We start from the raw sequence: 144,179 nt of genomic DNA on the forward strand, positions 1-144,179 counted from the left end.
AACAGACTAGCAAGTGTTGGGAATGCATTTTTTCAAAAAATATTCACACATTCCTGAAATTGCGATCATGTTGGGAAAATCCCTTTTTTCCCTTCAAAAAATGTGCAAAGTGAAATGTGGATTACTCAGAAACTAAGCATTTTCACACCTCATTCAATGGAAAGAAAGTGCACACATTTGAAAAGTGCCTGCAGAAATGTGCACTTTTCCTATACAAAATACACATTTTTTCCCATTTGCACAAACTGAAAAACAGGTCGCAAATTAAAATGGGAACAAGGCAAGTGTAGTATGGAGAATTTTGTTGAACATCCCTGGTTCTCTTTGTGGGTCTAAAATAATTTCCCTTGCCAATTTTAAATACCTAGATTGCTTTAATACTTATATTTCAATGGGGAAACTGTTTTGCAAATGACTGGATGTCAATGCAATAAATTAATCTCTCTCTCTCTCTCTCTCTCTCTCTCTCTCTCTCTCTCTCTCTCTCTCTCTCCTTCATAAATAAATAAGAAAAGTATGAATGCCACAGACACAGATGTCATACTAACTTTGAGTTTCCTCACAGGATTTTTAATAAGTGTCCCTTATGTGACCCTTTTCTATATTATTTCTGTTATACCTTCATAGATAAAGGGCAAGATTTTCATAAGAACAGAAGAAATTGCACAAGTAACTTCTACTTACCATTCCAAAGAAATTCTGTCTCCAACGCTTTCCTTTCTTTGATGGTTTCACCTCTTAAAAGAAACTGAGCAGTTGGCTGCAAAAGAAGATTAGAATAAAAATGAAAAAGACACAAATGTATTGACAGTGGAGTTAAGCAATGCTAATAATATATTCACGCTGATGTGCTAAATCATGTGAGAATTGTGATGGGATGCAGGAGAAAATGTCCACGGCCACTGGATGACTCTTATATTCATGCCTTAGCCTAGATTAGGTAATAATGAAAATATAAAATGAAAATAAGGGCATAAGGGAGAGGCAATATGTGTGACAATGTACTCTTGTGCAATCTTATATAATAGGGCTGTTCATGGAGCAAATGTTTCAGTACAGATTCAAAGGCTGCCCGATTAGACTTGGGGCTGGATTCAAATCTCAAGATGGAAAGCCAAAGCTACTATTGGAAAACAACAAATGACTATGTTTTTGCTGTTTGATATGGATAATATATATATTGAGCATAGGTAGGAATAAAAAGGGGAAATATACAGAGTGTAGCGTTTCACTGGCCAGCTCTGTAGTTCCTAAGATGCACAGATAATGTCCAGAACCATGTGAGGGCATCTCATATGATGTATGAAGGACAGCCGCCACATTAGTAAGCTGACTTAGTTTGTTTGTAGCGTTTTCATTTATAAGTCGCTTCTGACACAGGAGCGTTTGTTCTCTGATATGCATTGGGCTTAAATAAACCAGTTTCCCTTCATTACCTTTGAGAACAAGAAAAAGTGAGGCTGTCGAGTCCGATGTTTCCTAGACCCTAAAAAAAATGAAGAAGCAATATGTCAGATTCAAAATGTTCAAGCCCAAAGAAAAGTTTCTTAGCATTTTGGCATTAGTCCAGTCTGTCATCATTTGTTAAAGGAATCTTTGCAATGAAAAGGTTTCTCCTAAAACTGAAGGTTATAGTTTTGCTCTAAATACTGCTCTAAATACGGAAGGGTGTTGGTAGTTTTGTTCAATAGTGTCGGAAATCAGAAATGGAGGAAGATCTTTCTGGAGGGAAGGAAAGGTGTGTCATCTCTAAAAGAGGTAATTAAGAGAAATACAGTGTAATATATTTTCTCAAAGGTTGTGTAAAAAAATGCTGTAATCCCACACCCTTTCATCATGCTGCAAGCAAAGGACTATCATCATATTTGGATCTCACGGTTTCACACTTTACAACCAGATAGTTTGCTTAAGGCTCATTCTTGACATCCAGAAGAATGTGTGAAAATATGATCTTTTGACACATATGTGTGCCTCTGATTAGGAACACTGAGGGAAGAAAATAGGAAGGACAATGGTCCGATACTGTCCACACCCCCATGTAAACTCAGGAAATTGGCTGTGTGGGATTTGCTGACCCAGGCTTTGCTCTTAAGGAACATTAAGCCAAATATGTGGAAAACCCCTTTTCCAGCCCCATATTTGACATCTAGTTTAAATCTGTGCATGTCGGGGAAAAAGAACTTAAATTCAAAAGCATCTCATCATCTTGAAATATCATTTCATGTCAAAGTAAGTCTAATGGGAGTAGGAAAATTATACGCTTAGGAGAGAATAAAAACCCCAAGGTTTCACTTTCTGAATGACTGTTCCTATATGCGTTTTTATTTAACACAGTTTGACCTACTTGGAAACTTCTTTTTAAAAAAAATAGAAAAAAGGAAAAGGGAAAAAATGATATTCCCAGTTAAAGCTTTGTCACCTAGGAAAATATATTATAGTTAACTACTGTTCCATCAAACAAAGCAGATGTTTTTCGCATCAACTTGAAAAAGGTATTTCACTGGAAATACACAGGTTCAGTACTTAGATACAGGACATGCATATTTTTTATTTTATTTTTTATTATATAATAAATTTATATCCCACCTTTTTTCCTTCTTAAGGAACCCAAGGTGGCATACATAATCATCACCCTCTCCATTTTATTCTCACAACAACAACACAGTGAATTAGGTTGGGCTGAGAGTCTGGTACTGGCCCAAAGTCACCCAGGTGTTTCCATGGCTGAGTGGGGACTAGAACCCAGATCTCCTGACTCCCAGTCTAACACCTTAGCCACTACACCACACTGGCTCTCAATATGACAGCTTAAGGGCCAAACTAGATGAGATTAATATGCACATTTTAAATGCAGGATTGGTATCAAAGCAAGAATTATGGTGTAATGTTCTTTTTGTTGTCTTTTAGCATTCGTGTCCAAAGCATGTTCATAAGTTCTGAAAACTGTTCATACTTAAAGGTTTCCTTGGCAATCTCTCCCATGAGTTACCCTGAAGGTCCCCATAGATCATCATTGGTTGCTTCTCCAATCTTAGACTTGATTTCTGAATAATTCATAACCGCATTGGTGGCCTTGTCTACCCTAGTTCCTGGACTTTCCACATACTGAGCATCGTTGATGTTGTGGCACTTCTGCTGCTAAGGGATCCCCTCTCAGTCTCGGCCCCTATTAGTTCTCCAATAGCAGCCCATGATATCCACAGACTAATGAGATGGTTGAAAGAGCAATCCAGTCTATAAAACAACTTATAAAGAGGTCAGGAGAGGTATGTGTGGATCTGTATCTGGCACTTCTGGAATATCAGAATACACCTGTTACAATGTCATATTTGCCTGCACAAATGTTAATGGGTAGAATGTTGAACAGCAAACTTCCAGTAGCAAATAATTTATTGTGCCCCAAGATTCTTATTGATGTGCATAAGAACCTTCAGAGAGCCCAGGATAGACAAAACATTTTTATGATCACACAGCAAAGCCTCTTATGCCCCTACAAGAAGGAAATTCAGTATGGATGGAGTCAAATGAAAGATGGCTCCCGGCTGTTGTTACAACAAAATGTGAACAGCCTCATTCATATCAAGTGATGACACTAGAAAGGTGTCTGTATCACCGTAATAGGTGTCACTTAAGGTTTTGAAGTCGTGCATCTGAAAGCTGTGATCATACAGATTTAGGGCAGAGTGAATCTGTTTCCACAGAACAGGGTGCTCAACTTGTTGAGTCTTCTAATATAGAAGATGTCAATGACGGCAAGAACACATCTTGTGAGCCATGTGTACTGCCAACTGAAGAAAGGTGTCCTGTGAGTGTAACAACCCATGGCAGACATATCTTTTTACCTGAAAGATATGTTCCCTGAGAAAGGATAGTGGTAAAGACCATTCTCAATGGCCCCACTATAGTATTTGTTTAAAACCTCTTGTTAATAACTTGTTAATAATTTGGGTGTGTGGGTGTGGGTATGTTTATTATGAAAGAGAGATGTGGTGTAATGATCTTTTAAGATTAAGCATGTCCCAGCACAGCTTAATAGTATTTAAGTAATCAAAGTTTGGTGGTTAGCTATTCCTTGTACGGAGAGCGTGCTGCTGCTTTGCTTTCGATGCCATCCTATGATGGAGGAATAAAGCTGATTTGTTTGCCGTATTGGAGGCTTCATTCTTTTGGATTCTTCTCCACAAATTCCTTCTAAGAGCCTGACATTACAAGAATGGGGTGTAATTGTGTTTTATTCATCACACCCCACTTTGGGATTATTTTATAATGAAAAGCAGGTAATACATTTTATAAATAAATAATACCTTTCCCCCCTCTGCCAGAATCCCAATAAAAATTCTCCACCACCCACAACCAACACCACTATTTGTATTGGGGAAAAGCCCAGTTTCATTGGGTTTGTGTCCGAGGGAAAAGGGGTTAAATTTTCCCCATCTGCCATGGTCCCAGTTCTGCTCAGGGTTTCCTGCAGCTGCTATTTGTCCTAACATAAATGGTTCTCTCTCACTGTGAGCTCTTCTGAGACTCCCTTTCCAGAAGCAGCCTCCCCACAGTTGATTCTGCATCACTGAGAAATCCACCCATGGTATGTAAGAGAACTTCAGATGTTCTGCAGTGCATTGTGAGGAAGGGTTTCCAAAGACAATGGGGATAACCAAGGTGTGTGCAAGCTCCTGTACACATCTAACTGTTTTGGTTATGTCCATTGCATCTTTGTGGACCTTCACAATTAGTGCATTTTAAAAGATATTGGGCACAAGAGAAGAGGCAAATAGTATACAGTATATTGAATAACCATAAAGCCAGGTCCCATGAGCTGCTAAAACAACTAGAGGTTAAGTAAATATGTACCAGCAGCACAATGCTATAACCTGTGGCATTCCATGAGTTCCACAAGAGAGCCCAGAACATTTCTGCTCCATAGCATATTAGGTCTGCACTGCTTTACAAGTAGCATAGAGCCGGTTCTCACATCAGTGGCTCCCACAGTGGTCCCATCAAGAGTGTGGAGGGCCACTTGGGGTCTCAATGCCAGACAGTGTCCAGAAGTAAGTATCTTGTAGTTTAGGGACACTCCCTGGTCCAGATATGAAAAGTCCAGATATACCTTGAGTGAATTGCCCTGGCATGACAACGTCTGTTAGAAACTCTAAGAAAAAAAATTGTCTATCAGTATAAAGAAGACAGTTTTCAGACAACTCTTTCCAGTTGCCAGTGTTTACAGTACATGACATTATTACAAGTGAGTATGGAATATTTCAACTGCTTTCCGTCCTATTGTCTATTATACAAGGCTGTATGTAGAGTAAAGAAACTCACACAAATGTCACCACTGAGTAACTGCTGCTTGGACACAGCCATGTGCATTCCCTAGGATAGTCATGTCAGGTCTACTTGCTAGTTTGAACTCGCCCAATAGCTGAGTAGCATCACAAAAGCTGGTGTGATTTACCATTCACAATGCATTTTTATGAAAGTCAATAATAGAAAGAAGAGGTATATGTATTAGTAGTATATAAATAATCATTATACAGAACTGAATGAAAGTATGATTGGGGTAGACTGAATAGCACACCTATATGGACTGCTGAAGGCATTTCAGCATCTTCAAGCGAGCTACATTGGTGCCATCCTAAGTACCCACTATTTGGTGACTACTGATGGGCAGCATCTCCAGCAAAGGAGATCGTTACCTTGTCATGGTGCTGGAGCTTGAGCACCTCAAGGATGCCATGAGCTAAACTGTGAAGGGACACCCAAGACGGGAAGGTCATGGTAGAGAGGTCAGACTAAATACAATCCCTGGGGAAGGTAATGGAACCCACCCCAGTATTCTTGCCGTGAAAACTAAATGGATCAGTACAACCAGAGATATGTCGGTATACCATCGGAAGATGGGACTCCCAGGTCAGAAGATGGTCAAAATGCTACTGGGGAGGAACAGAGGATAAGTTCAACTAGCCCCAGATGTGATGAGGCAGCTAGCTCAAAGCCAAAAGGATGGCTAGCGGCCAACGGTGCTGGTGGTGAACGACGAATTCGATGTTCTAAAGATCAACACACCATAGGAGCCTGGAATGTAAGATCTATGAGCCAGGGCAAATTGGATGTGGTTATTGGTGAGATGTCAAGATTAAATATAGATATATTGGGTGTCAGTGAACTGAAATGGACTGGAATGGGCCACTTCACATCAGATCACCACCAGATCTACTACTGTGGACAAGAGGATCACAGAAGAAATGGAGTAGCCTTCATAATTAATAATAAAGTGGCTAAAGCAGTGCTTGGATACAATCCAAAAATTGATAGAATGATCTCAATTCAAATTCAGGGTAAGCCATTTAACATCACAGTGATCCAAATATATGCCCCAACCACAGATGCTGAAGAAACAGAAATAGATCAGTTCTATGAGGATCTGCAGCACCTACTGGATAATACACCAAAGAGAGATGTTATTTTGGTTACAGGAGACTGGAACGCTAAGGTGGGTAGTCAAATGACATCTGGAATTACAGGTAAGCATGGTCTAGGAGAACAAAATGAAGCGGGACATAGGCTGATAGAATTTTGCCAGGACAGCTCACTGTGCATAACAAATACTCTCTTCCAACAACCTAAAAGACGGCTTTATACATGGACTTCACTAGATGGCCGACACCGAAATCAGATTGACTACATCCTTTGCAGCCAAAGGTGGCGGACATCTATACAGAAGGTAAAAACAAGACCTGGAGCTGACTGTAGTTCAGATCATGAACTTCTTATTGCACAATTTAGAATCAAACTAAAGAGAATAGGGAAGACCCACAGATCAGTTAGATATGAGCTCACTAATATTCCTAATGAATATGCAGTGGAAGTGAAGAATCGATTTAAGGGACTAGATTTAGTAGATAGGGTCCCGGAAGAACTATGGACAGAAGTTTGCAACATTGTCCAAGAGGTGGCAACAAAAAACGTCCCAAAGAAAAAGAAAACCAAGAAGGCAAGATGGCTGTCTGCTGAGACACTGGAAGTAGCCCAAGAAAGAAGGAAAGCAAAAGGCAACAGTGATAGGGGGAGATATGCCCAATTAAATGCAAAATTCCAGAGGTTAGCCAGAAGAGATAAGGAATTATTTTTAAACAAGCAATGCATGGAAGTGGAAGAAGACAATAGAATAGGAAGGACAAGAGGCCTCTTCCAGAAAATTTGAAACATCAGAGGTAAATTCCAAGCAAAAATGGGTATGATCAAAAACAAAGATGGCAAGGACCTAACAGAAACAGAAGAGATCAAGAAAAGGTGGCAAGAATATACGGAAGATCTGTATAGGAAGGATAATAATATCGGGGATAGGTCAGACGGGGTGGTCAGTGAGTTAGAACCAGACATCCTGAAGAGTGAGGTTGAATGGGCCTTAAGAAGCATTGCTAATAACAAGGCGGCAGGAGACGACGGTATCCCAGCTGAACTGTTTAAAATATTGCAAGATGATGCTGTCAAGGTGATGCATGCCATATGCCAGCAAATTTGGAAAACACAAGAATGCCCATCAGACTGGAAAAAATCAACTTATATCCCCATACCAAAAAAGGGAAACACTAAAGAATGTTCAAACTATCGGACAGTGGCACTTATTTCACATGCCGGTAAGGTAATGCTCAAGATCCTGCAAGGTAGACTCCAGCAATTCATGGAGTGAGAATTGCCAGATGTACAAGCTGGGTTTAGAAAAGGCAGAGGAACTAGAGACCAAATTGCCAATATCCGCTGGATAATGGAGAAAGCCAGGGAGTTCCAGAAAAACATCTATTTCTGTTTTATTGACTATTCTAAAGCCTTTGACTGTGTGGATCATAACAAACTGTGGCAAGTTCTTGGTGGTATGGGGATACCAAGTCATCTTGTCTGCCTCCTGAGGAATCTGTATAGCGACCAAGTAGCAACGGTAAGAACAGACCACGGAACAACGGACTGGTTTAAGATTGGGAAAGGAGTACGGCAGGGTTGTATACTCTCACCTTAGTTATTCAACTTGTATGCAGAACACATCATGCGACGTGCTGGGCTTGACGAATCCAAGGCTGGAGTTAAAATCGCAGGAAGAAACATTAACAATCTCAGATATGCAGATGACACCACTTTGATGACTGAAAGCGAGGAGGAGCTGAGGAGCCTTATGACAAAGGTGAAAGAAGAAAGTGCCAAAGCTGGGTTGCAGTTAAACCTCCAAAAAACCAAGATTATGGCAACCAGCTTGATTGATAACTGGCAAATAGAGGGAGAAAACGTGCAGGCAGTGACAGACTTTGTATTTCTGGGCGCAAAGATTACTGCAGACGCTGACTGCAGCCAGGAAATCAGAAGACGTTTACTTCTTGGGAGGAGAGCAATGACAAATCTTGATAAAATAGTTAAGAGCAGAGACACCACACTGACAACAAAGGTCCGCATAGTTAAAGCAATGGTATTTCCCGTAGTAACCTATGGCTGCGAGAGCTGGATCATAACGAAAGCTGAGCGAAGGAAGATAGATGCTTTTGAACTGTGGTGTTGGAGGAAAATTCTGAGAGTGCCTTGGACTGCAAGAAGATCAAACCAGTCCATACTCCAGGAAATAAAGCCAGACTGCTCACTTGAGGGAATGGTATTAAAGGCAAAACTGAAGTACTTTGGCCACATAATGAGAAGACAGGATACCCTGGAGAAGAGGCTGATGCTAGGGAAAGTGGAAGGCAAAAGGAAGAGGGGCCAACCAAGGGCAAGATGGATGGATGATATTCTGGAGGTGACAGACTTGACCTTGGGGGAGCTAGGGGTGGCGACGGCCGACAGAAAGCTCTGGCGTGGGCTGGTCCATGAAGTCACGAAGAGTCGGAAGCGACTGAACGAATAAACAACAACGATGGGCAGTATAGTAGGATAAACCTACCATTCTAGCCAAGCTGCTGTGGATATGCATATTCAAGCCAGTTATGCTGATACAATACTGATAATACTGCAATGCTGATGATGAGTAGTCAAGCTGAGATACATGGGTATGTCATAGTGGGATAGATGTAGATGTCCAGCCTGTTTTAGATGGGATTGCCCTTCTCCTGACAGAGCAAGTTTGTATTTTAGGGTGATCCTCATTCTCTTCTTGAAGGTCATGTCTATATGGAAGCTCACTGTGTTACCAAAGTGATAGTTCAGTGCTAGACCAGAAATGCAGGAAGTCATATTCATCAAAAGGAAGGCCCCTGCTGGATTTTGTATATTTTTCTTCCTCATAGACTATACTACCTGTGACAGCTCCACAATCCTCATAGTCTGCTATGTAGAATCATTATGAGGACCCTGTCCAGATGGTAGTGGTCACAAGCTGAACACTTTTTTCCCCAACAGAAACTCCAGGTGGATGTGCAATGTACGTCAATGTTGCAATGAGTTCACACTGACAAGATGCAAAAACTTTGGACAGAAAGGGATGGTTTTCTTTGTGAAAATACTAGGAACTGAAAATGTTTGAGGATGTTCTCCTGACTGAACAAATATAAAAAATTTAAAAGCACCAATGAGTTTTGGAATGAAAAATAATGGGGCCTATTGCCCTTGATTCTGAATCTGTCCAAATAAGTTCAAGCATGAGAATCATCTGGAAACATAAAAAAATAATAATGACAAAACTTAGATTATTCTTGTAGAACAGCAGATTTACTCTTGGAGTTTAGAAGGAAAATACTCTTCATTCGCATTCATTTCTCAAATGTAATGTGATTTTGGTCCAAGCTTCAATGTGTAGAGAGCTTCGGCTATTGGGCATATTAGAAGATAATAAATAAATAAATATAAATATATATAAATATATAAACAAATATAAATATATATTTGTACAGAAGAATAGGAAGATAAAGCTACACTTACAGTGATAGTCCTCAGATGGCCTGGTTGTATTAGCCTCACTTAAATTAACATAGATGGAACAGCTCAAAAGACCAATTGACATTTTGTTAATATAGAAAATGATGGGTGGAAATGTGAAGTGTTCACCTTTATAAACATTTGAGCAAAGTCATCTGTCAAAGAGGAGCTCGCGATACAGTTGGCTCACCATCTGAAGGCAATGAGTTTATTCCAGCATCATTGATTGAATTGGTAGTTTGGGACTGATTAGCCTGGGCAATACATTTGCAGATAGAAATGAAATAAGTGATTTGTGACTTCGGCAGAAGGAGAGACATCAATAATGTAATTCCCTGCAGCTAAAGAAAATTAAAGTATAGAGAACTTATTCCAGACATAAACTACAGGCTCATCCAATGACTTAAAACCGCTGCTAATCTTGACTCCCCTTGTATTTCAAGACAGCACACAGCACTACACGCAGAAATGCAGAAAAGGGAGCCAGCAGAAAATTTTAAACACACAATAGTGGCATGAAATAAACATGCCATGGTGGTGACAGGAAATGCAAATGGAGGCCCTCGCTAAAGCTGTGATAATATATATCATGCCATTTTTGCATGTGTGCAAATTTGGTTTGATAGTTTGCCATTTTGGAATGCCAGAAAAGCACACTTAATAGATTATTAATGAATTAAGTACATTCTTCACAATGGGATAAAAGGTGAAAAAGGCAATGATAAGCAAGGAGACATGTTAATTAATGGTATGTCGTCTTTGGGATATATTGCTTTTCTACATCGGCGTCATAAATAATTGAGTAGCCTCTTGAGGCAATCATCCAGAGACTGTTTTAAACAACAGCAATTTTAAAAGGAGAGAGAGGAAAAGACCAAACATAAAGCCTATGGGATAAGCGAAATAGGGCAGATATGAAATGAAGAGTCAGAGAGCCCCTTTTTTTGGTCCTAAAAGAGACAGTATAGTTATTCTGTAACCAGAACAGGTTGCATCTAGTTCTCTCCCAATTCCTGTCATTTATTTTAACCTTAAATGGCAAATCATAGTTTGTCCGTTTATTAATTACTGTCTTCCTTCAATACATTATTGTCATGTGGTTTTACTGTCATTATTGTATTGGTATGATCATTTTTATAATACTCTCTTGCTTGCATACCACCTTGACATCCACAATTGATGAAGGGCAATTCAGGAACACTTAAATAAATAAATAAATATTATTGCGGGAAGAAAGGGCCTCAGTTATAAGAATGTCAGCTGAGTCAAGCAACAGTCCATTTCTGCGGGCAAGGCACTACTCATTTCTTTGCATTTGCATGCCGCATAGAATATTTTGTAAACCAGAGACCGTGAGATAAATTGTCTCTAAACAGAGGAATATAAGATCAGACCAAGGGACTATCTAGTTCAACATTCTGTTCACAGAGAGGCCAACCAGATGCTAATAGAAAGCCCATGTCGATGATCAGGACGTGTGGCAATACTACCCTCCCGCTTGTGCTCCCCAGCAACTAGCATCGAGAGGCATACTGCCCTGAACTAGAGGTAAGATGTAGCCATCATGACTAGTAACCAGTGATAGCCTTCTCATCCAAGAATTTAAACCTTGAAATGCTGAAATTCAGCTCATATTCTCTCATCCTCTCCTTTCCTAAAAGGAAGGCAGAGCAGGAACATAAGAAACTAAGAAGAGCCATGCTGGATCAGACCAAGGGTTGATCTAGTCCAGAACTCTGTTCACACAGTGGCCAACCAGCTGTAGACCACAAGCAGGACATGGTGCAACAACACCTTCCCACCCATGTTCCCCAACAACTAGTGTATATAGACTTACTGTCACTTATACTGGAGGTAGCACATAGCCATCAGAACTAGAAGTCATTGATAGCCTTCTCCAGGAATTTATCCAACCCAGTTTTAAATCCATTCAAATTGGTGGCCATCACTACATCTAGCAAATTCCATAGTTTAACTATGCACTGTGTGATGCAGACCAATATCTTTGTCACAAATATGATATGAAAGGTACTAAAATGGTGAAAGCAAATTATAAGCCATTCTGATGGAAGAAATTGGAGAAGAGAAAGGAACATGTTTTCTATTTCTGCCAAGCACACTTGGGCCATAAAATTATTCATTTTCATTTTTATACTACCCAATAGCTGAAGTTCTCTGGGCAGTTTACAAAGTTTAAAAAACTTTACAACACATTATACAAACATATAAACAAACAGTGCACAGAGATGCACATATATCCAAAATGATCTTAAGAAAAATCTAAGACCTATTTAAAAACCTCATCATTTGCCACCAAATGGCTGAGAAATTATTGATTGCAAGGCATCATGATGAGGTCCAAGAACTTGGAAGATCTTGGAATCTCATTGCTTCCATGGGATTAGACATCATACAGGGATATATAAATGTGTAATAAAGCAAAACAAAGTTGCTGGGCTTTTCAAACATTGAAAAGCAATCATTGATGAGCAACCAATCACATCATATTGTTTCATGTACCGGTAAAGTGGAGTGTAAGGCATATTAAGACTTTTCTTTTTGTTGTTTAGCATCTGAGCCAAGATTAGCAAATAGCTTGCTTAGCCCTAAAGAACGATAATAACAGTTGCAAGCTACACAGGCAAAAAAGGAAAGGGCTGCAGAAGCACAAAGACCAAGAGCGATCTGCTGAATAACATTCAGGAAATCAGCAATTGTTATCCTGCTAGTGGTGTCGGCTCCCCCACCCCCACCCCCGGTGCTTGTAGTGGCTATATTTTGTATAATAATGCAAACATCCTTGACTGAGCAGTTCATTGTATGCTATAATCACTTCACAGAATTTACTTCGACTTGCATTTTGCAAACATGAAAGTAAATGTTCATGGACAGGATGGGTGGAAGCTGTCTGTCTGAGTCCACCTGGAGAGCATAGAGTAGAAGAAATAACTGGACTCATCACAGCAATTCTGTACATGGAAAGTGGAATAAACTCAGTTGGTATAATGATCTAGACTAACAAACCATGTGTCTGTCAAGATCAGAATAAAGACAGTCAGGTATTGCAACAACAAAAATGCTTTTTTGGGAGAAAGCATGGCAAAGCAATTTGTGTCATGCAGACAGAGAGAGAGGAGACATTGATGGGAGAAGCTGAGACAGAAGCCATCCTCTCCTGGGCAGGGCATCTCTTTCTTCCAGTAGAACACCATAGTATGAACAGCCTCCAAGAACTATCAAAGAAAATCTGCTAATCCTATTGCAGGCAAAACCGCTCTTGCTGCTACTGTGATTTTCACTCTCTCTATTGGGCAGTGCCCAGGCAGAAGAAAGCGCAGCAGCAGCATTGGTTACAATCTGAAAAACCACAGGGAGTGTTGAACAACAGAATGATAATACAATACATGAAGCCTGCTCTTCTCGCTCACTTTCTGTGTTTTACATACATATATACATGCATACACACATGTACCTTTCCCTGAACTAAACAAAACATTGTGGCTTGGCTTATCCTTGTGTTGATCCTCTTATTTAAAACATTTAAGGGCTAGATGCATGCAGATGAATAGGGATGAAAATTACAGAGGTAAAGAGTAGTAGGAAAGGGATGGATGGCAGACAGAAAAAAAAATGAAAAAGGTTCAAAATATCTCCCTTTTCTCTTTCCAGAATCAAGGGGCCCACTGTTAGTGCATGCAGGCTTCTCTTTGAGATGGGCATTATCATCAGCATCTGCTGACCAGCTGCTCCCTCCTTCACAGGTAATTAAGGGCCAGGCTGCCAGGGGCAGCGCCTCTGCATCACACAAAGTGCGCACTTTGAGTCTCAATGAGGAGCAGAGAAGAGACCGGTCCTGTTGCCTATGATCGACAACGATATTAATAGAGGAACCAGCAGCAAGTTGCAGCATTTTATACTATTTCATTTCATTTTATAAACTGCATTTTTAAAATATGTGCCTGGGGAGCTCAGGGGGGCAAGGGGGTGCCCACATAGCTGTGATCATGGGTAAGGGGAGGTATGGCAACAGGCCAGAGGAGGAGGAGAGAGGCTAGATTTCTTACAGCTATCCCCTCTTCTGGTTCTTCCTCCAACCAGATGGTTCCTGGCGGCTTTAGCAGCTTGCTCACGGGTTTGGTGGTGCTTCTGCTGAACACCAGGTCAATCCAAAATAAAATCTCCCTCATCCATGATTTGATTGTGGATGAGGGGGCTGACCTGATCACTGAGACCTGGGTGGGTGAACTCACCAAGCTTTGTCCTCCCAGGTACTCGGTGCAGCATCAGCACCGACTTAAGGGGCAGGGAGGGAGGTTTATAGCAATACGATCACCCTCTCTAGGCTTCCTGTTCATTTGAGTGCTGGTCTTGAGTGTCTCTATTTTGTGTTGGATACTCAAGACAAATTAGGGATGCTGCTTGTGTACCGCCCACCCCGCTGCTCAACAGTCTCTCTGCCTGAGCTGATGGAGGTTGTCTCAGATCTAGTGTTGAGGACCCCTAGGATGATGGTTCTGGGGGATCTCAATTTCTCTGCATTGCGTTGCATTCCTAATGTATCTTTCTTCTTCTTTTTCTTCAAGATCAGGACTGTGGTTAACTAGGCAGGGCATTAACTCTTTCTTCTCTACTGTGGTCCAGTTAAAAACTGGGTGCCCAAAACTACTAGAAGAAGTTCATTTTTGAGGAGGAATTTTGCCTGGAAAGGCAGGGTATGCTTTGAGTACAAATGAATACATATTTAAATACACTGACAAAAGTTAATCAGAAAAAAATATGGGTAAGTGAGATGAAACAGAACAATATTTCTCTTACAGTTCCTAAAACATAAAACAAAATGTTGTTTTTAATGTAGATAGCCACTATCCAGATATTCAGCTATTACATTAAACAATGCCCACTGCGACACATTTGTGTGAAAAATTAGTCGGTTGGAAATAAGGAACTCTAAGCTGAAGTTCCTCAAAGAGTTAATTGATATATTTTCCTCTTTCCATATCACTTTTTTTCTTGTGTTTTTGTGGAGAGTTTTATTTTGCAGAACACTAGAGCAATTCTTCTAGGCACTGAATGTTTTAAGATGTTTGGTTTAATTCCAGGAAATCATGCTGAATGTACCAGCATGCAATGTAAAATTGGTGGAACAAGTATATATTTGCATTCCCCATCATTCATGCTGGTATGTAGAAGTTTTATTTTTTTTACTAATGTGGCTCAAGGCAGTTAGTACAAAACATATATCTATCATTACTTAAGCTGAATGCACAGAGTGCATTCAAAACGAATCCCCCCTGCAAACAAAAATTAGCACGGCAGGGTTGCCACCCCTTTTTCTTATAGGATTCTTATTTTTCGAAGCTACTTGTCTGGCAGGTACAACAAGGTCCTCTCCATGCTGAAAATAGCTGTATCTCTTGAATCTAGTCAGTGCAGATGGCTGAAAAAATCATTTTGGTTTGTTTTAGATAACTGCCAATAGTGGTAAGTTAAAATAAATAAATAATCAAATATAGCAGAATAGGAAACTGACAGAAATATTCAGACCTGCTAAAAAGTTATAATCAAACTGTTAACACTCTGACCAACCCAACACCACAAATGCCTATGGAGAGGTGAGGGAGCTACAGCTGGATTCCCATATTCATTTTGATACTGTAACATCAGAACCAGATCACAATAATCACAGCATGGTTTTAACCCTTGACAATTTTACATGATGAACTTCAGCCAGGATCAAGGCTGACATGTTTTCTGAGCACAATGGAGCCTACAGGGGAGACAGCGCAGATGAGGATAGGTGGGGGTGGGGAAATGTTCTGCTTTGAGTTTTGAAACTGAAAACAAATTGCAGTCGAAAATCCATACATTTCCAGGGTTTCTGTGAAACAAAAAAAAAATGTGTTCAGTAAGTTGCACACATTTGAAAAAATTGCAAAACACACACACACTGTTTTCATTTCTTAAAGGTTCATAAACATTCTATAGCCAGGGAGGCACGTATAGAAAAATATGTATATTTGAAAAATGTGCACAAAAGTCCCTACGTTTGAAAAATTCACTCAAAAATACAGATGGATTTCCATGCCTAAAAGAAGGGGGGCTCATACAGAACTGCAATAGAACAAGATCAAAATCTACAGATGCGCCCATCACTAGCACAATCTATCCTGGGCCCTTGCCTCTGCTGTCTTTGGGTCAGTACTGCTTTTCAGATGGCTTGCTGGCTCACAATCTAGCTTTTTTTTCTTGTTTTGCTCTCAAACATCTCTCTTAGTGATCAAAGCAGTTACTCTGGGAATGAAACTAGGGCCAGATTTACACCAAGCAGGATATAGCACTATGAAAGCAGTATGAAAGTGATATATGCGTCGCTTAAAACTAAACATGGCGAAAACAGTTTTGCTTGTCTTCCCTCCCAATCCGTCCCCTCGCTCTTCATTCTTTGTTACTGTTAATAATGTCACACTTTATCCAGTGGAAGAACCTCGTAGTCTTGGCTTCATTTTTGATTCTTCACTTTTTTTCTCCTCACATATCGAGGCTGTAGCCAAGTCCTGCTGTTTTTTCCTATATAACATTGCTAGGAGCCGTCCGTTCTTATCTGAATCTTCTGCTAAGACCCTTGTCCATGCTTTGGTTGTCTCCCGTTTGGACTTTTGTAAACTTCTTTTGACTGGTCTTCTTTATGCTCATCTCTCCTCTTTTGTCTCTCTTCACCATTCTGCAGCCAAGATTATTTTCTTGGCTCATCGTTTTGACCATGTTTCTCCTTTGTTGAAATCTCTTCATTGGCTTCTGATCCCATATAGAATTCAGTATAAGCTTCTTCTGCTGACATTCAAAGTGTGTCATGGTCTTGCACCTTCTTATCTTTCTTCTCCCATCTCACTTTACCATCCCCCTTGTATTTGTTCTTCAAATGTTATGTTGCTCTCCGGCCCAAGAGTCTCTCTCTCTCTTGCCCGGCTTCGCCCATTCTCTCTGGCTGCCCCATTTGCTTGGAATGCTCTTCCAGAGCAACTACGTACCACGAGTTCCACTGTAGATTTTAAAACGCATTTTAAAACTCATTTGTTTTCAATAGCTTTTGGTATTTTAGCTTGATTTACTGTTCTTATTACTATGATTATTCTCTTATTTCTGCTTTGTGAACCCCTTCCTCCCCTTCATATGTTTTAATGTGATTTTAGATTGTAAGCCTCTAGGCAGGGTATCGCTGTTTTATTTGTATGTTTTGTACAGCACCAAGTACATTGTTGGTGCTAAATAAATAATAATATGGTATGTGTCAATGGGCCCCAATAGTTGTCAGTGCACTTCAATAGCACTATAAAGCAGTAGTGTGCCTCCTGCCTCTTATATACTGCTTCCATACCACTTTCATAGTGCCATATCCTGCTTGGTTTAGATCTGGCCCAGGTTTAGAGGGAATTTGCCTCTGTTGCTGGAGTGCAACCCCAGGAGAATACTAATGTCTTTCTTGTGACTTTATGTCCTGTTCATGGGCTTCCCAGAAATGAAGCATCCATTTGGCAACTGTGGAAAACACAATTCTGGACTAGATAGATATTTGATCTGTCCCAGCAGAGCTCATCTTCTGATCTTCTGTTCTCTTGTTCCACAGAGATGTTTATACAGAGCATAGACTCTCTAAATCAGCAAGTCAACCTGGATATAAGTTGGAGCTATGTAACTGAAGAAGTGGCAGCTTCAATCCATAAAACCTGGGGTCTTGGTGGATGGGAAATCCTTGTGGACTGTTCCCTGTCCCACCCAGACTTCCTTCTGCTTCTTGTGGAACACTTCTTCCTGTCTCCATATCACAATAGCAACTAAGAACACACTACCTCAGGGGAAATGAGCCAAACCCTTAAGAACATAAGAAGAGCCATGCTGGATCAGACCAAGATGCATCTATCTAGCATTCTGTTCACACAGTGGCCAACCAGCTGCCCATGTGAAATCCACAAGCAGGACAAAAGCACCCTCCTGCCCATGTTCCCCAGCTTATTGGTGCATACTGCCCCTGATACTGGAAGTAGCATATAGCCATCCAGATTAGTGACCATTGATAGCGTTCTGCTCAGAAATTTGCCCAATCCCTTTTAAAGCCGTCCAAAGTGGTGGTGATCTATCTACACTACTGCTTTAAAGCGCTTTAAAGTGCTTTATAACAGTTTTGACAACTGTTGAGGGTCTAGGACACACTCCATATACTGTTTTCAAAACTGTTATAAAGTGCTTTAAAGCAGTAGCGTAGATCCGGCCGGTCTTGTAGAATATGTTCAATCTGAAGCTGTGAGCAGAATAGGAAGTGATGTAAGTATATATGGCAAATTACAATCTCTCTGATTCATGGGCAGTTTGAACTCCATTCTGCCCTTGTCCTAAAGCCCAGGAGTAGAAAATTAGTTGGTATTCAATTTGGTATCATTTCCATTCCATTCCACACCAAAACCAAAAATATACAAGAACAACCCGGCGACAGAAAGGGAAGAAGGGTCAGAGAGCAGTCATGGGAAATTGTGACAAATATATTTGGGCAACTTATGGGCAGTATCCTATACTGCTGCTGGGACTACACTAGTTCTGTTGGGCTAGACTGCTAACAGAACAACAGGAAAAAGTAACATTTAAAATAAGCACGGAAATGGGTAGCAATACTCATTTCCAGAATGGGAAGGTCAATGGAGCTCTCTTCTCTGAGCTCCATTCACCTGTCCTGTTGCTACTCATTTCCATTTTTTTTTCCAGGAACCAATAGTTCCTGTTGAAGTGCCAGTCTGTTCCAGGGGCACAGGGGCAGTATCCTACCCTATACTGTCCTAAGTTTGCACTATATGAGTAGCACATAATTTAAGCATGAACACCATTGCAAACCATCAGAAGGAATGGGTTCTACTGACATGGGCTTTGGAGTCGCTCCTCGCCCTTGCACACATCAGCTGTGTGCGCCCCTCATTGGCTTGTGGGGGGGAGGTCTTTCTCTTTTCCAGCGTCTATTGAACGGCTTTCTCTCCCTCCTCTCCTCCCTTGCCTGCTTCCTTTGAGAGAAGGGGAGTCGTTGACAATGAATGGAGCTGGCTCCCTCTCCCCTCCCTGTTTCCAGGCTGTTTTGGAGATGGGCTCTTTGCTCAGCCCGAGGTTCATCAGGAGAAGCTTTTTGTGTCTTCTGAAAGGATGGGGAGCTCTTGTTTCCCCATTGTTGTTTTTAAAAATAAAATCACGTACAAGGAAAATTATTAATTCAGGAAATAAATCACTGTTGCTGCTGCAGTGTGGCGCTCTATACCTACATTCAAATCAACAAAAATCCAGGTTTATATTTAATGAGGAGCCATCCCATTGTCATATAGATGGGGGCATGGAGAAAATTACTCCCCCAGTCTGCATGGTGAGCCACTATATGTATAGAATAGCTCACTGTGTCATAAAACAGCCATATGATGTCATACAATCGCCACATGACTATCGTGTCAGTAACCTACAGTGGGGGAGGAGTCAATCTCGTAGTAGCAGCTTCTCATATGGTGCTTCGAGATGAAGCTTTTATTGTGCAATTGCCCTGCCTCAGTCATGGATTTTTATGGGGGGGAGGGGCGGGATCCAGATGATGATGACTTCCATTTGTAATTCTCCCATATTTTCCAAGCACATCTTCCAGTCTTTTCTTTTCTTTTTCTTACCACAGAAATTTCATTAAGGAGGAAAGACAGAAAGTTGAACAATGTTTTCCCCCCCAAATAGTACTCCTAAGAGCCGTCCATCTGGGAGCATCCATAATAGGTACATATAGAACAAGTGGAGTACACTTCATTTGCACCTACTTGTGATTAAGTGGTAATAGCATTTTCTTGTTGAAGAGAGCACAGTGAAAGAATTGCTCCGGACTACAGTATCCCATAGACAGGTCCCTGTTGCTGCAGTGCAAATCAAAGTGGCTCATTAAAAAGGTTTAGGAAATTTGGCTTTCTAGAAAGCCAATAATGTGCTCTACTGCAACCCTTAATCAGCAACTTGTAAATTTTACTCCTCTTTTCTAAAGAGCACTAAAAGCTGCTGTCTCAACAACTTGTACATTTTATTCTCCAATGCAGCACAACGAGCAAAGGGGGACGGGACCAGCAATAAAAAGAATGCAGCCACCTGTAAATTTACCTTTGTATTGCAAGAAAATCCACTGCATGGTTCTTACACCGCAATGCACCTTCTATTTAAAATGTCATGTTTGAAGCCTCAGAACTAACTGTTGTCTCGGTTGTCAGAAATGCTAGGAGTGTTGACTGAAGGCCTTTTGGCAAAGCAGATTGGGGTAAAGTATTATACTTTAACTTGCCTTGGGCCTGAGGGACAAAGGTTTTCTTGTTCCATTCAATGTACAACATTCAAGTTCATATTGTTCCAAGGAGCTCAGCATACACAAGGAAGACAAACAGTTAATGGTGAAAGCCCAATAAGTCAACTCCTTGCAGGAATATATATATATATATATATATATATATATATATATATATATATAGTCTCTCTGTGTGTGTAATTATAGCTGAGAAATAAAATACTCTTGTGTTTCTCTAAACCCATTTCTATATAATTGTCATCATCAGTGCTTTGCTTTAAAAGGCAGGATTTTTACCACTTCTGGGTAAAGCTTTTGACAAAGATAAGGTTTTGTGAAAAGAAAAGCATCTAAAAGAAAGCCTTAGTTGTAGGCAGGACGTGACCCACTTGCATATTTCCTTTTTTGCAAGGAATAAAAGGCTCAAACCTAATCAAAATCTTCCACTGGAAAGTGGAAGCTGTCTCATATTGTTAATTCACAACTCTTTCTGCGGTAATTAAGCAACTAATGCTCCAGATGGCTAAGTGTTCAAATTTAGTAAATTTCGGCTCTGCTGAACAGTTTATTTCAAAATGTGCACAATACTAACAACCAGCAGCTTTTAGCAACTTTTGGAGTGAATTCTTTTTTAACACTGGGAGGTTTCATATTGTTTGTCAAATGGGACAAGGTTGCTACAATCTGCTTGCTTCAGATTCCCAGAGTCAACATCGGAAGTATGATGGGGGAAAGCCAAAGAGGCAGCACAACAAATGTTTAAGGGAGGAGAAGGTATACAGCAAGGAAATGGAAAGAGGGCTTTGCCACTAAGAAACCTTCAAAAAAGGAGAACCAGCATGGTGTAATGGTTAGAGTTTTGGACTGGGAGTCTGGAGATTCAGGTTCTAGTCCCCACTCTGTGACTTTGGGCAGACTCTCAGCCCAACCTACTTCACAGGGTTGTTGTTATGAGAATAAAATGGAGAGGAGAAGGGAAATTATGTATACCGCCTTGGGTTCCTTGAAGAGGGAAAAGGGCAGGATATAAATGTAATAAATAAATGGATGGGCACTTCAAATGCATTGTTTATAAGGAAATATCTCAATAGACCAACACAACATCCACTTGTTAAGAAGACATACCAGTGAGAGCCAGTGTGGTGTAGTGGCTAAAATGTTGGACTGGGAGTCGGGAGATCCAGGTTCAAATCCCTACTCGGCCATGGAAACCCACTTGGTGACTTTGGGGCAGTCACAGACTCTCAGCACAGCCAACCTCACAGGGTTGTTGTTCTGAGGATAAAATAGAGAGAAGGAGGATTATGTACGCCACCTTGGGTTCCTTGGAGAAAAAAGGGCATGATATAAATGCAATAAGAAATTAAAAAATTAAAAATACCAGAAGGTTAGAGCACCTTCCCTAAAAGGAGATGCTAAGGATTGTATCCAATTCACGTCTGCTAGATCATATTAGCCAAGATGGGCAAGGGTCAAGCTTACAAGAGATTCAAGCCATTGACAGCCTTCTCCTTCAGGAATATATGTATTTCAATGACATATATGTATTTTTTTTCAAATACTTGCTAGGGAAAATCACCTGGGAAACATTAAATATAACTTTGAAACTGCCAAGCTTGTCTAATATTGTATTTGCAATTGGCATACATTAATTTTTACTAATGAATTTATGAAATGGTTTTTTTTCCACAGAAAAAATAAGCACTGCAAAATTTTCTGTCCCACATCACTGAGTGGAGCTCCACTAATACAAGTTTCCTGTACCTAATTCTGGGAAATCCTTTCCTCCCGCTATGATTCCATGTGACACAGCCCATGCTGGGCACATGACCCTCTGGAATGAGTTTTGGGAGGGAGGAGGGGAAGAGAAAATTTTGTTGTGTGAACTGACTTCCAATTGTGCAGCCATAAAACCCTAAGGGTTTAAGGGTTTATATCTAAGAACCCTGGAAGATCCAGAATTTTAAACTTCATATGGGACCTACATAGAGTAGAGCAAGATTCTCAAATGGCATAAGAGTTGTACTCTAAGAGTAAGTCTTAATAGTGCAAACTGGAAGGAGAACAAATGGTATTGAAATAAATGGTACTGAAAGAACTGGGCATGTTTAGCTTGGAGAAGAGAAGATTGAGGGGAGACATGATAGCACTCTTCAAATACTTAAAAGGTTGTCACACAGAGGAGGGCCAGGATTTCTTCTTGATCCTCCCAGAGTGCAGGACACGGAATAACGGGCTCAAGTTAAAGGAAGCCAGATTCCAGCTGGACATCAGGAAAAACTTCCTGACTGTTAGAACAGTACGACAATGGAATCAGTTACCTAGGGAGGTTGTGGGCTCTCCCACACTAGAGGCCTTCAAGAGGCAGCTGGACAGCCATCTGTCAGGTATGCTTTAGGGTGGATTCCTGCATTGAGCAGGGGGTTGGACTCGATGGCCTTGTAGGCCCCTTCCAACTCTGCTATTCTATGATTCTAAGGGAGCATCATCTCACCTCTAAAGGCTGAAATGGCACCCAGCCAGTGAAATGCTAAATCACTAAACACTAGACAACAAAACCAGAAGGGGTTTTGAAATTAACAAAAGCCAGCCATCTTGCCGGCCAGTAGCAAACCCTGTTAACAACAACAGCAGCTTGCAATGAGTGAAGATAGAGTCAGAAAAGATATTTGAGGGAAGGGGAGAATGTAACACACAGAGTATAGCAAAAGCTTCAAAGTACAGCAAAACCTACAAAAGTAGGAGTGAGTGAAGTTAATTTCAGATACACTGAATCTCTCACTTGTTCTTTATTTCAGTGATTTTAACATTAAGATGTTATGTAGAACAGATTTGTCTTAAATGTGCGCTGTAAAATCAGACATGTGACCAAGGCTGAGCATGCCCCCTTGGTGCTGGACACGCCCTTGGGGGCAACCTGAAATTAACTTCACTCACTCCTACTTTTGCAGGTTTTGCTGTACTTTGAAGCTTTTGCTATACTCTGTGTGTTACATTCTCCCCTTCCCTCAAATATCTTTTCTGACTATATTGCAAGCAGCTGTTGTTGTTAACAGCTACTGGCCCCAGAATCATTTCCAATTTGGTATGGCTAAAGCTCTACCTAAAAGCTATCATGGTGCCAACTTTCAGCTCTTTATCTTTAAAAATGACAGTTTAAAAAATAATAATTTTAAAACCTTTTTTTTAAAAAAATCCTAAAAAATCAATGGATGAACGGATCTGTTTCAAATTTGATGTGGCTAAAGCTCTACCTAAATCCTTTCATGGTGCAAAGTTTCATCTCTTTATCTTTAAAAATGACGATTTTAAAAATAATAATTTTAAAACCTCAATTTTTAAAAAAATCCTAAAAAATCAATGGATGAACAGATCTGTTTCAAATTTGGTATGACTAAATCGTTTCCTAAGAGCTACCATTGTGCCAAGTTTCATGTCTTTATCTTAAAAAATGACGGAGTTATAAGCATTTTTGTTAATTCCCATTAGAGCTGCTCTTTGGGGGGAAATCCGGATTTCCCCTCCCCGTCCCGGATTTGCCATCAAAACCCTGGACAAATCCAGGCAAATCCGGTCATATGGTCACCCTATCGGATAGAGTCAGTCCATGGCCTGGGAGTACTGCACTGAGAATACTAGCATGCCACCTGTAATTCAGAGTTGCACCACATGGGTACTGCACACAGATCCCTGCAGCTCCTGACAGCAGGTTACTATTTTCTCCCCCTCAGCCTGCCATATGCAATATGGAGATGGTAACAGCCTATTTTGCAGATCTGTTGTGAGGATTACTGTGATAATAGATGCAAAACACATTGAACACTTAGAACGTGTTACTTAGATGTTCTATTACAATGTTTAAAGGACTCCTATATGGTTAGATATATTTTTGAATTCTATGTATTCTATATATTTCTTTATCTGTTGTAAATTATCATTATAATTAGGATTACCACTTTCTCTGAATTTAGGGGCTTGTGGAAAGCATGGCATTTAAGAAAGGGCTCCATTTCATTGATCAAATTACTCTAGAATGGAAATTTTTCATTAACCCCCCCCCCACACACACAATATTGTTTACATGCATGAGATATTTTCAAACTGCTTTTGTTGGAAAGTGCAGATCTACACTAAGCAGGATATTACATTTTGAAAATGTTTTGAAGACTGTATAGGGAGTGTGGCCTGGGCCTCAACAGTTGTCCCTACCGTTATAAACCGTTTTAAAGCAGTAGTGTAGATCCTGCCGTGGTAACTGTGAAAGTGTTCCTGAGGGAAAACCTGTTTTCATGGAAAGGTATATATATTCCACCAGAAAATTTTCTCATTGGGGGAAAAAAAAGTTCCAGCTGGCTCTTTAGTAGCTAGAGGCAGCATCGGACCATCTCCTGATTGCCTGGTTTGATTTAGAAAACATCCATGCTCCTTCTCTGCACCTGTGTCTGAGCATCTCTCAAGGGCCACTGATAAGGCTGCGCAGCTCTCTACCAGATCTGTGCCCCAGGTGTGTGTTTTGCATTTTAAAAAGGATTTTGAATTCTTTTGAGACTTCAGACCTAAAAACCCTTATTATGTAACACTTACAATAACAGTGATTATCACCCTGCGCTAACATGCTAACAGAACTGCTGAAAAAGAAATCAATGACCTCAGCAGAAATCAAAATAAAGACTTTGGGAATATTTAAAACGCTTGAGCATTGAAAATTTAGGCTAATTTTATTTTCCATAGATGTATTTTATGCCTTTGTAAAGCGCGCGATGTCTAGTCGTGCTGAGTGGAAAGACCTGGGTTTATATAGCATATAGATCTAAATCAGAGGACTACAGAACTGGCAGAAACCTAAGGGATCAATTAGTCCTCTCTGCATTACAGAGAGATATCCTTTATTCCTGAAGCATCTATGGCCATGGCTAGACCAGGCCTATATCCTGGGATTGTCCCAGGATCATCCCTGTGCATCCAAATGACACACAGGGGATCCTGGGAACAGGCAGGGACGACCTCTCCATTTCCCTAGTATAATCCTTAGGTCTAGCTAAGGCCTATGTCTGATGCTAGCCCATCCTTTTCTTGAAAGCCTCGGTGGAAAGAGATTGCTTAGTCTTTCTATGCATTTGGGCTTAGTCCATTGTTGGAATGTTCTACTTAATATCTTTTACTGTATATCTCAGTCAGAAAGACTGAGAGAGACTTAAAACTACCTTCATCTAGTTGATATTCGTTGGTTTCATCAATAGTGATGAAGAAACTGAACAATTGTTCCTTCTCTTTTTTATGGTTTATACAGATTTAGAGAAAATTAAGTGCCCTTAGGACTCCTGGAATGAAACTAACAAACAATGGCCCTGTTCAGAAGACACCTTAAACTACAGCTTTAACCGTAGTGAATAAGGTTTTTTGCTTTATTCACTGTGATTAAAGCCATGGTTTAAGGTGTCTTCTGAACAGGACCAATGGTTTGTTAGTTTCCCTCCAGCACTTCTACAGCTAATCACAGGAACAAACTGGTCATCACAGCATATCTAACAGCATAATTTAAACATCTGCAGCTTCCTCCAGATTTTCATCTGAAGACTCTGACCATGCAGACCTCAAGATCTCAACATCAAGACACTGGGTGGGGAATCTCCTCTATCTCCTTGCTAACCTTCTTTTTGTAACATCTTGGCTGATGAAGAGATCTGGAGATGTCAGAAGCTTGCATATTTTTATAACCTTTGACTTGGCCTAAAATGGATTTTGGACTTTTACTTTGTTCTGGTATGTTTTAATTTTTTTGTTAATGTTGGAGAAGGACAAACGTGTGTGCCCTAGTTTAATAATATGGGGATATTACGAGTTTGTAAAACTCATTTTACAAACAAAAAGCACATCTCAAAAGCTACCAGTTTTTAATTGCATTTCAGGTTACAGATAATACTCAATTACGACTTCACATTTTCATTTCTCCTTTTCATGTCACAAAATAAATATTGAACTGAGTCTTAGTGGTCTCCTGTGTAATGTTTTTGCAAAGGCAATGTGGTAAGAAATGATCAGCACCTTACAAGAAAATCATCAACAAAAGAAGCCTCTTTTCTACCTATTGAGCTCATATTTATATAAGAGTGTGCTTATTACCTTTTCTTAGAGCTAGTTACCTTGATCAAAAGAGGGAAACCAAGGTTGAATGTTAAGGGTCACCCCAAGCTACAAGCAATACCCTATTGATATTGTTTTGTTATTTGATGAGTTCAAATTTCTAAAAGAATACTAATAATAAATTAATTAATCATTAGCATGTTTGTTTGTTTGTTTTAGCATGACCCAGAGTACCAGCAGTGACTTTGATACTGACTTGAAGGGAAAGTAACCGGTGGAATGAGAAGAGCCAATAGCACAATCCACAGAGGCACTAATTCTGGACTGAGACTGAGTCCTTTGGAACCTGAGATATGCAACCAGGACCCCCAGTGACTGCAACCACTGAAAACCAAAGGAGATGTTACTTTAAACATACATTCTTTTTTCTCTAGAATAGGTGCAGGGGAGGTCTATCTGGATCAGGACCATTGCATAGCAGTAGGGGGCTTGGACACACACACTCATGACTCTGAGCAGATGGGGTGGGGTAGCATGCCTGCAATTTCTGTTGTAAAATATTTATCTGTGAAGTAAAATGATTACTAGTTTGCAGTAGAAATTACAAGTGCACCCGCCCCCATCCACATTAGGCGGGTGAGGGTTAAAGCCCCATACCGTTCACATAATGGCCCCAATCTGGATCAGATCTCCAGCACCTGCTCTAGATTAAAAATGAAAGAAAGTAATGTGTGTTCGGGTCCTCAGCTGGTCTCTGCATCTTCACTGCCAATGGCTTCACAATTGCTATGTGTGTGCACTGCAACACACAGAGTGTCTCAAAAGAATCAATAGATAGACAAGAGCACATAGACTTTTGGTCAGAGTGCTACCCCTTTAAGGATCTCCTTTCTCCAGCAAGGGGGTGGAGTCCAGGAAGGGCTGTCAGCCGCCAGCCCTTATCAAAATAAGTCATCTCATCCCTGGGACCTGTCCAGGAATCTGAAGGCCCCATTTCTGACCACTCTCGCTCCCTGATTGATTGATTGGCTGCATAGGCTCTGTCTACTGGTCCCTTGCTCTTGTTTCAATCCAATACTTATTCCAGACTCCTCCATGGGGTCATCCTCACCAAGCCAGGCATTTTTAATTTCTGCACACAAACTGTAGTAAGGGTGAGAAAAGCTAGAGCTAGTTTGTTTAAACATTGACACTTACTGCCAGGGAACATAAAATACTTCTAGCCACGAGCTTTCACAAGTATAAACTGTTATACTTGTGGGGAAAAGGAGCTTTAATCAGCTGGTATACCTAACCTTAACTTAATAGCAATTTTTAAGGTCTTTTCCCAAGATTTTCTTCTACCACTAACTCATTCTATTTACTGTACATTCTACTTGCTTAACTTTGAATTCAGGATCCCTTTGTTTCTGCCAAAATGATTATTGACCTGCAAGTAAATCTTACCTGTAACATCTTGCCTTTGCATCATTCTTACTGTAAAAAAAACCATTTCAAACACAATAAAGAAACCATTATAAGGTACCAAAGCTTTTCACCTTAGCGACAATTTCAGTGCAGCTAAGTCTGAGATAATAGATTTATTTTAGATATGTGACTTCTTACCAGGCGTTTCCTTGGTATAAAAGTTTCCTATTTTGGTACAAAGACCATTGTTGAAAACTGAAAGTGTCATTCTTCAAAGTGTCCTTTCAACATACAATGATACAGAAAACAGTTGATACTTGCCCTTGATCCTGTTGGCAACCTGAATATCTGATAGCAGTGAAGGTTTCTGAGGTTAGTGCTTTTATCTCTGAGGATCCGTTGTTTATGAAATATCAAAACAAAAAAATGTATAAGTCCACAGATGTTCAACTACTGAATTTTAATAATACCTAAATTAAGATTTCAAAAATTATTATTAAATGTCATTGACCATATCCATAATAGTTTACCAAGGGTCTAATATATCATATACTAATTATAGTAATACATGAAAGCCAGTGTTGCATAGTGGTTAGAGAGTTAGACTGGGACACAGGTTCAAATCTCCACTCAGCCCTGAAGCTCACTAGGTGACTTTGGGCCAGACAATTGACTCTCAATCAAGCCTATCTCGCAGGGTTGTTATGAGGATAAAAATGGTGACGATAGGGATTATATAAAAGGAGCTTGGATTCCTTGTAGGAAAAAAGGCATGATATAAATATAACAAATAAATAAATATTGAAGAAGGTGGCTGAGTTTAAAGTAGGTATGAGACAGTGGATTGGAGACAGCTAATGAAAGATCAGAAAACCACATCAAAATAGAGTTCACTCTCAAAGCTGATGGGGATCATTAGACAAGCGTTTTATAGCACGCTCATTACTGGGCACTCACGGATTTTTGTGGATCCTCTTCATGACGCCATCTGCCTCCCGTGTGTCTCCTGCTCTTTGTGGCCTTGTTCCCATGACAAAAAAGACCCCATTAAGTCTGATTTATTTTTTAAATAGAACCTGCTGCAATCTCCTGCTGGGTGCAAGAGAAGTGGCACTGAATGGGCCACATGGTCATTGTTTACTTCCTCTTTCTTCTCTGTTGAGAAAGAGGAAGTATTGTGCAACAGAACCAGGGGCAGAGAAGTGATGGTAGGGAACCGTGATTTTCCCCTATCTGATGAAGCTTGACATGGCAAAAGACTTGGCCTCCATCTTGACGGCGGTGCTTTGGCACGGCGGACTCCTGCACTTGCGTTTCTTCCCATCATTTGCATGAGAAGGAATGCAAGTGTGGACTCTCCACCACAGCTGCCACTGTGCTGAGCACCAGGAGGCATGGGGGAGGAACAAGGCAGCCAGAAAAGGATGAGGAGAGATGCAGGGTGCCAGAACCACCTCTCCTCCCTCTCACCTCCCTCTGGATGCCCGTTCCTCCCCCCCTTTTATTATTATCTGTATCTGCGCAGCTTCGCAGATACAGATAAAAAATGGGGGGAAGAATGAGCTCTGTTCCTCTCCTCCCTCCCCCTGTTTTTATATTATTATTATTATTATTATTATTATTATTATTATTATTATTATTATTATTATTATTATTATTATTATCCATGGGGCTCTCTTGAGCTCCTGGAGGTCTGCCTCTTTCCCTGTCCAGCCAATGGCAACCAATCAGGGGGTGCCATCAGCTGTGACATCCCTATGCAGACAAAAAAGTCGGGTTAAATCCCCAAGTTTTTTTCAGCAGAGTTTCTGTGGTTTGCCCCGGATGGCTTCACAATGGTGGCTGCGTCAAGTAGATGACCTGCCACTACTGCGAATCTACCCCGGGGCAAACCCATCATTTAGACAAGCCCCCAGAAGAAAAGAGCAAGTAAGTGGGGATACTGGTCACTGGCAGACATTAAGTGCTCCAGACTCTATAGAGGGGATACCACTACTGTGTGTGTAGTTATACATGATAGTTCACTGTTATTTGCACCCTATAAACAGTAGTTTCAGTAAACAGTAGTTCTGGAGGCAAATACAAGCACAGGGAGATATTTTCATAAGAATCTAGTGATCCAGAAATGGGAGCATGGTCCCAGATTGGAAGCCCACATGGATGTATTTTCTTCAAAGGAAAAGTGGCAGCATTAAACAACACTCCCTTTTCTTTTCTTTTTTTAAGTGTTCAACCATGTAGTGTGAAGTTTGGCCCTCTGCTTCCAAGTTTGAACTGCTAAACTGCTGATTCTTCTACACATATACATACATACATGCTGCTGATTCTTCGACACATGCACACCCGCAGAGCCCTAGTCCTGAAAGGGAATGGCCTATTCAGGAAACATCTCTTAAACAAAGGCTTCTTAATCTTAACTCCCATCAGGTGGGGATTGAAGCAAACGATAGGGATGAGCCCATTCACAATCATCAATAGTGGTTGACCTCAGCTAGCTCAAACCTGGTGCCCTCCAGATACGTTGGTCCTGCTAATTGGTGATGCTGGAGGGCAACAACTCAAACACCTTGTCTAACAACTCAACTTTCTGGCTCACTTTTCCTACTTTAGCTCAACATACTGTTGTGTCTACTCTTGCCATTATGCCTGCAATTTGGTCTCTTCACTTACTTTCTCAATTTTGGAGGGTGACCAAAAAAGGGAGCTACCTTCATAGCCATAGCGTTTTACTGGAACATATCTAAAATCTTTCAATCCAATTGCTTTTTATCAGAATATTCTTTATCACAGTATTTATATTTATATTTAGAGAAGCTCTGGAAGTATTTCTGATAAGCACTACCATAGGATTATTTCCCCTGTGAATTTAGCTCTTCCAAGAGTTTTAGAAAAACAGCTTTAACAGGATGAAAATATTCTTTTGTAAAATATGCTGATTCTATATAGAGCAACAGAGGGTCTTTATCATATCTGACAGCCTCTGCTTTCCACTGAGAGCATGTTCCAGACCCCTTGGAAAACATCTGTCTATTGGAAAATATGCTGTAATGAAGTATATGTGTACCCTATAATTTCTAACATTACTTGATACAGTGTGTTCTACTTTGCAAAAGGCGTTACAAAAAGTACAGAGTATATTCTCCAGATATACAGAGAATGGAGTTTCTGCATTGTGATACAGAAGTGGAGTTCAGTTTTCCTCCACCTTAAAAAGAAAAGTGTAAAAAAAATGCTTTTAAAATACCAAAGCCTCTGTTCATTCAGTCATTCTTCCACTATCAATATTCAGCAAACACAGAGAACAACAGAATGAGCAGAACTTGAAGAGTTCCAATTTCAAATAGAAATCTCACCCACTAGCTTATACAAAAGTTGATGGGTCAAATCCAACATGATGCAAATTGAATGAGGCTTGGACCATGAAACTCCCCTTATCCAGCTGCTTCTCATCTCCCTGAAAATATGCTCCAGAGTGTCCCCCAGCCCCATCAACATGTTTTTTGGGGGATGCAGGGGGAGGGGGAATTTGTTCTGTTGATGGATGTTTTTGGATAGATGCCATTGGATATAACCCTAAGTGTGTGTGAACTCTTTGTAAACTTACTGATGCAGTACTAAAGTATATTATTTTTGTTTGCCCCCAAAATAAGAATATTTTTTACCATAAGCCAAATCCTAGTTCACTTTCAATAACTCTGAGGAGCAAACCTACCATTCAAAAAGCTGAGAGATGGAAGCTTCCATGATCAGAGGCTTCCAAGTATCCTGTACTCTGCCACGGCTCTGCCAACCGAGAAAGAGGAGAGATGGAGGAGATTTTCCATCTCTGTCCTCCTTTCAGGTGATTTCCCACTAGAAAGCCCTTTGCATACATCTAGTGGAGCTGTGATGCTGGGAGTGGGGATGACAGCTGGGAGGATCCTGTGGAGCCATAATTCCTTCCATCTTTTCCCATTGGCTCACCCAATTCCTTCTCATTTACATCATTACCAAAACTCAGAGGTCCAACCTCAAGTGAGAAAGCCACCATGGAGCTTTCTATACTAACTGGAATTGGGTAGGAACTGTAGGAGGAAAGCTCTCTGTGTCTATGGCCTGGAAAGGGAAATCTGCTATGGTCCCTGGGATAGTGTTCCATGGACCATAGGATTGCTCCATAGGATCTTATTAGAGATTATTAAAGACTGAAGGCTGTGGCTGCTGGTGTCTCGTGTCCTCCTCACTCCATTCCTGGGTACATGTCTCCCTGGTAACATGTGGCTGAACAAAATGTGATTTGCCACCATTGTCTTTGGAGTTTCCCAGCTCTGTAAGCCCCAGTTAGTGGCATGGTATTCACTTGGTGGTTTGTTGAATGCAAGGATTTCATGTTGTTGTTGTTGTTATTATTATTATCCTTTTAAATGATAGTGCTTTAGCTTTGGTTTAAGTGTTTTAAGCATTAACTGGGTTTTGTGTTTTTTGTATTTGCAATTATGTATTTAAATCTGTTTTGAAAAATGCTTAGAGATACATTTTAATATGGTAAGTGGTGTATGAATTGGTTAAATAAATAAATATGTGTTTGTGTGAACAAATATTACTGGGAAGATGTCTGTGTGCAGAGGTAAGTCAACAGTAGCTATGAATCCTCTGTAATATGCATGGTAGGTCTTCCAACAACTATTGGGATTTTGTGTCCCCCAGAGAATCTACATAAAGGGCATTTCTCATAAAATGGATATATATGTTTGCCACTGGATTACACTGATTTATGCATTTGTACAAGAGAAGAAATAATAACAGAAGTCCATTTCTTTCAAAGCACATTTCCTATTTCTTGATTACACATGAAAACTCACTATAAATCAGAGTTAATAGACTGAATATTGTACTTGATTAGAAAAATGTGAAGAGGAAATATATGACAAGAATTTTTCCCATGTTCAGCAAATTGGATGACCAGAATCGGAAACTTGGTTCTGTGCAAACTCAGATGGAGTCTGTGTTTTATATGATTATTGACCTGTTTTGAGGATGCTTCATTCTCATTTTTTCACAGATCACACAATTATCTCAGGAAGCCTCCTCTGCTAATAGACTTTGGGGTTTCAAATGAGAGACCGCAACCCACTCACTTCAGAGTAGTTGCATTGATTTCAGTAAGACTGGATGACTGTATTGTGGCTTGCAACCAGAATGAGTAACTGTGCTGGTCATACTGATCTAACCTCTATGGGACTCAATTGACAACTTCAAGTTTCTCCACTTAACCGATTTATGGATCGAATTGCCTGAGTCATGATGCTTGCTTTTCATGTGGTCACTCCAACTTTAAATTAAATAGAAATACAGAGCTTGAGTTCTATAAAGGAAAGAATAAAAAAATTTACAAACTGTGATAGGTTGCTGACAGCCAGAGTTAATTACCTATGTTCATCAGGGAGGCCTATCACTTCATCGCTGTAGCTTCGTTTCAGAGCAGGCAAATTGCATCTAGGTAATTTAGCTATGGATGGAATAGTCTTTCATCAAACTTGATTTAAAGGCCAATCCTAAGCATGTTTACTAAGAAGTAAGTCCCACTGAGTTCAATAGGACTTACTCTCTCTAACAAGTGTGCTCAAGACTTCAGCCATAGTCTAAAGTTCTAGCCCAGCGTTCCGCAACATAGGAACCTATAAACATCTCACTTCTTTTCAGAAGAATGTCATTGAGTCTGGCTTGAACATCCCACTTCCTTTGTTTCTCCCACTTCATGCACTGGTTTCCATTTATTCTCTAATTCAGCTATCTTTCTCCATTTTTCAGAGTAATCATGACACCACCCAATCTCTTCCTTTTTAAAAAATATCAAAGCTACAAGCATTTATTTATTTATTTATTTATTACATTTTTATACCGCCCAATAGCCGAAGCTCTCTGGGCGGTTCACAAAAATTAAAACCATAATAAAACAACCAACAGGTTAAAAGCACAAATACATGCTAGCTCCCATGGGCTCATAAATGAAGGGTAGAACTGGCAAGAGACCCTGTTATTGATGATATGGAATGGTTCTTTATTTTAAAAATACTATGTCATTCTTTCCCCACATACTTTCCCCACATACAGCTCAAAGCAGATTTTTGCACAGGCTCAGAATTGTCACAGTCAGTGAGTTTGCAATGGTTACAAATTGCCTCAATCATAGTGCTGACCCACAAAATCCACGGTGTCTTGGGTGTCTCATACCTGAGCAAACTTTGATAGTTATCACAGTTTCCATAACTCACCTGACAGATTTCAAGGACGAGACTTGGATTTTTGACCAGTCCTTCACTAGTGTGAAGCAGAAACAATTTAGGAGAAGAGAGGAGAAAGTTTGACTCCCCAACTTCCATTCTAGCTTTTCAATTAGATTTTTAAAGAATATGCAACATTGGCAGGTCAAATATTGATTTCCCTCCCCAAATTAAATCCACCCTATAATGCTGTGATTATTCATAATCACAGGTAAACTGGTAGCCATGAGACTAGGGGCCTTGCTAGACGAGGCCTTAGCGCGCCTTCTGACCCGGTTTCCCTGCTGTGCGTCCAGATGACGCACAGGGGAATCCAGCGGCAGGCCGCGCTGAGGCCTCCTCCAACACGCCATAAGCGAATTCGCTTATGGCGCGCCTTTTCCCCAGCTCCGGCCGGAGCTGGGGAACGTCTAGCGACTTCCGAGGCTTTTCGCGGCTATTCGCTTACTCACGAGTAGCCGCGAAAAGCCGCAGACCTGCCTGGCACAGCGCTCATATGAGCGCTGTGCCCATCTGCCCGGGGGGGGAGAAGAGAGGGGAGGGCGAAGGATGGCAGGGTGGGTGGCACGGGGGAGGGCGGGTGATATCGCGCCGCCCGGGCAAGCGCCACTCGGCTGCTTGCTTGGGCGGCGCGTGGCGCAATCTCACCCACCCTCCCCCCGTGCCACCCACCCTGCCATCCTTCCCCCCCGTACAACCCCCCCCCCCAAAAAAAACACTCACCTTGTCCGCCGTTTTCGGGCCGCACCCAGCCCCTTTAAAATAATTTTTAAAATGGCGGACGCCGCAGGGACCCGACGTCCCTACACGTCCGACGTGTGGAAGCCTGGGCGAGGCACGATAACGGTAGCGCACCTTGGCCCCACCTCCCTGCCGGCATAAGCCGGCAGGTCTAGCAAAGGCCTAGGTACCTGAAAAGACAGGTGCCTGAAGAAATATCTCCTCCCATATATTCCTATACATTGTCATTGGGAGATGTTCTGCTCTGAGTTCTGCTTATCCAAATTTCCCTGACCCCTGGTCAGGCTACTTCATTTGTATTTTTGTAGACTACTATGAATTCTTTATTCAGAAAAAGATTACACTGGAATGTAAAATAGCCGAAAAGGAAATCACTGTAAAGGGTAGATATTCTCTTCTGTGTGGTATGGCTGAATGGTTTTTTATTGGTTTCATTGTATTTTAATATTTCTAAGCTGTCTTGAGAATCTATTCATACATTCGTCAAATAAATAAATAATAAACTGGGTGCCCTCTAGTCTCACAACTCTATGGTTATGTATGAATGACACATGACTATTAGATACGTAAGGTTGTGCTTCCTAAAGTGCTTTTAATCATATAACTTTCCTCTAAGATTCCATCAGGCTGCAGAAAAAGAAGAAATAGGAAGCAAGGCCTCTGTATCAACTCTGCTGATGGACCACCAATCAGCTTCATGAAATACAATCTACAAAATGACAGAGATGTAAGGACTTTTGTTATTGCCATAGACTACAGTGAAGCAGATACCTTCGGAGCTCCCAAACAATCTGCTTCAGACTTGGCATGTCTATATCCCTCCTTAAGAGCTATCATGATGCCAAGTTTCATTTCTTTATCTTTAAAAACAATGGAGATATAAGCATTTTTGTTAATTGCCATAGACTGCAATGAAGCAGTTATCTGAAAATGGAATGGAGCTCCATTAGATATTCTGACGAAGCAGGGCACGGGGAGCCACTCCGAAATTGGAGCGGAGAACATGGTCAGTGGAGTTCTGTACATCCCTACTATTTAACTTTTAACAGTTTGCTTGTTTTCCTCTTCCCTCCTCATCTTTTTTATGTCTTGTGTCATCTCTTTTAGACTGTCACCTATGGGTAGGAACTGTCCTGTTTTTATTGATCATAAGCTACTCTTAGAGCCTTTAGGGCTGACAAGTGGGGACAAAGTGTTATAAATAAAGTAAGATGATAGGCTCTAAAACTTTGCTGAAACAATTTCTACAGGAAGCTTATGACTCTTCTATTCCTTTGGCATGTCTAGTGGCTGATTTTTATTTTATCTTGTTTGATTATTTTTATCTGCATCCTTTATTTATCGTACTTTTAAACCACCTAATAACCAAAGTGCTCTGGGTGGTTTTCTGTTCTGCCTATATTGTTTATTGTTCTTTGTTTGCTTTTTTGTAGATTGTATTACATATTCTTTTGATGTTAGTTCCTTTGAGTATTTCTAGCCAATGCATAGGTTGTAAGGTTACAGTTTTCCCCCATGGATGGTCTACAAAACAGCCTATCCTTGCTCAGATGAAAGAGCCTATATAGGACATGAATCTTCTAAGCTCATCCCTTATCTTTTTTTAATCTCCTCTCTTTTACTTCCAGCTGTTTATCATCAAAGAAATTGCACTAGTTCTTCAGACAACACCTTTTCCTTTAGCTGCCCTGACATCCTTAAGGCTCCTGTTAGATAGCAGTCTTAATTTCTTCACAGCAGTGGCAGACTGCAAAGGCTAAGGTGTGTAATAAACTTTACATTGTGTCAACCCCAAGCTGGTACCTCTGATTCTTCATGATGGGGTTTCACTAAGCCATTTCCATGAGTTACAGAGCAATCCTCCTTATGTCTACTCAGAAATATATTCTATTGATTTCAGTCGGGCTTACTCTCAGGTAAGGATTGCAGCCTTAATCTCCATTACTTCTGGCCCCCTCTTTTTATGGGTTACTACCAGGACTTACATTTTTATCGGCAATAGAAACTGCATATATACAGATCTCACACTTCTATTGGTTTAGAACAAGCCTGGCAGTTTTCATGTATGATGGTGATGATGATGATGATGATGATGATGATGATGATGATGATGATAATAATAATAATTCTTACCCGCCTCTCCATTTGGATCGAGGCTGGGAACAATAATAATTATAAAATACATAAAACTGAATTTAAAACATAGTATACGTTATTAAAACATCCTAGGCAGGATCTATACTACTGCTTATAATGGTTTATAAGGGTTATGACAACTGTTCAGGCCAAGGACACATTACATATACCATTTTTATACATTTTTAAAAGTGTTATATCCTGCTTGGTGTAGATCGGGCCCTAAAAACATCCTAAAATTCCATTGGATAGGCCTGCTGGAATAGATCAGTCTTTACAGCTTTCTTAAATGCTGATGAGTCTCCTCTGGCAAGCCATTCCACAGTCTGGGAGCAGCATAGGGAAATATATTTGGGTGTCATAATCTTAAAGCTGATAGACTGCTTTTCCAGTAGAAATGCTGAAAAGGAGTTTTATTGATGATAATGGACAGCATTGATCAAATTTGTTGCTTCAGCAAATTTATATGATTTCAACATGCATCTGCGAGAACACCTTCTCAGGTTGCTGGGATTTATTTATTTATTTTTAATTCTTTGATCATAAATTAATTTCCAGTTCTTGTACATTAACTGGGTTTCCATTCCTTCTGGCTTAGTTTCTAGAAAAATGCTATTCATGTATATCTTGCATATCTGAACTCAATTAATTTAATTCCTCCAGGAAATGTTACCATTTGTCTTATTCTTTTTTATTCTCACAACAACACTGTGAGATGACGAGTTAAGCAGAAAGGTGTTGGCTTTCCCCAGGCCACACCTCAAACTTCATGACTGAGCAAGGATTTGAATGCACATCTCCCTTCCATTGTAACACACTGGCTGAATATTTAATTACAACCAGTGGTGGGGCAGAATCTTACCCCAATGCACTTTTCCTTGCAGATTTTGCACAGGAGTAGACCTTCAGTGTAATCCTTCTAAAACACAGGTGAACAATCTGTTGCCAACCAGATGTTTTGGCCTACAATTCCTATTAGTACTAGCCAGCATAGCCAATGGTGAAGGGTCATGGGAATTGTAGGTCAAAAGAACTGGAAGGCCACAAGTTGCCCACCCCATTCTAAGACAGCCTTCCCCAACTTGGTACCCTCCAGATGTCTTGGACTGCAACCACCATCAGCCACAGCTAGCATGGACAATGACTGTGCTGGCTGGGGCAGATGGGAATTGTGCCCTCAACAGTAGTATTAGATCACCAGGCCAGGGAAGGTTGTTCTAAGGGGTCCATCACACCCACTTTTCCCCCGAGGTATGATCCATGGTTTCCACCTCTGTTTCATTAGTACATCAAGCATTGGTCCCTTTCATGTGCCTTCCTGGTATTGCCATTGCATCAGCAAAATCTCTTTTCACTTGTTTGCTCTTCCACTATTGCGCCTGACCCACCTCGTGCCCTTCTCATTCCCCATCCAGTTCATTGTTTCTTGTGGTCGATGGACATTGTGATGGACATGAGCACCTCTCCCCCCTTCTGGTTTTGTTGTCTAGTGTTTAGCGATTTAGCATTTCAGCCTTTAGAGGTGAGATGATGCTCCCTTAGAATCATAGAATAGCAGAGTTGGAAGGGGCCTACAAGGCCATCGAGTCCAACCCCCTGCTCAATGCAGGAATCCACCCTAAAGCATACCTGACAGATGGCTGTCCAGCTGCCTCTTGAAGGCCTCTAGTGTGAGAGAGCCCACAACCTCCCTAGGTAACTGATTCCATTGTCATACTGTTCTAACAGTCAGGAAGTTTTTCCTGATGTCCAGCTGGAATCTGGCTTCCTTTAACTTGAGCCCATTATTCTGTGTCCTGCACTCTGGGAGGATCAAGAAGAAATCCTGGCCCTCCTCTGTGTGACAACCTTTTAAGTATTTGAAGAGTGCTATCATATCTCCCCTCAATCTTCTCTTCTCCAGGTTAAACATGCCCAGTTCTTTCAGTCTCTCTTCATAGGGCTTTGTTTCCAGACCCCTGATCATCCTGGTTCCCCTCCTCTGAACACGCTCCAGCTTGTCTGCGTCCTCCTTGAATTGTGGAGCCCAGAACTGGACGCAATACTTTAGATGAGGCCTAACCAGGGCCGAATAGAGAGGAACCAGTACCTCACGTGATTTGGAAGCTATACTTCTATTAAGGCAGCCCCAAATAGTATTTGCTTTTCTTGCAGCCATATCGCACTGTTGGCTCATATTCAACTTGTGATCTACAACAATTCCAAGATCCTTCTCGCTTGTAGTATTGCTGAGCCAAGTATCCCCCATCTTGTAACTGTGCATTTGGTTTCTATTTACTAGATGTAGAACTTGGCATATATCCCTATTAAATTTCATTCTGTTGTTTTCAGCCCAGCACTCCAGCCTATCAAGATCACTTTGAAGTTTGTTTCTGTCTTCCAGGGTATTAGCTATCCCACCCAATTTTGTGTCATCTGCAAATTTGATAAGTGTTCCCTGCACCTCCTTGTCCAAATCATTAATAAAAATGCTGAAGAGCACTGGGCCCAGGACTGAGCCCTGTGGTACCCCACTCGTTGCTTCTCCCCAGGTTGAGAAGGTTCCATTGATAAGTACTCTTTGAGTCCGATTCAGTAGCCAACTGTGAATCCACCTTATAGTTGTTCCATCTAGACCACTTTTAGCTAGTTTGTTAATCAGAATGTTACGTGGTACTTTGTCAAAAGCTTTGCTGAAGTCAAGATATATAACGTCCACAGCATTCCCATAGTCCACAAGGGAGTTTACCCTATCAAAAAATGAGATCAAATTAGTCTAATAGGATTTGTTCCTGACAAATCCATGTTGGCTTCTAGTAATCACTGCGTTGATTTCAAGGTGTTTACAGATTGACTTCTTTATAATCTGCTCCAGAATTTTCCCAGGGATGGATGTCAGACTGACTGGTCTGTAGTTCCTCCTTTTTGCCCTTTTTGAAGATAGGGACAATGTTAGCCCTCCTCCAGTCGTCCGGCAACTCACCAGTCTTCCATGATTTTGCAAAGATAATAGACAAAGGTTCTGAGAGTTCTTCCGCTAGCTTCTTCATTACTGTAGGATGCAGTTCATTGGGCCCTGGAGATTTGAACTCATTCAAGGAAATTAGGTGTTCTTTGACCATTTGTTTATCAATCTCAAACTGCAATCCTGCCCCCACAACTTCTGCTTCACTTTTTCCAGGGGGGTCATAGACCCGCTTTTGGGAGAAGACTGAGGCAAAGTAGGAATTGAGCACTTCAGCCTTTTCTTTGTCATCTGTTATCAATTTGCCATCCTCATTAAGCAGTTAACCATTTCTTTCCTCTGTCTTTTACTACTCACGTATCTGAAGAAAGCCTTTTTACTGCTTTTAGCATCCCTCTCTAATCTCAGCTCATTCTCAGCTTTAGCCTTCCTGATGCCATTTCAGCACTTCTGTGCCACCTGTCTGTACTCTTCTTTTGTAGCCTGGCCTTCCTTTCACTTCCTATATGTATCCCTTTTTGTTTTCAGGTCATCTCTAAGCTTTTTGTGGAGTCACATTGGTTTCCTCTGTTGTCTTCTATCTTTTCTCCTTGTTGGAATTATTTGTAACTGTGCACTTAAAGTTTCCTTTTTTAAAATACTCCCACCCATCCTGCACTCCTTTTCTCATTAGTCTCACTTGCCATGGGACCTTACTTATCACAATTCTGAGTTTATTAAAATCAGCTTTCCTAAAATCCAGAGTACGTGTATGGCTACACTCAGCTTTTGTCTCCTTTATAATCAAGAATTCAGGTATGACGTGGTCACTTTCCCCCAGAGTTCCCGTAACTGCCACTTTATCCACTAGTTCATCCCTATTGGTCAATATCAAGTCAAGGATTGCCGATTCTCTAGTTCCTTTCTCCATTTTCTGTAGGAGAAAGTTATCACCCACACATGTCAGGAATTTCTTGGAAGGGACGCTTTTGGCAGTATTTGTCTCCCAACAGATATGAGGGTAATTGAAGTCCCGCATCACTACTACACCACACTTCCTTGAAACACTGGCAATTTGTTTCTCAAAAGTTTTGTCCTCGTCGTCTCCTTGATTGGATGGTCAGTAGTAGACTCCGATTATCATGTTCTTTTTATTCCGTGCCTCATTTATTTTAATCCAGATGCTCTCGATGGGACTCCCAGTCTGATCCGCCTGTATTTCTGTGCAGGGATAGGTATTTTTAACATATAGTGCAACTCCACCTCCCTTTCTATTTCTTCTGTTCTTTTTGAACAAGTTATATCCTTCAATTGCTATATTCCAGTCATGGGAGTCATCCCACCAAGTTTCAGTTATACCTATCAGGTCGTATTTGCCTTCATGTAATAAAAGTTCAAGTTCGTTCTGTTTGTTTCCCATACTCTGGGCATTAGTATATAGACATCAAAGACCATGTGTTTTATAGTCTGGCTTTGTTCCTACATTGTTGCGGACACTATTTTGGGGCCATATTGAAGCTCTTCTCTGTACTGTGGCGCATGGGCCTTCATCCATTGTTGCCTTGAAGTTTACATCTCCTGCCCCCGTAAGATTCAGTTTAAAGCCCTCCTGATCAAGTTCTTCATGCTATGGCCGAACACATTCTTTCCAGCCCTTGTGAGGTGCAACCCATCCCTTGCCAGCAGTCCATTTTCCAAGTAGCGTAGCCCGTGGTCCCAGAATCCAAAACTCTCACGTCGGCATCACCTTCTGCACAGGGTCTTCGCATGCCCTCCCTCCCTCCTTCCCTTCCCAGTTGAGTGGTTCTACAGACTGGAGGAGAACCACACCCACCCTCCTCTTTCGTCAGCAAGACAGTCCTTCAATCCCCAAGAAGGCATGTTCTGTGACATAGCACAAGAATGGCAATATACAGGGATGGAAGGGCGGCTTTATCTCGCATGGAGAAAATTTACCACACTTTCCCTGCCCCAGAAAAATGTGGAAAATGGAGGGGAAGAGGCAAGATGATTGCATAAAAGGGACAATGTCATGTGAGGGTCACGGGGCAAAATGGTAAGCAAGGTAGGACAAAAGTGTGATAAAATGCTGGAGTGATGGAGCTCTAAGATATTTAGGCCCTTTCTACACCTAAGAGTTAGAGGGAGGGAGGGGGCAATCCCAGACTCACCTGCTTCCGGGATAGTCCCTGGGTGTCTAAATGTAAGCATGACATCCCATATAGGAGGAGGGATGTTGTGCCCGTCACACCTGCCATTTTTAAGAAAGAAAGAAAAGGAGCTGGAGCGCACTTGCACTCCAGTGCAACTGTAAGTCCAAAAAAGAAGAAGCTCTGATCTCACTCCCCAGCCCAGCCCCAATGGCCCTGGACTTCCCCCGTCCCGGCTCCTTCCCTCTGCTGACATTTACAGTTATCTTTCTATTCTCAAAAAGCACATGGGACAAAAAAAAAATCTAAGAAGTATATTGATTGTTGCCATTGGGATACATTTTGTTCCAGTCAATGCTAATATATAGGAAGGGGGGGGGGATGTCCCATGCAGTTTTTCGGGGGGACGGGACGTTGATCTAGGGAAGCAGACTTAAGTGCCTTTCTTCTGCCACAACACACATGGCTTTGTTTTCATATATTTTACTACCCAAAGATTCATTGGAGTTCGGTTTAGGGTAGAAAAATATGCCCCAAAATATGTGTATACTATCTTTAGTTTTGATAAATGAAGGTTAATAAGGGTAGAACCAACTGTGCATTTAGTACACTGTAACAGAAAGCTTAGGAGAGCTAGACACAAACTTTATAGTCTCTGTTAAACAAGCAACAGGAAGTTCCTGATTCCATCCTGCTCCAATTAATTTGAAGGCCACCTACAGATTAAACTATAGCCCTATTCAGTTGACAATTTCTCTCCTGTGATTAGACTCACATGAGGGAGAATGGGGGCAAGCTTGCAAGCTCCACCCTTGTCCATCACCATCCTCCCCACAAGTGGGAGGGTGGGTTGTCTGCAACAGGTAATCTGCTCTACTTCTATATTCCCTGCCCCCATGTAATTTAGAACCCAGGAAAATCAGGCTTCTAAGAGCACAATCCTATGCATGTTCAGACAGAAAAGAAGACCTACAACTCCCATCATGCTCCACATAGGAGGATTTTTTTTCTATCTAAACTGCACAGGATTGCACCCTAAATGACATCGGCAAACTATGCAAATAGAGCACACACACGCACACACACACACTGCAGAGAGTCACCCTCCAACTCATGGAGGGAGAAGGCAATGAGGGGAGCAGAGCTATCTGACTTCTTCTCATTCTCCCTCATTGTGTGGGGGAGTTTAAGAGCTTCCCTACATGAGCAATTTATTGCAAACTCATGATTGGTCACTCATGGAAGTTTGCAGGTCATTTACATGACACCATCAACTTCCAGGACGTCTCCTGCCTTTCCCCTCTAATCTCTCTAAAAATACAAAAACAAAATGGGGATAATGGAGTATTTAAAATAATCTCGGGATTAATTCTACCACTAGATGGTGGTCTTTAATTTAACTTTACGAAACATTTGCCAAAAGGAGTTTTCAATTACAAATCACGTGGTCACTGTTATTTGCAATCTAAAGGAACCCATAGTGAATGTGAAAAGACCCAAGGGGGAAAAAACTTTATAAGGGTTTTTCTTTAATGTAGAGATGTTCAGAATGCCTGAATAGCCCCATCAGCCTTCCCCGACCTGGTGCCCTCCAGATGTTTTGACTTCAACTCCCATCAGCCCCAGGAAGCATGAGCAATGTTGAGGGATCTTGGGAGATATTGTCCAAAACGTCTAGAAGGCACCAAGTTGGGGAAGGCTCAGCCAGATGATATGTGACATTAAAATGAACAGAGCATGCACTAGAACAGAGGTAACAAGGTGCTTATTTCAGTGGAAGTTGCGCAGGAGAGGTTCAAAATGGAACTTGAACCCCTTATTTGTCTGAACTGTTGCAGAAATGCAGATTCCTTTGAATGTCAGTGAATGATGACTTATGCTGCATAGTTGTGTGATCATTTTTCCATATGAGAGTTTTTGCGGAAAAGCATGTATGGCCAAGAAAAGCTGGAATCTTGAGAGGAAGAAATGTTCCCATTTGTCCATTCAGGATCTGCTTCTCACATTCTTTTCCATTGTTAAGGGGAAATAATATGTGGGTCTCTGTATCTTTTCCCCCTGGGGGACAAAAAGCAGCTGCAGGAAAATTGCTAAGTAGGCAAATACTTTGCATAGAAAGTATTTTCTCCAACCACCGCCCCATTGCTCCTTCCCATCCTCCTATAGGTACTGAGAAAAGTAATCACATAAATACATGTAAACATATTGTTCGGCCCTCAGTAATAGCAGACGCCACTAAAATTAAGACAGCTCGGCTTCTTTTCATCATAAGCATGACAATATTCTCAATTCACGTCAATATTCCATGTCCCTAAACTGTCAAGTTAATTGTACCGTCAAAAGGTTTATAATGTGCCTGCCACACTGCAACGGCTTATACCTAATCAATCAACTTCACTGAATACCTTTCACACTAATATGCTTATACTTTTAATTTGCTCTACTGTGCTACATGTCGGAGACAGAAGTAATAAGATTAAAAAGCAGCATGTCTTGTGTGACCTTTACCGTACATAATGACAGCAGTAAACACATATTTACAGTGTTGGGGCCAAGAAGCAGTAAAGCATAAATATGTTTATTGCAAATATAAGCAGTTTCAAAGCAGTCATCTTCTAAACTGCTTTATGAAATGCTGTTTCAGCAATATTTATGGCCCTGCCTATCAAACACTTATTTATGGGCTTTAGCTTCATTTTCACCTCAGTCTGGACAAAAGGAGTTTTTTCAGATTCACTAGTAACCCACGTTGCAAAGTATTGGATCATAACAGCATCTTATATTCGTTTCCTCCCAGCCCTACATTTAGAATGTCTCTACATAAAAGGAAATCATGTTGATTACCTGGGACTGTGGTGCTCCTGGTTCTTTGGCGTGATTGATATGGGCTGCATTACATGGGAGGAGAAGGGCAACAAGGCAGAGCATCCTGCTGTTTCCCACACACATTTGAATCTAAGCAGTAAACCGCCCAGAGAGCTTTGGCTATGGGGCAGTATATAATGCAATAAATAAATAAATAAATAAATAAGCAGTGCCTCCCTCCCTGGCGTGTGTGTGTGTGTGGTATGTATGTCATGTTTTTTGTCTGCTGTAAGTCTGCAACCCTCGGCATACTAACTTGGGAGCAAGCCCCACTGAACACAATGGGACTTACTTCTGAGGAGACACATGGGGAACTACTAGCACAAACCAACAGAAAGAAGAAAAATGAAAAAGAATCACATTGGATTTAAACCTAGCACAACTATAATCTTGTATAATGAGGGACCTTGTTCTTGTGGTATTATAGAACCCTCTATGTCCCCATGGTGCACTTACTTGAGAGTAAGCCCCACTGAACTTAAAGGGGTGCTCTTGGTGGGCTGGGGGGTCAGATCTGCCTTCCTTTGTTGCAGGGAGCCATTTTACCCTCTTATCCCTCTGATTGCAGATAGAAAATCTTTCTGTGGCAATTTCATAGTGCAACGACAGCTTTTCACACTGCCAATTTCACATCATTAAGGTTTATTTCAGCTTATCTCTGATTTTTTAAAAACAGAATAAAGGGGGGAAACTATACATTAAAAGCACAATTAAAAATGCAGCAATGACAGAATGAAAACAGGACACAACACAACCGACCTGCTAATACACTAAAGGCCTGCTCGAATAAAAATTGTTTTGCCTACTAGCATAGTGACAACGAAGAGGGAGTCAATGTAGCCTCCCTCCACAGGGAGTTCCACAGCCTGGAAGGATCCACCAAGTAGGCCTTGTCTCATGTAACCACCAAATGTGCCTCTGAAGCAGCAGCACCATCTCCTGAAGATCTGAAAACCCAAGCAGACTCCTATGGAAGAAGTCTCTAACAGTTTTTAAAAGGCAGCCCAGGTAAAGTGCCGTGCAGTAGTTCAAATTGGCATCTGTTACTGTGGCCAGATCAGACATCTCTAGGCACACTAGCCTTGGTGTGCAAACGCACTCCTGGCCATCCCCAAAACATGGGCCGATACCTAGAGTACAACCAAACTGTGATCCTTATGCCTTCTTCACACGAGATTTTTGTTGTGTGAAAAAAACCTGAGGACAGAATTATCTCACATCTCCCCTGGGCTTTAACTGAACTGCAGGAAGCTGAAGAGGCTGGTGATTGTACAATGAAATAAGAGGACACTCGTGTATTGAACTCCGCAATCTCTTAAGTAAGGTAAGCATAAGAACCCTGAACTTCTCCGAAATTCCTTATCTTTTGAATTTCTCTTTGAAAGCAATTTCTTTTCTGTCAAATTGAACGAGAATGGTTGAAAAGAGAAATTTGGTGCCTAGCATTAGGTTTCTTTTTTAAAACACTGATGCGAATTCAGAAGGCTGACATTTTAGAGAAAGGTTGCTGAATCTAAGGTCACATCACTCCCCTGAAGATGGTCTACCCACACCCACACCCATTCCGGCTGCAAGAGGTTTCAGAAGAAGGCTTGTGAGGAGGGAAGCCACTAGGGGAATATTTGAAGCGGAGAAACTGCATCTTCTCTGCTAAACTATAGCCTCCCTAAGCTGCTTTTCCTTATTAAGTGCATGTAACGTCTAGTTAAACCTCAATCCAATGTCATTTCCGCATAAACAGAAACTTTCCATTAGCTTTAATGAATAAGAATGATAATGCACCATTACTATCTGAATGTCTTTAAAGGGTTTCGCAAATTATGGCAATGATGAAGCTGTTTAACTTTATAAGTGCAAGGAAGGGACACAAGTAACTGATCACTTTATTGGATACGGGACATTATTTATGCAATACCGGAATGATAAGTATAATAATTATGTCTAACATTGTGCTCTATTTTTTCTGCTACAACATGTAGGAAATGGTGGCATTCCAATCATGACATTGTTTATGATTTATTTGTCATTTTACACATGAAAACTCAGCACATTTGTAAAATGTTATTTAGGGAACTGGAAAGAATTGGAACTTCTGCAGAGAACTGGACTTTTAAAAGTTGTTTTTAGCGTTTGTATCCAAACATGCTCATTATTTTACCTTACACCCCCTACTTTTCCTTTCAATTTGCTTTCTCCAAATGTTTTCCTCTTTTGTATGTGGGGGTAATGTTATATTACTTCTCTTAAGGCCAACTTAGAAAAAAATGGAGGCCTATGGAGTGGAAAGTGTGCTAATGCAGAGCAGGAGCTTAGCACATGGGACAGGCATTTAACCCTTTCTCCCGTGTCATTTTCTGTGCCACACACACACATGTTTAGTTATGTGTTACACTTATATCCTGCGTTTCCTCCAAGGAACCCAAGGTGGCATAAATGATCATACTCCTCTCCAGTTTATTGTCACAAAAATCCTGTGAAGTAGGTAAGAGTCAGTGACTGGCCCAAAGTCACCCAGTGAGTTTCATGGTCGAATCACACAGATGTTATTTGCTTCATTAGCAAAAATGTATATATACAGGCTGTTCACATATATTTTTCCTAACAAGAAAAACAGCAACTTTAGGGAGAGGGCATTTTCATCAGGAAAATAGCACAATAAGCAATAGTTAAACCATTCCCCTCTCCAGGTCCAAATTGGACCTGACCCACCCACCCCACACATACACACACACATCAGCAGCTATTTGCCAACTTTTACAAGATGGGAGATCCAAGCACAGGTCTTTGTCATCTAATTTGGCCTTTAGCTACATTGTTGAGTTTACTCTCCAACCCACTTGAGAGATCAGCTACCCTGACTTTCCCTGATTATACTATGCCCGAGTGAACAACAGAATAATGTCATTGGGGTTCTATGCTCACCTGCACAATATAGTGGGTGAGCATGCTAAGCGTGGGTGAGCAATATAGTGGGTGAGCATGCACACTTAGCGTGTTCAGACAACACGCTAAGCCATGGTTATGCCACTAACCCTTTTGCAGCAAATGGTTAGTGACTCTGTTTAAACCATGGTTATGCAGCCAGCATAGTTAGGAATAGTTTGCATGGCATATTAAGTCATGGTTCACACAACATGCTAAGCCGAAATGTTTAGCTCAAAATGCTTAACTACCGTGGCTTACTGTGTCAGGGGCCAGTTCTACTCTTTGTGCTAAATCATTACAAATATGGAATAAAAAACAGGAAATAACTCTATGAAAGTGGTATATGGAATGTGTAATGTGCCCCAATAGTTATCAGTGCACCTCAATACCACCATAAAACAGTAGAGTAGATCTAGCCACAGTCAATTTTTGAAATGAGCAGAATACTGATGATGCTCCCAGATTGTTCATGAATGTGAAATAATAATCAATGCACAACGATCCTTAATGACCCAGTGATGTCACCTAACCAATGCACAGAAAGAAAACCCATCACACCTAGCCCAGTACAAACTATCATGGCAACACAAGGACTTTGGTGTGAAATTATTTGCCCAGCAGACATAATTTGAAAATAGGATTGTTAGGAGAATATGGAACTAGGGATGGAGAAGAACTCAATGTTAATTTTATAGTTTGTGTTTGCTATGTGTGTTTTTTTCTTTCTAGAAAATGGGTTCCTTAAAGTTTATGAAAATGAATGTGTTTATTTTAAGACAACACTGAAGAAAAGAATATTCAAAGCCTATGTTAGAATAAGAGAACAGTACTCATTTATATTGGCACAGAAATCTGGGAAGGAAGATACATGATATATTCAAAACTGATTATTTTATGCAAATATTTTCCCCAATCTCCATTCTAGCTTAAAACTCAAGCATCTTTCATGTTAAATAATTAAAGAGAAACAAATTAAATCAATAGTGCCAGTATTTAGAAGATATTAAAAAAAAAACTGTGCCAGAGCAAAGCCATAGAAAATGTTACAATTGCTCTGACTTAGTGCAAAGTGGGCAAACATACCAAATGTAGGCTATATTTTAAGTCATGCAATATCCTTAGGCTGAATTCCCACTTACTCAGCTACAGTATGGGAAACACGTCCCTAGCTTTCCTCCCAAATATTACTCTGCAGTCTGAATGATAATTAGGAATGAAAGCACCATACAATTTGCCCACTCATGAGATTCCTGTTTCCAGACAGTCCTAGACAATAAAAATAGAAGCAGCCATGGAGAAGCAGCTCTCATATTGTCAGAGTTGCCTTATCCCAGTTCCCTAAATGTGGACATCCTAATTAGCATATTATGCAAATTCTTTACAAATTGCTTTACACTGATTGTCCCCCCCCAAAAAAAAATCCCTTTTTTAGGGCTGTGCACCACTTCAGTTCCGGATCTGGATCCTAAACTGAAGTGGGGTGAGTTGGACAGAATTGATCTGAATGCACACCAAGTCCAGATTGGTCCAAAGCAGTCCGGAGTAGGTCAGCTCAACGTGAAGTGCTTCAATCGCTTTGGACTGATCTGGACAATGGCGAGCCACTGCCCCCACCCGCCAAGCCACCCAAGTGGCCAGGAATTACTGGACCCGCCTGCTCGCACCCAGCAGCCACCCAGCCTCAATGTGAGCTGCCATTTTTACAGAAGATGGGGGGCTCTTTATTTTTGTAGATCCTTAAAGTTTATGCTTCACTCAACAGTGGCTGTAAAGGACCATTCTTTATTTTGTCCTCAGGATGTTGGTTAACAAATAAATGAACAGTCTGTGTTGTGAAGGGGAGTTGCTGCAGGGAAAGATGAAACATCTGGAGTAGATTTCTTTGGGATTAAGGAAAAGCCTGTGTCTCCTAGCCTTTTTAACCATGGTTTTGAAAACAGATCCTCATTGTGCTGTGCTGGGGCTTGCCAGGGAAGAGATCTGCAGAAGTCTCAGAGTTAAAGAGAACAATGTCAGCAGTGCTAAAAGTACTTCTTAAATCTGCCACTTTCAGGGTGGGGAGGTAAAGGCCCTCTGCACTTTTACTATATTTTGCTGACAAGTAGAAATATTTTTGGCTACTAAACCTGGACATAATTTATTTTTTAAAAACCACCCTACACCACTCTCTCTCTCTCTCTCTCTCTCTCTCTCTCTCTCTCTCTCTCTCTCTCACACACACACACACACACACACACACACACACACACACACTTTCCATATAGGAAATAGATGGAAAACATGGATGGTACCATAATCTCTTTCTTAAAAATAGCATTCCTTGCTTGCTTTACTTGCTGAAGAAGACATTTGAGACCATAATAATGGCCTCCCAAACATTATCAATTCACTGCTGTTTAGATGGCTGCTTTGGAGACTTTTAAACACAACTTTGTTGCTCTATATAATATTTTCACTGCCTGCAGAGAAAAAGCATGGCTACCTGCTAATGTATGCTCATCAAACAGCTGTTAAAGGTATATGTAGGAAAGAAGCTGATCAAAAAATGTAGTGCAAGGTGCTGATCTAAGGGAACCTGGGCTGGGGGTATATCCTACACCATCAAAATTATTAGGTAGGGAGTCTGGTGATCTCTTAAGTATCCTAGTCCTGAATTGTTTAGAGGGTCTGTAAACTAGTACCAAAACTGTTAATGTAGCCCAGCAATATATCTGACTCAGGCTGCTTTGTCTTGCTTTTTAATCAGAAGAAGAAAAACTATTCAGGGCCACAGCCTTCCAGTACAACTTACACAGCGCCAGAGACATAAAACCATTAAAAATGGGCATAGTCATACTGTATGCATCCTCCCTTCTCACAACCAAAGCTATATAGAGAACATGTAGTGTAAATGAAATTTCAGACATGCTTGGCTTAGTTATAGTAATTCATTTTACATTGGGATCTAGGAGGAAGTCTAGCAAAGTTGGAAAGGTCTAAGTTGAGCTCTTTTCACATTTAAAAGTTTCTGCTTCAGATAGCTCAATAGCTGTCTGACAGAGAAAAAGGGAAATGTCTTCAAGTTTGACATTTGCAGTCATAAATGCTTCTTAGTCTCTATATTCCTTATATAAAATTGAGTTTACATCTATTCTAATAAAACAAAGCCCCGTGCTGCAAATACTTATGTAGAAGATGCTGTTATTTAAACCCTAGTGACAATCCCCAGTTTACAGTCAGGTTTTTTAATTCATTTTTTTCACTCAGGCCTGTTGCATTAGTTATATGTGGCACATCACCAATTAAAGCTTGAATGTATGTAGAATAATCACAATGACCATTCACACCAGCAGTAATTGGTAACAACAAAATCATCTTCACATTCCTGAGCAAATTAACACCTGTCATAGGACAGGAAACCATTGTCTCTATTCAATTGTCTTGGATTTCTTAGCCTTTGTTGTGCTACAACACTTGACTGTTTTTGCTGCCACAGGCTAACAGGGCATGCTGATCAATGATAATCCCTGATTAGGGCAAGAATCACTGATGAAGGGGAGTCTGTTTTTAGAAGCATTCTCCTGATGCTTCTGATTGTGAACTGGCATTCACTCAAGTGCAAGGGTGGGCAACTTCGCCTTTCCCACATCACCACCCTAAGAATGCCCTTGGACTGCCAGCAAATTGCTACTGAAGTCCCCCCCCCCAATGCAAATGCCACAATAGTCAACGGTAGGTTAATAGCCAATTCACAGTTGGTTATTTTGCAGGTACTCCTCACATGATCAGAGAAATAACCAACCGTGAGTTGGTTATAAGCAACCGTGAGTGGATTATTAATCCATGGTACATGGACTAACTCATTCCTCCTCCTCTCAGTCCTCATACTTGTATCCCATCATCTCTTATTGCCGAAAACAGAGTTCTGCTGGTTTGAGTAAAGCAGTAGCTGCCTTGACCACTCTGTAGTCAATAATAACCAACCGTGCCCTCCACACAATATGATAATCGTGATTTGTGTGGGTTATTTCAGCAAAATAACCCACCATGGGTTAAAAAAATTTTTTAGGAGACACAAGGTATTGCAAGGGAGGATTATGAAAAAATTCCTTCTTCCTTCCTCTTGTACCAGGGGGAGCATCATGTGACTGGAGTTCCACTCACAGGCACTTACAATCCAAAATAATGTTTAACTATTTTTCTGATAGTTTGCATAGAAATCAATAGGTCAAACTCTTGTTTACATTTAACATACTTTACTCTAGTGGTGCATGGGGGCATTGAAGTGGAATAAATTGCTCATTTCAAGCCCTCTTTTCAGTGTACATATGTGTCTGTTAGTCAATGCAAAGTGATACTAAAAATTCATCAGTGTTTGAAGAGCCTACATAACCACCCGTGGATATCCAAACATCTGTTTAGCTTTCTCACTAGCTAGGAAAGCTTCCTCCAGATTTTTCTTTCTGCGCTATTTAATTATTGCAAAGAAGCAAGTGAGCAACATAATTTGATAAATTTTCTCATGCACTTGAAAATATTAGTTTCATAAATTTTGTTTTGACTAATCGAAAGAAAATCAGTCTATGTTTCCTTCCCTCAAATTCTTTGAATATCATGTTAGAGTTTGCTGTAACAACACTAAGGTAAGCATCTGTGTAATTAAAGGTTTTAGCTAATTTCTCACATAATGAAAGAGCCCTCAGTCAGTCTTTAACTCATACATCAAATAAAGCATCAGTTCTTAAAAGTTTAATTCATTTTTGAGGCCTCTTGTTGATGACGCCATGAATAAGATTCACCACATTCCATGTGGAGAACCTGGAAAAAGCTCTTAAGCTGAAAAATCGATCGTAATCAAAAGGAGTTCACTCGCTACATTATTTATCTGAAAGTTGCATACAATACTGGATAGCCTCATTGCGTGGGATTGCGCACTTCAGTTATCATATGATCAGTGATCATGGATCATTGGGTCTGATCAGGCAATTACAAAACAATGAGAGACTAGCACAAAGTAGCTACAACTGGTTTAATGTAAATTTACAATGAACCAATTGTTTAAAATGCTGGCTGAACAGTGGAGGTGTTTGGAGTCTGGCAAGGAAGGCAATGTATTCATGTGTGCCTAGCTGATCTAAAGTCTTAGTAGGGAAATAACATTGGCACAACTGGAAGAAAAGAACAGGTGTCTGGCTATCAAAGCTGCTAGAAATTTGATGGTGGCACCTTGGGATACTTAGCTCTCAGTAGGCTGGCACATAAATATTGGATGTTGTCTCTTAAAAACTTGTTGTCATTGTCTCAAAATATGAAGCATTTTTTCTCCCCTGGGCATTGGCATCCCTCTTTCCCTGAAATAACCCTCACAGGGGAGTGCTGAAGGGCAGCCTTAAACAAACAGATGTGAGGTTGTTGAAAATGGCAAAACACTAAATTAAAGCTCTGCACAAATTCCAGACTGATCAATTGTACATCCTATAGAAAAGTGCACTGCTATGTTGGACATGAGGACCTCAACTCCTAAATATAGTTGAACATATTTCTTAATTAGTGGGGCTTAGAAAATTAAATTGGAAGAACCTTGCTAATTTGTTATGTGTAGGAAAGGAAAGGAATTCCCATCTAGAAACTCCTATGTTTTATTATGAGTGACTATCACATAATTCTTGGTATTAAATGTAACAATCTCTAGTTCCGTATATGTGCTTTCATGGGAAGTGCTAGAAATTGAACATAGGAGTTTATGCTAATCTTGGGGAACCTGTGGCCAACATGGCTAATTACCCAGGCTGATTGCACATCTAGTCCATCAATATCTGGAGGGGCATGAGTTCCCCACTTCTGGTGTATGCATTTGATACCTCTGCCGTAAGCTATGGATCTTCCTGAAGAAAACTAGAATACAAGGAAATGTCATATACTAGGATCCTATAATTGGAGATATCCATGAATTCCATTAATGCATTCCCAGCCATTTTGGTCCTGCCAAGAAGCTGCTTTAAATTGAATCAGTCTATTGAAAGGCCTGCCCCCAGTATCACCCACTCTGATTGGTGGGCAGTACTGGGAGTCCAAGGAGACGAACTATGATTTCTCTTAGCCCTACTTCCTGATAACTTAGCTGGAAATCAGGGATTAAGTGAAGACTTTGTCATCCAAAGCACAACAACAACTTCTACTATACTTCCATCTCAGTTTCAGGTTCGCATCTCTATACGCTCAGCCTATATAGTGAAATTTCTCTGTATTTGTTTTTATTTGTGTTTCTCATGTATTATTAATGTAACATATTGTATATCGCCATTTTCTATTAGTAATATTACCCACTTTACATTGTTCATGGGTTCCAATGAACTTTGTCTGTGTTTTTTGTGTTTCTTTTGGACCTGATTGTACATTTTCAAACTATTACCAAACCAAAACTCAATTATCCTTTAAAACTTGCATTTATCCAAATTTTGCAATTGAGTTCTCCAGTCACAAAATGCATACAAAAATCTGTGCATTGGGGAAAGGTGCACTCAAAAATGTGTACGTTAGTAAAAAAATAACGTTCAAAAATGCTTTAAGAAAATTGCTTGAAAATGTGGATATTAGGCAAAATTGTGTGCAAATATGGATATGTTAGGAGGGCCATGCACAAAAATGTGAACAAACTTCCACACAAACTTTAAAAAACAAAACCTTAAAGTTTAGGATAAACCAAACTTAAGATTGGAGAAATGAAAAACTAAGAGCATCCGAAATTGACAGATTTGACCATCACTAACTGGAATTCCATCTCAGGAATCTGTGTGAGATTTCCAAGAAGGCAAAATTGTGTAAATAGTCCGTGTTTGTCTTAGTATTATTCAGCAAAAAACTATGTATACTTAAGCAGAGGTTTACCACTCCACCCCCACCACTACCACCCTTCTAAAAAACTGATTTCACTCAATCTCTTCTTTACAGACTCAGACTAGTTGCAAATAGAAAAGCACTAGAAGGTCAGGCTTCCAAAGATCAAACTTCTAATTGTCCTTTGAATAAGAGACTGTATTTGAGAGCTTTGCATACGAATGAGTCCTTTTCCATGTAGCAAGTCAGCTATTTTCAGCTCAATGCCACAGTCTTCGATTTCTTAGTTGTAGCTATGGCAATAGGATTAGATGGCATTTCTTGAAGAAGAAGAAGAAAATACGTTTTAACAAATTAGCAGAGGGTACACAAGACTGTGCTAGTGGGACAATGCATGGGATAAGAATTCCACCAGAACATTTCTCAGAATAATGATGTACAAACTATCCAGTGCCATCTGTTTGTTTGCAAGTGATTTACTATTAACCACAACGAACAGGTTGGGGCAATGTGCCTGAGAGAACATCCTCTTTACCCATATGGTTCTATTTAACACCACACCTTCCTGCTTACAATAATCATAACAATAAACTTAACTCCTTTATGTATACTTATACTGCATTCTTTGATAGAGACGTCTTATAAAACTTGCAGTTAAATCCATTTTAATAACATTCATTATGGTACAACTTCAAAGTTCATTATTCAGTTTGGGAGGGAAAACCTGGTTTAACCCCAGGCCTGAGGCCATGTTATAATGAAGTTAAAGAGTCAGTTCAGTGGTGCTATGGAGTTATGAGCTTTTAGTTTCTCCTTTGTGTAATTTGGCATTTTCTTTCTCCCCACCACACACCCCTCAATAAATGGCAAGCCTCAATAAGCACATCAAACAGGCCCTCTTGAAGCTTAGCATTTTGTTTTTCAAAACATTTCCTTACTAATGAGCCCCTGGTCTATCTCCACACACACAGCCCAGCCAGCCTTTCACTTGATTATATCTGCAAAACTGAAAGAAGAGGAAACGTGTATTCCCTGGTCTATCAAGTGTAATCAGTGTTCAGAAATAGGGCTCTCTACACTGCATGTCCTCCTGTATCCAGCCATGTGCATTTATGGGGGATTTGTGGGAACCTCCACATCCAGCACTGCTGCTAAATTGGGAGTAAAGGTGTGGTGCTTCAATAGCACCAATCTCTGCCTGGTAGAGTGGCCATTTATGCATCATAAAAATAAAAACAGGAAAATAATATGTGGCATTGAATTTGCATAAAAATTTGGCTGTGTTAATTTCTAATTATTTAGAGATTCAAATGCCGAAATAATTGCTATAACTTAAATAGAAAAACAATGCATCACAATTTTTGAGAAGACTGTGATCAGGTGACCTGTGCCAGTATTGCCCACTCTGATTGGCAGCAGCTCTCCATTCTGTTATTTTGGTGCCAACTGCTGATAGTACAGCGGTTTAACGACAATCTCCGACCAAATCGTGCACATTGTGATACAAGTGTGAAATCTGGTATGGTGGCATTTATGACCATGTAGATTAAAATGAGTTATAGGGGCATCTTGGGAAATCATCATAGCGGCCGCCATCTTGGAAAATGGCAGCCAAAATCCAGTTTTTGCACAATAACTCTATTATTTGTAATCTCACAGAAAAGATGTCTCAATACAAATTAAAGAGCATAAAATTTGCTACAAAAAGTCATTAACAATCCTTTCATAGGAGCAGCCCTCATCGAGATATAAAGGTTTTATCCCTACCCATTTGCCTGAGAAGTCAACAACATGCACTGTCTCACCATCATTCCAATCTTGCACGTTGTGTTGCAAGCCTGAAACTTTCAGAGGTTACACTTTACACATTTTTCAACAAGAATACATACTGAGGCATCAATTTGGGGCGGATGGGAAGAGAGTTAATAGAAATAATGCGAAATTTCCATAAGATGCTCATTTATTCTTTCTGGAATAATTCAGATTATTCTGAATTCAGATTATTCTGGAATTCAGATAATTATGGAAATCTGTTTATTGAATAGCAAATGTATTAAATTAACTCGTAACACACATAAAAAATTACATTTAACCATTTTTTGTTTTTTAAAATAACAGAGCTTAAAACTTTTGTTTTTAGTGTTTCTTTTTAAGTCTCGACTACATTCTCCATCACACTGACACATCACAGTACAAGGTAGTCCAGCAGTACTGCATTTGCATCTGTTATTAGTGTCACATTTTGTTTTACAGCCACAAGAAACCAACTCAAGGCTCCTAACAGAATCCAACAAACCAGCCCATCACTTTCCTCAGTTTTAGCCAAGTAGTAGCTAAGGGCGCTGTCACCAAAGGCAAGGGGCAGCAGGGTCCCCCTGTCGTGTGAGATGTAAAAGCATGCACAAAATTATTGCGAGTCAGGTCAGATTGTAAGCCAATTTGCTCATTATAAGCAAGAGGAAAACAGTAGGGTTGTCAACTAATACAAGACCATTTAGTTAGGTAATTATCTGGCTTTCAAAAAGTAATGAATAAATCACACTTTGGTAGAAGGGAATGCCATCTTTAATGTATTCTCCTTCATTCCCTATTCCTTCTGGTGTTTCTTAACTGTTAACAGCTTTAGGGATCAATCCTGTCATTGACCCAAGTGAACTGTCTCACGAGAGGACCTGGCCTCAAACTGGGCAAACCTCTCCTATTCTGCTTCACAGATAATTTAGAAGAATCAGATTATTTAACAGAACATGCCCCAAAAGAGCCAAATAGGCATTTTGAATGTTTGAAAACATTTTTGCCTGAAATGCTGCCCAACACCAGGCCATGCTTAAACGGCCCTGAATTCTTGATGATTACATCCAAATCTACACCTTGAGTGTCATCAGATGGGGGAATCATGTTTCCTTATCATCGCTTTCCTCACACTTCTGTCCTACGATACTTCCTCTTTCTTCACACAGGGGAAGAAAGAGGAAGTAAACAATGAGCACATGGACCGTTCAGTGGCCATTTTTATTGCAAGGCTTTTCCAGCACACAGCAGGAAATTGCACAAAATTAAGTTTAAAAAAAATCGGATTTGCCAGGGTCTATTTTGTGACAAAATGAAGGCCAGAAGGAGCAGGAGACATGCAGGAAGTGGACGACGTCAGCTAAAAGATGTGCGACAAACCATGAATGGGCAGTAACAAGTGTGTGATAAAACACTCATCTGATGATGCTCCTCATGTCAAATCATTATGAATGTGGAATAAAAAGCAGGAAATAACACTACAAAAGTGGTATATGGAATGTGGATTGAGCCCCAACCATTATCAATGCATTTCAATACCGCTATTAAGCAATAGTGTAGATCTAGCCTACATCATTGCTAAATGACAGGATATGGAAACCTCAGACCCTACTGTGGCCTCCATGCTTTAAAGCAGGACTGTCTCAGTGCCTTCCCCCAGTACCAGATGTGGAGCTTACAGCTAGGAGGACTTTATAGCCATAGGCTTCACTGAGGTCTTTAATGCAGTGCACATGCGTGGTGCTTAAGAGGGAATCATAGAAGCCACACTTCCCATGATCCCCAGTTCTCCTTGACTGTTCCTCTTGAATTAGTTATCCCAGAATTCCCCTGTCAGGTTCCTAGGGGAAATTGTGCATTATTTGTTCCAGTGTAGACAAAAACACATTCAAAGAGCTTACTCCCTGTCTTCCCAGAGTGATTTTCAGCTCTGCCTTTTATTGCCAAAGGAGACATGCAGAGTGGCATTCATACTGGTCCTATACAAATGTGCTTCTCTTTTCTCCACCCTAATACTTTCCTTCAAAGTGATTTAATTCCAAATCCTCAGTGAAAGCCAGGAACAGGGAGATTACTTTGGTGGGCACATAATGCATTATCCCAATTGCTTGTGTTTTCTGCTCAGGTAGAAGCACAAACTGTTGGGGTGGAAATTTACTTGCTTTCACCACCATTCACCTAAATAATTGTTGCAGGTCAAAATGAAAATAAATGATTGTTTGCATATAAATAATAATAATCTGGTTTCTTGCCAGAAAAGCATATTTCATTTGGTGGCGAAGAGAATACTAGAGTAAAAGAGCTCAGAAATTGTTATGCACTTTCTTTTTAATGGCTTATTTTGCAAAATATAATACACGATGCACAGCACAAAGGAGATAGCAATAGCCATATTAAACTTGCAACTTTATTTTCTTTACTTTTATTTTTTATTTTATTTTTGCTTTAAAAAAGTCAGCAGGAAGGGCATTTTGCTGTAAATCTTTTAAAATGAGCACAGTAAGGAAGAAGTTTATCTTTAGCAGTTTATCTAACCTGGGGTAAGATTCAGTATGTCAGCAAATTAATGTTGATACCTTCCAGATTTCTAAAAACTGTCTGGTATTTGCTTCCTCAGTTATCCAAGCACACAGAGATGAAGTGAATAGAGCAGTGGTCTAAATTGGCATGTAATCCTTTAATGCAGTAGGTAAAGTTATAGCAATTTCAGTTTCAGATATTGAAGAAGAAACCAAAAGAGAAAGAAAAATGAAGAAAAAAATCCTTTCATTAGTAATAACACCAAGTTTACTCTTAGGGGGAGTCTATGCCAGCGATTTATTGCAGGATTGTATCACAGTCATCACCAATGGGGCACATATCTCTGCACAGGAGCGCATATTCACCGCAGTTTCTATCCCCCAATGTGTTGCTGCATGTCTGCGCATCCCTCACAAGTAATTTTAAAAAAAAATCCTGTGCCCCGCCCCCATCTCCCTAGCCCTGCCCACTTCTTCCGATACACATGCAGAACCACCATAATGGGGCACACATGCTCCCGCAACAGCACGACAGATCAGTCGTGTCTGCCCCGTGAGGAAGCAGAGGAACCTTCGGGAACATGCCTCTTCTGTTGCAAAAGGACTGCAGGTGTAGATTAGCCCTAAGAGAACTGGTGTCACCAGAAAATGGAACCTTGAGTTAAGGTGGCAGCGAGCTCCTTAGGCCTATAAATATAAGCATTCAGAAACACTAGAGTAGAGGTGAGATTTCCCAGTGAAGGAGCAGTTCCTTCACAGGTGGTGTTAGCACTGGGGAGAGAAAAGCCCCCCAAGAGCCACTGGATTAGCATATGTACATTTTATGCAAATCTACATCAGTTGGGGATGAACTTCTTTTGGGGTGGTTCTTTTTGGTCTCTGCCACGGCTGTTGCAGAATCCTTGTCACTAGAGGTTTTTAAAACAGCTTGGATAAATCTTTGGTTAGTTTAGGTGGAACAGAAGGAGAACCCGTTTATCCTCTTAAGATCATTTCCAGCTCCATATCCAAGTATGTCAGCACTGCAATAAGAGTGCTTAGTTTGTTGGGGCTTTAGAAAGATGTTTAAACGCTGGCAAGAGATTCGAATGGATGAGCCAGGCAATCCCTTCCAGCTCTATGATTCTGCGGCTTGGTAACCCAAGGGCTAATTCCAAAGAATGTTTAGCGTGGCTAGGGATTTCGGCAAAAATACAAGCCAGTCATGTGAAGCCAATGAATGAGCTAGCTTTTTACACCATATACTATTTAGACATAATGTTAAGCAGACCTGTTGCAAGGTTTACTTCTTTTACCAAGCCCAACCTGGAAGCTTTACAGGCATCAATTCTTACCATATGAAAATCACTGGCCTATTATTGCCTGCAAAAGGGACCATTCATGATCTGGCTAGTTAGAATTTCCTTCTTTGGCCAGAGCTTCATCATAACTCACAGGCTATTTGTCCCTGATATCCTTCAAGCTCCAAGTCTGCTGTAGTCTTAAAACTTCATACATGCCCACCTTCTGAAAGGGAGTTATTCCTAAAATGTATGATAAGATGTCCAGCTTCACGTACACTTGCTTTCCCCCACCCCTTTACTAATTATTGCTGTTTCGTCCTTCAGCATGTCAGTAACTACAAAACTGTGAGCAGCAGGCCCAATGTTCAAACAATTTTTAAAATTCTGCAGAGCATGAAATAGTTCTGTGATTTATAATCTGCACAAATGTGAACTTTCCCCTCTTAATTTGTGAATGCACTAACTATTATACAATGGCTCTCTTAGATTGAGGTGAATGTCTCAATGTAACAGGATCCGGTGGATAAGTTTACCCTCCCTTGTCTTCCGCAAGTAGAGAACAATGCACAAAAGAAGTCATTCCTTAGCAGACAATATAGCAGATCAGTAGTAACTGATGCTTATCTAAGATTAGGAAGGCATCACTGATAGTTCTTTTTACCGTAGCAACTTAAAACCTTTCCTTTAATCAGAGAGAGAAAGGAAACTGCCTTTTTCATTGAGCAGGAGGTATTCTTAGAGTTACAAAATGCTACAGATCAGAATTTCCACTAGCCTTTGAAACAGAACTTGGCACGCTATATTTTCTTTCGTACTGCAAGTCACTCTTTCCCAACATAGCCAACACTTTGCATCATCGAAGGGGTGTAAAATAGGTAAGGTACTGTCAGTACTGGAGGATTTGATAAATTTCGGTGGGCATGAGAATTAGGATCAAGATGCATATCACACTAAGTGCATTGTTGATCATTGCATGTATCTGCCCCTGCCCCCAGCACAGGGTACCAGTCAGAAGAAGATGCATGGTCAGTTCTAAGAGCTTAAAGATATTGTTTGAGCAAGCAGTAGCTTTCAACAGAGAGCTTATATAACCTGGCCTCCCAGCCTACACCCAGGTCCAGCTGCAAACAATTAATCCTATCTTCAGGGCTTCTCAACTCCTGAGGAGTACCTTAATCTTTAGGAATCCGGTTGCTTTGGGCTTTGAGGCATGCACTTCACCTCTGAATGGCAGCAGCATTTTAGATCAGGGTGGTGTCTTCACGGTGCTGCTCTGACCCCATGTTCAAAACCCCATGGCATCACAGCTGCAGCCCTCTGCCCAGACTTCATGGACTTCCGGCAACCTATCAGAGGTCACAATCTTCCCCCAAAATGCCCCAGCCTGAAACCGAAGCACTGACAGACAAGGAAATACAAAGCAAGAAATCAGGGTAAGTCCCCAACTTTTTAAATGTGCAGCTTTGGGGAATAGCCCCATGGTGGCTGCAAATTGGTGGCTGCATTGTATAATCAATGCAGCACCACTGCACAGCCACCACGGGCTAAATAAAGGGCATGTAGACAGCCCTCTTCTTAGCCGTGTCATTATTAAACTAGTGACCATTCAACTGCAATCAACTCAGGGCCAGCCTACATGTTATGTTACACTTTCTTGTCCTATCCCTCCCACTTCATTAAAAATATTAACATATTTTCCTACTGGCAGTGCAAAGTGGGCTTCTAGCCACTGCCATCTTCATTTCCCATGACTGCTTCAGAGCCCCACACGGAGGCTCCAAGCCTATGGGCTCCATCACATCTACTTTTCCCCCCTGGTTTGTCTCCACGATTTCTAGCTCCATTTCATTAGTGCTGTTGTGTTTCCCAAAACATCCCGCCTTATTGGAAGATAATAAAAAGGTCTGCACATAATCCACAAAGCTTTATTCAGGCAATAAACATCTCTTCCCACCTGAAGAGAGTCCAACCTCTAGGAACTTTCCTCTAAGCAAAACTATGCAAACTAAGCGAGACAATTGTCCTTTCAAGAAGAAAGGAAAGCCTTTCCCCAAAATACTTTAAATTCAAGGAGACTGGTTCTGAAGAAGCCTTTGGCGAGAAGCTAGCTGGGCCAACCTTCTCTCACCTTCCTTTAGCTCTGCCTGTTTTAGTCTGTGGCATAGTCTAGCCTTGAAGTGCCCTCCCCCTCGGAAGAATGCTGATTTCCCACAGACTGTGTGTTGTCAACGTTTTCAGAGATAAGGTCTGGCAAAGGTTCATTCCCAGCTGGTGAGGAGCCCATGAGAGTCACCTCCCATACTCCCCATATAGGCTGGGATGTTTCTAGCACCGTCTCTTCTGCTTCAGAATCTGATTCTGATTGATCACCTGAAACTCCTTTCCCCAGCCTAAGGGAAACAAGCCTAGTTGTGACAAGCGTGTCAAGCTAATGGCCCCTTTCACGTGGGTTTGTGGTATCATGCTATACCAATGAAACCTCCCTTTCTCTTATTCACTCTTCCACTCCACCCTGCCCTGTCCCACCCCTTCTCCTTCTGCCTCCAGTTCATTGGTTATAACATTGTGATGGGTGTGGGCTCCTTCCACCCCCACTCTGGCTTTGTTGTCTAGCGATTTAACTTTTAATTGGCTGGGCTCTGTTTCTGTGTCAATGACTATGGAGTTGGAGCAGTAAAAGTCCATTCAACCTACTCAGCACAAGTCTGTTGGTTCAACACGGTGCTAGAGGAGGAGAACCACTCCACCCACTCCTTTCATCAGCAAGCTATCCCTTCAAAGCACATGCCCTCAACAAAGGAAATAGTGAGAGGACAGCCCTACACAAGGCCAGAGAGGCACTTTAATTCCATTTGGGGAAAATAATTCAGACTTTCCCTGCTCTGGAAAAACACGAAAAAGGGAGGGGAAGAGGCAGGGGGTCTGCAGGATAGGCACAACATCATCTGAGTGCTGCTCAAAACCGCAAACTAGGCATGACAGAAGTGCAATAAAATGCTGGTGTGATGGAGCCCTGAGTAGGGCTTGGAGACATTATCAGGAAATGAAGATGCCAGGCAGTTGCCTGCAGTTCTCCCAGCAACCAAGGAAAAGATGAAAAAGCTAAAAAGGGCTCCTGTCGCTTCTGTCTGGTAAATTGGGGAGGGCACTAATGAGAGAAGGGGGGTTCAGAAGAGGCAGTAACTCAGCTGAGGGTGTTCTGTGAAATAGGTTTCTATTGGCACTGGGTTCAAATTTGTTGTTTAGTGTGTCCACCTCTGCCTTGCACTCAAATCTTTGTGATTAGCCATGCTTCCCATGGCAGCCATTTTGTGGTGGTGTCCAAGACAGTTTCTCAAATTGCCAAATGCACCCATGGGCCCTCAAATGTTGCTGACCCCTGTGTTACACTCACATTTTGGTGATGCATACTTTGTGGAAGGTACCAAACGAGAAGACAATGGCAGCTTTCCTGCCTGTGCAGCTTCAGGGAGCTTCAGGGAGGGGTGATTTTCATCAAACCTCAGCATGGGGCTGGGGAGTTTAAAACTATTCTCCCTTTACACCTTGATCCTAATCTGGATTGCTCCCCTACACACAACTTCTAAAGTTTTTTAAAAAAATGCATCACTAAACCACATGTTCAACACAACATATAGTTTGAATATTCAGTTTTCCAGCTGGTTCACATTGGCTACTACTACATGTTGGCCACACGCACAAAGTCAATATATTTCATTACTGGGAATATTCTGTGCCGTGGCTCATTTCTGATACCTTTGAGGCACCATCTAAAATGAATGCATTTTAGCTTTAAGAGCTTAGTGAATAAAAGGTAACATTAGCCAAATGAAAGGCAATATAATTGTAAACTCAGTAAATTTCATCAAAAGCAATAACATTTTTTAGCCAAACTGTTCTTGTTCGAATTGTTTTGCTCTTCTAATTTATGGAATGTCTCCCCTCATTTGAAGCCTCTAATGGCATTAAAAGTTCACTGAGGCATACACAAATCTGCTAAATTTGGAGCCAAATACATTAAATTAATGTGATGAGGGCCTATGGTGGTTATAGGTCTAAAGACAAGAAAATTGCAATTCTGAACATAGACAGGAGCTTGAAATATCAGCCATGAGCTGTTATCACTCCCTTAACTGGCCAGTTTCACAAACACATCCTTGCATCAGATCTGTTTTTATTTTCCGGGAATTATTTAACTCAGGGGCCAGCAATTTATAGTCCCTGGGCTCAGGCTAACTCCAAAGCTGGTGTACTATGCCCTCTCCCTCAGGCAAAAGAGGAGTCTGAACCTATGAACTTGAGACTTGACAGCAGACTGTTAAAGTCAGGATACCCTCTACTCCCCTTCCCATATCAAGATAGATCTGTATCTCCAGCAAAGCTATTTAATGCCTTGGAGTTGGATGCAGATTGAAGCTGGATCTACTGCACTGGCAGATGTGGACCTCCCCACCCACCCCTCCTTCCCATGGAAGCCTTGCCAGCTTTCTGAAAATGATACACAGAGTCAGAAGAACCTGCAAAATTAGGTAAGCTGCAGTGCAGGGGAGTGGGGGGATCCCCAAAAATTGAGCAGAAAGACCTTCTCCACGTGGAGCTCTTCATCTCATGGAAAGGACATTCTGGACCCAACCCATTATTCATGGCACTGAGTATCTCTCTTAACTAAGTGGTGTGTGTAAAACACAAGAGGTTTATTGAGTACTTGGTGGGCTACAATACAGGGCTAGTGTACCCTGAATAACTGGAAAGGATGGGGGTGAAGATAGGCCAAATACATAATATATAGGAGATTTAAGGTTGAAAATCATCAGAGTTACATTACGTGAACATCGACCTACTTCAGAGTGTCTTGGAATATTCATGCATCTCTAATCACCTGAGTGGAGAGAAGAATGCATGGTGGTAGGCTGTACCGGTGGTGGGTCCAGTAGTGAAGTCTGACTGGCTTTCTCTCATTTGGCAGTAAGAAGGGGTACAACAAAATCACACTTTTCCCCAAGTAAATGACTCAGGACAGCAGAAACAAGCTCCATTTTATTCCTGCAATCGTGATGGTGTGATGATTTAAGCACAATTAATTTGTGAAACTGCGCATGCTCTGGGTTTGTTTCTTTTTTAAAAAAAATGGGGTTGTCAAACCATTATTATTGTTGTTGTGTTTTGCTCTAACATCTCAGGAGTGCAGAAGCCATTGCATGCATGGAACGGCCGGGGATATGGGGGAGAAAAAAGAGGTTTGTTATGTTTGTTCTTCACAACTGAAGTTATGCAAATGGCCATCTAAAGGTGGAGGCATAATACCATTAAGTCCAGGGTCTAAAATTGCCTGTACCAGTGGTCCTTTATATTAAGGATATGCTTCCTTAATCATTTGTTGACAGTCATGCTTCTATGACAACAAATCAGACGAGACTAAGGAAGCAGAGGGGCTATTTACCCAACAGAACTAGCTATTATTTATTTATTTATTATTTATTTTTGGCCAGATTTCAGATACATAAACTTTGAACATGTTCAGACATACTATTCCATGTGGCTCTTGGATTTCTAGGGAGTGCTTTTGTGGAAACCCCAATATAAGGCATACATGAGGTCCATTCAGACCTCCTTTTCCATCATGTGTACAGCAAAAGTAAGACGGAAGGGATGGGATCATGCTGCTAGCCCTGTCCCCAGTGCCTAGATCAGCCACAATTCCAGCTTTCATGGAGGAACTCTACATGCATACATGTATATGTGGGTAGGCCTCCTTTGCGCATAGACAAAAACCACTGGAGGAGGTGGCCAATGGGTGCAGTCTTGAGGGGCAGGACTAGCAGTGACACTCCTGCTTTCCCATCACTAACTGCATGGGTGGTGGAGTCAGAAAACTGGTGCATTTGGACAACTAGGAATTCCTGGTGATGGAGGTTATATGGTACAATCCTGCTACCAGTTATGCATGTAGGATTGCAGCCTATCTATCTATCTATCTATCTATCTATCTATCTATACATATACATAATACACACACTCCCAAAGGGCAATTGGTGGTAAAAGCAGGCTTCTCTATTTATGTAGAGCTGTTTATGAGCAAGAATATATGCTTCATATACAGAAATCCTTTTTTGTATGAATTTTGCTTGAGAAAGTGTTTTCATGCATGAAATTGTGTTGAGAAATATTTTCCCTGCTAAGCTTTCTGCACCCGTCCTCATCCATCTTGCTAAAGCATTTCTGATCCAGTCTGACTTCGATTTAGATTTCTCTCCTTATATTTGAGGTGATTATTTTTCCACATCTGGTAACAGGCAGTATAATTGCTCACTAGTGCGTGGGGGTGGGGGTTTGTGGTGGAGTATTTCAGGAAGACCTATTTCTTCCATTTGGAGGTCTCAGGTATCTTAAAGTCAGTAGCTGATTTTCTGTAATTTGAATAGTAAAATAAGGAAATTGATATTTTAATGGCTTCCAAAAATATCAGTGCAGTTTGTGGCTATTGAGCTCAATCTTTTTTTAATTGTTGATTCCATATATTACAGGTAGCGTATGTATTACTTCCTCTTACTGCTGTATATTATTTGCACATCCCTAATCTGCACATTTTACTGATTAGAGCCAGCCAATCCAACTTATTGGATGCAGATGAAAACAGGTAATTGGCTTCCTGTGCAATCCAGTTATAAATAGCAACCTACAGTGATAGTTAATGTCCAGTCTCAAATGCGGAAAGCCATGTTTCCTCTCTCATGACATGAACGATTTCATTGAAACTGTTTTGCCTTATCTCAGCTGCTGAGCCATTTATCACTGTGGCTTCTTTAATCAGCCACAGTTAATAGTCATTGTCTTTTGTTACCCAGCAGTAGGTAAATGCCTTCCCCCTCACCCACCCTACCCCACCAAAAAAATACTTAATTTAACTTTTTCTAATTAGGCAAAAGGGAAATCTTTACAAAGACTTTGGAAACACTGAACAGAGAAGAAGGCTGTTATTGTTCTTTTACTAACTCATTCATTAACAAACCTACAGACATTTCCAATATGATTGCATCTGCATCTAGACAGTAGCAATGGAGCCTATCCAAGGCAGGATCTACACTACTGCTTTAAAGCACTTTATAATAATTTTGACAACTGTTGGGGCCCAGGACACACTCCATATACCGTTTTCAAAACTGTTATAAAGCGCTTTAAAGTGCTTTAAAGCAGTAGTGTAGATCCAGCCCAAGCAAAAGGAATCCTAGTGCAAGACTGGTAATAGATAACATTCATTTAAAGCAGGGAGTCTGTGGGCCAAAACAGACATTACTCTAAACCGATAGCTAGCACTTACAGCACTTTAATTTTTGCTCTAGAGTAGGCACAGGGAGACACATCTGGATTAGGACCCTTGCATGGGGGATGGTGGGCTTTTAACATCTAGATTGAGGGACCTGCTCCTACTCTAGAATAAGAATGAAACAAAGATATGATGGCTAAAGACGGATTTAAAGTAATGTTTGTTTTGGCAGAGAAAGATAGACCGACGATATAACCTGAAAAAAATGTGCTCTATCCTTAAAAACACAGTGCTACAATGCAGACCTGTACATGTCTATTCAGAAGTAAGCCTCATTTAATCCAATTGGATTTTCTCCCAGATAAGTGTGTATGGGACTGCAGCTTTGCTCTTCTTTTCCAGGCACAAGCTTTCCAGCGCAGAAACTAAGCTCTCTTGCCCACAATGGATTCTTTATTGATTTCACCAGAAAGAACCAATGCACATGTGTTTACTGCATGCATGAAGGTCTACTCTAAACAGAATAGGATGGGGACACTGGTCTGCAGATAGGGATTTTGTGTGAGGATCAGAGTGCACAGGGCATCTTGGGTTAGAAAGCATGTTATTGTTGTTTAATAGCTAGGCAGGGGGTTGGAGAGAGCAGTAATGAGACAACAATGGCAGAGTTTTCAGCTTTATATTTTTAAATGGCCTCTGACTTTAACAACCACTTCGTCTGGAGCTAATGGCAAGTGATGATAGCCCTATTCAGACATCATTAATACTTTTACACATTATAAATATGCTAACACATGAAGAGCGGGAGCACGCCAGCCCTGCCTCCTTCCTAGGCCGGATCTACACTATTGCTTTAATGCCCTTTATAACAGTTTTATAGCGCTTTAAAGCAGTTAAAGCGCTTTATAACTGTTATCAAGCGCTTTAAAGCAGTAGTGTAGATCCGGCCTAGCTAGCCCATTTCCGTTGCCTTGTACTTTGGAGGGTGATGTTCTGAAGTGGAAAACCTCCTGTATCTTTGGGGTTTTTCCACATGATTGAGAACCCTGAGTTTCCAGCATTCAAAATTACATGGGCTGAGGAGGCTGTCCTCTTCACAAAGTAGAGGGCAATGGAAATGTATGAGGAGGAGGACAGGGCTAGTGCACTCTCCTTCCTCACACAATTACCCTACTCAGATTTATAACCCCTGAATAGGGCTAAGGTTTATCTTCTTTCTGTCACACCACGCCTATCAGCCTAAGCCTACATTTCCATTTGTACACAAACCCAGTTTTTGGACTGAGCCCCACTGCATCTTTCATGTGTCAATAGATTATACTACAAGTAGTGGTGGGTGAGCTCAGGGAGCACTCACCCCATGAATCTTCACACCCACACCCACACGAACCAGGCCCTTGTGAGCACTTGGCAGCTGTCCGCCCTCACTTCAGCCCTTTCCCCTGTTCTGTTGATGGTGGAAGGGGAAATGTGCATTTTCCAGAAAGTGCACTTTCCCCTTGCATTAGAAGGGCCTTTAAGGCCCCATCGGTGCAGTGGGAGGAGGCATACTTTCCGGAGTGTCCAGAAAGTGTGCATTTCCCCCTCCATGCTAATTGCAACTGCCTTGGGAAAATCACACATTTCTCCCATTGGCAATTTCCCCTCTCTGCACTAATGGCGTCTGCACATTCTCCCTCCCACACCTTAAAGGCCCTATTAACACTTGCGTTCACCCCCATTGGTGCAGGGGTGAACATGTGATTTCCCCAAGGCTGGGGAAATTGCATATTTCCCCCCACTCCATTAATCACGACATCCCTAACTACAAGCCCTTTCCTTCCAAGTATTTGCCATTTCCTCTGGCTTCTGTTCAGAAGCATGTACAAGATATCAAAATAACTCTTGCCCTTGCTTGCTTTCAGTACCTGTTTGTTCAATCATCTAATCAGAGGTCCACATTTTATGGACTTGTTCAGTTCTCTCTCTGTCTCTATCTCTCTCTCTGTCTCGCTCTGTCTCTCTCTCTCTCTCTGAGATATCTTGCCTTCTGACTCCTGGGAGCAAAATATATAAGTATGTGATTGTTTTAGAGCCCTCTTATTATGCCTGTTTACTCAGAGGTAGCTAATAGCAGGGTTTGCCATCTGCCCAGCCAGGCCCCCTCCATAACTCCATGCGAGGATAGGTGGCAGATACACCATACTCACCTCGCTCCAGAGAAAAAAAGTCATGGTAAGTCCCTGACTTTTTTTTCTTCGCAGCTTCACAGAAAAGCCCTGCGATGGCTGCTGCGTTGTATAATCAACACAGCAGCATCATGCACCCACCCTGGGGCTTTCCATTCCTATAGAGAGCCCCCAAGTCAGGCTTAAAGATAAAGAATCATAACAAGAGAAAGGAGGGCAGGCCCTTGAAGTTGCCCATCCACAGTTAGCACCTGTATAGCAGGTGCAGAGATTACCGGTTTGCCCCATAATGTCTTCATTGTTATAGTGAATTGTATGATATTTCCTCTTAAGGGTGCAATCCTATGCATGTTTAGAAAGAAAGAAGTCTTACAACTCCCAGCATTCCCCAGCCAGCACTGCTACATTACGACATTATAGTAATTACTTCAAAATGTTTGTCTACACATATAAATTAGCATGTGCCATTTTTGTGCACCCAGTTTCCTCTTTTGTCCTTTTCTTAGGCAATGCATTTCTTTGGGGGGGGGGGGTGATAGGTAACTGGCCATCCTACCCATACATTTGGAATTAGGTCCTGTGGCTTCTATGTCACAGTTCATGCTTCCTGATACACTAGAGGCTCCCACTTCTGTGGTTCAAAATGATAAACAAATGGATGCATTCTGGGGAAAGTACAGGAAGCCCGTTGACCTGATGCTCCTGTTAGTATTTAAACAAATGCCTTTTTCTCTGTTCTCCACACTTCCAAAATAAAATTAGAATCTGCCCATCGTACAGCCATAGAGTTGCACAAATTATACCCAATAGTTGTGCTTTACTGTTCATTGTTAGAGAACAGTGGTGATGGTGGCACAGGAAATGGAGAGAAAGAATATGGACTATAAATATATTAAACCACATTTGCCAGTTCTCTTGCTCCTTCAGTATAGGACAATCTTACAGTTAATTACACATTGTCACTGCGGTATATCTAAAAGAGCTTAAGCAGGTATGACCTTTACTATTCAGATTATCTCCATTACATTTGTGCATGGCTGTGTTTGATGTAAAATAGCTGATGCTAATATTAGACGTATTTAACAATAATGAATGTGAGCCTTATTAAGCCTAACTGCCTTATCCTGAGAGGGTACTAAATTTGGAGCTTTTCATGCATTGTACTTTGGGAAGTTATTCCTGTCCATTTGAACACAGATTGAACCTAATCTTTCTTCCTCAGGAAGGGAGATTCCTTCCTGCTACTGAACTCAGGACCCAGCTTCCTTCTCCAGGATGCTGATTTTGACTGATAGCCCCTCGCTTACTACTTAAAACGTGTAATATGCGGAGTTCAGCCAGGACCTTGCTGGTGCGTCCTGCCCTCTTGCTGCAAAGCTTCCTGTACGCAAAACTATTGTGTTGAAAACTGCATATGTGTATAGAAAGCTGGGCTGGGCATGTCCTCTTGTGGATATGAAAATAAAGTGCCTCTTACGTCAAGGTAGGCACAGGCTACCAGCTGGAGGCCTGAGCAGCAGACAAAAATCAAAAGCAGGGAACAGTTTGGCCACAAATGAGGCATAAAAAAACATTATTTAGCTGATACTTTAAAAAATGCAACTGACTAGGATAACATATTTCTCACAAAGTCCTTTTTTATGGCCTTATTTCCTCTTTCTAGCATATTATCCATACTAAGTCACAGTGTGTGTGTGTGTGTGTGTGTTTTAAAAAAAAATGGGTTCAAAGTGGTGAGCTTGTGCTAGCATTAACTATTGTTCAACAAAGACATTATTATGGATGAGTGTTATACCAACGGCTGCCTTTGTTCTGTTTTAGAATCAAGACCATCCAAACAGTTTTCTTTTTCTTTTTCTTTCTTTCTGGTGCCTGGTATAATTCAAAACTGATTGAATTTCAGCATTGGAAGCTAGTGTGGAAGAATAATGTCATGTGAAGGCTCCAAATCAAGTGAATTCTTCTGAGTGAAAGAAAAGTGGGGAAAGGAGTGTAGTGCAGATTGTGTGATCTCATACGAACAAGAAATTAGTTCCTGCTTTCATAAAGACTAAACGATATCTACATAAGATATAAGGTGGAGATAAATTTTACATATGAGATGGATTCAAGCCCCAGACATAGAAAAGGGGAGAATTTAGATATTTCACAGTTCCTACATATAAATGGGGAATTTTATAAATGTAGGAGAATTTATAAAATGTATTTTATAAATGTAGGAACTGCTTCCCCATTCCTTTCACTTATGTTGACCTACCTACAATACATCCCCCCTCTCTCTTACACACACACACAGAGAGAGAGAGAGAGAGAGAGAGAGAGAGAGAGAGAGAGAGGAAGTTGTGATGTCTGGGTCCTGGAGAAAACAGAGATTTTAATTCCAGCCCTTTAGACCTTATATTTTAACATCATGATCATTATCTTCATAATTAGCAACTTCAGAAAAAAGGTTCTCAGCTTTACATCATTGTATGTGAGAATACGGTCGGGCCCAGTACATTATTAAAATATAAGAACAACTGTTCCCAATGGGATGTCTTAATAAGAAGCTAAAACTGTTTGCATAAAGATTATAGCAAAGCAAATAACTTAAAAAATAGTATTCCTATTCATCCTTATTTTGAGACAGATTTGCTTTGAAAATGTACACATCCCTTTCATGTTCGCTTTCTGAAAATATTCTACTAAATAATTTATCGGAAGGAATGTTCTTGGGATTGGTATACTGTGAGCAGTAATTGCGAGGAAGTCTCACACAAGGCAAATTTTCATTTCAAACGAGGTCGATGCCATGTGACATGGGAGGCCAACCATGGAATTCTAATTCTGAATTTTAACTGTGTAGGATATAGTGAGGTGATGAAATTGATTTCCCGGTATTAATCAGGTGAATGATTTTTTAAAAATTAATACTTGCATTTGGGAAAACTGTAAGCTTCTTTCTAACTTTGTGCAAATCCAAAAGGGGGATATGGAATTTATACATGAATCACTGCAAATTGTTTTCTCAAGTCTCTCAGGCCTAGGGACCTCAAGACTCATGACATCTTTCCAGAATCCTGCAGATAATCAGTGATTGGAAAATGACCTGAAAATGGTGCTCAGGCTGATCTAACTTTGGATTTTCCTATTTGGCCTTTGTATAATGACGACAGGTCCCCTAATGACTGGGAAAGCTCCTTAATTATCAGTGTTATTTAATTGAATCCTTCACATCTGCAACAGAGGGTTATCTCAAGTGTCTTTTGATCTGCCTGAACTATTGTAATATTTATGGATGGATAGCTACCTTTAAGGAACCATGCTTATGCAGAGAAGACTTGTAATGAATGGCTAATTGGGTAATGCCCTATTTATTAAAACACTCCCCTTAAATTTCTTCAACAAACAAACCCTGTGGGAGATGACTGAATTTCCTCTGAGCACAGCATTGAAAGCAGCAGGATGTGAAGTTCAGAGAGGAGGAGGAGGGCTACAAGATTGTCACATTTTAGCTCCTTCAAAGCAGCACCACAGAGTGCAGCCCATGGAATTATGGGAGGAAGGAGACATGGGGTGGGAAATGTCTGCTGTCTTCTTGACAAACAAACACAACATTGTATGGTCTATGGGAAAGAGGGAAAGTAGGACTCATAGGCTTACAGTCCCAAGAGAACCCATTCCTCCTTTGATATTAGAGCTTAAATATACATACCCAAAGGCTGCTTTTACTATATCTGTGAGGAACATAAGCTGGAATTCAGCAACAGATTGCACACTTTCCTACATCAAGGGAAGCTCCAGTTAAACAAGTAGGAGAAATCTTGCATTTTCAGTTATCCTGCAGAATGTGTTATGGAACAATGGCATTATATGATAAAATAATTTAGAAATATTTGTTTCAAGACACCTCACCAGCCAGCTGCCTCCTTGCAAGAGGAACTGGTCACTCTCTGACTTTCAATGCAATTGTCTATGGCATCTTTCTGGGGCAACTGTCCAAACTGAAAGTTGCGGGGGGGAGTACTGCGTTGCAATGATTCTGCTCCTACTTGGACGGCCTGCTACTTGGACGGCCTGCTCCAGAATATTGCTTGGCCCCATGAATTCTCCAGCATAGGGTTCCTCAGTGGTTGGTTTTGTCCCCCATGCTATTTAACATCTATATGAAAAGGCTTAGTAGGGTCATCCAGAGTTTTGGAATGCATTGCCATCAGTGATTACACACAGCTCTATTTCTGTTTTTCATCTTCAGATGAGGTTGTGGATGTGCTGAATCAGTGCCTGGCTGCGACAATGAACTGGATGAGGGCTAGTAAACTGAAGTTCAATCTGTAAAGGTTGAGCAAGTCTTTCCGTGACCTGTACCACCAGATTTAGCAAAGACCCAGACCAAGACAAATTGTGAAGTAGAAGACTTTATTAAGACTAAAGGTAGGGTAGATACATGGGAAGAACAACTAAAAGTAACTTGAAACATGCATAGCATAAAAACCCAGTAATGGATAAAACAATAACTTCTTAACTGTGACTACTCACTACTAAGCAGGGCCTTGCCCCCCCCCCCACCACCACCATGGTTCTCTCCACTTCCTTTGGCAAAGACTAGACAAGGAGTTTGGGGCAGGTCCCCAACTATATACTTTTCTCCTGTTTTGTCTCCCCCTCCCCCCTCCTTCCTCAGCCTTGGCCTATTACCTTTGTCTCACACCTCCCTTGGCCTCTGAGATGACTCAGGGCATTGAACTAGATAAGAATCATCTTCCTAGCACTTCTTTGTCATTTAGAATTCTTTGTCATTTGTGTATAATAATACCAAACTTATCTGACCTTCCTCCCCCTTCCAAGCGGCCCGTCAAGGCTCTTTGTCATTTAGAATTTGTGCATAATAATACCAAACTAAAACTACCCTTTCCCAACTACATCACCCATTTGTCCTCTGACCAGCGCAGTCTATCTGCTCTCCTTCGCACAATCCAGGCAAGACTGAGATGCTATTAGTGAGTGATTCATCTGACCTGATGGAGAATGCTCAACCTGTTTTGGATGGGGTTGCACTCCCCTTGAATGAGCAGGTTTATAGCTTAGAGGTTCTCCTGGATCCGTCTCTATCATTTGAGGCTGAGGTTGCCTTGGTGGCTCAGACTATCTTCTACCTGCTTCAACTGGTGGCCCAACAATGCCCCTATTTGGACAGGGATAACGTGGTTTCAGTAATCTATGCTCCGGTAATCTCCAAATTAGATTACTGCAATTCACTCTATATGGGGCTGCCCTTGAAATCTGTTTAGTACACCTAAGACCAATTATGGCCTGCTTGCATTGGCTGTCTGTATGTTTCCAAACCTGATTTAAGATGCTGGTTTTAACTTATAAAGCCTTACATGGCTCATGATTGCAATACCTGATGGAATGCCTCTCCAGACCTGAAACTGCCCGTCACTGCAATCAACATCTGATGCCTTTCTCTGAGCGCTTCTTCCAAGGGACGATCACAAGGTGGCAACAAGAGAGAGGGCCTTCTCCCTGACTATGGAATGAGCTCCCCGCTGAGGCCTGCCTGGTCCCAACCCTGTCATCTTTTCTTGTCAGATCAAGACTGCTCTCTATTCCCAGGTATTTAATGGCATATGATGGGGCATTTATGCCAGTCATCTAAACAGGTCTAGTATTTTATTGAAACTGTTTTTAGCTGTCTAAATTGTTTTAAATTTTGTATGTTTGAATTCTATGCTGCATTTTTATGCTGTATTTTATCATCTTCTGAATTGTTGTAAACTGCCTAGAGAGCTTTGGCTATTGGGCAGTATCAAAATGAAAATAATAATTATAATAATTCATTAAACTAAAGGCTCTACAGTTTTCAACCAAGCGCCAACCAAGTCAGTATGTCCCATGGTCAGAGCAGGCTAGTGGTTAGCCGGGCTGAAAGAATGATCTAATCGATGTAAGACTAGCATTGTATACAACCAATTGTTCTCTTTCTCATGGGATTTTTCATACACCATCGTCTTCATCTTCTTGCTGTTGGTTATACAAATGTGTACGGCAGCTGCAGATTAAATGCAGCTAGTATGCTGACATGAATGCTACTAAAACCAGACATTTCCAATATATTATACTGTTTATAAGCCTACCATCAGGGATTTAACTGAGGCAACCACCCCATCATTCCAGATGCTTTAAAAAGAACTAACGCCTAAACTTTCAGATATTCCTATTCAGTTACAATGAAATACAATGGAAAACTTTACTGAGGTATCATTTTATGGCAATTCCAAACCCAACCGCCCCAAGACAATTTAAAACAAACTTCCACACACACACTCATGAAAGGCAAAATAATAATAATCCACAGCCACCCACATAAGAAAAAATAACATTCATAAACATAATAAGTCCACACAGACATGCACACACCCAAGGCAAAACAACAACAACACACCATTAAAAATACAACACACACTCATATACTCTCCCAAAGGATCATCATCATCATCATCCCACATATGCACCAAGGCAAAAATCAAACACACACACACAAACACACACCCAAGGCTAAAAATAAAATACAAATCCACACATACCAACATACTTACCTACTAATAATTATTTTAAAACACACCCAAGGCAATCCTACTCCCTCTATGCACTCACCCAAATAATTCATCAAAATCAGTACCCAAAGAATATATAGAAAATCAGTGACAACTTATTTCATCAATGCAGCCAGAGATGAAATCCAATCTGCCCCCCTCCACTAGACTTAGATTGCAACTAGAAACATTTCATTTGGCCTTCAATTTCTTTAATAACTCCACATACATACACACATATGCAAGAGCAGCAATTCCCAGTTGGGCATAAAGCAGAAGTGCAGAGAAATAGGCCAGTCCAAAATACATACACACACAAAACTTATATAGTTGAGCATCTTTTAAAGCCACTACTTGAAGAGGTGCCCTCTTTTTGGAGACCTGGTGTGGATCTACACTTCTGCTTAGATCAATTTTTTGAGCCTTTGTAACTTGTATCGCTACCTACCTTGTATACCGTTGCTCAGTAGCGTTACTTACCTTTTCTGTAACGTTGTTGCGGAGCACACTGTTCGTTGCCCCGTTGTCTGTGTTGTTTCTTCTTCTTGTTTCTTTTTTTTTTTTAAATAATTTTTATTTATTTTCTACCTATATAAACATACATAAAACATTACCATAATAATAATGATAACAGAAAAAAAAACAGAAAAACATCAAACAACTGCTACATACATATTGAATAAATGTTGAGTACATATGTTAAATAACTATTACATATACCTTACTACATACTACAACATCATCATTCTTAACATAAAAGTGCACCCCCCACCTCGGGATCATTCCTGAGTCCAAAATCTAATCGTTTCTTCTGCTGGCGGTTTCCCACTTCCCTTAATAAACACAAATATTAGGAACTGTTTCCAGATTCCTTCAAACTCGTTTATTTTAGTTACGCCTTTTCTCCATTTAATATTACATGTCAATTTATCATTCATGGCTATATCCCATACTTCTTTATACCATTCTTCTATAGAATATTCCCCTTGAACCTTCCAGTTCCTAGCTACCATCAATCGTGCTGCAACCAGCAAACTCGATATCAGCTCTATAGTTCCTTTTCCACACTTTATATCTTCAAATAGTGACAGCAATGCAATCTTTGGTGTTTGTTCTATTTTCATTCCCACTGTTTCTTCGATTTCTGAAAACACCATCATCCATAATCTTTGTACATATTTGCATTGCCACCACATATGTAAATACGTTCCTTTTTCCCCACAACCTCTCCAACAATTTGCTGAATGCTGATCGTTTATCTTATTCAATCTAACCGGGGTTAGGTACCACCTCCATAAAATTTTAAAATAATTCTCCTTTATTCTCACTGATAAACTTCTCAACACTCTTTGTTTCCATAGTCCCTCCCAGCTCTGTCGCCCTATTTGTATCTTCAAATCTGATTCCCAAACCATTTTCTCTGTATTTTCTCTAAACTTCTTCTCTAACAATAATTTATATATTTCACTCATTAATCCTTTTAAGACTATACTACCTCCTTTCCCTTTCTCCTTATTTACTACTAATTCTTCAAACTTCGTCATCTTTCTACACATTCTATTATCTTTAATCCACTTTTTATTCCATTGTTCTAATTGACCATATTCTAACCAAGATAATTTTTTCTCCTTTAGCAAATTTTCCATATCCTCTCTTGTTTTTATATCTCTTAACCAATCCTTTAATTTTATTTTATTTTTCTCTTTTAATATTTTATATAATCTACCCTTTAGATCCTCTGGGAAATTCTTTAACATTATTATCGGTGCTAAGGGAGAGTTGCTCAGAAGCAACTTCCCTTTAAATTTACTCCAAATTTCCCATTGAGTCCTCAAGAGTGGATTATCTATACTTCCAACCCACTTTCTCCCTCCATCTTTAAAGAAAACATTATCCAAATTCATCTCTACATTACTTATAGTTTTTTCTTCCATCCAATATAAATCTCCTGCTCCTATAATTGCTTCTACAATGTGTCTTAATCTATTTGCTACATAGTATAATTTTATATTTGGGAGACCCAATCCACCCTTTTTTTGGCTTAGATACCAATTATTTTTATTCACCCTTGCCCTCTTTTCTCCATTACAATATTTATTAATAATATTTTGCCAACTTTTTATCTCGGTTTCTGATATTTTTATTGGTAACATCCTAAACACAAAATTAATTTTAGCTAATATCTTCATTTTTATTAAAGCTATTCTCCCAAACCAAGATAAATTTAATCTTTTATATTTCTCCAATTTCTCTAATACCTCCTTCTTTAACCTCGTTAAATTCTCCCTTTCAAGATTCTCTAAATTTTTTGTAATTTTAATTCCCAAATATTTAATCTCCTCCTTAACTTTCAATTCTATTCCCTTATGTTCCCAATCCTTTTCTTCCTTCTTAGTATAGTTAAACAACATCATCTCTGATTTAGACCAATTTATTTTTAACCCTGTAATTTTCTCAAATTCCCTCAACTGATATTTAATTCTTTCTAATTTTCTTAAAGGGTTCTTAATGGTCAATAAAGTATCATCTGCGAACATGTTTAACTTTATTTCCCTTATCTCTCCAATTCCTTCTAACTCTTCATCCTCCCTTAGTGCCTTCGCCAAAACTTCCATAACCATTACAAACAGGACCGGCGAGAACGGACATCCTTGTCTTGTTCCTCTGGCTAGTCGTATCTTTTCAGTGAGTCCGTCATTTACCACCACTATCGCTGTATTTTGGGAATATAACTGTTCTATTACACTTTTAAATTTATTTCCAAATCCCAGTTTATCTATAATAATCTTTAATGCCTGCCAGCTCACACAATCAAAAGCTTTAAAAATGTCCAATGCCATAATACCTGCCTTAATATTTGCTTTTTTTATTACATTTATTACATTTAAGACTCTTCCCACTAAATTATGCATCTGCCTTCCTGCTACAAACCCACATTGATCTGCTCCTATATATTCTGATATAAATTTATTTAGCCGTTTAGCCATAATAGATGTGAAAATTTTAGCATCCTAATTTATTAACGAAATAGGTCTATAGGAATCGGGATTAGTCAAATCTTTATCTGGTTTTGGGATCAGAATTATCAATGAATGTTCCCATGATTCAGGTATCTTCTCTCCTATTAGTATCCTATTATAAAGTTCCATTAATTTTGGAACTAAATAATCTTTGAAGACCTTATAATATTCTGATCCCAAACCATCTGCTCCCGGTGATTTACCAACTTTTAACTTATCAATGACCTCTTCGACTTCTCTTTGAGTTATTGCTTTCTCCATTAACTCCTTATATTCTAATTTTATTCCCTTCTTTATAAACCTTCCAATGTACTCCTCCACCTTTTCTTGTTGAATTTCTTTACCCTTATACAATTCCTGATAAAATTCCTGAAAATTTTTTATTTTAGCTTTCATTGCATGACAATAATTCCCCCGGCTATCTTTCAACGTTTCTATCCCATTCCTCCCTTTTTCTTTTTGTGTGAGCTTGGCAAGCAACCTCGAATTCTTATTACTGTTTTCAAAATATTCCCTTTTCATATACATTAGATTCTTTTGAACCTCCTCTATATTTAAATTTTCTAATTGTTTCTTCTTAGCTTGTATTTCCACTAGTTTATATTTATCTTTAACTCGCCAATATTTTTCCTCCAAATTTTTAATTTCTATCTCTAACTTTTCCTGCTCTACACGTTGCTGTCTTTTTAAGCTACACGTTTCTCTAATACAGATTCCTCTTACTACAGCCTTCATGGTGTCCCAAACGACTGACCCAGCTGTTCCTCCCTTTTCATTAATTTCGCATGACTCCGACAGTTCCTTCTGAATTTTCTCTACCACTTTATTATATTTCAGTATTTTTGTATTCAACTTCCATCTATATGCCTCTTTATAATTCTTCTTAACTGTAAATTCTAAACTTAACAAGGCATGATCAGTTACTTTTATTACCCCCATTTCCATTTTGCAGATCTTCGTTGCAAAATCTTTTGAGACAAATATATAATCTATCCTGGAGTATGTATGATGAACTGGGGAAAAGTATGAGAATCCAGGCTTGGTCCCATTGAGTAAATGCCACGAATCTAAGTAATCATTTTCTTTTACTAATTTATTCAATATAGTTATATTATTCCTCTTTTCAACATTAGTGGGATTAGACCTGTCCCCTCTATTATCCATAACCATATTAAAGTCCCCAGCTAATATAACATACCCCTCCTTGAATTCTTCTATTTCTTTAAACAACTTTATAAAAAACTCTCTATGTCTCTCATTTGGGGCATACACATTAATTAAAGTATAAACCTTTCCCTCAATTTTACCTTTTAACATAAGATATCTGCCATTGTCATCCTTTTTTATTTCTTCTAATATAAACCCACTTTTTTTTTGAAATCAAAGTGGCCACTCCATTTTTTTTTGATGTCCCTAATGACTTTTCATAATAAGCTAACCACTTTAATTTTATCATATTCGAATTCTCGGAGCCTTGGTGTGTCTCTTAGACCATTATAATATCTGATCCCTCTTTATTAAACATTTGTTCTATTCTCTTCCTTTTCACGACTGCCCCCAGACCTTTAACATTGAGTGTTGATACTTTTATCTTTTTATCCATAATCACCCTTTTGAAATCTCTTCCGATCCCTTGTGCTCAGCAACTCAAATTTACTTACATAAAAACACATACTCAATACAAAAAAACCCCGTCCTCCTACCCCAACCCCTCCCCTCCTACCTTCCCCCCCTCCCCACCCCCCCACTCTAATCCCCCCCATATCCCCATGAGTCTAATACTCCAGCCATCTACTTTAAAGGGGGGGGGGAGGCAGTGCTGCGCCTGGCCGGCAAGTCTCTATATTGGCATTTCTATTTGCAATTATCTCAAAACATAATTAACAATTCTTTTACTCCCCAGATGTCCCAGCCTCGTTCTCTCTCCCACCCACTCAAGCCCCATTTGCTTCCCCATCCAGACCCAGCCTCTTCAGCAACTCTTTACCTTGATCCAATGAGGTTACTCTGTGTTCCCTCCTCCCATATGTAAATCTTAAGAAAACCGGGTAACCCCATGCATAAGGAATTTTGTTCTGCATTAACATTCCAGTTATTGGTTTAATACTCCGTCTCCAATTTAATGTATGTTGAGAAAGATCATTATAAATTTGCACTGCTTTGCCTTTATATTGTAACTGGGCCATAGATCTCAATTCTTTCATAATTTGCTCTTTTTTATAATAGTTACCAAATTTCACCAAAATGTCTCTAGTCCCTTTGTAGTTTTGCCCCCACACACGGTGGACTCGGTCCAGATCCAATCTGTCTATTGGTATGTCAGGCATCAGCTCTTTGAACCAATTCAGAATGATTTCTCTAAGATCTTCTCCTCGTATCTGCTTCAGCTGCTTTATTCGAATCGAAGATCTACGAGATTGATCCTCCAAGGCAATCAGTCTTAATTCCCACTCCTTAAATTGAATATTAGTTGATTTTTCAAAAGCCTCTTGCTTCTTCTGGTCCAGTTCCGCTTTTGCCTCTATCTCTTTGATCTTATCCGAATTTTCTTCCGTCTTATCCGCCAGAACACGCATTTGTTGTCTAAATTCATTCATTTGCTGATCCATTTTTTAAAAAATGATGATATTATTCTCTATAATAACTCCGCCAAAGAGGGAGGGTTACTGTCAATTGCTTTTCCCCCTTCAGCCATGTTTTTTTCTTTATTTGGTACTGTATCCAAAGAAACTGGGTCTATAACTTCGTCTTCCTGCTCTGTTCCAGGGGCTGTATCTTCCAGGTGGGAGAGGTGGGTTAAATTATGGTTTGAAGGTTTCTTTTTTTGTATATTAAGCTTTTCCCACTTCTTGATCTTTCTTTTAATGTTGGACATAGGACCCTTCTGAGTAGGGCATAAATCTTAGAGTCCAGCTCACTTCCTTAGCAACTTTTACTGGCTTCTCTTCTATGTGCCAAACACACTACCTTCTTCACGAGGCGGGGAAAATATATTCAGTTCACAACAGCATTCACTAGAGGGGATCAGATCCAATCATTCACAGTCTCTCAGTATCCCACATCTCCCTCACAGAATGCTGTTTCTTCCACCCCTTCACCCCCCCTTCTCGCCACACAGCAAACAGCTTCCACTTTACAAAGATTACAGCAAACAGCTTCCACTTTACAAAGCCAGTATTTCAGTCTTTCCCACTTAAGATAAAGGATGAAAGGTGAGGATCGCTATAAATCAAATCAGCGTCTAACAAGCATAAATTCTTTCTTTTCAAACTGCGACACCAATGGTAAATTACTTTCGCTTTCGCCTCTGCAGCTTATAAAAACATTCCGTCAAGCTCACCTCATCTCATCGGGTCTTCTCAACACTTTCCAGCTCCGATAGCTTTTATAATCATTTTTCTGTCGTTTGCTCAAAGATTTATGCCCATTAAAAGAGAGATAATTGCTTTTTCCGGCAAAAGCCGCTCAGAGCCTCAGAAGAAACCTGCCATCACCATGGCTGCCAAGCTCCGCCCCCTCTTCTTCTTGTTTCTGTGATCTTTGCAATTCCCAGACTGTCCTTTCTCTGCGCCTCCCACTTCCTTGTTTTTGTATTTTCCGCGCCTCTCTAGCTAACATTCCTTTATGCTCATGCTCTTAATTTCAAATCTTTGTGGCAGGAGTTCTTCAGAGAGAGTGGTTTGTGGATTGGCAGAGTTGTCTGTCTCTTGAGGAAAGTGTAGGGATGCCTGGTGAATGGAATGTGTTAAATTTTTCTCATTTTTTAAACGTTATTTCCATGGCATTACATGCAACCTACCTCGGGTAAAAACTTTTTTAAAAAAAAAATATTAAAGGATGCGCATATGCACATAATTTAATTTATTTTTAAAAAAATACATTAAAGATGCGCATCCTTTAATTAAAAAAAAATGAAATTTGTTTTTACCCGAGGTAGGTTGCATGTAATGCCAGGGAAATAATGTTTAAAAAATGAGAAAGATTTAACGCATTCCATTCACCAGCTCTAACAACGGTTACTGAAGGTGCGTAGAGGAAGTTACATCAGACAGGAAGTCCGGTGAGGGTTCGTTGCAGTTTTGCAATGAGACACAGAAGACATCATAACAACGGAGCACATTGAAAGAAGTCTAACGACGCAGAAGTGTTACAACAAACGGTAAAACGGTACAAAACCTTTCTGTATAACGTTATAAGGAACACATCGCGTGATCACTGACATCATCCAGAGCTATCTATAATGTTACAGCTACAGTAATGTAGATTCGGCCCTGGGCACGGTGTGGCTGGGAGGGAGTTGCTGGACAACAACAAAGTGAGTTGTGCTGGCTGTAGCAAGCAAGCAAGCCCAGGTATGGCCCCACAAAATTCAAGACTTGTGAGTGCCTATGGCGGCTAAAGAAATGCCGCTGGAGCAGAGAGCAAGTCTGGGCATGCCCCCCAAATTAACCAATTTTCTCTCTTCCTTCTTTTTTAAATTTACCCATTTATTTATTTATTTATTACATTTTTATACCGCCCAATAGCCAAAGCTCTCTGAGCGGTTCACAAAAATTAAAACCATGAAAAGCATAAGAAAACAACCTACAGTCTAAAAACACAAATACAAAATACAATATAAAAAGCACAACCAGGATAAAACCACACAGCAGAAATTAATATAGATTAAAATACAGAATTAAAACAGCAAAGTTTAAATTGTTAAATTAGGTTAACAACCTAATTTTTGCTCTCTTAGTCTCAGTTATAAGAACTTTTTAAAATAGTTATAAGAACTTTTTTTAAAATAAATTAAACGTATCCTACCTATGCAGACAAGAAAATTCCACACCCTCTAATGAATCAGGCGCAGGCGCGAGAGAGGAGGACAGGGGCAGCCAAGCACCTTGTACACCAAGCCTACAGGCCGGCAGTCCCCAGCAGCAGGCAGCCAAGCTAAATAATATCCTTGGTAGCTAGACCTCAGCCAGGAGGGAGGAGGCCCAGGGCAGCCAAGCAGCATGTGCCAGCAGGACTCCCCAGGCATCCGACCGCTAGAGCCTAAGTGGGGTAGCCAAGCCACATGCATGTGAGGGCAGCAGCTGGAGACCCAGGTAGGGGCACAGGCTGGGGAAGCCACATGTGCTCCGTGGGCAGCTGGAAGGGGCTGTTCAGGCAGGCACAAGCTAACCAGCACCTCCTCCTCCTCCATGTACCTTCAGTTTAGCCGCCATTCACCCTGCCGCTGCCGCCATCACCATTGTTGTTGCCATTGTTGTTGCTGCTGCTGCTGGCTGCATCCTTCTCTGCTGGCTGCTGTCCTCCTTTGCTTTGGGCTAGGATATTTGGTACGCAAACAGCAAGTCTCAAATCTTGTGAGACTCTTGCCGGAAGGCTTGCGAGATTTCAGTTTCCCTTAAGAACAAGCCAGCAAGGCTTGAGCATGACTGCCGGGGCGCCCATTTCCCTGGTAAATTGGACCCCGGCCCCAGTTTTGCAGGACCAGCCTCATTTTAGAGGAGTGGTCTGGGGTTGTCCGGATCATCTAGTTAGCCTAGGTTTAACATAAGCAGAAAAACAGTAAATACACCTTTTAACTTGTTAAACCAATGAAAACATGCCACAGAAGAAGTCTTAAGGTATGAATGGTTTATAAATTAAAGTAAGTGCAAAAGAACATCGAATTCAGAAGTGAAATGTGAAACATTACTGTATTATTATTATTATTATTATTATTATTATTATTATTATTATTATTATTATTATATTTATTTGTATCCTGCCTTCTGCCCAATGCTGGGCCTGAAGGCGGCCTTACAAAATGAAAACATATACAGCTAAAGCCTATAAATAGAAATATTCCTAGACCCCCAATGACTCAGGAATCCTTTTGGTCAGTGGTTCTAACTTAACCTGCATCTTTTTCTGTACCAAGTGCTTACTGAAGGAATGAACACCCATGCTTTTTTATAGTGGTGCTGTGGGAACATCAATATTGTTGTTGAGTGTTTTCTTTTACTCTGTGTGTTTATTGTATTTGTCCTTACTTGAAAATCAATAAAACAGTATTTTTTAAAAAAAGTTAAAAACTTAATTAAGTACATTTCAATATTATAGCATTTAAAACTTTTAAAATGTATAACAATTTAAAAGTCCAAGGTATAGACAGAGGTCCAGATTATGTGCCAAAGGCCTGCCGGAACAAAGAAGGTTTTGCCTGCCTCCAAAAACACGTCAAGAGCCAGTCTAGGCTGAAATGATTAGAAAGAAAATACATGTGCACCCGTTGCAAAATACACTACAGTTTAACTGTTTCTAAAGCTGAGAAAAACAGTGTGACTAGGCCAAAACCAATGTTGTAGGCTCAGAAGCACTTTGAAAGGTTCCAAAATTGTACTTAAACTTACACTGGCCCAAACTAATGCAATGAAGTGGTTGAAGCTTTCAACTTTATAGCAGTATGGACCAAACTCTTAGAAAAAAGGAAAGGAGCACTGTGTGTGTGTTGTGGGGGTGGGTGGCCAGGGGGATTAAAAGGAATGTATTCCAAGGAGAGATCTGAAGACCAGATTATCATGGATCCAGAGGAAGGCTGAAAGAGATCTCTGCTGAGTTCTACACCATTATTCACAAGTGAGCAAAAAAGCAAACTGGCCTTGGGAAAAGAGAGCTCAAAATACTCTCAAAGCCAAAGGAAAACATGTTCCAAAAGAGAACTCTTCTTCTCTCAAAAGGGAGGCAAGAAATAGGCTGTCTGTTTCTCAGAAAGTCAGGCCTGCTTATGAACTAATGTTTCAATCCCATTCATAGCTTCCTTGTGGTAGTGCCTGAAACCAGGCTGCTTAGTAGTTAAAGCAAAACCCAACAATCATAAGGAATAACTAAAAGAATTCATATGAACCCAAAGGTAACGTAAGCATGAGCAAAAGTGTAGTACCTATTTAAATATTTTTGCCCTACTTTTTGCAGTGTATAGGGAGGCTTACAAAAAGTTGTTAATTGTAGGATTATTGTGCTGGAAAGGAGAGGAAATTCTCAGTAACGTCTCTCACTCTCTTCCTGGCCAAGGTTCCAGGCAGTTTTAATTAAAAGGCTACAATCCCCTACACACTTACCTAGGAGTAAAACCATTATACTCAATGGAACTTACTTCTGAGAAGACACTGAGGTTTCCACTAAGGAAATGACTGTACTAGATGAGCCATGCGGCCATTTTATTTTCAATATTCTAATCTAGCTGAGGCAGGAGGGAGGGGGAGAGAGATGCTATTGAGTGTGTGTCATGCTATGGTTGAAGCAGGCCTCTGTATTCACTCTAATGGGATGAATAAATATTCATTAAAAATCAACCAAAGGGAATTTTAAAAAAAGAAAAGCTATTCCACCAACTAGAAGGAAGGAGGAGGAAGACTCCACCACAGGATTAATGGGTAAGGGGCTCAATAATCCAAATTCCATGTATAAAAAAATCACCACCCTATATTATCAGAACCATTTTGATTCAGAGAGGGTTTTTTTCTACGTTAAACTACCCTCCTTACCTCAATCTTTCACCAATGTTCTTGAAATTTTCAGGGTATTAAAACCAACATTTCTTTCTGGCACCTGTAAATTTCAGCAAGATTGGTGAAACATTTTTGATTTTATGAACGTTAGAATGACCCTCCCCCAACTACTGCTTTATAATGGTAGAATGCGTAATATATGGTTCTCTCTTATTACAGGGACACTGCCGTGTCCTTGTAAATAATAATAATGTGGAATGAGGAGGGTCAAATATCTCTCCCCCTTGCAGCCTCCTGCACACCCAGCAAGTCTGATCTGGAAGAATGGAAACCCTTCTGAGCAGATTTTTGGGCAGCACAGAGCGCCACGGTGGGGAGAAGAAAAGGTGAAATTCTTGTTGCACTCCTGGACTTCCGCTACCATGACATTGAATTTAGCCCAATGATACTGATTCTAATTGATTGAAAACGCTTGGGGCAGAAACCAAAACATTATCCTGTTCTGTACACACAGTGCTAAATACATCCTTAAAATAGTAGGAGTTGTAGTACAAGGAGACAATAACCTGACCTGGCAAAGAAGTGAAAATATCATCTCTCCGCTGTATTCAGTACGATGTCACTAGAACAGCTGGAGGCAGATTGTGACCCTTTAAAAGTGCACATCTAAAAGTGGCATGATTAATTTTCCTGATCTGCTTTTTCAAATTCAGTAGGGTGAACACACTCGCGTGGAAGGAGCATGGCTGGGTCTGCGTGCACATTATGTTTTTTATTCTTTATTTTTTAAAACAATATAATATTATTGATGTGCTGTGAGTGTTTCCCCCCATTAGTTACAGATGATAACCTATTTTTGCATTTAGATTAGTGGTGATATCTAATTGAGTTGTAACTGAGCTACAGCTGGCTGTCCAAGCTGAGCTAAGGGAACATTTTAGAAAGTGACTGTTGAGAGTGATAGAGATCAGTCCATCAGGCCTGCCCTTGATGCCTTATGCAACTTAGGACAATAAAAATCAATCCAATGCAATTAAGCAATAATTTCATTATGAGAAAGATACGGTAAAGCAAGCAATGCCCCTTGCATTGCTGATAAGCAAAACACATAGATGCCACACATCAATAGGGCTTGTTATTTTAGCCAAGTTTGCAATTCCCACATTACAAACATATTGCAAATTGTATTGACAGGGTTTTTTTAATGGTAGTTTAAGTTAAGACATGCCCTTTCACTGTCACATTGAATCACTGGAAGTGAGCTTTAGATGTAGCTGAATGAGCGTGTTATCCTTTTATGAAATGGGAGGAACTGGTGTAGTGCTTAGAGTACTGGAGTCTCCCTTGGATTTTAGTCTCCCTTGACCATGAAGCTCACTGGATGACTTTCGGCCAGTCACTGACTCTCAACCTCACTGACTCACAGGGCTGCTGTGAGGACAAAATGGAGAGGTTGAGGACCATGTGAGTCATCAACCTGGGTTCCTTGCAAGGGGAAAGAAAGGTAACAACAACAACAAATTAAAAGATGCTGGCTCTTCTTTGCCAACTTTGATGATAGCCCAAACTAAAATAGCAAGTGTTATCTGTTCGTTCTCCACAAGTAGGTCACAACATCTACTACTTCTCCTTCTCATTTCTCTGGGCCAGAACAAGAGGTAGGTGAATAAGCAGCTTGGAAAGGCTCTTGACAGTGGAACCCCTGCTGAGGTGTGGGCCCTGGGCAGGTTCCTGACTATGCCAACCCTTGATGCTAACCCTGGTCCCATTAACTCAATAACTGCATAATTTACTCCACCATCTCTGTCATGAAGTAGGAGACTAATTCATAATGGAAGACCACAACAGGAATGTTTTGAACCGTGACCAGAGGGTCATTGGTAGTTTCATGAAGGTGAGTTTACTTTTCAGTGAGTTATGCATGTCAAATCAGTCTCAAGGTACTGAGTGAAAAAAATCACCAGGTCACACTGAGTCACAATCTGAACACCTGTTAAACCCAACCACCAAAAAGATAACAGGTTTATCACATGAAAATCCACTGCAGAGTTTTACATTTACTGATTTCAACATGTTAAAAAAAAAACTGAATACATTCCAGGCCTTACAAAAGAATGGATTACTCTCCTCTTTTCCTGTCTGCCATTTTCCTTCCTCTGGCATTTGTCTCAACCAGAGACCAGACCTTAAGATAGGCAGATACTGAAAAATTCTGTGCTGAAAAGCTGCCCATTCACACAGTGCACTCATGTAGAGAGCATAACATGAAAATGTGGACCTTGCTCTCCTTCTCTGAAAAGAACAGCTTTCACACTGTTTGCATGAGCAGTTTTTGGAGGCATCAGCCACAGAATATCATCAGAATTGACTGTCATTCATGACTTCCAATCTAAACCTCCACAAATGCTCCAGCGTGCACATAGAACTCCCTTATGGTAGAGCCCCCATTCACATAAAAGGAGAGGACAGCTTTGTGAATCCAAAAGGAGGTAGGTATTTGTGAATGTGTTTAAAACATGCATGTAAAGCTCCTTCTGTCTATTGAAATAAAGGAGGACATTCTTGAACACAAGAGTTCTCTGTGTACATTAATGACATTGGATTGTTTTAAGGGTATTCTTACAGTCTAAAATATTATTTAGGGATGTGAACATAAATGGATAGTTTTGAAGGCAGGCACTTTCCTATACATTTCCTGATACATTTTTATTGGGATTTTGTGACCTCCTTTTCTACTTTTTTCCCCAATGAGACCAGATGATGATGATGATGATTGGTCCTGATTATTTACAGGACTTTTTTTCCCTTCTTGGGATAATGCATCAGGGATTCCAGAATCCTTTAGCCTATGTGTGGAACTACATTGTTTTCTTCTCCTGCATAAGTCAAAAGGGAATATTGGTTTTCTACAAATACAACACTCAGCAGGATCATTTAAGGCTGAACCTTGATCAAGGAGTTCTGATGACAATAAAGGTTATGCAGTTTTAATGTGTCACTAGGAATCCTGAGCACTAAATGAATATAAATATTGCAATATATACAATTTAAATGTAGTGTATTATTTATATTATTCATTAAACATATAAGCAAAAGTCCCACAATCCCCTTCATTTACATTTGGAGATCTTTGCATGAGTCTAAGCCATGTGACTTTCATTGATTCATTTGAGTCATGCAGCTAAAATCTTAAATGTGTGGCGATAATTATCAGGCCTCATCTTTTTAATCAATATTTTAATTGAAATTTAATTCACTGTATCTGACTCTCAGTGAATAGATATTTAAAGCAGACTGATAATACTGTTTTGTTAAGTTGCATGTTTCCTTATTACTTCAATAACTTTCCTGTTAAACTCCAGGGGACAAAGGGCAGATTTATCATACTGTTTTTGGAATGTAAAGTATATGAATTTATATTCCCTAATCCCCCGTGTCCTCCACCCACCCACCCCCAAGGTTCTTTTGGTGCATTGAACTATACTTGTAAACCTCCAGTACATATCAATAAAATCATGACTTCCTGACAATCTTTGCCTTTTTTAAAGCATTTTTTTCTAGCCCTTGTGGCTGCAGATGTAGGCTTGAAAGTAGGCATGTGCTCCGCTCCGATTAGAAGCGCAGAAGCAGGAGCGAATTGGCCTGCTCCGCCTTGCCCAGAGGCGGAGTAGAAGCGGACCGTGGACCCCTAGAAGCAAGGCGAAGAGAAGCGCCCATTTTCGGAGCGCTCCGGTTTCCGCGGTCTGATCCAATCGCCATCTTGAAACATTTCACCCATAGCATTGCATTGCAGAAAAGAAAGGGGGATAACTGTGTTGTTTTTGAAGCTATCTTTCTGAAAATTCTTGTGCTTGGAGAGTTGTGGATGGGGGTCATTTTGAGCCAACTCTCAGCTCTCTGCGTGCTGCGGTTCGTGTGCTAGAATTTTTTAAAAAACCGGCGGGAAAATACCTTTTCCGAAGGGCTGAGGGGCAGAGTCAACTCCCGGTCATGATCACATGATCCCAAAGTTGGAGGAGGGGATAGGCAAAACGGGTAACTTGGGATTCTGGGAACTTCTCTTTCTTAGTCTGAACGGACTTTTCCCAGTGTTTTTTAAAACAGTAGCCAAATGCACAAACACAACCTGAAATCATATACTAAGCCAATAATAAGATATAGAAACACAGCACTGCTACCCACCCTAACTTTGGGGAACAACTGAAAAGATGTGGTGCAAGGGGATGAGGTCCCCTAGGGCATCCCATGTGGATGTGCCCTTACTCTCTCCTGTACTTGGAGGGCAATCAGAGCCCTCCAAAGAGAGTAACCCGGTGGAGCAATGCCTATCATGAGTTGAAGTGAGAGTTCTACTCCTCAGCTCTCGTGGTGAAGCAATGGCTTTCATGAGTTGAACTGGCAGCTGCTTCCCCCTCCCCTGGGCACGTCCCCCTATTGCTGGTAAAAGACAGATATAGCCTTTTTTTTTAAAGTTCTTCTTGTTGTTTATTCAGCAGCACTGCTGCTTTTAATTCCACCCCTCCTTTGTTTATTTATTTATTTATTCCATTTTATATGCATTACTGGCTTATCCTTGGCTCACTTCCTTATGCCCCCAGAAATGTCTGCTGCCTGCCTGCCTTCCCTCTCTCCTCCCCTGCCCGCCTCACAGGGATGTGGTGTGTTTCTGGCTTTGACTCAGGGGAGAAGTCCTTCCTGCGCTCACTTGGAGTTTTGGAAGTTCCAAATCCATTTTTCAAGTGTGGAAGAAGATTCATATAGGTTTATCTCTACTCCCCAATTCATGGCATGTTGGAATTTCCTTTGAAATGGCCCCATTGAGATGTCTGCAGGTTTAAGCCCCGCCAAAAAACAGGGGATGATGGGACTGCCTTGAGTCTGGGCGTGCGTGTGTATCCCTGGATAAGCTATCATGGTGGCGAGTTTGAGGTTTTTAACGTGCAAATTGACGGAGCTATCGAAAGGGGTGTGAATGGGGTGTTGGATTTTCATAAATTCCCCAAAATTCAGGGGATGATGGGATTGCCTTGAGTCTTGGCGTGCGTGTGTATACCTCCATGAGGTGTCATGGTGCCAAACATGAGGCTTCTAACTTTCACAGAAAAAAAGTTGTATACTTTTTAAGCTTAATGCAAGCCTATGGGGGGGGGGGGGAAACGGAGCTCCGATCCGGATCCGGAGCTCCGCAGCAGAGCGGAGCAGACATAGGCGGAGCGGGGGCGGAGCGAAGCGGCCCGATCCGCAAATCGCAGATCTGGAAGTGAAGCGAAGCGGGGGGTCCGTGCACACCCCTACTTGAAAGCATAAGGGCAACACTTGCTGACATTTCAGAAGCCAGAGATGTGACTAAGGCTCCCAGTGGCTAGGGACATGGCTTCGGTTCTCTGCATGGCTTACTGCCATGGGCCCCCTCTGAGACTAGTGCGATGAAAATAAATGTCAAATAGTAAGCAATTTAGAATAAATTAGGTAAATAAAAGAAATCATGTAAATGTGCTTAATTTTTAAGATTTGTATAAGTTTTGGAATTTAAATTGCCTGAGCACACAATTTTAGTTTTCTGTAGCAACTAGTATGTGTTGCCCTTCTTAAAAGGCTTACCCGCCAAATTTGGCCCACCTGAGGTCCCAGTCCAGCCCTCCAGGATTACTCAGAAGACCACAGCCCTTTTCCTTGCTGCCCCCTCCCCACTCCTTTTCACCTAACCAACGCTCATTTAGGCTAGATCTACACTACTGCTTTGTAGTGGTATTGAAGTGCACTGAGAACAGTTGGGGCCCCTTGACACATCCCATAGTCCAGTTATTTCCTGACCCCTTGACACATCCCATAGTCCAGTTATTTCCTGCTTTTTATTCCACATAATCCCACAGACTGCAACAAATGTTACTGTGTGTCCTGTAAAGTATAAATTCACAAGAGGGATATAGCATTATCATGATGGGATTGCAATGATTTGACACAAGCAGTATTGAAGTGCACTGATAACTGTTGGGGCACAATCCACACTCCATATGCCATCGTGCTATTTTCTGCTTTTTATTCCACATTCGTAATGTTTTGACCCAAGGTATAGATCTGGCCATAGATCTGGCCTTAGTGCTTTCCCAGCTTTTGTACATCCCCCCAACCCATTTAAAAGGTCGAAATGCCTCTCTCAAGGCTTAGTTTCTGTCAATAAGAGCTGATAAATAGATAGATAGATAGATAGATAGATAGATAGATAGATAGATAGATAGATAGATCCTTTATTGGCCTCACTCCTTTTGCCCCTCCCACCACTGTAATTTACCTCACATGAACTTCTCCAAACCTGAAGTTGGGCCCTCAGGCTGAAAGAGGTCTTCACACACTCACACACACAAGTTTGGTTAAACAGCATGATTAGGATTATTAATGAAATCTTCCCCATTCAAAACAGGCAACATGCAGAAAGCTTTTAAAATTGGTACTTTCTCATCATCTAAATTCCTCCTCAGAAGACCTTCTTTAGGGAACTGCTGATAGGGCTCAATGCTAGAGGACACATAAAAAAGAGTTTGAGGGCAGGGGCAAGCTTTGTCTCACATGGTACATCTCATGGTGGAAAAATAAATCTATATTTTCCACCCTGAACATATATATCCATGGCAGATTAGTGTGATGTGGTGGGAGAATTCCCTCCCCGCAGTGAGTCAAGTACCCAAGCTTGCTACACATCTGTAAGATGGTTAGCGGGCTTCCATGGTGGTTCCCATGATGTGTGATGGGAATTCTGTGGGTAATTCTGCTTGTTTCACTGGGGAAAAATGGCAGCAACGATAGAGTCTGCCAGCAGGAGCGACTGCTGCTTCCAGCAATGCTCTTGCCACCACGGATGTTTTCCATAGTCAGCACCCATTTTCCCAATGGAACAGCTGTTGCTCACCCATTCAGTGTGCGGGGCATGACAGAATGCAAAGTTAAACCATGCAGAAGTAAGTGATTTACCTACAGAGGGGTGGGTGGGTAGGGGAACAACAAGGTGTGGCATAGTTCTGCAATTGTGTGGCTTGTCATGACTCTGTTACCCTTCCCTTTCCCTACCCATCCACCTTCTGTGCATGTCTGAACAGGCCCCCATTACTTTTGATAGAATTAGAAGTTCTCTTCTACACCCCAGTTCTCTTAGTGACAGATGGAAATGAGTCCATAGGGAACAATGGAAAGTATGTGAAGTGCCATTACTCCAAGCTACCACAAATGTCCAACAATGGAAATGAAAGGACAAATTACTTGTCTTCCTCACACATGTCCTCTGACATCACCTATTGGAGTCACAACCTGTCCTATGATACTTCCATGAAATGTCAATCTGCATCATGATTAGACAAGGAAGAAAAGTTTGAGGCCCTTACTACACCTTGGACTTTTCCCAGGATCATCCCTGTGCATCCAAATGACACACAGAGGATCCTGGGAGCAGGCAGGGATGATCCCTCCATTTTCCTGGGATAGCTGAGACCTCAGTTATCTCGGTTTTACCCATAGTCCCAGGATGATCCCAAGGACCACAGTGTGGGCACCTGTTCCAGCTTCTTCCCTCCTCCCCATGAGTAGTGGGGGTCAGCAGAGGGAAGGAGCCAGTCTGGGATGAGTCGAGGGACATCAGGGGTGGGGGGAGTAGGAGCAGGCCTTTTTAAAAAACTTACTTTTCACTGGAGCACAAGTGCGCTCTTGCTTCTGTTTTGTTTGTTTTTTAAATGGTGGGCACAACGAGCGCAACATCCATATTCCCTTCTAGGATGTCGCACTTCCGATGTCCAGGGACGATCCCAGAAGCATGTAAGTCTGGGGTCGTCCCCCATCCCTCCCTGAAGGCCATTAGGTGTAGAAAGGGCCTGATTCTCCTCAAATCCTCCTCATCAGTACTGCACAAATAGCAGTGTGACCGACAAATCAGTTTTTACTGTACATCATTACAAGGCCCAGAGCATACAACAGAACTAATTTCCTTGAATATTTGCTGTACTATTTTGGTTTGGGTTGATTTTGGGAGGGGTTGACTGGCATGCTCTATTTAAGGGGTATCCAGCCTTTTTCAGACCAGGGGCCAGATTCCATTTCACAGAAGCCCTTGGGGCTGCATGAAGGCAAAAGGAGTGGGACCAAAGGATTAGAAATATCCACATATTTTAGCTTAAAGTTCTTGCAATAACTAAGACTCAAGAGAGGCATTTCAATTTCTTAGAATGTGGAAAAAACATGCAAAAGCTGGGAAATCAGCAAACGACAGTGGGCAGGAGAAAAGAACTGAGGCCCATGGAAGGGCGCATGGCCATTTGGGGGACCCTGGAGAGCCAGATAGGGGCCACAAGTGGGTGTGATATGGCATGGAGGTGTGAGGCTTAGGGTACTTCCTCTATATGCGAAGCAACAGCAAACTCTTTTTGCTGCTGTTTGTTCACCGATGTTGGTTGCTGGCTTCAGAGGTTTTACCAATGGATTGCTGTTCTATTTCATTTACTCCCAGCAACCCTTCGGGGTGAGATTTCCCCCTTTATTTATATTCTTTACATTGAAGCCTTGCTGGTCAATTCAAAACAAATGGAATGTCACCATGAAGTACCCAGACGGTGGGCCTTCTCTGTAGTGGCACCCAACATCTGGACAACGTATCGTTTGGGAGGCAGAAAATATAGCATGTTTTAAACACCTCCTGAAGACACACTGGTTCATCCTGCTTTCCCTGGGCTGTAAATAAACTAAGTATGCCACTTCATTTTATGGTTCCATTTTACTGCTCCTTTCTTGTAGTTGGAAATGTTTTATACTTTCTTTTAACATTGTATTTTAATATTGTATTTTAATATTGTATTTTAACATTATATTCAGCAGCGTATAAATGTTACAATTAAAATCAAAATAGAAAAATACATTGCAAACAGTGGCCCCTCCCTTGATTCCCCACCCCCCTTTAGAACTCATTTTCTCCCTTCTATAGCTTTCGTTCTGTAACTAACTTGTGTTTTTATTGGCTGGTAAATGGCATAATCAAAAGATAAATGTTTCCGAGCTTATTTTAAGAGTGCGCTTTGACAGCTGCCTGCGAATTGACTGCACTCCCTTCCCCCAGCCCAGCTGATGTAATGCGTCCCGGATGGTGGTCTGACAGCGTAAACATTGACAAGATTTTGCCATTCACTGTCTTCTAGTTAGAGAGTCATTTTGCCTCCCTGCACTCTGCAGTTCGCTATGGAAATGGAGACATGCTACAAGGGGTGATGGACAGCCCTGCTGTGCGTAACTAACAGGTGCCACACAGATAGATTTCACTGCCCCATGCCCAGTGTGGAGGGGCTGTCAAAGCCTTTAGCCCTTTCCTGAGTTACTTCTTAGACCACAGGAAAGCATATGCTACGTTCTGATTGCAGTGAGGGACAAAAAGGGGGAAGATCACAATAAGTCTTCAAATGACTAGACTTCCGCTCTTGGCTCCTTGAAAACCTAGGCTCCAATTCGAAGTGCAGTTACATGGAAGGAAGCCTCAGTGGATTATGTAGGGCTTATTTCCATGTAAACACATTTAGGATAGAGTTGCGACACCCATTTTTTAAAAAAAACACATTAACGTCAGAGTTTATTTAAAAGCAGTTATTCTGGATTTGCAGAAGTACGCACTAATCCTTCCTGATGAACCACTGGAAACTGGATTTCAATCTTTAGCTCGACAGCAAAAGGAAGAGGGGGGGGAAAGGAGTTCAAGAGCAATAGACGTTTAGAATGGTTATGTTGTTTTGATTTTCAAGTACTACTCACCGAACTGTAAAATCATAACAAAAAGGAGACTCAACTTCTCTCTCTCGCATGTATTGTCCGCAAAGAGATTAAAAAAAAAAAAAACCAGAGCAGTAATTTTATTTCTTTTCAGTTTGACAATCATGTTCAAGCTCTTATGTGAGAATTGTCCCACTTATTTTGGCCTCTCCAGCTTTGAATGGACTTGCTGATTTTTTTCAAGCAAAGCGCTGCTTATTCTTCTCATCTCGGATTTATGCAGGGGGTGGGGGCATTGATGCAACGGTTGTATGTGCACACACTAAAAAGGAGAGCTTCTTGGGGCAAGCAATCTGCCCTTGTAATAGTACGTGGGTGGGTTTGGGTGAGCATCAAAGCTGCAGTGAACTGTTCACCTCTGTAGTACACTAAAACAAAAATCCCTTCGAAGTTCACAAACTCAGCGCTGTTTTCCCATGAAGAAAACTCCGTAGCACAAAGGCTTGAATGTGCCAATTAAGACGGGCAAAGGAGCCTGCAAAGTGGAAATGAAACTTCCTTAGTGACAGCTGTGAGCCAAAACAGAATCACTTTAAATGTGTGTCTAGCTACGCCTTTTTTTAGTTTAGAGTAGATGCAGGATGCCCACTCCAGACTGGAACCCTAGTACGGGGGCTTTTAAGATCTGGATCTCGCCTCCTGCATTTACTATAGAGTAAAAATAGTGTGTGTAGTGGGTGGAGGAGGGATAGACATAACTCCTAGACACACATTTAAAGTATTGTCTGTTTGGGTCCTGAGCCATACATTGTCATCATGAACTTATGTTCCATTGATTTTGATGGGTCTCCTCTAAGTATGATTAAGTCTAGATCCAATCTTTTATACCAGAGAGAGGCAACTATTGGGGCCCAAGAAGCACATTGTGCCCCCCCCCGACCTCCCCCAGGAGCTACAGCCCTGCCACTGAAATCCAATGGCTCACCAAGAGCAAAAACAAAAACACCCTGGCAATCTTCCTTTGAAACAAGACATGTGAAGTGTGTGCACTTTATTTTAAAGTTGCCACCTTTTTGCCCCCGCCACCGCCACCGCAAATTCAGCTGGGGGGCAATGGAGGCCACAAAAATAGCCAGGAGGCTGCATGCATCCCATGGGCCATGGGTTGCCCACATCTGCAAGTTTATACTGTAGTCTCTTTTTAGTGTAAGCAGCTTTGTTTATTATTTCATTATAAAATTGGGATACAAGAATTACATTTGTTTACCATTGCTTTACCATCTCAATGAGAACACGGCCTTTGCAATACAGTAATTCTAGATCTCAGGAAAAAGAGGTGTAGGATGGAACAGACTGGTCTGACCCAGGTCGTGTCTTGATGATACCTTTGCCGCCCATTCTCTTGAAACCCCACAGCATCGCAGCTGTGGGGTAGGAACGTTGATCTTCATCGTTGGAGGGAATGCGGGCTTTCCAGCTGAAAAAGCCACAGCACCGATGGCCATTCAGCTGGTCAAGCCCACCCCCTGACATCTGCCCTGTCATTCCTGGCTTACTGCATCCTATTCTGGGCCTCGATCAACCCCTGGGAGCGCCTCCAGCTTGAACCCAAAGTGAGGTCACCACCGACAGATGGCAAAAAAAAGGTGGTGACCTCACAGCAAAGGGAAACGCCTCGGTAAGTTGGCTACTTTTTAAGTGTGCAGTTTTGTCAATAAAGCCCACGGTGGCTGCAGGTAAATGACGCAGCACCACTCCGCAGCCACATGGGGCTCACAGGGCATGTAGACAGCCCCCCAAATGAAGAGTTGCTCACACAAGTGGATGAAATTCTCTTCCACCAGCCAAGCAAAGCATTTGGTACCAGGCAGATAGACAGACAGACAAATAGTGTGCCTTTGTATTCAACCTATCCTCTTAGGAGTGTGGGCAAGTTAAGTCACTGTAGGAACCCGGGATGAGCCAGAGTTTTCTTTTTGTTTTGTTTTGTTTCTTTTTAAATGTTTGGCAACCTTTTCTTATTTAGCTCTTGGAAATTTTCTCAGTCTACAAATCGGCTCCAGGACCCCACTGAAGAGCAGGGACTGCAATGATAATTAGCCCTCTGACAATTGTCGTGATGTGAAGACGAAAGCACTGTTATTTGTGCTGAACGCGGCTTTGCCAGCTCTTTTATTTTGCTGTAGCTTTTAATCACCTTGCCTGAAGGATTGTGTCAGTCATGGCTTGTTATTTTTCCCACTGCCTCTTGATCTGCTAAATGTGAAACACAGTCCACTCTAAATATTTTGCCAGAGTAACGTAACATAACATGGTGTAATGTTAGGCCTGCTCACTTAATAGGCAAAACTGTCATAAAATGTCACTCATCACATTCAAAACTATATTACAGGCATTTTGTAATTCAACAGTCACCCAGCCGATGTCCTCAACAATCTTTTGAGGAAATCTCTGTGTTTTCCCCCACCAGCACCTTTCCAAAAGGGAAAGGGGAGGGATGCATAGCTTTGCCAGAAACTATGATGTGCTTAAGAGGCATAGCATTTAAGATTAAGCATGGGCATGCTCTGCAAAATGCACTTCAGGTTGACTCATGAATTACATGCTTTTCCCCCTTTAAATACCCCCCCCCCCAAAAAAATCTGATTTTTTTTCTTCCCCAAAGCTAATCCATGGTATGGGTTATGCCATTTCCTTCTTGTCCCCAAAAGCCACCCCAGCCAGCCCCCAAGCTCCAAAACACAGGCCTAATCTACACCAAGCAGGATATTGCACTATGAAAGCGGTATATAAAAGGCAGGAGCCACACTACTGCTTTATAGCGGTATTGAAGTGCATTGACAACTGTTGGGGCCCATTGACACATATCAAAACCCACTTTCATACTGCTAGATCCTGCTTGGTGTGGCTCCTTTCATAGTGCAATGTCCTGCTTGGTGTAGATTAGGCCCCACTGCCCACTTTCCCATAGCTGAGAGGTGTGGTGGCGCAAACACAGTAGCCATGGAGAGAGAGGAAAGTTGTTGTTTTCCCCTTCCTTGCTCTTTTCTCTGATGGTTCAGTTTAGGCAACCTTTGGGTAAATTGCATCCCATATGAGTCTCTGGATTGAATTTCCCAGCACACTGTTGATTACTGCTCTGGAGCAACAGAGAAAAGGAGGGAAACAGAAAAATCTTTCCCTCTCTCCATTGTCCACACTGTTGCACCTATCTGTTTTAAAAGGCAAGTAGTGGACTGGCAGCAAGGGATTCTGGGACAGATCAGAGCAGTGGGGATAGGTGGGTAGAGAAGAAAACTCTCTTCCAGTTCCGATCTTGATCGGAGCTGGAAAACAGTTTGGGGGCTTTAAAAGCTCAGCAACATCCCTTAGACATATGGTGTCTATTAAGCAGTTCTAATGGGTGAAGGGATTAGACTCTATGACATTTGATCTTGGTGTTGGGGGTTAATTGAATTAATCTTACACTTTCAAAGAAAAAGTGCATTGCTTTGCATGCCATGTCTAGCAGCAGGGTTCCTATCTATGTCATTCTAAATCCTTAATTTGTTAATTACATTTTCATAACGCCCTTCATCCAATGAACTCAAGTGAACACACATGGTTTCCCTCTGGCTTTTTATCCTCAGATAAAAAGAGTTGGGAGCAAAGTGCCATCAGCTGGGCTCCCCTGCAATAGTGGGGTGTCCTAGGATGCATGGGTGGGGCTAAACTTGGTGCTGCTCTTGCCTCTGAGAAACAGCCATTTCCCCCCAACAGTTCTCTGAATGATGAATCAACTTACAGGACATTGCTGGAGGGTGGGGTGGCTTCCTTGAGAAGATGATTGGAGGTTTGTTTGTTTAATATAAGAGGGTCCAAGGCAGGGCAGACATGAGTGGTGTTCCCTGCCAAGGTCTAAAACAGTCCTATAGGCTGACTAGGCCAAAAGAGCATGACTGGCTCATGCAGTGAGCTTCCTGGTTAAGCAGCAATTTGAACCCAGGTCTCCCTGGCCCTCGTCCAACTCTAGCTTCCTATGAGATCCCCAGAGCTTCTCATGAGTTAGCTGTTATCTTCCCTTTCATTGAGGCACACTCCTTTCCCTTTTGAGAAGACGTTCCCATGCTCTGGTGTCACACTTCATTTTGCCTCATCCGGATAATGTTGTTAATTTGATTGAGCATAATGAGACAATGGACCACATCCAAAAAAACATTCTAATTTCTATGTGGGGCAAATGCCAGGACTATTTAAAATCTCAAGAGCATCCAGACAGTTTCTCTTCTGGAGATGGATTAACACCATAGCTACTGGGTGGACTTCAGATTTACAAGTCACATCTGAGTATTTCTTTCCTTGGAATCAGATCTGGTATTCCACAGTGTGCCCCTGTATTTGCTTCAGCCTTAAGTAGCTCTATTTGTTTCTGACTTTGATTAGTTAGATTAGTTCAGGTAGGATGACTTATTCAATTTGCTTTGTCAAAAAGAGCAGTAATTGAAGTTCCACACTGAATTCATTAGGTCAAGCAAATTGCAACACAGGCTTAAACCAGTTCATTAAGCTTCAGCTGGTAGGCTGCATGCTCTAAAGTAGGAGTGGGCAACCTGTGGTCTATGGCCCACATGAAGCCCTTGACTCAATTTCATGTGATTTCCATGCATGTGGGGGTAGCCCAGAGAGGGATAAGGAAGATGGGAGGGAAAAGCCAAAACGGACATGGCAATGGAAGGATGAGGAAAAAGCCCTTGGCATGAGTTCAGATTTGACTTGTGACTGGGAAATGGACCTGAAATGGATGGAGTGATGAAGGGAGGGGCAGAAGCCCTCTGGCAAGTCCAGTCTATCCCTCTCCTAGAGCGTGTCTACACCATGCCTTTTCCCCGGGGTCATCTCTGGATCATCCCTGTGCATCCAAATGAAGCACAGGGGATCCCGGGGGCAGGCAGGGACAACCCTTCCATTTTTCCGGGATAACTGGTTGCCCAGTTATCTCAACTTTCTCCGCAGTCCCAGGACCATCCCGAGGACCACGGTTGGTGTGCCACATGCCCCTGGGGCCTGAAACAAGCACGGAGCATGCCCATGGGGATGGATGGGCAGCAATTTTGCCATCCTCAGGATGGCGAGGGGGTTCAGGCATGGGTTTGTTTTCCGGGATGTCACTCTGCCATTTGGACACTGGGGGAGAGATTGTAGAAGTAAGTAAATCTGTGATCCTCCCTCTACACCCTCAGGTGTAGACAAGGCCCAATTAGCCTGCTGAGTGGCGATGTAGAGGGACCAAGAGTGAAAAGGGGGCAGAGAGAGAAGGGGTGGTCCCACCTACTTTTGGCTTTGGCCATGCCCATCACTGGCTTGTGGACCCTGACAGATTTCAATTTCCCTCCCCAAGGGAAACTACAGGAACACCATTAATTTCAATGGGGCTACCCTGGGGTATTTTATTTGTGAATTGAAGCCAGTGTTTCTGTTTCTTTTCCTCTGTTTACTATATACAGCAGTGCTTTGTTTGTTTGTCTTAAATTACCCTAAATATGTGGCCACTAACTAAAGTGGCAGTCATAATCCCTAGTAACTTTGACATTATGTTGTTCTGCACCATTAGCTGGCCATGGTCAAGGGTGGGGAAATGCAGAACATCATGACATTGTAGCATGGATAAGTTCTACTAGAAGGACAGGGGCTAAACACATGGATGCTATTTTCAGAGGCAGTCAATTGTTTGGGTAGATGTACACTATATCTCTAAGGATGTGTGATAGACTGTGAGCAGCTCTCTTTGTTTTTCAGACCATGAATCCATTCATTGGGAATACTGGAAACTTTAGGAACAAGCACATCTGGATGTATTTGATTATTTCTGGAGTCTATATGTGTAACGATCACATTTCATTAGAACACAATTGTGTAGAATTCTTGAATCACTCACTTATAGAATCTTGTGGGATATAATTAGGGTCTCTGAGAAGCTTGGTGTTTTGTTTTGTTTTCATGGGAGTCCGTGATTTTGCTTTCCCCCCACCTTTCAGTTCAAAACTGTAAGCTGAACGTCAGCCAAACTCTCCATGCTTTTCATCAATTTCATTCCAACCCATAAATTTCTCATCAGCAAGTCTGTCCCTGGCTAGTGCCGAGAAAGTGGAGAAAGCTCCTGGCACGTACTGAAACCCAAAGGGAGTATTGTAAGTGGTTCAGAGTAGCAAGAGTTATCCCCTCCTCAAAGAATGGAATTTTGCTTTTACCTTTACTATCTTCCAAGGGAGCCATTTTACAGTTTCATTCTGCCATTCGCAGTCAAACATATGGAATCCCAGCATATGATTACAACTCCAAGAAACTCAGTGGTAATCTATACTTCAGCATTTGGAAAGTTGTGTTGATTTAGCTTTTGCCATGGATGTCATCCAGGTGAACAGGTTATTGAGTCAAGCATGAAGCCAACTTGCTGATTTACACATCTTTTTGACCAAAATAATATGCCCACTTACCTAGGAGCAAGCCCCATTGACCTCTATGGGACTTACTTCTGAGTAGGTATGGATAGCATTGTGCTGTCAGCCTCTTCTGGCTTCATGGTACTGGGGCAGAGCTAGTCAGTTTAGGGCACCAGGTTGCTTCATAAGGAAGAGAGCTCACGATCATAAGCTGCCTCACTGGGGCTTGTTATATTAGTGTTCCCCAATATGGTGCCCTTTAGATGTTTTGGTCTGAACTGGCATCAGTCACAGGCCTTTTCTACACCTGCCTTTTTCCCCCAGGATTGTCCCGGGATCATCCCTGTGCATCCAAATGACACACAGTGGATCCCGGGAGCAGGCAGGGATGATCCCTACATTTGCCTGGGATAATCCTTAGATGTAGAAAGGGCCCCAATCAGCATGACCAATGGTCAGGAATGCTGGGAGTTGTAGTCCAAAACATCTGAAGGGCACCAAATTGAGGTAGGTTGCCTAAACCTCTGTGCCCCCAGACTGAAGCACCGTATTATGAATCCTGGTCTGGTTCCATGGAAAGGCAGAGGCACTGCTGCTTCCTCCAGGTTCTCAGTAGAAAGCCTGAACTGAATTTAGTTCACCATTTCCCCTTCTCTACTTTCCCAGGCAGTCTGAAATACCATCTGCGAAAGCAGCAGGCTTGGCTATGGAAGCTTCTAAGCCACCAGCACTGAATAGACACGGCTTGCAAATTCTCACCATAGTTTCCTGTGCCTTTGCTTCTGCATACCTATTCCAAAATAACCATTATTCTTCTGTTGGTCACCAAGGAAAATACAATCTGAAGTAAGTCTTACAAGCACGTCATCGGCAAACACCAGTCAACACCCTTTATGTGCTGAAGAATAACTCAAACGTTGTTAACTATCAGCCACTGCTTCCATTTGGAGAGACAACATTGATCAGAAATAAAGAGCTGTCACCCGTTCACTTCAAAAAAGAGCAATTGGCTCTTTCCCTTTGGCTGGGTAAATAAAGATGGGACCTGGCAAAACACGCACAATTAATTAAGAGGCAGATCTAGGAAAACCACAAGCCTATGGATCATGATTCACAAAGCATTTAGAGGGTGTTTTACATCTTTGAAATGCTTTGCAAACAAGACCACACAATTCTCAAACTACTTATGAGCTCATAAAAGCTGTCTGTGTGGCCCAGTCTATTTACCCTGACAAAAGCCATAGACCGTTTTTTCCCTACTTCTCTATCTTCGTGGCTAACATTTGCTCCTAAAAGGAATATTTTTCTTTTTGTACAGCTACAGTTTACACTAATATGTTGTCTTTTGGCCTTAAGGATAGTTTCCCTTTCAGAATTATCTATTGTGCACCTCCATTTTCAGGTGGATTTAGAAAAATGGCATGTGAACATTCACATGGCTTTGTTAGACAGTTTATTTCCATTTTGCAAACATTTTATTTTTCCTTATACTTTTGTTGCTTGCCTCTAATTATATTCTATGGTCTGGTTTGGATGACACAACCGCCCATGATTAAACAAACCATGGGTTGTTTGGGACCAAGCAAGTGTGCCAGCTCTCATCCTCTCGCCTGCTCCCACTGCACTAAACACTCCATTCCTCACATATATTCACATGATATGCAAACCCACAAGTGTGAGTTGTTGGGGGAAGAACAACCCAGACTTGCAAACCATGATTAAACCATGGGCCACATGTTGCACACCCCAGCTATTGGAGAAATATTTAAGGTCGCTGAGATGCCCAGATTGTCTTCAGTGATACTTGCTTGTGTTGCTGGAGAGCAAAGTCCTCCTGCCATCATTTTGGGTGTTCCTTCGTGGAACATCTTGGCTCAACCATTTCCCTTTTTATCTGGATATATCTAGAAGAATGTTAGGCTACTAAGGGAAAATCAAATTGCAAGGACGCAATCCTATGCATGTTTAGACAGGAAAAAGTTTCATCCCACCCCACTATTCAACAAGCATAGAAATTCATGGTGTTCTAAATGCCCATCCTTCCTCCACCTCACTGTTGTCCCTATTGAATTGGCTGCCTAGAGTTCTGAATAGTAAAGGGTTCTGTACAAGAAATATTGTCCACTCCACCTTAGAACTCACATGAAGTCAATGGACATATGCAGATCACTGCTGCCTTCCATTTTCTCCCTGCCCCAATGTTCTACAATGGACGGGTGAGCTGGGTTGCAATGTCTGCATTGTCATCCCCAACAAGTGAAGTTCCAAATGCCGACAGCGGGGACACTGCCAATGGTTGGAGTGGGGAACAAGGCTAAGGCATGTAGAATGGAAAAGTACTTGGGTGATAACTTCCTTACACCAAGACTTAATGAGATCATTGCAGCGGATGCTAACCATTACTCATTGCCATCTCAATATTTGTCTTGTCTACCCGTAGGAAAGTAGCTATTTTTCTTATAGGGTTGCCACTGTTTCATTCCAGCTGGGCTCCTGCACTTCTCCGGAGTGCATACCCTGTTTCCCCGAAAATAAGACAGTGTCTTATATGAATTTTTGCTCCCAAAGATGTGCTAGGTCTTATTTTCAGGGGATGTCTTATTTTTCCATGAAGAAGAATATGGTACACATTTATTGTTGAACAAAAAAAAAAGGTCTTATTTTCGGGGGGATGCCTTATATTACAGCGAGAGGCAAAACTGGAAGTAGGTCTTATTTTCGGGGGATGTCTTACTTTCGGGGAAACAGGGTAGCAGCAGAAGGCAATATAGCAGATGCAGGAGTGTCTAGCAAGGAGATACAATGTGGCAGAACCATAGGACAGTAAACCATTGTAAATCTTCCATTACATAGATTGGTTTATTGTTTCATCCCCTACCTTTTTAAAGAAGCTTCTGTCTTACTTTTGTTCAAAGTGTATTTTTTTAATTGTACATGCTGATTTATTTGAAAATGGCAAAAGCTAAAGACAGTTTATTGCCACAGCTTGCTGTAAAAAAACTAAAATAAAACTGAAATCTCCCTTCTCAGTGCCAGAAACACTCCTTCTCATGGTAATTATGTCAGATAAAGACAGAATATCCAACCTATTAAAAGGACTGCTCTGAAAAGAATATTTTACCTCAGCTTACAAATTGTTCAATAGATCATACCCATTAAGAATGCTTCTATTGAAAATGAACCTATGTAGATGAATTCAAAGGTTTGTTTTGTCATTGTTTTGACACACCGTGAAGCTTTTGAGTGCTTTTTCAATATTCTCATGCATTGAATGAAACTGATGTTCATTAGCTGACTTCCAGGCTTTTTGTTTTCCAGGGCATTCGTGGCTTGATTAATGATTTTAGGTAGTTGCAGTTTATGTTTAAACACAAAGGTCTGGAAGGTGTATCAAGTGGGACTTCACCTGAGTTTCCTTGGTGTGTCAACAAAAGTTTGTTTGAGAATGAGGGACAGAATGGCATCTTAAGGAACAGAGGAATCCTTTGTGTGTGTCCAACAGAGAGTGGTGGGAGTGGGGGGGGAGAGCTTTGCCTTTAGGGTCGTTCCCTAGATAGGCTTACAAAAATAAATAATGGCGCAAAGCACAGCAGAAGATTACAAAAAGCATTTAAAGAAGCATAAGAAGCTTAGGGCTCACCAAGCCCATATGTTAAGATGGAATGGCATGTCAGGGTTCCAGGGATGGTGAAAGGGAAGCGTACTTCCCCTTGCACCACAACTGCAACCCTGCCACAACAGTAGCTATTGCTATTTTGCTGAATGAGTACGCCTCCATGGACCTGCACAGAGCGATTTGTACCACACATAAAGTCTTTTGAGGTAGAGAAAGAGAAAGAAAGTCATGGAGCAGGGGTAAGGAGGAGGGGACGCCACCAACAACAACACCCCAACACACAGCTTCTAAAGGGCAGTTAGACAGTCCCTGCATACCTGGTACTGACAAAATGTTAGGCCAGCAATATAGAGCTCCATCAGACCAGCGTTTTAGTGCATGCTTGTTGCGGGGCACTCACAGATTTTTGCGGGTCCCTCTCACAATGTTGTCTGCCTCCAAACCCTTCTGGCCTTCCTCACACCATAAAAAAACACCCAGTAAGTCATGTGTGTGTGTGTGTATATATATATATATATATATATATATATATATATATATATATATATATATCAGTTGCTGCTATCTTCTGGGCTATGTGCACATTGCTTACTTCCTCTTTTGAAAGAGGAAGTATCAAGCATGAAAGTGGGAGCGGAGTCTGATGGAGCTCATAGCCACAAAGGCCTAGAGGTCTTTAGGCAAGCTCAGGAACAGCCTAGAAAGGATTTGTTTCATCTCTCACCTTTCAAGAATATGTAACATCCACTTCAGCCCCCACCCCCAGTTCTTTAATTATGTTGTAGCAACTTGAATGTTCTAGCTGCATTTGGAGGTCTGAGCTCAAATTATCAATCAGCCATGAAAACACCTGGCCTGGCTTTGGGTAAGGCACTTTCTCAGTCTTGGCCTAAGCTGTTTAAACTCTTCCCTATGAAGTTAGTCCATGTACGGCTTTAAGGAATGGTCTGTTCTAACTGAATTGCCAATTATGTAACATTGCCGTGCTGTTGTTTCCTCTATACAGTTATATTGTGGGAACAAAATGGTTTTCAAAAACCTCAGTGTAAGCGTGACCTCAGAGCTTGTGCAGAACCCAAATTTGCCATGAGGCAAGTGAGGCTGCAAAGGTCAATAAACATGCATGGGAAGGGATGATCCACTAAGATATAGTGCTGAGTGGTCAAGTGAAATTGCCAAACAGGATGAACAGTGACACAGACTTGGAAAGAAATCGGTGTGAAGATGACTCTCACACTCGCATGAATTTTTCGCACCTGCCAATGTTCTTGTACCCTAGACGTATAAACAGGAAAACCAGCGAGTGAACAAACCCGGAAGAAAGACAAATGTGCATCATTTAACCTTTCAAGATGCTTTTGGCCATTTGAAACTCATTGCTGCAACGTGAGGGCAAATAAGTTAAGTAAGGACAAAATCCTAAGGAACATTAACTATGCATAAATGTTACATGTTTAAATATACACATAAAGATATTACATGTTTAAATATATTTGTAAATTAATTATCTTCTCTCCTAACTAAACTTGTGGAGTTAGAAGCCCACAGAATTTAGCATCAGACAAGTGAGTTTAGAATTACATTATTTGACAATTACGGAAAAATGTGAATATTCACAATATTACTGAATTTTTTCTCTGCACATGTTCTTGGGAGTAACTCACATTCAAATTAGTGGAAGACTCTAAGTCTAGAGACTTAGCTGCTAGAGCCACATTTAAAATAATGTATGTTTTGGCCCTAGGGGCAAGCTATTTCATTCATTCATTATATTTCTATACCTCCCCTTAGCTGAAGCTCTCGTGCAGTTCACAAAACCAAGAGCGTGGGGCTGCTACATCCTTCACAGAGACCCTCCACAGTACCAATGAAGCCAGTTTGTATTTTGTATTCACAGTGAATGTAAAATGTATTCAAATGTATTCAGTGTATTCACAGCAAATATTCACAGTGCAGGATAAAACCATTTAACTACAAACATACAATAGACACACATACGCAGGCTAATGTAAATATATGTAATAGTCCAATCTTTGAATCCATTTCATTAAAGGTAAAGTTTCTGTTGGTTTCACCAACATTGGTGTCAAGCTTTGGCATCCAAGAAAGGCCAAAGGGCAATAGACTTTTGCCACAGATGGGCAGGAGGAGGGGCAGGCACCACATCAGATTGATGAGGATCAAAAGAGGCAAGTGCATAGTGTGAGCTAGGCAGGAAGCTCAATTCAGAGGCACCAAGAGAAAGCCAGCAGAACCAGAAGCAAACTGATGCAAGGTCGGGAAAAGGCATCAGGAAAAGGCATCAAGGAAGTCAGCACAGTCTCAAACTGTGTTCCAGGGCCTGGTGTGCCCCCATTCACTTGGAGAGCCAGCTGAAAATATTCAAGCTGGGAGGTCAGCTGATTCTCTTCAGATGAGAACTTGAAAGCCTAGGTTGCTTGGCCTTCTATGGACCCACAAAGGGGTCTATGGTCAAAAAGGAGGAAGTGCATCACCAAAAAGAGAAAGATGCAAACAGTGAGGCTCTGATTTCGGTGGAGCTGTGAATCCATTCTAGGTTTTAGGCCAGATCTACACCAAGCAGGATATAGCACTATGAAAGTGGTATGAAAGCGGTATGTGGAGGCAGGATCTACACTACTGCTTTATAGCGATATTGAAGTGCACTGACAACTGTTGGGGCCCATTGACACATACTATGTATTGCTTTCGTACCGCTTTCATAGTGTTATATCCTGATTGGTGTAGATGTGTCATGGGCCCCAACAGTTGTCAGTACACTTCAATACCACTATAAAGCAGTAGTGTAGATCCTGCCATAGTCAGAACTAGCCAGAACTCTAAAGGAGCTATACAAGGTGCTGAACCCGTTCAACACCTTGGATATCTCCTTTAGAGTTCTGACCGTTTCTGAACAAAACCAAGAATGGATGCAAATTTGGAAATAATTATTATAATTTCAATAGAAGTACAGTACTTCTCACTATACTGTTGAAGACTGTGACCTGTGGGCCTAACAATTCAGCTTGTTGTGCAGGTTCTAACTGTTGATGTGCAGCAGTTCTCCTGGTTCATTATCTTTAAACGGGAACTGGACAGGGCATTGCCACGACACAGGCTCTGAACACCAGACCCGGCCGAGGCTACTCCCTGCTCAAGCTAAGCACCACCGCAAGTGATAAAACCCACCTTCCTCCAAACTATGTGGAGAAAGGGGTTTAAAATGGAGAAGGATTTTAATATATATAATATAATGCACTGTGAGTTATATCTGCTTAGGTGAATGATTGTCAGAGTGGGTGTTAAATGTGTAAACTTAAGATGATAAATGCCAAACAGACACGTGGGACTTTTGTGGTAGTTTAAAAACAAAACAATCAAAATTTATTTTTAAAAGTTCATAAGCTTTGTTTCAAATAACAACATTTAAAAACCTTTTTGAAACCTTTCATACAATCCGGTCACTCATTCACATTCGCACTTTCCTTTTTCTCACACAATCACTCTTGAACTTTCTTTATTATCAGTATTGATTAATGTACTTCCACTACGTGCACACTACACTCTAAAGACACCACTCACTTCACTGACTCTCAAATTTCCCAGAACTTAAATACCATAAACACAGAGAACACTACAGACTCTAAGAGTACCTAACAAGTCTCTCTGAAAAGTTTCCCTGAAAAGTTCTCTCAATCCCCTCAGTCATTCCCTTATATATCACTCCTCCCCCCTCCCAAGACATTCTAACTCCGCCCACTCAGGCCAACATTCTAAAAACCACAGACTTACAAACCGCAGACATACATTTGGAATTGACTTGTGGGGTGTAACGCCACAGGCATCCCTTCAAATGAGGATGCCTTCAAATAGGGGGCAGTCCTCTGGTTCCCCTTCAAATAGAGGATGGTCCTTTGTAAAAGAGGACACCTAGCAATCTTAGTGCTGGAGGCTATGATATGATACCCGCCTTCCCAAAGTATTAAAATTTTAGCATACACACTCTATTTGTCAAAACAAAATGACAACAGTGTGTGTGTGTGTGTGTGTGTGTGTGTGTGTGTGTGTGTGTGTTAGAGAGAAAGAGAGACTTTACTGATCATAAGTTAAAATTGGGAAACAAACGTTTTTACTTCCTTTTTTAATACATTATATTATCCAATCTCTGGGTTTGTAAAATACAGGAGTTGACACAAACTGCTCCTCTTAAGCACTCTAGTAAGGGAGATCTCACCCATTTCGTTTTATTTCCTCTTTCTTGTTTATATTTTCTGGGGCTAAATGACACTGTGTTGAGTGAAAGCATAAGGTTCGGTCATGGCATTTGTGCTGCATCAGTTGATTCCATTAATCTTTGAACAGTAGCGCAGGTGGCCGTGAGGGTATACCCTGCAGCCAGCATGCTCATTAGGCTTCGGATGCAAGCGCAGGGAAGGCGGCCTCCGAACATAATAAACCGCTCCTGCTTATCCTCTTGAAATTGCTTCCTTTGTGGGGAGATTTTATTGTCATGACTCAGCTACTGTGACAGATGATGGAGTCCACAGGATCTCAGCATTGAAAGTTAGAAGCCTGCTCTAAATATGCGAGCAGGCTATTGACTATGGATGCTTTGTCCTAGGGATACTTGATGCAAGGCGTTTTTAAATTGGCAGATTTTCTGCAGGTGGCTGCTTACTGGGTCTCTTTAAGGAATCTTAGGAAATCTCCCATCACTAAGAAAGAGAAAATGACAGTGCAACCCTATACAGGTCTACTCAGAAGTGAGCCCCATTGAGTCTCGTAGGGCTTACTCCCGGGTAATCGGGTTTCCTATTGCAGCCAAAAGCTTCCAGGCAGGGCAGCTGAGGGAACATTGGATACTGTGAGCAAGGGGTAGGTCCAGTGGTTCTCTGCATATAGAGGGGTCAGAAAAGATGTATTCGGGGGTGGCTAGGAAGGGTGCAGATCCACAGGATCCAAAGCTTCCTTGTTCCTCCAGGCACCTGCCCTAAACAGGCCAAACTCCTCTGGAGATGGCTTATTTAATTCCCTCCTATTACAGTCAACCTGTCTCCTTGGCTGGCATGAGCTGGCAGAGCTATGGATATAGTGACTGTCTGCACCCAGGATCTTCTGTAAAGGCAGTAGTGATATATCACCCTTCCCCTCACATGATTATTTTATCATCATCACTCCACTAATATTTATACACAACCCTGTGCAGAGTCTATCTCTACTAGGGCTGTGCTCTGCTTTGGATCGTAGAAGCAGCATCGGATTGGCCTGATTCGCCTCCGTTAAAGGCAGAGGCGGATTGAGTCAGGGGGGCAGCGGAGCAATGCAGGGCAGGTCGTCCATTTGTGGATTGACCCACTTCCTCACGGAGCTCCGCCCACCATGTTGGAAGGTTTTCCCCATAGGAGTGCATTGTGAGAACAAAGCATGTATAACTTTTTTGTTTTAAAAGCTACATTCTTGAAACTTACTGTGCTTAGAGAGTGCTTGTTAGGGGTCATTTGTGTTGATTTTCAGAATTTTTCGTTGTGCAATTTGCTATTAAGTTTTATAGAATGGGTAAAACGAGGGGGAAGCTCTTCTTTTCCACCTTGATTGAAAGATTGAACTCCCAGGTGTGATGATAATGTGAAGCATCCTCCACTCCCAGTGTTGGACTAAGCCAGAGGGAGCCAGAGACAGTTTCCTTTCTCGGAGGGTTAGTTAGTTCTGTACTGTAGCTGCGTTTGTTTGAAGGAGATAGGATCTAGCTTGCGGAGGGGGGTGTTTGCTGTGCACTGCTTGTTGAGTGCAAAAAGCATTCAAATAAAGTTTGAGCATTCAAATAAAGTTTGGGCAAAGCACAATACACACTTGTCCCATTTCCCCAAATAATAAATACATTATTAGTATTAGTCCTTCCTCGTGATGAAAAGGACATACAGTTGTATCTGTAAAAAAATGTCGGAGCTATTTGGGATTTTGACATATTCCCCAAAAAGCAATGGATGCTCGGATTTGAACCAAACTGGCCATGTTTGTGGATAAGCTCTCATGGTGCCAATTTTGAGGTTTCTAACGTTAAAAGTAAAAAAGTTATAGGCTTTTCAATGCAAGTATATGGGGGAAGCATGGAACTCCAATCTGGATCCGGAGCCCCGCCACGGAGCGGAGCGGACCATAGGCAGATCGGTGCGGGGCAGATCGGACCCAATCTGGAAGTTGCAGATCGGGATCCAGAGCAGATCAGGGGATCCATGCACAGGCCTAATCTTTCCAAATACCATTAATCTCCTCCTTGAGGTAATATCATAGAGCAAGTGTATGTGGAAGGAATACATCACCTATAATCTCTTTTAGGTTTATGCTCACCCCTGACTAGTTATAGCTTATTCACCTCAGCAACCACTACTCCTGAATTACTCCTCTTTTGGTGAGAAAGACCTTCTGTATTCTTTGATTTTAACACTGCCACTCCCCTCCTCCTTAGGGAGAATCTTCCATTTTCTTATGTATTAGATTTATAGTATTTGAATTATTTCTTCTGTAGTTTTATTTATCCCATGGTTAGGAACAAACAATACCAAGTATGATGCAGTTTGTAAGAACAAAACAAAAATAAAACTTTATAGGGTTTAAGAACTTTTAATATAGCTCACATTTCATATTGTTAAATTGATATTTCAAGTTTTTTAATTATTTCCTACTCTATCCCGTCTAATAATCAGATCCTGAAATAAAAATAGATATGCCTCCTTCCACCTCCCAGGACCATTACCACCCGAAGCTAGAGCCCCGATGCCCTGATCCTACCCCTCTGGAATCCAGTCCCTAACTACTCCCCAAGAACACCAAGAGACTGTTATCTCTGCTCTCCCTCCCAACTGAAAAATGAACCAGCCAATCAGGAGATACAATTAAAAAAAACCAAATATTCGAACTCTCTCCTGTCACCAACTTACCATTGTCTTTAGGAGAAATGATATGTTAAATACATTTAACAAATTATGTACAAATTATGCCTCAGTCCTTTGGGATCCAGAATTGGCCCCAAGCATTTTGGAATCATGAATTAGCATCATGTATAATGCCAAGAGGCCATTAAAAAGTCTTCCATAGTGATGTAGTTTATCATAATCCCATTGGATGCAATGACTGTTAACTAGTGACATGGGCTTCTTCCAACCCAAAGCCAATCGACTGCACCTAAGAAAAGAGCAAGTTCACTCATTCACTGGTTGTGCAAATGTTATTTCAATTTGTTTGGGGCACAAAAGCCCCCTTCATGCATTATGCATGGGAAGGGACAAAACTGTGTTCAATGGAACAGCAGGGCCATGCTTTCCCAACCCACTGTCCATGCATCTGTTTCACACAGCTCCTCCCAGCCCAAGCTCATGCAACTCCTCCTCCATTTGCATGGACACCTGAGGTGAGAAGTTTTCACACATTGACCTCTATGAGTAGAGGCTTCTCTGAATTCTGGAACCATGATGGTTTAGGCTTCCAGAATCTGGGGAAGCCTTGGCTTGTACAGGTCTATGTTTGAAGCTTTTCTACCATAGATGACTGAGCAAACATGTGGATGGCAGGGCCAGGGCAGAGAAGCCACGTGGCATTGGCTGCTCCTTTGAACGTGATTGCCTCTTCATTCAAGCAATGCGTGAAGGGGGGTAAACTGTTCTGCTGAAGCAAGCAACGTTTAACAGAGACAGTGCCTAACTGACAGCATAAGGTAAGTGCTCCAGTCTAGAGTAACTGTGCAAGAGTGCCACAGAAGAAGAAAAGACGGTTGACATGTTACTGACCTGTTGCCAAGGCTTCTAAAACCTGGGGGCTGTTTACATGAGGGGAAAGCCCCACAGTGGCTGTGGATCTGTGCCCCACCAGTTAGACTATGTAGTCACAGCTTCACAGCCAATGTGTGCCTGCCCCACAACGCTCCGATTTGAAAAAGTTGGGGATTTACCCTGACTTTTTCAAAGGGAGTGACGTCAACTTGGCGCTTCTGCCATGTAACGTTGCTCCGTGGCCAATCCAGGGCCAATCCAGGGGCAGAGCCTGATGGAAGGTGACCAGCGATTGGTCGCCTTCCACCAGGAAGAGGGTGGGGGTGGCTTTGGGACCTGGATAGCCACGCAGAAACCCCATGCTTCCTCCTCAACATTGGGATTACCTGACGCTGCCCCAGGAGAGGGTAAGCATGGGGTTGAGGAGAGAGTTGGTGCCACCCCAATGCTGCTAAGATAGCCCATTGGTCCATGATGATACAGTCCAAGATCAGCCCATGCTGAAAAGGAGAAATCAAGGCAGGACAGGGCACCATCATATGACTGCTCTGTTGCATCAGACTTCACCCAAGATACAAATGATCCTTGTGATTGTGGGAAGTGCCCAGTGTTGCAGGGTCAAATTCAATATATTTTATATTTTAAAAAGCATTTGATGGGTGAAACTGGCAGGGGCACTTCCAGGAGGCACAGAGGAAACCATGAGAGCAATGGAAGCAGCATCTCCAGAAATGAAATGAAAAGAGAATGCAGAACCCCCAGAGGGTTTACATCATGTTGCATCCTCTCCCCTGTGCTTACCCCTCATCTTCTGTGTCTTGTTGAAGACATATGCAGTGTAGGGATTGCTTTTAGACCAGAGGTTTTTAGACATTTTCCTTCCCTTTGTTCCCCCTCCCCTTCACAGAAGGTAAGGCACAATTAAGATAAAAATAAAACAAAACAAAACAAAGCAAATCCATCTGTTCTTCCTCTAATCGATCCCATCTAGCAGGCGAAGCAGCAACATTGGCTGTGCTCTTTAAATTCTGATTATACAAATGTACAGCAAATGCCATCATGTTTACGTGTTGATTCCTATCATCCTTTCCCAAGCAATTCTAAAGATCATTTGGAAATTAAATTCTGAAAAGAAAGAAGAAAAACAGAGAAAATGTGTGGGTTAAATGGAATAACATCGGGCCATTGAGCCCTTCAATGTTTAGTAAACCTTATTAGTCAAAGCAATAGCCTCCCACATAAGGTGAATTTAGAGTACCTGTGATGTGGGCCTATGGAGGGATAGGAACATAGGAAGCTAGCCTGAGTCAGACCATTGGTCCATCTAGCCTAGGGTCAAACCTGAGACTGTCTGAATGCAAAGCATGTGCATTACCACTGAGCTCAGAAGAGTGAAGATGACAAGTTTTTAGACATGCCCATTTATGAGGATGGGCTCACATGATCGTACTGAAGTTGAAATAATGATCAGGACTTCCCAGGCTATTGATTGAGAGCTGCCTGTCCTCCGTTGAAATGTATTTGTTCTTTGAGGCTTGGGCCTAATCTACACTAAGCAGGATGTTGCACTCTGAAAGCATTATGAAAGCGGCGTATGGTATGTGTCAATGGGCCCCAACAGTTGTCAGTGCACTTCAATACCGCTACAAAGCAGTAGTGTGGCTCTTGCCACTTTCATACTGCTTTCATAGTGCAATATCCTGCTTGGTGTAGGTTAGGCCACATTTGTGTTTTGTTTTATCTCTATCCAGTTGGTAAAGAGGCAAAACAAGACCAAGCTATGCTATTGAGCCCCAGGTTTGCCTCATCTAGGGATGTCAGAGAAATCCACAACGGAATCAAGTGAGTTCATGTTTCTATGGCCCACAGATTTCGCAGTGGGCCAGTCGCACAAATTCTGCAGACTTGCAGAGTTGTTGTTTTTAACTTTCCAGAATGTTATGCAAATTTACTGGTAGAAAAATACATAAAATTGGGGGATTTGTGCATTTTCACAAGTGTGAATTGGTGCAAATGCTAATTTGTGCAACTTCTAGGAATTGGGAAAAATCCAATTCCATCAATGAGCAGACAATGGAACAAAAGTCACCTGGCAACACAGATGGAATGGATCTTACAAAACCTGTACATCTCTAGCCTCATCCCTCACCTGCAAATCACTTTGGTAAGTTACTTTTAGGATCCTGACAAGTCAGTTTTAGTGTGCTTGTTTGACATGTCATTTTACTTTAAAAGCAGCTGACCACTTATAAACTTCTTTCTGTTTTTTTTTTTTTTAATAAATTCACTGATTTGGAAAGGAGTTGATTTAGTCCTTTGCCTCATCTGAATGTTAGCTTCACTCTGGTGCTGGACTGCTTGGCAAACACACTGACCTGGGTTTAAAGAAAGCTCTGGAAAATGAGCATATTTTTTCTCCATAAGTGTATAAGCCCCTATTCTCACATGTGCAGGCTGAGAGTTATTATTAAGCACATGAGTGCTGGTAGCCTTACTTCTAGAATACAGACAAAGGGTGCCTGACAACCTGTCCTACTTACCTGCTTCACAGGGTTGAAGGTGCAGGCATACCATTTATCACAGCAGGGAAGAATAATAGCTGGCTGTAGCAGCTGCTGTTGCCTAAAGACACGAGCTGCCTCTGGCCGTAGCCCATACTTCGAACATGTTAGACCAATCTAAATGGCTTCATTTCACCTGTTTCCTGCACTTACATTGTTCCCATGATAATTATTATTTTTGCAATTAACTGGGCCATCAGTTTCCATATTCCATTGCCATCGTTCACTTGCTATATTTAAAGAACACATCATTTTGAGTGATGTTTGGACAAGAGCACTGACATTGACGTCAGAGTGGCTGCAATGAGAATTGATGTCAAACATTTGGCATGGCTGCCAGTGTTCCTTGGGGTGCTCTTGTGACCCTTTAATCAAACAACTCAGAGCAACGTTAAAGAATAGTTCCCCAAGCCATTAGACTTCTGGTGGTCCCCCAAGACAGCCACATTCACTGGACAAGGCTGAAGAAAACTGGTTGGCTTCCTTATTGTTTCTTCTTCTCTTTTCTTTTAGGGTAGTGTTAAGGACTAGAATTAATTTTACAGTCTTTTACAATGGGTAGTTTTTATAGAAAACCATGAGAAAACCATCATCTTTTCAATGTCATTCTGCATTAAAAAAATGAAATTCTGGAATAAAAAATTAATAAAAACAAATGAATAAAATAATAGTACTGAGTAGTGATGCAACCTGCAAAGATTTATTTACTTTGAACACAAGGCAAATATGAAACCACTACTATATCTGATGAGGGATGGAATGGAGTGAGAACAACATATTGGCAATTAATGTGACGTGTAAGCGAATGCAACTAAATCAGTTCAGATATCCTGAGGAATACAGGACATATTGACATTATATTTATAGACAATTTAAAATCCCCAACAACATTACAAACAAGGAGTGGGGGGGGGGGGTAAGATGTTTTGGAAGAGGACCCTAATCCTTCCCTTTTCTAGTATTCCTCCCCTGCTTTTACTCTACTAAGCATTTACTACACACACACACCATCTTAGCAAGCATAGGGCAGGTCTAGGTCTAGACATCAGGCCATCTCTTGCTTCAGCAGTGTCAATGTCCTCAATGATGATGGATGTGAGGTCAAGGAGGTGAGCGACTTTCTCAGAAATCATCTTTAGCTGCTACTGAGGTAATGCCACTGACATCTAATGAAAAGAAAGAAAATTGCATGCCCAAAGCTATGGCTCTGAGTATTCCAGATTCAGACAGAGCACAGTTTTTCACATAAGCTTATAACAGTTTAAAGAAAACAAACAAACAAACAGATAAAATGACAAAAGTCCATCAGTGGCAGTAACAGATGTTCCTCTGAGGCCAAGGCCTCTGGAATTGTTTTTGTGTGTGTGCATGCCTTGCTCTTCCTCTCTCTTCTCACCAATCACCCTCCCCTCCTTTTATTCATACAAATGACAAATTTGCTCCCATGTGCTATCAGACAGCATCTCAGAGGGAAGGAAAATCACAAGGTGGAGATGAAAATCTGAATAGAAGCGGCAACAAAAGAGGAAGCAAGCAAGAGCTAGTGAGCTACAAGGTTAAGCTTCCTTTAAAAAAAAAAAGCCTCATTATCAATTGTCCTTTAACTGTCCTGCTCCTCTTCATTGTGTGAGTTGTTTTGCAGCATGGCAAGCTTCCAGGGTCTTTTTCCTTTTTCCACAGGCTTTGCAGCAGCAGATGTGATAATTACAAGATGAACCATCATAGGGATTTGGCATTTATCTGTTTGCCTTAATTTCATTTTTACTACTTCTTCCCTTCAAGATAGAAAGGCATAGATGGAGGCCATAAACTGCCAACTTGTGTATCTTGCAAAGCTACCAGTTTCCTGAAATGTGAGATGATTTACATTCTCAATCAAATGGACAGAAAATGAAACATTCAGCACAACTCCGGTGAAAGCAGTAACAGCTCCCGAGTGGATTGGATTCCTTCTCTAATCTTTACAAATCCACTATTAAATACTAAATTACAGTCTGTAGAAGAGTTTTCTGCACAGTCAAAAAATTAGATCAAGTTAGCAGCATTTGATTTCATATTGCAGTGTGTGCAAAGGGTTTTATTTTTGCTTCCCCTCCAATACATCCGTTATTGTCTCCTGTGAGAAATCAGGCTCTACAGGGTGATAATATGATCATGCTTATTTTTAAGAAACAAGTTGTTGATAGCACTTGTGAATCAGAAGAGACTGGAAATCAAGAGCAGTGCAAAATGGTCAGGCTCTGCTTGAAGCGGCATTTCTGTTTACAGGTTGAAATTTTAGCAAGCTAGAACACAATAAGATGAACAATTGCTGGACAATTGTTATAGCCATGTCCAAAAGCTCGGGGGTGCAGGATGCTTATCTTCTCCCTGTTAGAATATCTGAGACATGTGACTGTGTAAGAGAGTCTGGCAAATTCCAAAATCAAGCTACTTGGCTGATGGCCACAGTTAAGGGCCGTAACCTTGAAAGCAAAAAGAGAAAGAGGGTTAAGGACATAGGAGGATGTTTAGCTGCACTTGCCATTGTCTCTTGACAGAAAAGAGGGTCTGCAGGAGTATTTGCAATCCCCATCAAGCATACAAAAGAGAGATTTCAGCTAAGGAGCTTTTCCAGTGGCATGGAAAAATGAAGACCACAGGATAGCTAAATGCAATCTTGGTTTTTTTTTGGGGGGGGGGGTTGTTTTCAATCCATCACTAAGGGTGTTTAGTAGGGATGTGCTCCGCTTCTAATCGGACCGGAGAAGCAGTAGCGGAGCGGGGGGCTTCGCTTGCCCTTAAGGCGGAGGCGAAGAGGATTGGGGGGCCAGCGGAGTGTGGCGAAGAGGATCGAGGTGAAGGCGGATCCTTCGCCTTGATTCGGAGCTCCGCCAGAAAGGTAAGTGGGGTTTACCGGGCCCTGCCGCTGTCGCTGTCGCTCATGCGGCGACGGCAGCAGGGCCCGGTAACGCCCCCTGTCCTCCTCTCCCTTACCTGCCTCTGTCCACGGTCCGTCAGCGTCTCCAATTGAGCCCGTGGTTCCAGCAGGAAGTCTGGGCCGCACTTGCGGCCCAGACTTCCTGGTGGAACCACGGGCTCAATTGAAGACGGCGATGGACCGCGGACGGAGGCAGGTAAGGCCCCCTCCCCCTTGGTCCCTTACCGGGCTCTGCCGCCGTCGCCGCATGGGCGGCGATGGCAGCAGGGCCCGGTAACCCCCCCGCCCTCCTCTCCCTTACCTGCCTCCGTCCGCGGTCCGTCAGCGTCTCCAATTGAGCCCGTGGTTCTAGCAGGAAGTCTGGGCCGCACTTGCGGCCCAGACTTCCTGGTGGAACCATGGGCTCAATTGAAGACGGCGACGGACCACGGACGGAGGCAGGTAAGGCTCCCCTCCTCCTTACCTGGCTCTGCCGCCGTCGCCGCATGGGCGGCGATGGCTGCAGGGCCCGGTAACCCCCCCTATGGGGGGGGACCGGAGCTCCGATCCGGATCCGGAGCTCCGAGCGGAGCGGAGTGGGCACAGGCGGAGTGGGGGCGGGGCGGAGCGGGCCGATCCGAAAATGGCGGATCTTAAAGTGAAGCGGAGTGGGGGGTCCGTGCACACCCCTAGTGTTTAGACAGAATTTATTTATTTATTTATTTAAAACATTTATATCCTGCCCTATATCAATAAGATCTCAGGGTGGCATACAGATAAGTCCATACTGGCTGGGGAGTGCTGGAAGCTGTAGGACTTTTTTCTATCTAAACATGCATAGGATTGCACCTTAAAGAACAAAAGTAATAACAATGAAGTCAGAGGAGAGACACATAAAGTTGCTTTCATCTGATTCATTGCTCTCTCTGGTTGACTTTTATTTGTAAGCATAGGGCCTGCTTTTACAATAGTAAAAATCAATGACAGCAGCAGCAGCAGCAACAACAACAACAACAACAGGGAGGCACCAGATATGGGAGGGGAAGGGGAGAGGTCCAGGGGGTGCAACCGAAATGTCTCTCCAGATCCCAACACATTTTGAATAGCCACTTCTGGGAAACAACCAACAAGTTGTCTCCAGCACCAATTTCAAGACTTTTGCAACAGAGTGGGGAAGCCTAAAAGTTGTGCCTAAAAGTGCACTTGAAAAAGAGATTCAAAACATATTGGGCTCAATAAATATATTTCCACTCACCGAGTAGAGATGTTGTCAAAACCTGCAAAAAAATGAGTTTGGGTTTTTATGGATCTGACTTGTAGATTCTACAGCAGACTGTCTTTGTTTGAGTTGCCCAGATTCCAAAGGCTTGCATACCGGCTTTTTACTTTGGGGTCAGGATTTGCACAAATTCACACTTGAGCGAATGTGCATTTGTGCAAATGGACAAAATTCTCATACATCCCTAAAGAAAATCTGATTCCGTCAATGAGAGGACAATGGAATGAAAGATACTTGACAATCTGCGAAACACAGAACAGATTTAACCAAATCCATCTATCCCTAACCTGGGGGGCTGCCTCTTCTTTCCCCGCTGCATTTACAGTTGTGCCACATCTATAATGCATTTTGTACTTTAGTGTTTTTCATCTCTCTCTCTCTCTCTCTCTCTCTCTCTCTCTCTCTCTCTCTCTCTCTCTCTCTGAAAAAGTGGCCTCTATCATTTAGGATTAAATGCATCTCTGACTAAGATGACAGAGACAAGAGGAAAGCCCAGAGGTAAATAAATAAATAAAAGAGCCTTCTGGAAGCAAGGAGAAGGTAAGGAGACACACCCTGAGCCAAGCAGCTAAACCTGGTAGCCTTTGTCCAGTGAGGACAATTCCAGACAACCATGTTTATGGATAATCCATTACACACATGCTGACCCTGCATTATGTCCCTGTGGTCCACTGGTAACAGCACTGGTTTTTTTCCTCCCTGGCTTTCGCTTTAATTGCTCATTTACCAAATCCCCTAGCTGCCTTTTTAAAACAGAGCAGTTTATAGAACTATATACAGGTTCAACAGCATCCATCTTTGAAAATAACAGGGGCAACTTGAATTTGTTTAGAAAAATTCTAATTTACATCTACTGCCCTCACATGAGAAACATTAGAATTTCTTTTCCTAAGCAAGGAGAATTTGTATTACATTGCCCTCCCCTACATGCTTCAGTTTGACTTTAACTGGATCTTAGATAAATTATAAAGATACTTGATACTTATGTTTTCATCTGATGTTCTCAACTGCAAGCCTTTCAGGCTACAAACAGTAGTTGATATTCCTGTTATTGTTAGGTTACCCCACAGTGAATGCTGTGATAGTAAGCAACTGACTTTATTTGTAGATTGTGTCACTCCGAAGCAAAGCATTTAAGAAATGATTGATTGGGCTAACCTGTTTCAGGGTCTTTCCAGAAAGTGCCTGACTACGGATGCCTTTTAGAATCTAAGAGGTGTAAGTGCTTCATCATTCAAGCCACCCCGTTGGCATTCCATTTGTAAATGTACACGCGGCGATACTGTAACACAGTCCCTCATGGAGTGACAGGCACATGAGGTAATGCACTATAAATTATTGGCAGGCCCTAAGCACTTTGTCCATCGTGTTATTATATGTGGTACTGTACTGCAGAAAGATAATACTCTGTGTGTGTGTGTGTGTGTGTGTGTGTGTGTGGTTTCATTGTTCATCTGAGTCTTGGCTTCTGGCTCAGCTAGTGACACTCCAATCAGTGGTATTCTTTGGCAGTCTCAGACAAAAGGAGCATTCTTGGCAACACCAGCCCAGTTTCCACTGCATGTCAGTAGTAAACTGCTGCACTTGCGAGACACGCAGCCTTGCTACCACTCAAAGCATGTGGCAAAAATTGTGTGCAAAACCACACAGCTGGCTGAATAGACAAAGCTATTGTTTGAGCTGCAGATAACAGAGTAAAAATGTAGGAAACGCACACACGCCATCACCCACCATTTCTACAATTTTGCACTTACCGATGGTGAAGTGCTGTGCCAACTCAGCATGGGGGCAACATGTTTTATTAGAAGTCAGAGAGCTACCAAAGAAGAGTCCTTCTAAGGAGCCTTTCATCCGCCCTTGCTGGTCTCCTAATAAATTGAGATTGCAGTGACTTTTTCATTCTGACAAGCATCCCTAGGAATCAGGTGGCAACTTTTCACAATGCTGAAATCAGAGGGAAAAATCTTATAGCTCCTGACATCCCCTTTTGCATTCTCTCCGCAGAGAACACCCAACCAATTCTGTGCAGTATGATTGTTTAGTGTGCAGTGTCTGTATGGAGGACTGCATTAGTTCCCCATCATCGGACATAAGTGGTTAACGTGGAAGGAAGATGCTGTTTTATTGCATTCAGGAAGGGTGGGGTTGTTGTCTTTCTCCAAAACAGCACACTATCAATCACACACTTCACAGGACTGAAAAACAATCTCCAGCCCACAAGACCCATAGACCCAAGAGGAGCTGAGAAGGCACATGCTTAACGGTAATCTGTGGTCAAGCTTAAATGGCACATCTCTGCCAAATCTGGAAACAGGATAAAAAGGATTTGGCCTACCCAAATTTCAACGTCCTGCTCCTTTTTTTAAGGGAAAACCTGGGGCTTGTCTAAACGCCCTGCATATCCCCTCATGGCTGTGCAGTGGCGCTGTGTTGTTTAAATCACGCAGCTGCCAACTCACAGCCACATGGGGCTTCCCCCCCTTGAAACTGCTTTTTCACACTGTCATTTTACTGCGACTTTTTCAATTGCTCCAAAGCATCCCAGGCACCCGCCAAGTGGCAACACCCCCCCAAAGTCAGTGTGCTTCTGCTCTCCATTCAAATTGGGGCAAAAAAAATTAGGAACATCCGCACCACCCCCACTCTGCCCCCTGCTAATTCTGATTCTATCCCCCACTGCAGGGGGAAAAGATGAGGTTCCAGCTGAAAATAGCTTCTTTCCATGTAACTCTACTGCTGCCACTTTGCAGCAGTGATGCTGCATGGTTTGGGGGAGAATGGGGAGGTGAAGCGACGTCTTTTGACACAGTCCTGGGCTTATTTTGTAACCATAAGGAATAGGGAATAGACTCCAACAGGTCTGAGTAGGTCTCTCAGAACAAATTATCTGGACTGAAAACAGATTCTGGACCACACACTGTACATGACCAAATTGGTGTACGGGAAATTCAGTTTGAATGGATCTGTGTTCAGCATGCTCCGAAGCAACCATGATGTACTCATTTCACAACTTTAGCCCATATAAACAGGGCCAGTATCAGCACCTAGCCTAGTTGGCAGCTGCCCAGCACCCACTACTTCTTACATCTCTTGTGGATCAAGCCCTTCCATCTACCTGTCATCCTTGGCACTGTCAGCGCCCAGCCAGAGCTGCCTGCAATTTTAATTTTTCCCCAATATCCAAAACCAACAATATGTTTGGGGCATTGTGGGAAAATTTAAATAGCATGTGACTCACAGCTAGCTGCCACTGGTTTCTGGTGGTGCCACCTCTGCCAAGTAAGCCTATGGGGGCAGTTCTAATGTTGGGAGCCCAGCAGACAGCACTTTGCCAGCAGACAGAACTGAATCATGATACCAGCTCTGCATTATTTACTTGATCACTACTCAGTTGCCCAAAGTGTGTTGAGATCTTCTTACTTCAATAGAAATGTTCATCTAATCAAGTCCTCATTTTCCAAGATACAGCTTTTCCATCCAACCACTCACCTTCAAGGAGTATTATCACCTACACTTTAGCTGAGGTGAAATAGCTACATACCACAGTTGTAGTAGAGTTCTGCCATTCTAGGGTACAGCCTTCCCCAACCTGAGGAGCTCTAGATGGATTGGATGACAACTCCCATTATCCTCAGCTAGCACAGTCATTGGTTTGCTTACAGGAGATGCTGGGAGTTGTAGTCCAACACATCCAAAGCGTGAGGACCGGCATGAGGATGTCTGCTACATTTGTTTCCCTGGCAGATTTTTTTTCACTTGACCCATCTTCTCTTTCTATGGTCCAGTTTGCACATAATGAGAAGCCACCATGGGTGAGTTTCCCCATGAGGCTTCATGTTGTGGCAACGGCCACCATTTTGAATATATGCAGTGTGCTGGTGCCACACCATAGCTTCTCACTGTGAACCCAGTGCAGGTTGGCTTTTAGGGTGGTTGACAAGGCACCTGCAACCCAAAATCAGCTCATTGGTTCTGGACGGCTTGTCAATCACCCCAACAACTCACCCCTGTTAGGTTTGCACATAATGATAAGCCATAGTGATGGGGGCTTGGATTACCAACCTAGCACCCACAGGTACCACAACTCAACAATGCAAACCAGGTCTCTCTGTCCTGCAAAACTTTGGCCTGTTTTTTCAAAAATGCTGGTGTAACATGCAGTGCAATATCACACAACCCCGTGTGCTAGAACCAAGAATGTCAACAGCGCTGGGCCCTTGCTGAGCCTGACATTGGCACTATCCCAGGGTGAGAAACATGCTGTCCTGCAGATGTTGTTGGACTCCAACTCCTATCAGCCCCAGACCACATGACCAACATTCTGCAATGAAGGGAGTTGGAGTCCAACAACATCTGGTGTGTCACAGGTTTCTTTATCCATAGGCGTTCATTGCTGTACTGACTCACATTTCATAAGGTCTTAAAATCAAATAATTTGTTGCAGTGGGATTATGGGTTGGGTTGTATGAAGAAACGTTATAATCTCTTACATGTGGGCTTGTGTTTGGCATTCAAAACGCTAAAATGCTGATTAGAGGGAAGAGGAAATCCTTTCTGATATTTTATTTTTGAATCCCCTCAGTGTCACGAAGTTGTCAGGCTGTGTGAAGATACATTGGAAATGTCTCCCACAAGATGAAAGAAGATTCTGGAAAACCTGTCCAACAGCGTATCACTAAACTTCAATGAAAACGTGATACCACATTACAGTGCTGTACACAGATGCCCCTGCTCTATAATTAAACAGTAGCTGCCGTGCCTGATGTTCCTATGAAATTAATTGACAATTTACTTGAGATTAAGGAATAATTCTATGTAAATTCCATGCAATCTGTACTTTGCAGAAGGTGGGTAATACCCTTGACTATTGCCCACAATTAAGTATGTAATCTCCCTGGATCCAAATCAGCCAATCCATACACATGCTGAATAGCGACTTACCATGCAACTACTTCCATTCAACTCAGCATGACAACTCAAGGAATAAGGCAATAATTGACATAAACTCTCTGGTCCTTGAAACCAGAGAGAAACTGCTTTCTTGTAAATTTATGCAAATTCTTAAACAAAGGCATGGGGAGGGCCTAATTTTAACCTCAGCCACTGGCTATATTATAAAACGAGAAAGACTATATTTTCATAACACAAAAAGTGACCTAGGCTTCAACCCTATGGCCCCTGGGAGGGCATCCCAGGGGTCATAGGATACATTGAATCTTCCCCTCTGAGGGAAGAGAGAGAGGTCCGCCTTTATTGGGAAGATCCAACCGAAGATCCCTCTTCTTAGGCCCTGCAAAAAATTCCACATCTCTTACCTTCTGAGTTCTGACATCGCATCAGGGATATTGGGAGTGGATCAGGAGTGTGGTGTAGAATCCAAAGCCCTTCCATCAACCACACACCCAACATGGGGAGGGGGGGCTTTACACCAGCTCCGAAGCCAGTGTAAATCCTTTTCAAAATATTTCAAAAAGGGGGCAAAGGAAGCCGAAGGATAAACACACGCACACGCACACACACTTAAGCAACAAGCACACTCCTCCCTCTCTTCCATCCTGCTTGCATGAGCGCAGCAAGGATTTCGATGTGGCAATTTGTCTGCATTCACACTCCATGCTAGTTACATTCAGAACTTCTAAAGAATTACAAAAAGTAGCTTCACTCTTCCTCTTTAGGGTACAAATCTCATGGTCAAATGAATCATCCATAGAAACAGTCCATCAATCATTGCCTCTCTTATGATGCATCAACAAACAGTCATCCTCCAATATGGTCATTCTTTGATGCACAATTGTTGGTTGGTTTTCTTTTCTTTTTTTGCCAACTCATTTGGCTAGGAGAAGACGTTTAACTATTTATAAAATATAATAATTGTCTTTCCACCTAAAAGGTATGTGCACTCAAAACAAAACAACAACTGGAACACAATAAAAACAACTATTCCAAGTACAGAAGACAGCAACAGACTCCATTATCTTAACATAAAATATCTGGAAAAAGGAAAGTTTCACTCTGCATTTGATTTCGAATAATAAGGTGGTGTGGTGAGCCTCTCTGAGTTGCTGGTTCCAAACCTGTATCACCACCACTGAGAAAGCCCTGTCCTTTACACCAGAAGATTTTTTTTTATCACATAAAGAAGGTACCCAAGGTAAGGCCTCCTCAACAGGACTCAAAGAATGGAGAGGTTCATATGGGAGGGCCTTCTCTGCTGTGGCACCCCAGCTGTGGAATGAGCTCCCTAAGGAGGTTCACCTGGCACCTATACTATATTCTTTTAGATGCCAGGTGAAGACCTTTTTATTCTCTCAGTATTTTAACAGTCTGTAAATTAATTTTAACTTTGCTATTTTAAATTTGTATTTTAAATTTGCATTTCTGCACTGCTGCTGATTTTATACTGGTTGTGCTTTTATATTGTATTTTATATCATGTTTTTATACTGTTGTTTTATACGTTGAATGGTTTTAATTTTTGTGAACCGCCCAGAGATCTTCGGCTATTGGGCGGTATAGAAATGCAATAAATAAATAAATGGGAGAAGATGTTCCCACAGATCCACTGGGCCCAGACAATTTAGGCCAGGGGTGTTGAACCTCAGACCTACAAGCCAAATCCAGCTAGCTGGAGGTCAGGCTACACACCCTTTCCGCAACCACTAATCATTCAGTGCTTTCTAGGCATTTGCATGTTTCTCCACTCCCATCTAAAATATTGAAATGCCTCTCCTAAAGTTTACTGGCAGTAAGATCTTTAAGCTGCTTTTTGTACTTTAACCTTGAGGTCTGCCTGCCATTAGAATGCGGCCCACAAAAGCTTCTCCCCAATTGAATTTGACCCTCAAGCCGACACCCCTAATTTATTGACCTGGGTCTCATAGGAGATGAGTGAATGTGTTTTTAACATTTGTGGGATGCTTCGTTCTGTAGCATCCAGAACACCTTCCTGTAGAGCAGATTATAATGTTTAATATAGAAGATTATTGTCAGGGCTGGGCTGTGGGCAGCAGTCTGTGGTGAACCAGCGGTGATGGGGCAAGCCAGTAGTCAGACCTAAAAGGCAGACCAAGAAACGAGCCAGAAATCAGGACCAAAGAATAACCGAGGATACAGGGAACATGCCAGGAAAATGTGTGGCTCCTGAAGGTGGATACACCTTATGGGAAGAGTGCTAGGGAGGCGAGCATGCATTGCACATCCCTAAAAGTAAGCCATCTGGCCTACAGGGATCCAGGCAGGCAGGGTAGCTGGGTTGGGAGGTGCCCAAGCACGGTGGGTGGCATGCAGACAGGGCAGGGGGGCAGGGGGTGGTCCAGCGAGCAGCTGCTTCTTGGTCCTGCCAGCTGGTTGCACAGCCGGCCGGCTGGCCCACCACGCACGTGGCCAGCCGGGCCAGGAAGCGACAGAGCCTTTGTTTGGAGAGGGGCACTGCTCTTCCTATATTCTGCTGCGTGCTGCACCCGCACCTTCCCACTTCATGGGAGTGCTGGCCCTGAACAGGAAGATCTCTATGTTCCTTGTTTTCCAAGAGTATCCAATAGCCAGCCAACATGGGCGGGGTCAGTCCTAGGGTGACCATATGAAAAGGAGGGCAGGGCTCCTGTATCTTTAACAGTTGTATTGAGAAGGAAATTTCAGCAGGTGTCATTTGTATATATGGGGAAGCTGGTGAAATTTCCTCTTCATCACAACAGTTAAAGCTGCAGGTGCCCTGCCCTCTTTTAAATCTGGTCACTCTAGTATAGCTCCTGAATCTTTAACTGCTGTGATGAAGAGTGAATTTCACCAGGTTCTCCATATATACAAATGACACCTGCTGAAATCCCCTTTTCTATGCAACTGTTAAAGATACAGGAGCCCTGTCCTCCTTTTCATATGGTCACCCTAGTCAGTCCTGGACCTGAGGTACTTCGTTGGAGAGCTGTTCAGTGGCTGAAAAGTTGGGAGAGTGGATTTGTCAGTAGGAGAGTTTTTTTATTTTCTGTCTTAATCAACATGATCAGATTCAGCAGGCTGCTGTCTCGATTCTTATCTGGACATTGTACTTTATGTAATAATCTGTTTGTTTGGGGAAAATCTGATTTGGCACTTTGTGAGGTTTGTGGGCTGGAGAAAACAGTACACCATGTTCTTTGGGACTGTCTGACTTACAACACATAAAGGTGTTTGTTTCTTTAAATAATGAGCTCCAGAGATTGGGGACTGAAGGTGTTTCATTGGAGTCACACCTCCCCGGGTATTACTAAGCCTGCTGAGAATCCTGTCAGGATTCAGCCTACATTTCACCCTCATCTAGGCTGTCACAGCATCAACACACTGATTCAAGAATAGAAGTGCTGCTCCTCAGTAGGATGGCAATAAAAAGCAAAATTGGGTGTCATCAAGTGAATGAAGTGTTATCCAAAACTTACTGGCTAAGTTAGGATGACACTTCATGCATCTGAGGAAGTGGACTCTCATCCATGAAAGCTTATGCTATTAAGAAACGGTCAGTCTTTCAGGTGCCACAAGATTCCTTGTTTTGGGTTAAGTTAATAAAAAAAAATTAAAGGCAGATATCAATGGGAAATCTATGAAGAACCATTCAACAACAGATTCAACTCTATTTCATGCAGTTTGAATAAGGACAAAGGTCTTCTCATTGCACTACATATGTTAAACAGCTCAACATTGCAATGATGTCACAAAACCCAAGGTTTTGTGAATGGTAACTGTTAAGGTAATTATCACTATCTGTACTTTTTTGCATTTCAACTCCCCCTGACAACAGAGTTTATCTCTTTTTCTCCCCACCCCCTACCCCCGCCCCAACATGTGTATGTAAGTCTGCCAATTTCAGGCTTCTAACTCTTGCATCTGATAAAGTAGACAGTGTCCACAAAGCTTATGCCAGAATAAATTTGTAAGTCTTTAAGGTGCCGCAAGACTTCCTTGTTTTTGATTAATTTAAATTAAATTAGTCATGCATGCAGTCTCATATTTATCATCAACAAGTGGAAGGTTGTAGAATATGCATTGTCCTTCAACTCCTGAGCAATGAGTAAGCAATGCTCATTTTCTTACTTGAGAAAGCTCCTTATCGCTGACTGCCAACAAGTAGTTTTCAAACATCTGAATCCAAGCAGGGAACGCAATTGGAGGTTCATCTGGGCTTCTGTATCTCCTGCAACACTTCTCCCTCACTGATGCAGCTCCTATACGACCCTGCAGTACTTTTCTCCTGCATTGGACACCAACACAACCTACTATATCTCTTAGTTCCAACTCAATGCCACCACTTTCCCCTTCACACGCAACCTGTGGCATCCATCTCTTCCTTACTCAGGAACGTGTGATCCCATTCCTGTCTTTGCTGTGATTCCCCTGTGGAATCTGCTCTCAAATCCTTTGGCTTTTAAAACAACAACAACAACAACACTATTTGCATCCACTGCCTCTCTTGGTGTCCCTTGACCCTCAGTGGGCGTGGGGTTATCATCAGGTGTCATGATGCTTAAGGCTTAGAGGTTGCATTGAGCTATTGTACTCTGGGGGCCTCCAGCTGATATACCAGATCTAAGGCTGATGTCAACTATTTCGGGATGGATAGAGTGAAACTGGCACTTAGATCAAAGGCAAGCAAATGTCTCCTTTGTAGTTTCTCCCTTCAGCTGTCCCCAGAATTTATTGCACACAGCTGAAAACATAGGGTGCTCAGTAGATGTACATCTTCTAGCCACACGAAGGATTACTAATGAGTTATATTCCAAAGATATGGAACATTTTTATGTTGCTAGAACCCACTTGAATACCTCCTACCACCCTTATGGCAAATAGCTAAAACTAACTCTGGGGGAAGACTTATTTCCCACTGAATGAATAACACCTCTGCCTACTGTCAAGGGATTTTCCATCTGAGCATTCACCTGATCTGCCCTTTCAAAAGCTGAAATCTCATCAATTCATTTCATGAGGTGGTTTTTCTGGCTGCATATATATTGAAGTGCATTAGAATTTGTACCGTGAAAAAACACAGGAGAAGGGGAATCAGACATTGCTGCATCATCACTATGCAACAATATGCTCTGTAACACTTTCTTATCTGGAAATGTGTTGTCTAGAATCTTTCTTGGTGGGGAGCTAGGATTCCTTTCCTTTCATTTTCTACTGAGCTCAAATCCGTTAGTTATTTGATATATCCTGCCTTGGCTACAGCAAGCCAACAGAACTGTGGATGTGGTAGACACTTTGATATGGATTTCCCAGCTCCAGCCCATCTCTGTCCTAGTCCCAGGATAAGTAGGATTGCTCTGTCTGCAAGACTTTTTGCCCTGGAATAACTTCTTGGCATATGCCTGTTTAACTAAAAAGAACTAAACAGTATAACTATACTTTTTGCATACACATTGCCTACACCTATCCTGAACCAAGAATCCATACACTTTGCTGGAAAAGAGACACTAAACAAGGATTCTTCCATTCACAATGCAATGACACCAGGGCAAGTTCTATTTACTTTCGTTGGACCATTGCATAATTAAATTAATTATAGACTAAAGCCTAAAAAAAAATATGCTTACATAAAAGGCTCCTCTAAGCAGAAAGAAAAGGTAGCGATGGATTTCTCAGAAGTTAGGAGGATGGTCACAAATGCAAATATTTAAGTTACATCAGAGCTTGTTGAAAAAGAACAAAAAAGTCCACTCAGTATCAATATCACATCCAGCATGCAGGTCAGGGGCCATAGCTCAGTGGTAGAGCATATGCCTTGCAGGAATGAGTTCCCAGGTTCGATCCCCAGCACCTCCAGTTAGAGCTGAAAGACTCCTGCCTGAAATCTCGAGGAGCCGCTGCTAGTCAGTGTTAACAATACTGGGCTAGATGAACCAAAAGACTGACTCAGTAGAAAGCAGCTTCCTGTGTTTCTATGTAGGGAGTAGAGTACACTAGGCATGCATTTGTACTGACAGCCTTTGAACTTGTTGCTCCTTTTCACCATTGTAGCCTCTTTGTTGACCTGTCTCTTGTTCTGGCCCAGACAAGGCTGGTGGTGAGAAGGAGGAGCAGTAGATGCCACTGTCTGTTTGCTCCCTGGCTCTCTGGCTATCAAGCAAGCAAGTGGTAGCAATGTTGAGAAAGAGCATGAGGAGCAATAGCAGCTGGTGACAAGGGGGGTGATGAAAAGGTAGACTCACTAAGGGAAGGTGACTTGCCCACGGGCTCTCAGAAAATGTGGAGCTGACACTGCTGGATGTGTCCATATAACGTACCTGATCCCTGTAGTCCGTAGCATCGCAGAACTCTTTGTCCCTTTGCCAGCCCACGAGGTAGATGAGGACAGCTGCAGTATGCACAGCTGGATCCCTGCTTCAGGCATATTTGTCTCCCAGTAGAAATGATACCTGTCTTTTTCAAGGACTGCTTCTGATGTCTGCTACAGCGCTGGGCAGAGGGCACTGGCTAGTTGCCAGGCAAGTGTCTGTTAGAATAGTGTTGAGATTGATCTGAACTGAAGTGCATTGGTTTTCCAATCTTTTGAAAAATGCACTGGCAACATACCTTTACTCAATCACGGAGCCATGTGATATGTACAAAGAGACTTCATCCTTAGAAATGTAGGGAGCCAAGCTGAACTTTCAGCCAGTGATCCCCATTAAAATAATTCTACTTTGATATATTGTTATTTATCTAAAACATTCCAGAGATACAAGATTCCTGCCTCTTTTGCAAAATGCTGTAAATGTGCAGTAACACTATTAACTGTTGCTGCATGTATAGATCCATTTGGTTATATGTTAAAATAGCTCAGAACAGAACAGAACATGAAATAGAACAGCTAGAGCTAGGGCTGGACCTTTTAAAACATTTTAGTCGGAGGGGGGAGGCCAGGTACATACATACATGGTTACTAGGTATGCTGGAGAAATTAGAGACAGGCTAAAATGAGTTCAGATTTCTAAGAAATTGACCTGTGGAATCTGTTGTGGACTGACTTCCCCAGGCCAGATCCCAAATCTGCAGGCTTTGGGATTTAAAAAAAAAACTATCCTGAAATTTACACATATTTATTTGCAGGAAAACACACAAATTTCTCCTGAGACATATGCCACGCTGGAAAATATTTTCAGGGGGAAATTGAAAGGAATGGGGGACTTGCTAACATAAATTATGTAAATTGTTGCAAACTTTCTTATGAAATTATTTACATATTTTTCTGCATAATGGGGAAAAAATCCCAATCAGTCTGTGAACAGACACCAGAATGAATGACACCACACAATCCACAAAATGCTCACACACGAATTTCACAAAATCAAGACATCCCCAGTAGTTACATGTGCTCATTTTATTGTTTTTACTTTAAATCTAAATTATCCTTTTCTACAACAAAATGGTACTTATTCCCAAGTAAATATATTTAGCATCATGGGAGAAGCAAACTCCATGTTTTTCCTGTAGTTTCAAATGCAAGACTACATGATCAGAGTATTTCTTTTTTAAAAAATGTCAGGTTTGTCAAACTGGTTTTGTTTGTTTGTTTGTTAGCTCTAACATATCAGGAATGTAGATGTGGATAGTTGGAGAGAAGGAAATAAATGTTAATTGTGAGCTTCATGACTGAAGTAATACAACATGGTCATCTAAAAGGCAGGAGGGCATTTGGACTATTAGGTCCAGTTTCTAAAACTACCTACGCACCATTGACAGAATTACCAGCAGAATGTTCTATCAGTAGATGAGTGACCTGGTTTTTTGCACAATCATTTTGACAGACAGTGGCTTAAACAAGCCACCCTATTTTGTAGAAGGTGCATTCCATAACCCAATGCCCACTCATAGCTTGTTGTGTCATCTAAACCTGGCAAGCATGGGTTGTTGACATAGTTAACAAATCACCCAGAATGTGATGTGGATGGTAGCGTTGTGGATGGTACATTAACCACACCAACAATTGCACTTGCTGTGTTCAGATGACATGACAACCTACAAGTGGGGGTTGGGTGACAGAACATGGGGGCTGGATATGTGTCACAATTTCAGCCACCATGGGTCCAAATGATCACGAGAATCTGACCAGTGTTTATTGGTACACAAACTGAATTTCAATCTGTAGTTTTCCTTCTCCGGTGTTGTAATTCCAATCTCCCTCTCCCGCACACACATACGTTCCCCCTTTTTTTCCTTTATCTCTCCTTTCCTTGTTTAATTATCCAAGGCTTTGAAGTGCAACCTGGGCAGGATCTACACTTCTGCTTATTATTATTATTTATTTATTTATATAGCACCATCAATGTACATGGTGCTGTACAGAGTAAAACAATAAATAGCAAGACCCTGCTGCATAGGCTTACATTCTAATAAAATCATAATAAAGCAATAAGGAGGGGAAGAGAATGCACCAAACAGGCAGTATAAAAGTCAGAACAAAATCAAGTTTTAAAAGCTTTAGGAAAAAGAAAAGTTTTTAGCTGAGCTTTAAAAGCTGCGATTGAACTTGTAGTTGTTGCTTATAACAGTTTATAATGTTTTTGACAACTGTTCAAGCCCAGGACACATTACATATACAGTTTTCAAAACATTTTTAAAGTGTTGTATCCTGCTTAGTGTAGATTGGGCCCTGGAAAAAAAAAGGCAAGATTTTGATCAGTTTTATATGAATGGAAGATTTCATGTTCTGTCACAAATATTAACTGCTTTTTCCTTGGATTCTAATACTAAATACCAAATGTCACCATCCCCTGGGTGTTTTTCAGGGTTTGGGTTTTGTTAAAAAAAATCCAACCACACACAGGCATTTTATGATATTTTTACTTATTTATTAAAATATTTATCTCTCTTCCCCCTCCCCAATGGCTTTCCTTAAGAGAACTCAAGCTGGCTTAAAAAGAAAGAAAGAAAATAATTTAAACAATTATAAAACAACAACAAAACACTTAAAGCAGGAGAAAATACATGAAAACAGCAAAAGTTCTGAAAATGCTCAACAAACATTTTGTGAGCATAGTTCCACACTAAATCTTTGCCAATTGTGAGCTCTGGTTTCCACCCTTGCATTGATAATAACACTGATGAGAACTAGTCTGACTAAGAGCTACATGGTTTTTTGTACTGATAAATGATTTCACTTAAACAACAAGGCTGCCAGTTGATAATGAGCTTTCCCCATCTGATATGTTCCACTTGGCAATCTGTTTGCATAGCTAATGATTATTTTCATTGTAGCTTTTCCAGAACAGCTTCTGTGTACATCTTCCCATCTCCCATTCTGTTATTACCTTGCAAACTGACTTATTTGTTCTCGGTTTACCCTTTACTTATTGAGTCACATCTTCTGAAATCATTTACATATCACGCAAGAATCAGCATGTGAGATCGATAGATAGGTGTGTGTGTGTGTGTGTGTGTGAATGACTCAATGCTTGCAGTAAAAAAAAAAAAAAAAAGCTCAAAACCTTGCACACTTGCCCCTTGTGGCATCTTGGTGTAAAAAGAGGAACACTCTGTATGTGCAATACTTTGTGTGTTTAGTGATATACAAAATCCAAGGAATCAAGGAGAGCAGTGGCCAGCTAAGAGATAACACTGGAAGGTAACAGGACGTAATTCCCATCTGCATTCCTGTATTGAAGGAGACCGGAATTTTCTCGAGGAAAAAGAGCAGAAACATGGTTTGTTTTATTTTATTATCTGCAGTTTGATTTTATTATAATTTGATTTTACTCTATGTTGTAAGTCATGGTGGTTTGTCTAGGGGTAAAAGTGGAGTGTTTTGTTTTTACAGCAACGAAAAGCATGTTCATCATGTGCTTTATCTGATTAACCCATGCTGCAAATTCCTGGAATGCACAGTTTAATATTATTGAGCCAGATAACATTTGGGGCAGACCCATGGTTGCCATGGGAACTCTAAAGTCCTTCGCCAGTCCCAACAAAGTGGCCTCAGCATATATGTCCCCCAGCACAACAAGCTGAGGACCAGCCTCTGAAAGGCTCAGGAAGGAAAACTGTTGAAAAGTGGGACAGAGAGTACACTAACAGAATCCCTGATCTGTCCTGAACACCAACTTTCAGGTACAAACATTCAAAATAGGAAGATTGCAGGATGGAGCACCTGGTCAGTGTTTGAATAGATAGCAGTTTCATCCTACCACAGGACTGCAAAGAGACTGGAAGCTGAACTCCAGTATAGAGGTCATGAGGGTGGAGGAGCCTCAGTAAGTTCAGCAGATCCTGTCTCATTCTGAATAAAGCTTTAATCACAGCAAGTAGGCCTCTGTCTTCTGTGGGCTAAAGAAGCACTACTAAAACAGTCAGGGGGAAAGCATCATGATAGACTATCAGAACTCCACCTCCCCATCCACCTCCTGCTCCCTGGTCTTGCTTCCTGTAATATGGTGAGCAAAGCTCTCCCAGTCTCATCCAACCAGGTCTCTGTGGTACAGTCCAGGTCAGCACACTCATCTAGCATCAAGTTCTGGATGGCGTTTCCCACACACACACCCAAATTCACTGACCTGGCATTCAACAGCAGTACCTTCAACCCAAGGGGACTGTCACCAAGGCCACGCAGGCTCTGACTGGCCTTGTGAGCAATCAACACCTTGTTGTGCTGCCCACCTCCATAGGGACTCAGATACCCCCCACAACCATCTCTCGCTCTGCCCACTACTGTTAAAATGGCCTCTCCCTGTTTTCCACCTCCTTGTCCTTCCTCAAAACATGTTTCTGTCAAAAGCAGGCAATAACTGCAGCTCTAATAAGATACAGAACAGGCAGACAGGTGGTCAAACAATAACTTCCCTCCTCCCCTTGTCCAATATGGCTCTCACTTTCATTCACCACCAAAGTGGCTCCCCCATAGGGTGGCAGTTATCCTTCTTTACAGAAGACCACCTCCTATCTGAAGGTATCCTTTGTTGGAAGGGGTGTCTTGTCCAGTTCCGTTTTAAAGTTAATGAACCATAAGAACATATTGCCCATCAACAGTGAACACCTGAACAGCCAGCTGAACAGGCAGGCACACCACTCATCTGGGCACAGTCTTGCACACCGTGGTACTGTATTTGTATTTAAATTATAATAATTATTTCTAAATTTGCATCTATACATATAAATTCACATACGCAAATATTATGCAAATCACAATGCTCTTTTGTTCTTTTTGGGGGGGATGATACATTTCTCTTTTTTGGAACTTTGTAAGTGCCCCCACTTTCCCCTGGTCTCTTGTACGCATCCATACACATGCAGGTGGATGAGCGGTAAGGCATCATGCAGTGCCCAGCCTGCCATTTCACACACTGCTGCTGTTGAGATATATTTTGAACCATTCTAAACTTATGGCAGGGCAACTCTCTTTTTCAGGCTTGTCTCTTTCCTTTTCTCTATATCATACATATTTACATAACTGTTGGTTTGATATCAGTTGTTAGGGGATCATTGTACTCATTCCTTTTTTGTAACACTTTAATATATATATATATATATATATATATATATATATATATATATATATGAAAAAAGATAAAGGGGGAAAAGGAAAAGATTAAAAACAAACCCCACTTGGCTTTTAATTCAGCAAGGTTAAGCTATTGTTGAGTAAATGAAACAGCACACAGTCGCTGGAGTACAGCCTCCAGTTATGTATACTAGCGAGTTGGGGGTGGGGGTCAGGCAGTGAGCCATATGTGAGAACTGGGATGTTACAACTTCACTGCCAGTTCCAAGCTTTGGCCAATAGGTTCTCAGTCGGCCACTTCCTTTCGCCACAGTTACCTCCACCCATTCATTTGACTTCAGTTCCAGGCCCAATTGCTACCATATTGGATTTCATGGGAAATGAATTTGCATGCTACAATTTGGAGTTTAATTTACAGAGCTAGAATCTTTTTCTTTCTTTTTTTCCATTTTTCCATATTCACATATTGTGAAGAGGGGTTTTGTCTCCCATGTATAGGACTGCGATGTGTGTGTGCTTTTCCCTGACCCTTATCAAGGTATGTAGAAAGATGTGCTTATTGAATTTCCACTTGTCTTGCAAATGATACAAAGCCTCTGAAGGGGGAAAAATGATGACGATCCTATCTGTGTCCAACCTGCCTGCCCATGTTTGTAATGTATAATATCTGCATTTTCCCTTTAAATTGGGGCTTCTGGTTTTCTAATGGTTTGGCAATAAAAGACAGAAATATCCTTCTGTGATTTAAGGTGAGATTCCTGTATATTTTCTGGAAAAAGAAAGTTCAACATTTCCTTAAAATTCAACTGACCTGACACTGTCAGTATAGGAGAGTACTTTCCATGATTGTGCTCAGTGATTGGAACATTTCTTCCTTCAGAAAAGTAGGGGGGAGGGGAATGGAAAATAAAAGCCTGCTTTAGGCACAGTAGTAGCAAACCCTGAGTTGTGCCATGGTAACTATCCTATTTCTTCGATTCTAAGACGCACTTTTTTCCCCATATAAACATCTCTAAAAATGAGGTGCATCTTAGAATCGCGGGTGTCTTAGGGTTGTTTTTTTCTGTTGGTGGTACTGAAATTAGGGTGCGTCTTACAATTGATGGCGTCTTACAATCGAAGAAATACAGTACCATATTTCTTCTATTGCAAGGCCATTGATTGTAAGACGAACACTAATTTCAGTACCACCAACAGAAAAAAAAAGCTTTGATTCTAAGAAAAAATAAATTTCTTAGAATATCTTTTACGAGTAGAATTCCCTTCTGGAACCTGACGCAGCGGTGCAGCCCTCCCTCCCTCCGCCCCCCCCCCCGCATGTCCTACACTGAGTCCCTGCTGGCCACGCCGGAGCCGCCCTGAAGGATCCCGCACGTGCCCAGCGTTTGGCCTGGGTCGCTGTGCGTGGGTGTGAGCAGTGTGTGCAGGGCCGCATTTTGGAGTTAGCCAGCACACGCAGCGGGGAAAGATGCGGCTTCACTATTAGCGGCCCAGCAAAGCTTCAAGCAGCGCTTGGGGAGCAGCGTGAGAGGTTTGAGAGGGCCGGTTGGTCCAGACGCAGGGCCTATAGCTGGCTTCGAGGCCCAGCCTGCTTTTGGGTAGGGAGGAAGGCGTTGTCCATGGAATCCCTCCACTCCTGGAATTCAGGAATCGAACCCCCCCCAAAAAACAAAACCACCGGTGGAGGGAGAGATGCTGTTCTGTGTGTGTGTGTCTGCTTAGGAACTGGAGGTGAGGGGAAAGCTAAAGGAACCTTTAAAGGAATGTAGCTAAAGAGAATGGGGTACAGCTTGGGAAAGTTTGGAAAGAATTTGGGATACACACACACCAGCAAAGGATCTAGAGCTGAGCAGGAAACTGCAGCTTGTACCTACAGACAAGAGTGGAAAAGCCACTCAAAAGGGGCCGCTTCTTCATTCTCTTGCTGTGATCGGTAGAAGCAATGAAGGGGGGGGGGGTGACGAGAAAATGCCCGCCAGGCATCAAAAGGCTTCGATTCGTTAGTTGTGGCTTATTGTGGTGGCGGTGCTGATCTGTGGCAGACGGATGGTGCCATCTGCAAAGCGCGGAAAAAATTGGAAAAAACCTGCATTCTAAGACGCACCCATGATTCTAAGACGCACCCCATTTTTAGAGATGTTTATATGGGGGGAAAAGTGTGTCTTAGAATCGAAGAAATATGGTACATTGTACTTACAGTGCAATCCTATGTATATCTATTCAGATGTACATCCCACTGAATTCAATGGGATGTACTTCCAGGTAAGTGTGTATATTGAATTCACACAGCCTGTCGTTGGATTATATGAGGATTGTTTCCCACTCAAATAAGCTATTTTATCCTGGTCTAAATGACACGGTTAACTGTGCCTGGGTAGGTAATTAGGCAAATGGTGGCTGGAATGTACCAGTCCACAGCATGGCTTAAACAAACCACCATGGCCATAGTGATCATGTACTTAGTAATCCCAGTGAACCCAATGGGTCTTCTGAGTAAACATACAGCCACTTGAATTATTAGAATAACATTTATGTATTTGCACTTTGTTACTTTTAAAAATGTACTTTAAATGTGTTTTTATTCTGTTTTTATTCTTTTATTCTATTAGTCCACCGCTCCGAAATTCTTGAATGGGGAGCAGGGTATAAATATTGCAAATAACTAAAATAAATAAAATGTACTATTACTCTTATGAGTTGTATTACTGTTTTGCTTTTAGTGATATGTACTATTGTTAGAGTGAATAAATACTTCCTTATTTCTTGTGGTGAGGGGAATGGCAACAAGAGATCGGGCTTTTGGTGTGGTGGCTGGCCATTTGTGAAATGCTCTCCAGGGAAAGGCTCACCTGTCTTCAGTGCGAGGTGAAGACCTTTTTATTCTCCCAGGCATATTAAGAACTGGTTTTAGTGCCTTAGCACTTTCAGAACTTTATTCTGCTTCTGGTTCTCATTTAGTTTTATGTGCTGGAATGGTTTTATTTCTTGCTGCTGGTTTTATCTTGGTTTTATTCTGTGCTGTTTTTATTCCTTGTTTTAATGTTTGTATTTTATGTTTTTAATGTGTTGTACACCTCTCAGAGAACTTCAATTATTGAGCAGCTTAAAAGTACAGTAAATAAATTAAATAAAGAAATTCCTCATGAGAGATATTTTATGCCACCCTTCCGTTGTATTCCCAAGGCAGTTTAGAAGAAGGAATAAAACACTTAAAATGTAAATACAAACAAAAACATAATAAACTAAGTGGCCATAAGGTCATAAAAGCAGCATAAGTGAAGGAAGCTTTTACAGACAAATAAGGAGAAGAAGAGAAGAAAACCAGGATGCTTTTTCAGAAATTACTTGCGCGTGGAACATATGTTGATAAGCCCCTCCCCCAACATCTATGCATTTGTCCTGATGGTCTGTGTATGAGCAGGCATGCCCTACATTCAGGATCCCTGTGCATTCTACACATGAGAAACATCTGAAACAGAGAAACATTTGCTAGATTGAAGACTGTGGTTATGTTCATGTTTCAAGCAATCCAAAGTGTTTTGAATAGCTCCTCAAGCTCAACAATCAAGAACTCAGATGTCCAGGTCTATTTACTTCTTACAGGAGGGGGAGGGAACCTATGCTTCATTAACTCCCCATTCCACTCCATCAACAAACTATATTTTCTAAGTACGCACTGCTACAGGGACAGCAAAAGGTCTTTAGGATGAAGATGATAGGAATTTGTCCCAATCTGTGCTTTTCTTCACCAATACCAGAGCCATGCAAGCCGCATTAAGATTCAGGCTATGTATTTCATTGCTTTCAGCCTCAAGGGTTGAAATGCCCCACCCCCTAGGGTGTATCAGCTCTTTTTAAGCTACCAAAAGCCTGTCCTGCCCCTTGGAGAGCTTTTTGAGGGGCAGAACCAACCTAAAAAGCCTTACATGGCTTGGGACCACAATACCTGACGGAACACCTATCCCATCATGAACCTACCCGAACACTACATTCAACATCTAAGGTCCTCCTCCAGGTGCCTACTCCAAGAGAAGCTTGGAGGGTGACAACAAGAGAGAGGGCCTTCTCTGTGGTGCCCCCCCCCCAACTGTGGAATAATCTCCCTGATGAGGCCTGCCTGGTATTGACATTGTCATCTTTTCAGCGCCAGGTCAATGTTCTCCCAGGCATTTAGCAATATGTAATGAGCCTGGGTTTGTTTTTTGGCTCATCATTTGTAAAGTTGTTGTAGTGGTTTTAAATGTATGTGCATTTTGCATGTTTTTGTGGTTTTTAATTTTTGTATATTGTTTTTAAGTGTTTTATCTTATGAGAACCGCCCAGAGAGCTTCAGCTATGGGGCGGTACACAAATGCAATAAAATAAATAAATAAATCAGGCTGGGCTGGGGAGAATTGATATGGTTGGATTTAAAATCATTCCAAAGCCAGTCTGGACAGGAGGTGGGGGTTAGATTCATGTTTTAGCCTGCCATTTTTTGGCATTATTTCCTCCTTCCATTGAAACCAGTGAGGAGGGAAAATTAGCTATGCCACCCCCAATCCAGTAGCCTCTTGGGAGAACAGAGGGGTTTTGGATCCAAAGCTGCCCCTGTCCCCAGAATACCTCATTTGGAGCTTAACATCACCGGCGGTGGATCTACAGCCATGCAGCTTTCTGCAGGGGACCCAGGTAGATGTGCCCCCTTCCTCCTGCTGTAGTCCTTTTTCCTGCATTCTAACCCCCTCCAGCCAGTGGATCTAAGAGTTAGGATTGCACTGTAATCTAGGAGTTGGGGGCATTGTCTGCTAGGCAGTTTTATTCACATTTCCCTTTTCAAATCTTCCCTCCATCCAGAAGGAAGTACGTTAATGGAGGCCTGTGTCAGCCTGCTTATTAACAGCTCCCCCATTTCCCCAACCCCCAAAATGCTCAGTACCCCCTGATTTGTCATGGATTTCACCATAGATGATGATGATGGGATCTAAGCTGGCAGTTACTTTTGTTTTTCTGAATAGCAAATGGTGCATATTTGGTTCTACCTGTCTGAGCCACAGATCAACGCTGGGATTTAGCCAAAGAATTCAAACGCACACTACATGTTTGCCATCTCTAAGGCAGTGCCCACCCTCCCACACTGCTTGATTTCATGTCTTTCCTGAAAAAAATGCTTCTGCATAGTATCCAGTACATAGAAAATGCTGCTGTCAGAACTTTAACTCAAAGTAAGCAGCCTCAGCATGTCACGCTAATCTTAAGGGAGCTGCGTTGGCTGGTTGTCAAATATCAAATTGATTTTAAAATTACTCAGATGACTTGTGTGGTTGGGGTACTGTTTCGGGGCAAAATGTGTTTATCTATCCATACAAACCTAGCCCCAATATATGATCAATGAGAGATATTGGCCGAGAAAAAAATAGAAGATGAAATCTTAAGCTTTTCTTTTTTTTATGGCCTGCCCATCAGTCCTGGAGTCTAGATGCAGCTTTGTTCCAGAAGCCAAGACAAAAGAATCAAATTAAAATTGGTTAAAAGCTTCCATCGGAGGTTCACTGGGCCTTTTTGCAGGTCTTCAGGAAATTCTCTGCATACCCACTTGTTTTTGCTGTCTTTTTTACAATGTCTTAGACTGCTGATTTTGTTGATAATTTCTGTTTTTGTTTTTATTAAAAACCTCTGCTTTTATGGACTTTTACTAGACATGTACTTATTGATTCTGCTATATTTGGAGAAAGAGGTTGGTAAAGTGAACTAGGATGGTCTGTTCTGTACAAGAAAATACAATTCTAATTTGGAAATTAGAAACTGAAGGTGTAATAAACATATGCCTTATATATTTGTGCATGTCCACAAGATAAAAGCTAGCAAGATCCTCTCCAGACTGCTTACTATGAGGTCAAATGATGATGCGATTATAAGCCTGGCATAGAATCAACCAGCAGGCTTATCCGCACTCGTCCCAACGGAGTTCAATTGGATCTTTACAGGGGAGCAGTCCTTTGCATGCCAGTGGAACTCGAAATTCGGTGGCTTGTATGTCAGATCTGCTATGTTCGTAATGCTCGTGTATACCAAGGGTGGATGGATATCCAACAAACTTCCTTATTTCACTCAAGAATGATTATGAGGACCTCCACTGTCCCGACTTTTTTCTCAATCCTTTCATCCTGAAAGTTCTTACTACTTTAGAAAAAATCCTTTCATGCTTGTAGCAATACAGTTGTGTCTTTTTCAGCTCGAGAAGCACTTCCTGGAATGCTCATGTGACATGCCCTCGCATGGCCACATGGCAGTTCCAGGAAGTGTCGCTCCTAAAACATTAGTGCTTGCTAGGAGCATGCACACACCACGTTTCAAGGAAGAGGAGCTCAAAAGGGGAATGATGCAGCCTGGAGTCAGGTGCCCTGTGTGAGGAGGACTTTTGCCCACCTCCCATGTTCAGCTTTGCAGGGCCACCCGGTGCAGGTGTGATGTTGGGGGTTCTGCTGCTGCCCTCTACAAGGAGCCAGATGTATATGTACAAAGAAAGAATAATGGACAGACTGTATTTGAAGCACTAAATGCTTGGTAATGTTTCCTAGCACAAATGACATCAAAACAGAAACTGAAAAAGAAACATACTTGAAGCTAATTAAAAAAAGATATTACCTAAACAGCCTGTAGAACCTTGAAAGGAGAGTTACAGACACTTGTTTTTTGCCACCTTAGCTCACTGCAGGCAGTACATTGTATAAAACAAAACAAAACCCACAGCCGCTGAGCTGAGCTTGGCATCCCTTTCAGCTCAGCCTGGTGCCCCCTTCAGCTTGGCATGCAGAGCACCTGCCCAGCTCACGTACCCCTAAGG

The sequence above is a fragment of the Elgaria multicarinata genome, chromosome 6, assembly GCF_023053635.1.
Source record: "Elgaria multicarinata webbii isolate HBS135686 ecotype San Diego chromosome 6, rElgMul1.1.pri, whole genome shotgun sequence".
Lineage (NCBI taxonomy): Eukaryota > Metazoa > Chordata > Lepidosauria > Squamata > Anguidae > Elgaria > Elgaria multicarinata.